Here is a 144,179-nt window from a genome sequence, read left to right as displayed (position 1 = left end):
CTTCTCTGTATCATTCAAACCAGAAGAAATCATGACAATTTTTTCTCAATCTTGAGTTACTGACAGCTTATCCACATTTCATCCCTGTAACTATATTAGACAAACAACTCAGGGCCCTTGGGATAACAAATTCTTACCTTTATTCACTTTCTTGTGTGAAGTATATACGTATTAAACAGAGACTGTATGAGTCAGAGATTTAAACCACGTGTGTTTAATTTTGTACATATAATGTTCTTGTTCACATATTGAAATTGCTGGATCACATTTCATTTAGGTCAGTCACATTTCTTTCTCTAGTATCAATTGATAAAAAATATCCAGATGAATCAACACTATAAAACTAGAAATGTTTGCAATATAAGTATTTTTATGCTGTTTTCACATTTGTAATGAATTAGTAATGTATAAGAGATTAAGAATTATGATTTATTTCCCAATGGTCATTTCTAGCAGTAAGCTAGCTAATTTCTACTTATCAGAGCCTCACTGAGAAGTGAAAATCAACTTAGTGAAAATCAACTTAATGAAAATCAAACGTTTGTGATGAGGTATTACCATACTAAAAAGAACTATGCAGAGATTCAAGCAAATATTCAAGGGATAGGCACTTCAAAACGAAGTCAGAGAAACTGTGAACTTATATACATGTAGTCAATCTCCATCATGTCTGGGATGAGGAATTACATTCATTTACTGCCTACTGTAGTCTCTCCCAGCAAGTCTGTATCAACAGCAAAAAATCATTTTCCAAAGAGGCTTTTTCTTGCAAAAGGCATCTGTACTATGTTGGCTTCAGGTATGGTAACAATGTGAGGTTTTGTGGATACAAGCAGTCCCTCTATATGTATCTCTTATACAGCGGTAGCTGGGTTTATTTGCAATACTAGAATTCAGGTGATGTCTGACAATTCATAGCCCACTCCCATGCTACAAGCACAGAACAGGTTTGTCTCCACAGGCACTCTGTTGTCTGGACTAATAAGAATGATGCTTTTGCCATGACTGCAGAAAAATGAGCAAGCCATTTGAGAAAAGCAGCAGTGCACAGCAGAGGCAACTGCCTGTGGCTTCTCACAAAATATGTTTATGACAGCAGACAGCTCCTGTGGAATAGTTGTGATGAACCAAAGGTCTCTGCTGCCTTACCCTGCACTGCCCACAGCTAACAACCCTGCTCTGCCTTTTGTGGGGTCTATAACGTAACCATCTGTAATCAAGCAGACGTTATCAGCTCAGAGGAACAGACTTCTCCCAGTCTTAAACAAATATATGTAATCTATTTCAGTTATTGATTTGTGCTATTTGGCAGAGACGCATTTAAGTTTTAAATCCTCTGTGCTTCTTGCTATCTTAATAAGCTGCTCCTGCCTCCTTTCTGAGGGCTTTCAGGACATAGTCAATACCAATAAACTCTAAAAATGTGACAGGAAGTTTCATCTCATTAAAGCGATCCACAAGAGATTTCTTTCTTCCCTCTTTTGATTTGTGTTCACAATTTCTGACCTTTAATATCAGTGTTGTCTTACGAATATATTGTGTGCCCTGGGAAGTGTACTCAAGTATGTCACAGGACTTACTAGGGGATTTTTGCTTTATGTTATACATTTTTCTTGTCCACTGTAAGATGTTTATAGGTCACTGCAATAGCCCATAGTAGAATTGTTCTTCCAGAAGACTGGGTTCTGTGGAAATTATTTATATTGCATTCAGATATTGCTTCTCTATCGTATTTTTCACTGTACTTATGTAAATAATGTAATTTTTTTATTCTTTAGGGGTACAAATGCTCCGTAAAGACCTATCCGTAGGAATATCATAGTTGTCAGGGCTTTTTCTCCTACTGATATTATCATACCTGTGGTTCTGACTCTGTCATGTTGGTAAGGTGTCTGGAAACCGGGTTATGAGTCATCCTTTTTTTCTGTCTTAGAGCATCTTTAAGGGGCTTAAAGGAGGATCAGAAAGTAAAAATACAAGTGAAGGAACAGCTACCCAGCTTCCTAATCCTTCAATACTTCAGAGTCCACACAGTTCAAAGTGTTGACAGACTGTGGGCATGAGATGACAGTAGATTCGCGGGGCATCCCCATTGCTCCTTTGCAAGGCAGCAGTGCTGGCTTCAGTAGTCTCTCCTGTATCTCCTGTAGTTAGATATTCACATTAACCAGTCGGCCCCATGTTAGCACAGCCTCCTTCTGCTCAAGGATGCAGCCCTGGCATAACAAATTGCACTTGAACAGCTTGAGAGCTGCAGGTGGCTAAAGAGCCCCAAAACAACCACCCACTATCTAACAAAACCCAGCAGTTTCCAAATTTGCTGTAAGTCCTTGCAGCTAGTAACTACAAACATTTATCATTTTCTCCAGCTGAAGAAATTAGGCTGCTGCCTTCTCAACCTAGAAATGTGGGGAGGGCAACTCATAGGAGGAAATCACACTGAAAGGAGTGTCACAAAGACAGATGGGACCAGAAAGAAGCTGTGCTCAAAGAAATAGCAGTCTAAACCATTTTCTGTGTTGCTAAAATTTAATTTTACAAACAGAAATGGCTGATCAGGATTCTGATCCTCATCAGAAATCTGCTGAAGCCATCAATGACTGGCTCATTTTTGAGTGACACTGCACACTCATGCATAAAAATGCTCTATCAACATCGGGTTTAAATATATGCATAACTGGCTCCATGTTATGATGAGAATGATCAAGTTCTCAGAGCAAAAATCAGGATGCTGTATAAAGAGAAATGCCATGGGAATTACATGTTTTATGTATTTATGAAACTTTTCCATTAGGAAAAGTAGTCAAACGTGAAGCAGTCTTAGTCTGCTTTCATAGTGCTTTTACTTTTCCATAGGATTCACACAGCACAAAAGTATGCATAAAAGTCTTTCCCATATAAATGAAATACAAAAGTGATATGAATACCTTTTTTTGATAACAGTACATTAAAGGAATTGCTGTGCCCCTTTAGGAGCCTGATGTGATGCAAGCAGCACTGGTCAGCCAGTGCTAGAAAAAGACATTTTATTCCAGGTGACATTCAGTAGAGACGTCTCAGTTAAAAAAGTAGTCTTTAAAGCCTTTACATATTGTACCAATCACAGAATCTAAGTGAAAAAGTTGTTTCAAAACAGCCAATTTATGGTAAATGTTAATACTGACACAGAAAGAGAAACAAAGGGTTAAATGCGAACCTAATTCTTGAGTTGTGATCTAGAAACTACTGAAATCAGGTAACCAGTACTGACAGAGTAGGAAAAAAAAGCCCCCCAAAATAATAAGCCAGTATCGTGATATATGATATTCAGCAATTTAATAATGAAAGATGAGTAACCACAAGAAACTTGGAAATACATCAGGCTGATGGTGCCTTGGAAATGTATTAGGTGGCCATGAGCACCTACCTGTGTAGTGCACCAGAGTTCGTGAAGAAGGATCTGATCCTTTCTGTTGCTAATGTTTAATTGCAACAGGGATCCAGGTTTATGCTGGGGAATATCCATTGAACCCACTGGTGTTCTGCAACAAAATGCAGACCTGACTGTGGTGGCGCATGAGGCAGTGACACTCTGAGTGAGCCTCTTTGAGTCCATGGGAGCTGACTTCATAGGGTCATTGTTTTGTTCAGCAAGTGAATTTGGGTCTATTCCATTTCTGCGTTCCTGTGCTCAGGAAGTAATTTTACTGTGCAAATAATGGAGGAGAGATTCACCCAAAACCTTCCCCGTGTATTAAACATGTTCAGTCATGTTAACCTGTCTCTTTCTGCTTGTTTCTGTGATGGCACTGGTCAACCACAAAACCTGTTAGAGTCAATGGTTAGTTGCCACTAAGTTTATCCAAATGACATTGGGTCAAAATTCTTGTTGAAATTTCTGAATACAACTAAATAAAATTTCTTTACGGCAGAACAACCTTCTAACTAATACCAATTTAGTATGAAGTCCTTAAAAAATGCTGTGTGCCAAAGAAATGATGACTATGCCTAATTGTGCCACCACTATGTGGAGCTCACTTACATTTTGAAGCTAGAGAAGTCATACCAGATTTGCATTAACGTTTTCCCAGAAAACATTTTCTCAAACCGGTGCACAGCTGAACAACCAGAGTTTGTGTAATTCTCCTGCTGAATGTTTCACAATGTAATTTTTTGGTCCTCTAAACATGAGATTCCAACTAAGTAACAGTGCATGTAATGTTGGCAATAGAAGCAGGTAATGTGAAATTCATACCTCACACCTGCTTTCCTATGCCACTCAGGTTGTGCCAAAATGCTACTCTCTTGCTCAAAGCTAAGTGAGGATCAGATGCCTTTTATTTCCCTGACATGTGTGCTGCATACCACAACTTGCTCCAAGCCTTATTTGCATTTGAAGAAGAATCAGTCTTTTGTGTGCTTTTATTGCAATCATTGCTGTTGTAAGGATATTCCTTGCCTAGCAGGTATAGATTGCCTAATTGGTCTTGTCCATTCACCTCTGTTTTTTCCTACATTATCATCCTATCTGTAAGACTTGTGCTACCCTGATTTCCTTCCTAGAGTCCTAAACATGTGTAATAAAGATAAGGAAATGTAAGATAAAAAGAAGGCCACATTTTATTCTTTGCTGTATTTCTTGCTGCTTCTAATGGGTGCTGGCTGTTCTGCGAAATCTCAGGACACCTAGGCAGAAGGAAACATGAGCATCAGAGTTTGTCCTGCAGGTCGTAACTGGTGGGTTACTTAAAAGAGCTTTCCTCATGATGAAACAATGATCAAATGGTAGGGGAATAATACTATTTATTATTATTTTTTTTAAACTGTGCTGTTACTGCGGAGCACTACATAGTTGTAAAAATAAACCCTATAAAAGTCACATGGCAAGAAGATTCACATTTCCCAAGACAGCATTTCTGAGGGTGAGCAGTTCAAGTTCGAGATCCTCAGGACAGTGAGAAGAGCATGCAGCAAGCTCACTGCCCTGGGCTCCAAGAGAGAAGACTTTGGCCTCTTCAGGAGCCTGCTTAGTAAGGCTCCATGGGATACAGCCCTAGGGGGCAGGGGGACCAAGACTGTTGGTTCATATTCAAGGATCACCTGCTAGGCCATCTTAAGAACCATAACGTACTCAGGTCCATGGGCAGTGATGAAATCCATCTGTGGGTCCTGAAGTAGCTGGCAAATGAAGTTGCTAAGCTACTGTCCACATCTGAAAAATCACAACAGTCGGGTGAAGTTCCCAATGACTGGAAAAAGGGAAATATAACCCCCATTTTCAAGAAGGGGAAAATGGATGAACCAGGGAACTACAGACCAGACAGTCTCACCTCTGCGCCTGGCAAAATCTTGGAACAGATTCTCCTGGAAGGCATGCTAAGGCACATGAAAAACAACAAGGTGCTTGATGACAGCCAGCATGGCTTCACTAAGGGGAAATCCTGCCTGACCAATTTGGTGGCCTTCTATGATAGGGCTATAGAACTGATGGACGGGGGTAGAGCAGTTGATGTCATCTACCTAGACTTGTGCAAAGCATTTGACACTGTCCCACATGACATCCTTGTCTCTAAATTGGGGAGACATCAATTTGATGAATGGTCCACTGGCTGGATGGCCACATACAAAGAGTTGTGGTCAATGGCTCAGTGTCCGGCTGGAGACCAGTAATGAGTGGTTTCCCTCAGGGATCAGTGTTGGGACCCGTCTTGTTCAACATCTTTGTTGGTAACATGGACAGTGGGATTGAGTGCACCCTCAGCAAGTTTGCCAATGACACCAAGCTGTGTGGTTCAGTTGATACGCTGGAGGGAAGAAATGCCATCCAGAGGGATCTTGACACACTTGTGAGGTGGGCTGATGCCAGCCTTATGAAGTTTACCCATGCCAAGTGCAAAGTCCTACAACTGGGCTGGAGTAATCCCAGGCACAGCTACGGGCTGGGTAAAGAAGAGATTGAGAGCAGCCCTGCGGAGAAGGACTTGGGGGTGCTGGTCGATGAGAAAATGAACATGGGCTGGCAGTGTGCGCTTGCAGCCAGAAAGCCAACCTGGGCTGCATCAAAAGGAGTGTGACCAGCAGGTCAAAGGAGGTGATCCTGCCCCTCTACTCTGCTCTCGTGAGACCTCACTTGGAGTATTGTGTGCAGTTCTGGTGTCCTCAACATAACAAGGACATGGAACTGTTGGAACAAGTCGAGGAGGGCCACGCGAATGATCAGGGGACTGAAGTACCTCCCATATGAAGATAGGCTGAGAAGGTTGGGACTGTTCAGCCTGGAGAAGAGAAGGCGGTGTCGAGACTTCATAGCAGCTTTCCAGTACCTGAAGGGGGCCTATAGCAATGCTGGGGAGGAACTCTTCATTAGGCACTGTAGTGACAGGACAAGGGGTAATGGGTTCCAACTTAAACAGGGGAAGTTTAGATTGGATATAAGGAGGAAGATCTTTACTTTGAGGGTGGTGAGGCACTGGAATAGGTTGCCCAGGGAGGTTGTGAATGCTCCATCCCTGGTGGTGTTCAAGGCCTGGTTGGACAGAGCCTTGGGTGAGATGGTTTAATGTGAGGTGTCCCTGCCCATGGCAGGGGGGGTGGAACTAGATGATCTTAAGGTCCTTTCCACCCCTAACTATTCTATGATTCTGTGATACTTCTAGACACATGGATTCTACCCCTCCCTAACAGGCTATAGTCATTGAAGAATGTCTCATCCTCATAAAAGCCAAAACCCTCACAACAGCACCAGCCATGAAGCCAGAAGGCGATTTGCATTTCACAAAAAATGTATTTTCTTCTGGATGCAGCCAAAGACAACATGCAGGGAGATATAAATGAACAGAGATAAAAACAATTTGGAAGTGTAATTAGGAAGGCTGCAATACTTGAGCCAGGCTTTAATCAACAGCATAACATCTTCTTTTGTAGGAGCTGCCTGGCATGGTTGCCTGGTCATAGCTGAATTCAGGACCTGCTAGGACTAGCAGGGCTGCACTGGGAAAACTTTACTTGGGATCTGGACAGTAACAAAACACTAATTGGCAGATGTTAGTGGAACAGTAATAAAGATGATTGTGTTATTCCTCTGTGCAGCCACAACCAGTCTGTTGTGCAATTATCTGAAGAAAATGCCCACAGCTGAATAAATTACTGTGTCAGGGCACATCAAGACCCCAAGCCCGTATCCTTTTGGTAACACTGCTGTAAATCTAGTTTAATCCCACTGTGTACAAAAGGAGTTCCTCACAATTTACAGTCGTATAGACTGAAGCAAAATCTGCACCCATCTTTCCCCTTATCTAGTGCATTTTGGACTTTGATTTGGGGTTTTTAGCAAGAGGCTTACTGCTGAAGAAAAGCTGTGTCCTTCTGTAAGATTTGGCAATATTACTCTCAGCCTGAAGGATGAAAGTCAGGTATCACATTAACATTTGAAGGCCTTGGGTTTAGAGGCAGATCTTTGCCTGGTGTTTCACAGACATAAGCACATGCACCGAGCAATAAGAAGAATTTGCCTTATTCACTCTTAGGTTGGACTGGTGAAATTTTTGTATTAGGCACATCTTAAGCAAGTAGGGTTTTGAGCAACAGAACTAATGGTATTAATTTCGTGAGGATTCTCTCATGTTTAAGAAGATATTAAAATTCCTATCCAAGTATTTTCATTCAAGTAATTCTCATAGTATGGATAAGAGCAGTTTGTACTTTTCCATTTGAGCTGCTTATCTCCATGAAACTCATACAGATTTAAATCACTATCTGTCAAGCGTGCTTCCAACTGGACACAGTATTTAAAATAAAAGGATGGGGGATTTCAGGCAGACAAATCTCACACAAAGACAACAGGAGCACCAGAACCTCATTTCCAAATGAAAGTGAGTAAAAAATGTCACATAACAAGAACTACAGTTTGACTGTTGTATGTCAGCACCAGAACTGCCCCAAAATTCAGGATCTGGCCCCAGGCCAGACACTCCCTATGTTAATGTTACCATAAGATACCAGAAATCTCTGTGCCTCCAGAACCTTCCCCTTCCTTATCTGCTTTAATCAACTGTGATTTAGTGTGCAGTAATTTATCTCTGACTAAAGGTGAAAAGTTGCAACCAACTCTTTTCACTGTAAGTTTTTAAACTGTACAGAAACTGGCATATGATACAGCTCTGCCATGTGCTAGAGGTACAGTCAGGAAAAAATTCTTTGAATGAAATCTGGATTATTCAATATTGGATGACAACCAGGACTTGAAAATACAGCTTGCTGAGCCATTGAGGGCCTGCTAATTAAGCTCTTGGTTACTCCAGAGCAGCTTTAAGGAATTTGACAGCATAATATGGGTAAAATAAGACTATTGCTAGAAAAGAAAACCCATGAAACATTATTTATTGATATACCTAATCAAAATGTATTTTGTATGATTTTAGCTTAAACTGATAATAATATACATATGGAGTGAGATAAGTAATTTACATAGTCATCTGTTGTATCAAGTGTTGTGTGGCATAGGTCCACCAATTAACAAAAAGACTAGCACAGAAAGTCGAGGCACTCTTCTGCTTTTCTTTAAATAGCCTTACAGTGACCTGTCTTGGAGTAATTAAAAATATCCAGTATCACGAGTATTTTCAACATCAGCAGTAAGAGGAGACCTCTGTTACTTTAAGGAATATATTTCACATTCACAAAGGTCAGATTCCATTCGAGTTCTTGAGACTTCTCCTCTAGTGCAGGACCCAGACCAATATTCAGCTGTACCAAGGCAGATCCCTCAACGCATGTCCTCCGCAACAGCCTGAGTATCATGCCCTGGTACAACAAAAGCCCATTTGCAAGAAAAAGCCATTGGAATCACACAATGGGCCCTTCATAAAGGCTTCTTCTGCACTTTTCCAAAGTCAGGCATAACCCAGCTGTTACCATCTGCTGGAAAGAGCTCTTAGCAGAAGGCACCTTATAAATGCCTGCCAAGCACCAGCCCCTTGACAAAGTGGACCATCCAAATTCTCGCAGGATGAATCCCCTCTGGAGACATGTGTTTTCACTGGCCAGAGGGCAGTTGCTAGTTATGCTTGCTGCCCATGTGTCTCCAGGTGGCTGTATGAAGCTAGGGAAGACTTTCATGGACTGAACCCCTAAAAATGAAATAGGAATTTTTCATGGGTAATTAGGAAAAGCTGTTTTGAATTTTAAGCACAGATACCCTAATTATTGCAAAAGCAACACCTTTTGGGGGCATTTAAATTCCTCTAAGCCATCTTTAATAATCATTATGGTTTTACTAAATGTCTAGCCCTAGGACTAACTATTAGCATTGATTTATAGAATAAAGGCTGATTAAAAGTTTTCCATCATGATTTCATCCCAGTCTTGCTTAAGTACTGGAAACTGTCAAGATACCAGCATGAAAACCAGTTAATCTCAGCCTAAAATTAAGCAGTTAAATTTATCTGCATAAATATAAATTGACATTGTTAATCCCACAGAGAAAATTCTGTATGCCCAAATACCAGATCCTGTCACATAAGACTGCATTGGTGTTGAGGTGTGGAGATCCTCTTAACATATGATTTATTTTTAATGCTTTTACTTAAATTATAAAACTATCACATTTCTCTTCTACGGATTTAAGCTCTTCCTTTCCAGCTACACATGAGCACCACACAAAGACTCAAAACTGTTGCGGCATCACCTCTGGAGTAGTCTTCAAAAGAATAAATGATTGCTCAACAAGCATTCTAGGAATTTGCCTTGGAAACAGCCATATAGCGTGACATAAAATGTGAAAGCAGAGGAACAGACAGCTGTAAAGAAAGCCATGATATAGCCCAGAGTAAAAAGTCCACCACATATTAAAATACAGATTGATAGCTCACACCCCCATAAATTAAGTTGCTTTGGACTTATTTGTGGCAAATAAAATACGACACCAAGTTTTGAACCTTTTTCAGGGTATAATGCCCATTGTAAACACAGCAACTGAAGTCTTGATTTAAATTGCTTGTCATTTATATACATGTAGGTACTCCTCATATGACAAGTGCACACACTGCTTTAATACCTACATCTGTTCCAGCTCATTAAACCCAGCTGTTCTTTACTTTTCCTCTCTTCCCCTTATGGTTCAGTGGCAGTAAAACCATTCCACCCAAGCCATAAGTGAAAAGCAGAGAAGGCATTTCCTACAACCAGCCAGAAAAGAAGACTAGTATTGCCACTTTTCTTGATTTCCTGTGCTTAAGTGTAAATCGATCAGGGAAACATATCCCTGCATAGAAACAAAGCTAGTTTCACTCTGGAATTCTAAGCCATGAACACAGCTATGTTGGCATACTTATAGCATTGCAATGATACATCCTGTTTGAAATGGCAATGTAGAAGTTCTCCTAGGCAAATTGAGAAATACTGGTATGAATACTGCTTTTTGAGCATTTAAAATGGCAGACATAACATAACAGAACTGACTGTACACTTATATTCTATTTATCTATGCATAACACATACTGAGTTTTTAGAACACTAATACATGCAGTGTCCTGGGTGGTTGCTGTTTGGAGTCCTTCTTCAGCCATTGATTTGCTGTTCAACCACCAAGTGACTAAAAGCTTTTTAGCATGGGAACACTTTTATGTGAAAGCAGAGAAAATACTGCCTTTTCCAGTTTAGCACCTGCATTAAATGTAAATGGATGTGAAGACCATAACTGGTAAAAAGGGTCATATTTAAAGTTTGCCCAGACCTTCAGCCAAACTAAAAAGAAAAACCAAAAAAAGGTTCTTGATTTTTATATAAACATTGTTTCTGCAAACTGATAACCTAGGAGGCAAACACTTCTGGCAGATACACATTGAAAGAAGAAATAAAGGCTTGGCAAACTGTCAGAGATATCTAGCTGTGACCTTTCTATTGGAAAGATCATGAAAAGGTATTTTCTACTTTCCTAGGACAAAGAAGATGTTGTGATTCCCTCATTGTTGTATATCAGGACTTGTACTTTTTCTAGACGACAACAGCCATTGAGGGCTTTGGGGAAGGGAACTTCATCCACCAGGGGAGGGAAGGACAAAAAAGAAACTACAGAGATGGACAGGCTGAGTCTCGGATCGGCCACCTCTGTGAGCAAGGAGCTAGAGGAGACAGGGACAGATTGCTAACGGCCTAGGAGGGTAAGGTGGTATCAGAGTGCCACAAGTGTAGCTGGAGGGTGAGAAAAGTATGAGTAGAGGGGATTCTGCAGCACATCTTTCCAACTGCAGTACCATTTCTATACTATTGCGCTCCAGACCTGAGAAATCACCTGGAAAATGCTGTGGTGGGCAGGAGGTTGGTCAGAACATTGGCAGGGCCTTGGGCCTCTTCCTCTTCTGCCCACCGCAGAAATATTGCCTGTCATTGAGGAAGTGACACTGCATGGGGCTGGGATCCTCTTCACAGGTAGCATGGCAGGCATTTTGGTGCCATTTGCAAACTTTGCTTACTGTCTACTTTTTATCAAAGATATTTTTATTCTTTTAAAACATTTTACCTGCATTAATACAGACCTTGGTTACACACTCCATTGCAGATAAGTACTTAAGGAAACACAAAAACCAGGCAGGCTGTTCCAAATTTTTAATAGACTTCAAAATTACATAAAGCAGTTACCAGTTGGCATGGATGTGACAAAGTAACACAACATCACATTTCCTCACCTCTTTCCTTGTGCAATGCTGCTTGGCACACAAAGATCCAGGCACACAAAGCCCTTGCAATGCCTACCTCTTCTGGACTGCTCCCAGTGATGACAGATGAGCTTTTTCATTGCCTGTGCCAGGCCTGAGAACTGATAGTGTCCTAAGCCCATGCTGGCAAAAGCTCTATGCACTATCCTAGTAAATGTTGTGCCATTTACCTCCCACCCCACTACTTTGAAGAACACCAGGCTTCCTGGCACCTTGGCTGGGTTACAGACAGTGCCATTTTGCTTTCAGTTTGCCTAATACTGGTTCTGCATCCATTAAGGAGCATGTCAGTGCACAAATGAGCCATCTCCTGCCAGGTGGCCTCATAGCAGGGAATGGCCTCATCAGCCAAGCGACTAGAGGGTACACTGAGCTCTCCTGAAACAACAGCATGTACTCATCTTTTTAAAGGCAAAAAGATGCTTTCATATTCAAATAGATCTGGACCACACAGTGGCATGCACATTGCCAAGGTATCCTGCAGTGGTATTCAAAAAGGCTGTGTCTATAGTGATAAATTAGATGTGCCTAGGAACGTGTCCAGGTGCTGAGGCCAACTGGCATAAAATGGCTTACATCTATGCTAATAAATTGTCTCATCTTCCAAAGCAGGGTTGCTGCATGCACACCACCTACACCACTCCAATCGTGCCCAGGCATTACTCAAGAAGTGTGCTTGCTGCGATGGGTCAGGAGCGAGGGGGCCAGGGGTCAGTGTAATGGTTTACTAGAACAGATAGTTTGAGGCATGCTATGGACACTCGAATCTGCTAGCACAGAAGCAGATGAATTTGTCCTGGTCAAATAAGCCATCCTCAGCAGTCTTACTCATTCACACTGATGTGTCCGCAAGAGCCTCTGTAGCGCAATCACTGTGTGTATAGGAAAGGAATGTTTACAAATGCCAGTACTGGCACTTCGGGACTGTTCTCAATCTGGATATCACTGTACGGGTGATAGGAAAATCAACCATTTTGCAGCCACAACACATTAGTTATTACCTCACAAACTTCCACCACCACTACGTCGAGTGTTCAATACTGGTTGGCATCAGACTGATTTGTTGCTGGCTTGTAGCAAAGTCACTGCCTGCCAGATCTCACTTGCAACCTGTGTGGGCTGGTGCTGCCTTCTTTGCATGTATTTTACACAGCGTATTTTCCATGGAGATGTTGCTCAGTGTGCACAAGCTCTTCAGTCAGTGCTATCTAGGGTCTGTAGAGTAAATGAAGCAGACGTGAAATCAGGGAAATGTCAGTAGTGGAAATTCCTCAGTCTAAAGACCCATCCATCTCCTTTAATATTTCCATTAGGAATTTCAGCACAAATAAGAGTAATGTTGGTGAGATATGTTAATGCATGAAGCTGGGTTTTAACATGAAAAGAGAGGAGATTTGGAGGCTTGGATATCCTATCGGAATTAATCAATGAACTTCAGTACTGCAGTAGCAGAAACAGGGTAAATTTCAATAAAATGAAGATTACATATTTGAGAATTGCATGACACCAAGGACCTTACTGTTGTCAGCCAAAGAGGAATGCGTGCGTTGCCACCTGACTGGTGAATGACTATGAACCACCATGGGAGATAATCATAGAAAAAGCAACTGAGGCTGCAGGAAGTGTTTTCAGGGACCGTTCCTTATGCAGTGCTTACTGAACAGTAAGCAAAACAGGCAGGAGGGGCAGGGGAACGGGCAGTCTCTCTGATGGCAGAAGGGTGGCAGCTCTTGACTTGGTCATCCTAGTAACAGCGGAGGTTAGGAAGGGAAGTACACCAATTGTACAATGAAAGTGGCACAGGAATACTTCAGAGGAAAAAAAAATGTTGGCACAGACTAACGTTTTCATGCTAGATATAAAAAAAGTTAGGTTGGGAATTAAAAGATGTTCCTCTTCTCTAAACCAGTCCTGTCTGACGCAGCTATTTCAGCAGAGCAAGAATGACATAAAGGAAGAGATTTTTAGGCAATGCTTATTAAGTTTGAAGGAAGAACAGAATGACATGCTTGCCTGTGAGGGCAAGGAACAGGGCCTGGCAATCCGTATTTCCATTGCAGTCTTTTTGTCCCACCATGAAGAAGCAGCAGTCTCTGCTTACTTATGTCCTTGTCCCTGTGACCTGAGGAGCACAGAGAGTAGCCAGGGAGGCTGCAGCCTAAGTCACCTGTCTCCATGTATATCTAGATATCCATATATATAGATATCCATATATCTAGATATACCTATCTCCTAGATGCTCTCCATGTCATAGCCTGCCCCAACTGTCCTCTAAAGATCTTTTCCAAATTTAACATTCTTCATTTTCATCCAGATTTGAGTAAGTGAGAAGTAAGTTTTCCATTTACTGCCCCATATTATTAAATTCAGCAGTGGAAAGGGACAGCACTGAGGAGACCACATAGTAGTTTGCCATGTTGGAGGGCATGTAGTAAGTAACAGGGCATGTAGTAAGGAAGAAGCAACAGTCAAATTGCACTGAGAGTGATGTGCACCATGGGAGTAGGGACACCAGAGTATGATCCTCAAAATCTGACATGCCTGCCCTGAATTACGGTAGCACCAGTTTGGACATGAGGGCTAGTTATACTCAGGCTGGATGTTTGGCTAATTCAGCTGCAGTGCCCAGGGAAAATCCTGTATGGTAGCTAGGAGGAGACCCTGCTGACAGTCAGGTTCATGCCGGCATTGCACGGAATCATTACAAAAAAAGCCAGTAGGACAAACATGTGTCCCAGTGGTCATCTCTCCCAATTAGAAAAGACTGAGTATGTCTGAAAGGATAATTAGAAAACATTATATTAAACAGCAAAGCCCTGAGGCTTGTCAGTATGAAGTGAAGTATCATTAATTGATACAAATTGTTTGTTATGGAGTAACTCATTTGTCATGGCTTGCACAGTGCCTTGGATGAAGAAAATCCTTGAAGACAGAATGAAACCATTTGCTGTAGTTGTGGAGGAGTCTCTGGAACAAACATATGCTTTCTAGCTCTGCTGGATGCCTGACAGAGCAAGATTTTTATAATTCGTTTTCTGGTACTAGTACGGATGTGAAATGAGCAACCATCGCAGTTGGTAACTGATGCCAGTTCTGGCTGGGAAGGATGCAAAGAGCCATCGCAGCAGAATCAAGGGTGCATTTATTGGAACCCTCTGAAACTGAAAGCAACACAGGATTTTCCAGAGGACAGTATCCACAGTGGTCCTGCAGAGAAAGAGAAGGAATAGCACTGTTCAGGAGCATAGAGCTGGGGGTGCCAGCCTAGGCATACAGGCAGTGCTTCATGGATGGGGTGCTGTCCCCCTGTGCCCAGCAAGGAGAAAAGCGCATGGCCAGTGATGGGGATGCGCTCAGAGGCAGCCCAGGGATCACCAGACACATCTGTATTGAGACAGATGCAGGAGAAGCAAGGAAGTCACACCAGGTAGAGGGCTGAGCATACCTCAGTTCAAGGCATGAGGCTTGTACTACTTGGGGCCCCAGGGAAGGCTGTAACTGCACTCCCAGCTCTCAGAGCAGAAGCCTAAAATGGACATCAAGAATTTGGCTTTCCCACAAATGGTGATTTGCATCCTTCATCCAAAGGATGAATTCTGAGATTAGAACAGGGAAATAGAATGGGCAGAAGATTCTGTCAGCAGTTTTCAAACTGCCTGCCTCAGTTCCTGTTTCCAGGCCAGCACTTGCCTGCAGCCTGTTTCATGACAGGAATCAGTAACAGAGTGGGAAGGACCCCATGTAAAGTGACATGGGGTGACATGGGATCAACTTCTGCAATGGGGGATGCAATGACCAACAATCCCACTTACTACAAAGGGATGAGACTTGCTAAGTACTTGCTAAGTAGGACAGAGACTACTTTGGAAAATCATTCATTGCAATCCAGCTGAAAATGTGAATGTTTTGAAGCAGGGAACTCCAGTGGGCAGACAGCCTTAGTTATAGGTGTCTGTTCACAAGGGACAAAATACTGCCTAAGCACCTGCTCTTCACTACAGTACTGAGGACAGCTAATTTTTTCTCATGCAGTCCTGCTTTAACTTCCTTACCCAACAATCACATGTGCACCCTGGAGGAGTCCACCAACCACCAATCTTTTGTCATTTTGGTAACACATCTGACATTTTTGCAGGTAAGTCTCTAGGTTAGTAAACCAGCCACTTTGCTGGCTTGGCTTTGTGAGGTGCAGCCTGTCTCAGGTGTGTCTAGTGCTGCTCTCTGCTGCAAGCAGGCAATTTTACTTTGAAGACTGCTCCAAACACACAAAAGATGTTGAACTGTGTAAAACTGTGTAAAACTGGAAGTTTTAGAATTTCTGTTGGTGGTACACTCGATGGAAGCAGGTAGTAATGTCAGTTTTGTTGCCAACTTAAGGAAGAGCAGGAGCAGGTATTCGTATGGGAGTCTGCCTGTTATTGCCAGGTTGTTCCCATGGTAAATTTGAATGCAGTTTTCACTAATCTGGAACTTGCTGCTGCCTCTCTTTAGCTCCCAAGACAGTTTCCACAACATGCTTTCCCAAAAGCTATTCTCTCTGCAACAGCTCTCTTCTTCTGCCTGTGAGGGCTTGCTTTTGCTTTCCCAGCAGTATTAGCTGCGTCTGAAGAAAGAGAATGGGGAAGAGCAGAATGACTGAGTACATGGGAGGTCCCAAATCATCTTCTCCATGGTGAAGCTGTTTTAAGCAGTTCCCTATTTCCCCTCTCAGTCTTAGTCCTGCCATCCCCTCAGCAGGGTGACCACAGGTCCAGGTGGAGCAGGCAGCCACATGGACTAGGGAAATGATGAGAATTAAAAATAACCCTCCTCTAGTGAGACCGTCTCTGCCACAGCACCTTACACTGTCCTACCTGCCAGCGTGACCGAGGCTGCCCTCACAGGCATGCACACCCAGGTGTGCCTGCCCAGCTGTCACCAGACACTGTGCCATCCCCATCCCTGGCCCAGCCCTGGGTCCTCATCCTCATTATGCAGAATAACTGGGGGCTGTACAACAAATGAGAAATTTCCATCATAGATCTGTTCTGGATAACATGCACAACACAGTAAAGTGTTTCTTAGATTTTCACTTTGCTGGCTGTAGGAGATCAGAGATAATGTGTCAGGGCTCAATATACTCAATTTATCTTGTGTGGGTGAGGTCAAGGCCCCATTGCTGGTCAGGAACAATTACTGCTGCAAAGATAAAACTCATTTCCACCTACAGAGCTTTATGTTGTAAGTTAAGGTCTTGGTCTGAACTTAAATTGAACATACCAGTAAGAAACATGTGTTGGTATAACTTGATCCTTATAAGCCCGGAACAAATTATTACAGCAATCATTAAAGTAACTGAGAGTACAGAAATATTAGAGCTATGAAAATGCATGTTGTAATTACTGGTGTTATCTCAGTTTTTTATGTTCAAAGTTCTCTGTTCTGGATACTATTAATGAATATTGATTTGGAGAACAGAGAATGAACTTCCCAGCAATAACAGCGGTTTAGCTGTGTTTAAACCAAGATGGTTCCTTTTTTTCTTTTTCTGCCTCAGCCGTATCTTTAGGCCCCCATCTAACAGCAGCTGTGATTTATTTTTAGCTTTTTTTCTTTGCATATTTAAAAGGGTGTTTCCGTATGGTGTGAAACATAAGCTACTGCAGCAATTAAATGGCAAAGAGACTGAGCTTTACAGTTCCAAATAAGTCAGAAATTAATTTCTGCCATGAACCAGACATCTACACAAAGCAAATAATATGCCTCTACTATACATGAATATTGTGTATCTGTCCATTTGAGGAACTCTGTGAAGTATACAAGCTGAATTCAAAAGAAGACATCTAGCAGTGAGTTTAAATGCCTGTAACACCGCCGTACTAGCGGACTGTTGTAGTGCTGTCTTTTTAATTCATACTATATAAATTGAAATCAGCAATATCCTTTCAGAAGCACTACCCTGTACATCTAATGGAGCATGATCCAAAGGCTACATTTGCATCTAAATACAATGATCCGTGCAGAAAATATCTAGCTTTTATTTATAAATTACAATGAGGTTTTCTTTTTCTACTTAAAATGGTTGTTTTTAAAGAAAAGAAAGCTCTGCCTTCCAAGAGATGAACTGTTTTCAGGTTGTTGGGATAAGGTACAGCTATCTTACCCATCAGGACATGCTGCGCATAAGGAGTTTTAAAACTGTGACTATATAAATGTTTTCCTCTGCCATTCTATTGTGGTTTAACTCCACTGGGCAGCTAAGTACCACACAGCCGCTCACTGAATGCCCCTCCCCACACCACTCCCAGTGAGATGGGAAGAAGAACTGGAAAAAGGTAAAATCCTTGGACTGCCATCAGAACAGTTTAATAATTGAAATAAAGTAAAATAGAATGATAATATAGAAATAATAATGTGGAAAAGCGAGATAGCTATAAAACCCAACAAAGACAAGTGATGCACAATACAATTGCTCACCACCCATTGACCAATACCCACCCTGACCCAAACAGCGATCAGTCCCTTCCAAGACAACTAAAACATTGATATGTTATCAGCATTGTTCTCAGACTAAAGCCAAAGCAGAGCACGGCAGCAGCTACTAGGAAACCAAACCCTTGATCCCAGCAAAAGCCAGGGCACATTTTTAACTAGGCAAGTAGCTTTCAGTAAATAAATGATGTGGGTACACTGCAAACTCTTTTTACACTGTTCATGATTAAGATAATAATTAACAAGTCCTCATAAAGAAATAATTAATTTCTGGATCTTCTTTCCTTTTCTGTTTTATTAAAGAAATCTCTGGGGTTTCTACCCTAAAAGACACAAAAAACCTTCACAACTAGAGAGAATCCTGATCCTTTATTTGTGCACATTAGAATTTTAACAATATAAACCAGTGTAAATTTTTTCAAACACATAAAACCCCTTAGACTTCTCTGTCTGGTACACTGGTACAATTCTCCTTTAGGCAGTTGTTTTCTGACCTCAGTGCCCTCATCAGCAGGGATGGAGAGAAAAGGTTTTGCTCCCCTATTCTGTTTTCCTGATTTATGGTGGTTTACAAGTGCTCTGGTTTAACCTGGCAGGCAGCTGACCACCACACAGCCATTTGCTGACCACCACACAGCCATTTGCTCACCACCCCCCAGTGGGATGGAGCATTAAATTAGAAAAAAAGGTAAAACTCATGGATTGAGATAAAGGTAGCTTAATAAGACAGAAAGAAAGGGAAAATAATGATGATAAAAGAACATACAGAAGTTGGGGTCAGTGGTTCTGTCTGTGTCTCCTCCCAGCTTCTTGTGCAACCTGAGCCTCCTTGCTCCTAGGGCAGTATGGAAAGCTTGACTTACTGTAAGCACTGCTCAGCAACAACTAAAACACCAGTGTGTTATCAACATTATTCTCATCCTACTAGGAAAAAATTTAACTCTATCCCAAACTAAACCAGAACAACACATGCACTTTAAACCAGTTGAGCATCTTCTCAAGGCAGACTAAATCACCCTACGTCTCCTTCAAGGATGTCTCAACAGGGCACCCCTTTACACAGCCAATTAATAAACCAGAGTGAAACTTGCAGAGACCCGGTCGCACACAGAAACCTGCCTTCTCAGCTCACGGCATTCTTTCCACTGGAGCTCCCTGAGCCCTCAGCTATCACTTCTGCCTGGCCCCTCTCCAGGCTGCATTAGACACACCAGTGGGGACAAGCTGTACCCAGACAGAGCTCTGCTGCTGCTGTCTAGCTCAGAAAGGGGTGGAAAAGCCAGCTGTCTGCAGTGCTTAAAAATGAGGAACATGTCTGGGAAACACCTCCGAAAATATTGGGTTTTAAGCAATTGCACCATAGCAAATCTCTGGCATGTGGGATAGACCCTAACTTCTCTTCACCATCCACAGCCACTCCTTTTCATGTTCCTTCTGAGTATGTCTGCATTGCAGTGACTGTTCACAGAAGCACTGCCAGGCTGGGTTAACCTCACTCAACTCCTGCTAACTGCTGCAGTAGCAGCAAAAAGGCCTGTTACGAATTCTGCTTCAGCAAATTTTTGCATGCCTTTGTGTTTTAAACTGTCCGCAGTGCAATTAAAAGTGCAGGTCCATGGTTTAGTAACAGAGCTGAGCACCCAGGAATTCAGAGGATCAGTCATTTATTCAGATGCAGGTGTTTGGCCATATGCTTGTAAAAAAACCCCAAACACAAACATTAAAAAAAAAAAGCCAACCCCCCCCCCCCGAAACAGCCAAACAACAACAACAAAAAACCCCAAACCATTAAAAAAAAGAAAAAAGTCCACCCCCCCATCATCAACAACAAAAAACAAACAAAAAAGCACAATACAATTGTATGAAGTTCTGTTTTTTAAAAGGTTACAATTATGTTTCATAACTACATTCCCATGATAAAAACTGCCTTTCTGCTTATCTCTGCTTAAATATGCTTTTCTAAACAAAACAAAGCGCACCAGTCTTCTTTTCAGAACTCAACAGTTTACAGTACCCACCTTCAAGGGTAAAGGTGAATTTGTACCCAGCTCTCTCCAAGGACTCTCGTTATGGCTCTGCTTATCCTAGGGTCTCCAGGGCCCTACTCTCTATTTTACTCCCTGTAATGTGTCTCTGACAGTGGCAGGAATGAGAAACTAGAGGGAGAGAACTGGGATTTGCTTCCCCAAAGCCAGGACTAGTTTTGCTCAAACTTAGAAAATCCAGGACCAAAACCTATGTGCTCTGGCTGCAATACAAGATACTTCCCTTATTGCAGCAGGGGAGCAATACACATTTATCCAAGTTCTGTGGAGGATCAGGTTCCTACATACTGCTTTAATTCTCTGGCATACTTGTTGCGTTCTGAAATTCTTCCACCACGACACAATGCTGCAGGTACGTCCCAGGACACCACACAACCTCCACCACCCACAGCACATTGGTGTCCTGACTCGTGTGCATAAACCTGTAATGAGTTTGGTGTCCTTCCAATATCCATGCAGGTACAAGACATGAGTATGTTGATCCTACAAGCATGAATCTTCAGGGTGCTGTAAGCAGAGGCCAGCTCTGCATTTAGTATTCAGTTTGTTTGAATAGCTTGTCCTCCTCCCATCTTTCTCACTACATGTGGTCTTGAGAGAAGTCCACTGGGGAGCAACCACCGTGTGTAACAGCTGAAAGGGGAAGTGCTTACTTCATTTTTTTGTGAAAACAAGCAGCATTCGGTGCCAGACAAGGACATGGAGGAGGAGGTTGCTACCACATTGCAGGATTAGAAGCACAGCATGAGACATGGAACAGGGGGCTGGCAGGAGGACAAGGAGGAGGGAATGCCACCTAGTTCCCTCTATGAATCCAAGTCAAGTGTACATGAATCTTCATACCAAGGCAGATGCTCATATCAGCTACTTTAAGTATTTATGTCATCAAATAACAATGGTCTGATGGATTAAAACCACGTCTTTGTAACATGGGTGTCTGGTAGCAACTTATGTTGTATAGTGTAACTCACTACTTTGCCTCCTCAAATCAGATGGCCAGAACAGAGCAGACTGGAGTTTTTTGAGGAGCAAAGGGAGCCAAATGCCTCTTCTCCTTTACCAACTAGCACCTCCCATATGATGTCTATTCTATGTCTGTGGTGCTGGTAACTAATCCTGATGTTGCTATGTACAGATGGGTTTGCTAAGGAAATGAAATCTCTGGACTGTTGAGAAAGCTTTCATATTTCATTCATAGGTGATTGTTTACCTGGTCATCAAATTACCCTCTGAGAGTGTGCTCGGAAAATAGTTCCAATAATAAAGTCCGCTGTCAAAACTTGTCCTCACATAGTTTTAACTACTTTGGTGTTAGACATAAATTTAACTCCAACAAACAATTATTCTACATATATTTTATTGTGGGTCTAGATGTACACATAAAATTAATTGATTCAAAATGGAATACTGTGTTTTGGCAGCCAGCTTTTGTTAACGAGTGTGCTTCTATCATTAAAGGAGGGAATACAGCTAAAGTAATTTAGGAATGACAGCTGGAACATAGTATTGAATAGCAATATGTAAAGCATGCTAGATATTGAAAATAAATAAAATATTTTTTATCATCTCTTTGCATACAGGTGGTGGCCCTCTCAGGAGCTATTTTTTCACCCTTGCAGGCACAAACTTAATATGTGAGAAATTAGTTAATATGTTGCTGCACAGTTCCTTCTGTGGGAGACCCATGTGTTTGCTCATGTAATAGGAAAAGCATATTTTTCAGAGTTTCTACCCACGGCTTAGCCTGAGAAGGTAAAAACTGCATTAGTTCTGTATGAGCTATGCGCCTCCCCAAAATGAATTCTTAACAGAGGTGCCAGAATACATGCTCTTGTCAGAGTAGACATGTCCTGCCTATTGAAAATCTTACCAACCACTAGAATGTGTCTTCTCCTTGGTGAGGTGTAGCTCGGGCCCAAGCAACTTCTGTCTTTCTTTGGTTTGTTATCTTTCAATCCCCCCCAAAAAATGTGAGGGTAGCATCTTCCAAACATCACCCTGACCATAAGAGTGACCATGTTGGGCCAGATCAAAGGTCTGTTTAATTCCATTTCTTCAATTCATCAGGCTCAGGGACTTTCTTAGCTAGAGGTGGTATTTAACAGCCTATTAAATGCACTCAGTGTAGGTACTTAATATATAGCATGTACTTAATAGTCCTCAATAGGTTACTCTTCCATTATTTTATCCCAGTTGCTTTTTTAACCCGTGAACTTTTTTGCCATCTCACATACCCAGTGGCAAATCATTTCATAGCTTAAACAGTACCATGTATGAAAAATATTTCCTTTTGTCAGTTTTGAATTTGCTTCATGCTAGTTGTGTTTGTTGCTGATTCTTATACTGAGACAAAGAATGATCATGACCTATTCACTTTCTCTGTGTCCCTCATGACTCTGTAGACTCCGTTACGTTTCCCTCGATTCCTTTTTCCTTTTTTTTTTCCTTTTTATCTTCTCCTCCTCCCTCTGTACATATGTTTTAGTTCTATTTTATACATATTGAGATAGGGAGACCAGAACTGCATACAGCATCCAAAATGTGGATTAATATTATACATAATAATAATTTCTGATTTGATCTTTATTCCTTTCCATAGTAATTCCTAACATTAGACTTGGGTTTTGATCACTGATGTGCATTGAGCTGACATTTGAGGGTGGTGAGGCACTGGAATAGGTTGCCCAGGGAAGTTGTGAATGCTCAATCCCTGTCAGTGTTCAAGGCCAGGTTGGACGAAGCCTTGGGTGACATGGTTTAGTCTGAGGTGTCCCTGCCCATGGAAGGGGGGCTGGAAGTAGATGATCTTAAGGTCTTTTCCAACCCTAACTATTCTATGATTCTATTTGAAAAGAATTATTTATTTTAGATGGTTCGGCCCATCATTGGATGATACAGAGTTGTTTTCTCCCATGTTCTGCACTTTACATTTACCTATGTTGCATTTCAGCTTCCATTTCATTACCAAATGTTGTGGTTTAACCTCAGCTGGCAGCTAAGTATCACACAGCTGTTTGCTCACTCTCACTGCCACAGTGGGATGGGGAGGAGAATCAGAAAAACGTAGAACACATGGGTTGAGATAAGAACAGTTTAATAATTGAAATAAAGATAATGCTTATGATAATAATGATGGTAATACATTTTTTAACTAAAGAAAAAGAGAGAAATAATAAAACCCAATTAACAGCAGTGATGCACAATACAATTGCTCACTACCTGCTGACCAATACCTCCAGCAGCAATCAGTCTCTTCCAGGTAACTCCCCCCAGTTTATATACTGGTCATAACATGCTGTGGTATGAAATACCCCTTTGGCTAGTTCAGATCAGGTGTCCTGTCTCTGCTTCTTCCCTGGTTCTTGTGCCCCTCCTCACTGGCAGAGCATGAGACTGAAAAGTCCTTGATCAGGGTAAGTGCTATTTAGCAACAACTAGAACATCGGTGTGTTATCAGTATTGTTGTCAGAGTAAAACCAAACCACATCTCTGCCCCAGATATTAGGAAGAAAATTAACTCTATCACAGCCTAAACCAGGACACCAAGGTTGTTCATTCTGTATCTGTTCATAGCTGGCCTTTTCTTTTCCTACATGAACACCTTAGGATCATCACATAGTGATACCCTACAATTCATCGCTGATCTCAAATCAGTTATGAAGATCTTGAACAGCACAAGCTCCCACAGAGATGCCTTCAAGTTTCTATCTTCCCAGAGTGACCCCTCCCTTCTGTGCAAACAAACCATTTATTTCTATGAATGGTCATTTCTCAGAATGATTTTTTCCAGATTTACTACAGATTTATGCAGGAATCTTCGCACAGACTGCAGCCACTTCACCCTCTGTGAATGTCTCTGTGTCTCTAATAGACTCACAGGTTCCCTCACCTCTGTCATCAGAGTGATGCTGGCATACACAATACTGTTTTCAGTCTGGATGCAATTTATAAGATAAAATAAAGGCTTATAATAGATAAGCCTTGGGCTTAATCTGTGGCTGGGTGAGGTAGCAGCAATGTGCTGGAGGCACACCAGACAGTAGCAGCTGAAGGCTTTTGACATGCCTCGTGCAACTGACAATATCTCAAGGACCCAAGCCCAGGTTGGGGTCACAGCATTCTGCTTCCATCTCAGCAAGAAGATTTTGGGACAGCAGCTTAGTTATTCCTGGCTCCCTAGATTCTATCTCAACACAAAGGAAGAATTGCTTTTTGGCTGCTCTCTTTTTATAAGCAAGAAGGAGGTAGGTGCCTCTAAAGGCCTATCCTGTGAGAAACAGTTCTAGGAGCTGTGGATCATGGTATTATGCTTGCTAGACTTACCTCTAATTTCATTAATAGTTCAAGTATTGTACCTTTCTCATCTCTGTAACAATAGATTTTCTAGACCCAGAAGGAGATTAGTTTTTTTCTTTCAGTATTTTAAAAATAACCTTTTCCACAACTCTACCAGAAAGATCAGTATTTTATAATAGTAGTGTCTACACATCTACATTACTATTTCAGTTCTAAGGTGAAACTTCTTACCACACTCAGCCAGCTGGTTTGGTTGTCATCCTCAGGTGGTCTTGGAGGGCATAAGATGAACCTCTTTCAGATGAAACTAAAACAGAAGACACTTAATGTGGTCCAGCCAGAAATGGGCATTTAAACCATAAGAGCAGACTAGATCTGGTGCAGAAACACTCTCTGAAAGATGCAGATTTCTAGTGCCATTACATAATTGTAGAAATACAGCTTCAGCACCAACTGCTTTACTGTACAAATCACCCTTACTGACAGTCTGTAGCACATGGACAAGTCAGTGGCAAATTACTACAGTCTGCTGTGCTCAGATGACTGAGAGGAAAAAGCGAAATAGATTAGAAAGACACCCTATATTCAGAGAAAAACCACAAGTACCATGTTCTCAAGTGCAAGATTACCACCCATTGACCTTGTCTGACGCCAGCGGTGATGAAATCACTTCTGCTGTGTCAGTGGAGGTGTTTGTGGTTACACCCACCTGTCTCTCTGCTGTGAGAATCACACCAAAAGCATTGAAAGGAAGGAAGGTAGAATCAACACCACTACTTCTACACGAGGGATTCTAGTACCAGAGGCCAGAAGACAATGCTGCAATTAAATTTGACTGAATGTTTCTCAGGATGAGGTATCCTACAAGAGCTAGCCCAGAAAACTGAACATTAAATATATTCAGCTGACAATCAGTTACATTTACATAGTGAAATTATTGGCATATTCCTCTTTAGTAAGATAGTAATCCATTTTTGGATTACTATCACTTTGAATTCTTTTGTACCTAAATTCATAACATCAAATCAGAACATTAAGCCTTTCTTATAAAGTTGGATTATTGATTTGCATGTAACCATAGCCATCCAGTTCCCTTGCACTTTGTTCTCAATTTGAAATGTTTGCAAAATTGCAGCCACTTTACCTGTATTTTGAAGCAGCTGCAGCTGTGTAATTCAACTACACAACATGTTAACAAATGGCACCTTTAAAATAAATTGTTGAAAAAATTGAAAAAACATTAACATCTTCTTTCTGGCTTCTCATGTGAGATACGTTTTCTTGCTAAATACATGTTTCATATTGTTTTCTTGAATAGAGGTGGATGAAAGAGCAACAGTGGTAACATTTACACATATTTAGCCACATGTTCATAGCTCCATAAGAAAACTCCTACATTCTAATGTAAAGCCAGTAATGCTTCATAAGTGGTTGGATGCTTCTTCCAGGTGCTGCGTCCACCAGCTGATGGTGTACATGGAAAACCCCTCCCATAGCACACAAAACCCCTTTGTCTGATGCTGTTCATCCTGGTAACCATTCCCGGTCAACCAGACAGGTGTCAATCAAACTAATGCCTCTCAACACAAAGCCAATTTGTCTGTGGTTGCAGGGTTTAAGCCAATTTAATTTAATTTATTAGAGTTGAAAGGAACCTTTGCCTCTGTGACAATGGGTGAAACAGTTTGTAATGATTCTCATTTAATTGATGAACGTAGACTTGGCACTTGACAATTAACAAGATGCATTAAGACACTAGGGGGGAAATCCCGAGAGGATTTCACAGGCATCTACATGCTTCTGAGGTTTACTTTCCTATAGCAAATTCATCTGCAACCTTTCTCAGGTAGGCAAAGCTGGAGCTGTTGAGCCATGTCTCACAGAAGCCAACATCCTCCCCTCAGAAATAATCTTGCTGTGCAGGAGAAGGACCCAAGTCCCATCTCTGCTTTCCCTGTGAGACCGTGCTCAAAATATACAGCCTAATGGCAATTCTATAATCCTATGTAGCTGGACATAGACCTTTTGCAATTTATGTACCTATGAAAAAGTGAGGAATATTTAAGTATGCATTAGCTACAAAAAGCCTACAATAAGTTAATCATCCTACAAAGCTGTTTTGAAGGAGAAATGTTACTCTGAAAACACTTTTCATTCTTGCATATTTTCCTAGTGCTGAAACTTGTTTCTATAGTCTGTCCTTTATGGTTGCCTGATTTACCAAACCTCTTTGATTAGCTTTTCAGTGTTAATTAATACACATTTTCAACCCTTCTAATCACATATTGCTCAAGGGTGGTTATTCTAGAGTCACAGATTTTAAGTCCGGGGTGCATCATTGCAGGCTTCGGCATAACTCCCTAGCATTTTACGCTTTATCCTGGGAATGCAGCACTGAACATCTCTCTGATGACTGGATGAGAGCATTTTTTTAAAGAAAGGAATCTAATCCTGATTTAAAGCATTAACGTGAGAGAGACGCTAACCACATCCTGTCATAAGCTGTTTCACTGGTCAAGATCTACATTTTATTTTTAGCTCTAACTTACCCAGCTTCAGCTTCCATGCACTGAATCTTTGTTAGGACTTTGTTTTCTGAACTGTGTTATTTATAGCCTGTGACAGATCACTTCAGAAATCTCCTCATTTACAAGCTAATTAGATTTTACAGATATTTCCATCTCTCCCATCAAAAGAAGAACCCTGGAGAACAGCTTTGGTACTCCTTCTCATGCCTCTGCCTCTCAGCAGATCTGAACAGAAGCTGCTTCTTACCAGAAGAGTCCCCAGTCCACCAGGACAAAGCCTTCTGAGGCTGTCAGACTGTCACTGCCCTCACCACTGCCCACTCTGCCGATCGTCCCAACAGCACCAGCAACAGTGCTGGTTGTGCTGGTGTTTTTCCCATAGCCTTTCTGACATGCAGCCTTCAAAGCCTGGGTGTTGAGTAATGGGTCCGTCACTGCAGTGTTTCTTCCTGTCATTTCTTCCTGTCTCATGCTTCTTAGAGCCCTCTGTTAGTCTTCTGAAACCACATGTCCCACCAGGAGCTCACATTACTTGGGAGGCCACCTAAACCCTTTGCACAATCCCTTATGTCCCCACATCAATCCCCATCTTAGGCACCCTGTGGTTACTTGGATGATTCTATTTTTATTTGTAGTCATTAACACGTAATTTGTCTCTTTTTCATCACATTAGTCCAAGGGTTTATAACTCAATGGGAATGAGTGTGCCTCATGCACACTCATGAATGAGGTTATAGATATTGCATGAGTGTGCCTTCATGCAATATCTATAACCTTAGTTAGCGCATTTGTCCCTGCTCTGTCCTCTGGTGTCTGCTCTGTCCAGAAGGGTTTTAATACTGTTTGAAAGAGTCTCCATGTTACATTATGTAACATAATGTTTACATTCATTCTTACGTACTTCAGATTTGCTCTCCCTCTTTCCCTTCTTTTCCCTACCCATCTCTGCCTGCAGCCCACGCTTTCTGCCTGCCAGCTGTAAAGAGATTTCAGAATTTTAAAAATAGCTATTTAAAAGCAGCAAACCAAGACGGAAATGAAATACAGCAGGAAAGAACTGCTCTGGGGAAACTCAGTAAGTTAGAATACATCAGGGCTTTCCTGCAGGGTTTTAACGATGACTTTGTGTAGCTGCATAGACCTAAATCTATACATTTCATTAGCTGAACCATCACTATGAGAAGACTGTCTTTTATCTAAGTACAGTTAACTATAGATTTACTTTGGGAAGAAAAATTCCATATATAAATTAAGTTTTATTACATATTTTTGTGTTTCCATGAAATTTTATTTTCCCATCCCAAGAGTCTACAGTCTAAATCTGGGTTTAGATGCCTCTGTTTGAATAAGCAAACTTAACAGATTTTGTCCCATGGTATTTAATGCAAAAAGAAAATGTCATGAGGCCTTTCCTTTTATAAATAATCAGTTGAGAAAAGATTAATGAAGATATATTTATGCCCACACTGTCCCCTGCAGTAAGGCTAGGGGGTATATTCATCATATACATCAGGATTAACTCAGTTTCTGCTGTAGCACTGCAGTTCTTTTGAAAATGTAGAGTCACTGACCTATTTTTCAGGTGGTTTGGTGAGAGTCACTCCAAACCCTTCTGGTCTCTCAGCACCATAAAATTGTAATGGTTTACAGAAATGTAGCCTCTTATTGAAACAGCAAGTAAGACAAAAGTGGCAAATGGAATTTGGAATCTTCACGTTGGGAAAACAGTAGTTTTCATAATGGCCACACCCAAGGAGTGAGCTGACATGGAAGGCCCCCACTAAAATGTCCTATGGGAATTTGTCTGAAAGGGCAGTTTCTACATCCCCAAAGCTGTTACAATCTTTGACGGCCTCCTTCTGCTCTTCTCCTTTTTGTAAGGAAGTTGCTTGAAGACTTGGGGGTTCTGCCCCCCCCCCCCTTTTTTTTTCTTTCTTCATGTAAAACACCAACTTTATTAAAACTAGGCTTATGTGCATGTAGAATTACACCAGGTACATTAGGCACAGCACAGTCCATCTCAGGTAAATATACTAATTATTGAGGTTAAAATAACACCAACTTTCTCCATGGCCTTTGCTCCCTGCTAAGGGAGTTTCTCGGGAAGGCAGCCTTGGAATTTTTACCAGCCCAAGAGGGAAGTGGTGAAAGCCCAGGACAGGTGCGCTCAGCACCTTCTGCCGCTGTTTTTTATAATATCAGCCTCAGTGAAAAGTGGAGCAACATTTTCTGTAGCTGCATTAGGAAATCCTGAAGTATGTGATTTTACAGCAGAAGCTCAGACAGACATTGTAACTGCTGTATCACTACCACTATAATGGTAAAACAATCCCCTTCATCACTGTAGTCCTTCTGAGGATTTGTTGAGGTTATTAGAGAGCTTGTTTCTGCTTCCCTGCACCAGCTGTACAAGGGCTGCCCCAGAAAAGAGGACATGAACGAAACACCCAGGCAGTTCAAAATCCACATTGATTTGTCTTGCCCAGTAATTAACATTAAGATCTCTATGGCATGGTTACACAGTATAGCCAGTGGGGAAGAGAAGAAAAAGGACCTGGTGAAGGAAAAAAAGGACACAAGTCAGCAATGTAGCTTGAAGGATATGTAGGGAACTGCTTATTGTTTCTTCATCAGCTCTTCAGATCTAGTCACTAGTTCAAGGAATTGAGAACAATATGTAAATTACATTTTTATCAATAATTGTGGGCGATAATTGCAAGGTCACAAAGGCAGGAGTGGGCTATGCAGCCTACAGCATGTAAGAGCTGGAAGAAAGCACTGACTGAAGGTCTGAAGATGTTAAGAAAAAGGGTTTGCACGCTAGGATTGTTTCAGCCACATGGGGCAACTTCCCTCTAGCAGGAAGTGAGCCAACCAAGTGAACCAACCAGCTTCCAACCAAGATATTAATAGTAAAGAAAGTAGCAGACATTTTTAAGAGTGAATGTTGCATAGTGATATAGGGTAGTACGTGCATAGTGATATAGGATAGTTTGAAGAAACTTCAGAAAACTGAGAATTAAATGTCTTTCCTAACATTAACACTGTACTAAATCAAAAGCTTTACTTTTCCTGAATCTGAAATAGATTTAGCTATACTACTGAGCCAATAGCCTTTGAAACAGAAAAGCCTTTTTATCAAAAAGGAAGTAGTTCCTGAGTTTGCCTGAGGCATCTTTCCTTCTCTAAGATTTGAAAAGGTGGGAAAAGAAAGTGGAGACATCCTTCATCTGACTTAGTTTAAAACACATATATTACATTTTTGCATTTCAAATTATGACTCGTTTAAATTTTATTCTGTCTGTAATTTTCCTCTATGTAATGGATTTTGTTTTCTTCTCATTTTAAATACAACCCTATCATGGTGCACCTGAATTATGCATTTAGCTCAAAATTAATTTCTGGAGTTTTAATTAATTATTATGCCTGTATTAAAAATTAACTTCAAGGTTATTTTTAAAATCCTTTTCTCTTATTTGTAAGATAGCAACAGAGAAGGGAGATATACATAGCCATTAAAATCATTCATGAGGTTCAAAACATTCATTTTTTCAGCTCCTCCAGGCTTCACTTCTGATTGCCTGACAACTCAAAGCCATCCAGAGAAGCCTGAAAGAAAAACTATTACAGAAGTAAAAGGTAAAAGACTGTATGGAAACTGGACTCCTCGATGTCACAGCTCTGCATCAGGACTGGCTCAGCTCAACTCCCTTGGGCTGCTGATTCTTTCAGAGTAGCTGATGCTCCTGTAGTCATTCCCCCTTGCCTGTAGCCTTTCTGGTGGCACTTCTTGTAAGGCTACTAGCCACAGGCCTGACACCACACATGGCATTTAGCATGCCATAGAACTCTGAATCTTTTAATTCAACCTCCAGCTTCCTGGTAAGGGAGGTGGGAAAGGTCAGCCACTTTAGCCTGTAATCCTTTCAACCTCTTCCTAAATGCAGGCAGCTGTGAAAAGAAGTCATACTTTGATGAAGCATTTGTCATTCAAATAGAGCATTCTTCTGGACTCTTCCAGCCTCAGGACCTGAACCCTCCCTCCCTGCAGCCCCTTGCCCAGACAGCAAAACAGAGAGAGAGAATCTGTACTTTCCCATATGGGGTGAGTGGGAGGGAATGGGCTGCAGTGTCTCATCCAGTAATTCCTGATCTCAGAGCAGACAATTTTCACCTTGAGAAATGTAATTCACATCCTGCACCACCACAGCTCTCACTCTGGACTGTGACTTCAGCCCTTCTCCTTCCTGCTCTCCATGTTTTTCTGGTGTCTTTGTGAGTAATAATTCATTACTTAGCCTAAAGGCAAAGATGTTTTTCAAGCCTTTGCAAGAATCAACCATTTACCTCAGAGTGTGACAGAGTGGCAGTGGTACTGATTTTCCTTTCAATAATTCATCTTTTGGCTTTTTTATTGCAAAAAACTACTTTTGAGCATTAATGGCCACAATATGTTCAGATTCGCTACAGTTGGCAGGTGGGCTATTAATTGAAGTGAGCATTAGTGAATTTGGAAAATCTTTTTTACTCAGTTCCTCAGGCAGGTTTTGATTTGCTTCCAAATACTTGCTCTGTGGTCTGGCTAGACATTCGTAATGGCTCCTCTGTAATGGCCTGGGTTTTTTGATGGGATTTTTCAGTGTGTTTTTAAGGACCACTTCAGCCTCTTTAAACACAACGCAGCAGCATCTCTGTTCATATTTAGCGGTGAGAAATTGGTCCTTTATTCTCCAAAGCTAGCAATATGCCCTGAACTTTGCAGCAGCAAACTGAAATTGTGTAGTTACCACATTTTAATATGAAGAGTGGGAGCTCAGCTAGACTAAGTAATTTGTAGATTCCAGCATGATGCTTGTGACTGTCATTAGAAGCCAGTTTGCCAGTCTAGTAATTACATTCAGACGAGTTTGGGTCAAACTCACTTACTGTATTGTTTCTCCTAGAAAATGAATACTATGGTCCTAATGTTCTTGAGTGGCAGTTTAAAGATATTGATGAGGGATTGTATCACAGCAATTTTAAAGATTTTATTTAAGGTAGTTATGCAAAAAAATAGTTTATAGCTGAATGTACATTGCCAGTATCTTTAATACTACGAACCAGTTTTCTGACTGGATCATTCATATGCAGATTTCTAATACTTGTGGGGAAAAAAAATAAACCCAACTAATTTTTATGTGATTTTCTGAACCAGAATATTTTCTCAATCAGTTACAATCATTAGTTTTAATTTATTATTTTCGTTCTCTTCTCCAGCCATCATCTACAATCAATGCTGCACATGAATCATTAGTCCCGCTTCTCCAGTTTCCCATCAGCATGCTGAAAGTGTGATGGATGAAATTCAGTTTAAGGGTGCAAGTGTTTTCCGTTGTCTCATTCAGGCCTCTCATAAAGCTATTCAGGTCATCTCATAAAGCTAAAAACAAGTTAAGCAGTAAAAATAAACACCTTTTCCAGTAACAAGTCAGGACACAACAACCAAGCGCTCCTGCATAGCAATACTGCAGCACTGTCAGCTAAAATGCTGCCATGGACACCTGCTCGCTCCGTCTAAAAATAAATTGCTGGATTGTGTCACCAGAATTGATGAGCCTAAAGAATCTAATGTCTCATGACAATAGGATTCCTGGGTGGAAAGCTGTGTATGGAAAAGTGCCAGGCAGATGTACCGCAGACCTCACTGTGCTCCCCTGTAGTTATGCTGCTGAAGAGTAATCGCAGCCAAGTCAAGGCATTCCAAGGCTGGCAAAGTCAGAAGCCACAGCCAGGATGCTGGAGCCCACCCTATGCTGGAGACTGGTTATTTACTAAGGCTGATTGTGGGTCCAGGCACTGCTCAGCAGACACAGCAGCTCCTTTGGTCTTCTCTCCTTCCTCCTTGATAGGAAGCATGGAAGTGGGCTTCCCTGATGGCAACATCACAAGAAATGATTTTGTCCATTCAATAAATTCCTGTCCTTTGGAGAAAGCCTAGGCCCAGCGCTTCTGTCAGAAGATAGCTTACTTGCACACAAGGCCTCGGCATTAGCAGTGGGGCAGAACTAACAATGACCGTCTCAGACAAACTGGCCATGCTAGGAGCCATTCCTTTGACAGCACGATGTTACATGCCTCAACCATAATGTGCTTTGTCATTGATTTCAGAGATGCAGCATGTAGCCATCCAGGCTTTCACGGGATTTTTCTGGCCTGTAATAAAGTTCTATTAGGATATTTATTCTGTCTTCTTGATGGTGGCAGCTTCTTACTGATGTGTTCCTTGAATGGAAGCAATGCTTTCCTACCAGCCCCCACGCTTCCTTTAAACTCCCTTTCCTATCCCTAATGGCTTGATTTCCAAAGGTGATGGTATCCTCAAGTCATTTTGCTCCTTAAAGAAGCAGAGCTGCTCAGACCTTTTGAAAACTAAGCCAACAATGTACTTATAGAGGTGTAATTGCTATCTTTGTAAGCAGCTCCAGGCAATTGTCATAATACACTCTGTTAAGTGAGGACAAAGTCCACAGTAGATGGAAGAGAGGCTAGGAGGGATGCAGGGCTGGCACATAGGAAGGAACACACATCAGTTTATTCCAAGTTTTTTCCAGTGTGCAGGGAGAGGGAGCTGAGCAAGGATGAGCTTCTCCCCTGTCTTAACGCAGATAGAGCACATTAAACCACACAAACTGGCATGGGTGAGGGACACTGGAAGGGCTTGTTTAAATCCACGGTACTTACTGCATTAGTTACCCATGGGAACTTTACACTTGTGTACTTTAAAGTTGCATTCTCTTTTATAATGGGTTTGCTTATACTATACACAAATGAGAATTAGGAGATATACCTCAACATATCTTCAAAAGATACATCAGTTTCCCCAAACCACAGAAACCTGCAGGCTGAGAAGATAGATTTTCCTCCAGTTACTTAATAAAACTTCTTTAATGAGTATTTCTGCATGAATAAGATATGTGGAACTAGGACCACACTAGTATTATATAAAATGGGAATGGGAATGAATTTAGGGATTGCAGCAAACTGCAGAGCTGCCTGTTCCTATGCAGTTTGTGTATCCTGGGGTAACACAGGTAAATTGACCTCTAAAGTTGCAGTTGTAAGTACCTAAGCATATCTGATGGCTTCCTCTTGCCATAAGGGGGAAGTCTTGTTCCTTTTCCTCCTTTTCCTTCTCTAACCCAGACCTCTTCCTAGCCAAAGACCCTGCTGTCTCACTTAGGGTAGCTCTGGAGCTTTGTGAACTTGCCTGTAAGCTGATTCAACTCACTAACCCAGCAGAGAAAATATCAGGCAGCTGTTTCCTTCTCGGTCATGTTTCTGCTTGGTCAGTGAATAGCAGTGGTGAGCGAAGGGCTTCATTTATTCACAAGTAGCAGAGCTGATAAAAAAGATGATGGGATTGCATGGCTGGGAACAGGGCCTCCTCATTTTGGTGGAGGTGAGCTGCTGGCTTAGGGCATGCCATCCTAGGAAACTGAAACTGTGTCTAAATTTGAGCACCTAATAGTAAAACCACCTGCTTTGCAGAAGCGCAGCTGAGGCCAATACTTCCCTTTTGAAACCTAAGGCCTCCAGCAGCTTGTGTAAGTCCCACTGTCTCTCTGCCTGGCCTTGGTGCTCCTTCCCACACTGGCTGGCCAGGGTATTTCTGTGCCTTCACTGGGAGCTGGGAGAACTGATCCAACTGAAAAAGAACTTCTGTACCCAGCTCACTTACAAAGAGTCGCCCTGGAACCATGCAGGGCAGTGCAGGGGCTGCGCAGGGACAGACATAGGCAATTCCACTTCGGGTCAGAGGGAAGCTTGTACATGTCCAGGTCTCACAAGATGTTACAAGTCAAAGGGCTATGACCTCCAGCAGCTCATATGCCTTTTGCTCCAGCTATTACTGTGTTAGCCTGCTGCCCTAACTACTACCACCAACAGCTGTTCGGGCAAAAGGTTAAAAGTGTGTGTGATTTTTCTTGGTTCTTCAATGGGAAAAAAAAAAAAGAAATGGAAGTGCCTGAGATGGAGAGTGGGTCACTACTGTGTATGAACATTATTCTTGTATTAGCTACATGATTATACCTGTGAAGTTGCATAACACACACAGGCTGCAATGCAGGCTTGCAACGTTTTGGCTGTCCTTCCTCCCCTGGTCCTTTATTCTGTATATTACATTCCTTTATTGCATTTCGGCTCATGTTAAACTGCAAGGCCCTTGTGGCAGGAACCATGTCATTTATGTATCAGTGCAGTGCCTCAGATAATGGAGCTTTAGCAGTGATGGGGGCCTCTGGGAGCGCCTGTCACAGAAATGGCAGGGGGGAATAGTTTCACTCTTGTGGAGTGCAGAATTAATCATACCTAGGAGTGCTTGATTTTCACTAGCCTTTTTGAAGGACTTCATCTTTGCCTCTTGCATGCCCAGTTCCTTTCCCTCCATCTCTCCCATCTCTCTGCCTTTACAGATACACTCCCACTCCATTTTGACTCCATGAATGATTGTTCCCCTTTTGTCAAGAGATCACACGCTACCTCCTTTCCTTCATTCTGTGCATCTCCCCTTTCCTTCCTGATCTTTGGCTGCATGCTAAATAGGGCTGCAAAAATTAAAAAAGACAAGGAAAAAAAAAAGGTTAATGAGCAAACCCCACTGCTCTAGATTTAAAAGAGAAATGTATAATAACTGTTTTCTTCCTGAACACAGAGGAAGACAAATTAAACCAAATGGTATTTGGAGCTGGAGGGCAAAGGGGAGAGAGGAGGTGGGAGAGAAGAAAGGAAGAGGCAAAGGAGAGCCGCCCCTCTCTTTTGGAGCTGTCTTTGGCTTTGTTTACATTTCAACAGGAGTGTAAGTTATGATGAGAATATAGATTGTTATGGTAATACCCTTTTTATTCCATATGTAGAGACCCTTGTAGATGGCTTTGATCTAGCTTACACTTTTGGGGAGTTTTTTTAGCTGATAAAATCCAAATAAACTAAGTATCCAGAGGACTGGGAATATCTACAGCAGGTTTAAATGAAGTTCCTCTGGGTTTCAGTGTACTGGCATGCTTTGTGCATCCCACTTCTCCTGGCAGCTCCTGCCAGCAAACCTGTTCCAGTGTGGGTCTCCAAAGAGCCACAGGTCCTGCCCTGGGCCTGCTCCAGTACACTCTTCCCACAGAGTCAGAGCCTCCTTTGGAAATCCCCTTGCTCCAGGGTGGGATCCTCCATGGGCTGCAGGTGGATCTGCTCCACCATGAGCCTCCATGGGCAGCAGGGGCACAGCCTGCCTCACCATGGGCTGCACCATTGGCTGGAGGGGAATCTCTGCTCTGGAGCGTGGAGCACCTCCTGCCCTCCTTCTGCACTGACCTTGGGAACTACAGAGCTGTATCTGTCACTTATTCTCACTCCTTTCTTCAGCTCCAATTGCTATTGCAGTTTTTTCCCTTTCTTTAAAAAGTCTGGGAAAAACATCATTAGGTTGGCTACAGTGTGCCAGTACAGTGGCTTGTTAGGAATCAAGAAGAAAAGCAACACCAGCTTGGTAAAATGACAACCATCAGCTGGGTATCAGAAAAGCTGGCAGCTACATAGTAGAATAATATGCACTTTGTTGCAAGGAGCCATGTGGACAAACTGAGATGGGCTGGAGTCTGCTAGACTTGGACTGTGTTGCCCCATGAGGACAGAAGTTGTTGGACAGAGTTTAAAGAAGGCTTAGAACGAAAAATAAAAAAGCAGAAAAAAAGAAAAAATCAACAGAGGAACCCAACAGCTGGTGATGCTGAAAGACATGAAGAAAGGATCGGCTCTGAGGATTCATTGGATGGATGTGTGTGGAGCCAATAAACGGAGCCAAAGATTAGGTGAAGATGAAAATGCTGATGACACTGCTGTATTTGGTTTATTAAAAACTCCAAACAAAGAAACCTATGGCACTTCCCTGCATAGGTAAACCCTTGCTTGGTAAACATCAAATGCAGATTCAGCCTCAAATCTTGAGCCAGCCACCCGTGTGACACCAGTGCTACTGCAGAATGGAATATGGGGTTTGAACTTGTTCTCAGGAAGTAAGAAACTTACTGGGTGTTAGGTCAATCCTTACATCTGGGTGGAAACTTACAGTAACTGTGCAATTTCCCTAAATAATCCTCAGAGATCTAAGTTAGGCATTTTACCTTTGCAGCCTTTCCTGCCTTTGCTCCTACAGTGCTTTTCACACGAAGCCTTTGCACTTCCCTACACCGTGTAAAATATGACTACTTCTTTCACTTAAAGACCTCGGTACAACATTAAAATCCCACCAGTAACTATGCGGAGGTCCCTTTTGTCGTAATACCTGTCTTCATTAGTCACGGTCGCTTGAAGGGGGGACATAAAACAGGACGCTTGGATCCATGCCTTTTTTCCTTCTTCCCCACGCTGCCCACCGGAGCACCCTCAGCCGAGCAGCGGGGCCGCCCGTGTGCAACGCCGGAGGGCGGTGGCCTCCCCGAGCCGCTGCAGCCGCGCAGCGAGGAGATGCGGTGCCAGCGCTGCCCGCGCAGCCTCCGCAGGGGCGCGCTGCGGTGCGCAGGGGCTTGCGGGCCCGCGCTGCCGCAGCATTCACCTCTCGGCGCCGCGCGCGGGGACATGCGCACTGCAGCGCGCCTGTCCGCGCAGCGCTCCGCAGCCGCGCGCCGCCCAGCTCCGCCGCTTCCCTCCGACCCTCCTGCCGGGCGGAGGAGGGGAGGGATCGCGGTGGGGAGGAGGAGGAGGAAGGAGGGAAGGGAGAGCAGGATTGAGCAGAGCAGAGAACAGAACAGAACAGAGAAGAGCAGAACAGAACAGAGGAGGAGGGAAGAAGCGACGCGCCGCAACTTGCTGCTGCTCCTCCCTCCCTCCGTCCCCTCCTTCCCTCCCCGCGCCGGTGCCCGGCCCCTGCGGGCTGCACTCCTCGGGCCGCGCTCCGCGGGAGGCGGCATCCTCGGGCGCGCCCCTCCGCGGGGCTGGCGCCTCTCGGTGAGTTGGGGGCGGTGCGAGAAGTTGCTGTGCCTGTGTTTTGGGGGGTGGAAGGGGAAATGTGTGTGTATTGCGGGGTGCTGTCGCTGCGGGCGCGGGTCGCTGCGCGGCTGCGGGAGGGCGGTGGAGGAGCCGCCGCAGAGCTGCGAGGCTGTTCTGTCTGGCCGCGTTCCGTGCTGCGGGTTACGTGGTGACTGGGAGAGTAATACAGCACGGTCACAGGTGCGGGGCAGGGTCGTGTGAGGCATCCCCCGGCGGTGGGATCTCCCGCGGGCGAGCCCCGCGTTTTCATTCACACGCTATTGCATGGTGACAGACTCCAGTTTGTTTGTCAGTGGCATCTGCTCTTGGTCTTGGAAACTCTTCTAAGAGGAAGGGATCACCAGAAGAGAGCAGAGGCTGCTTTTCAAAGCGAAGGGAGCTGAGCGCACAAATGAGTCCGGGCACCCCGTTTGCCGTGTGTGCTGCTCGGTTTGGAGCATTCGTTTCCCTTAGTTCTTCTAGGATGGGAAAGAAAGAAAGCTGGCAAACGGTCATACCAAGAAAGTTGTGTAGCTTGAGATGTTACGTACGCTAATGGAGCCTATTACCTACATAAACAAACATAGTGATTTATAGGTGTCTGAACTATAATGCTTTGAACGGTAGAGCTCTTCAGCCTTTCTTTCTAATCTGTCTCTCAGAGATTTGGGTTTAAGGAGAGTAATACATCATCTGTGGTGCTGAATACTTGAGTTGATTACATTTGTAAAAGGAAATAATGCCTTTGAAATAATACTGATCCATTAAGTAATAAATGCAGAAAAAGAGTGAGAAAGAGCAAAGCTAAGATTTTGGCAGAAAGTATTCCCTGACCTTCCTATCAGCCAAGCTCGACTGACTTTTATCCAGTGTTCTTATTTTATTAAATTGTGTGTCAAAAATGTGAGTGTGCCTTGTGAAACCAGAAGCAAATCCTCCTTAGTCCTCTCAAAGTCTGTCTGTGTTGCAGTTAAATGATTGGAGCAGTGTCTCTTAAGAGCATGTGCAGAAGTGAGCTCTGCTAAAGATACCCAGTAGGTAAATGGAAGTACATTTTCATTGTATTTGCTTCTCTTAGACAATACAGTAGCAGAAACTTCCAATTTCAGGGTTTCTTATTTTACATCTTTAACAATTTTGCCCTGATAAATATACCTATATGTGAGGTGTGCAGCTTCATCATAGCAAAAGTGCCTCCCCTTACTGGATAAATGATTAATTCAGGTGTTAACTTACTCAACAAGGGCCAAATTCTGCAGCCTGTGAAGCATCTCCTGTAAGGGGTGTCTCCTGCCCTCAGGGGAAGAGGAAACAGTGAGTACGGTATGGACAATATCTTGCAGGCCTGAAGTACAGGAGCAATTTTACCTTTAACCAGCGTCTCAGTACAGGATTTTATTAACATAAAATCAGTATTCAGGTCAGCAATGGGGATCTGCAACTTTCGAATGAGAAGCTGATCTGAAGGAAACACATTGCTCATATGAGTAAAGGTTGTGGGATATGGCACTGAGCAAGCTCACCTATCTTCTGTTCCTTTTATGAAATGTCGTTTAATGAGGAGAAGAAACAGGTAATCCATTGCATTTTAAGGCGTAGTGCTCCTGGTAAGCTTTACTGCCAGGCATTTGAACGTGAATGTGGCTTTAGATCATGTATTGTATACAGATGACTGCTACTAGATAACAAGCTTTAAATTTATTCTACTGTTAAAGTTATATTGATCAGAAAGTGGCAACTGGATTTCAAGTCTTAATAAGAAAATCTAGAGCTAATTTATATTTTAAGAAGCACTGTTCTGAGCAATCCACAAGAAATGCAGCTGAGTTCTTCTTACTGGGTATGCTGTGGCATTTAGTTAAGGAGCACTCTTTCCTGGGGCTTTGTGGACTTCATGTCACACAAAGGAGTTAAATTTGTTTATCAGCTCATTGATGCCCCTGGTAAAGTGCTTTAGAGTTCAGTAGCTGGAGCAGAGGATGGTCTTTTTCTGTCCAATAAGGACAGGGATGGAGAATGGAAGGGCTTTTTCAAAGTGGTTCCAACACTATTTCATTTGTAACTGCAAAACATAAGAATAAGATTAATAGACCAGAAAGGCTTGAAAAGATTATTTAACACTTGATTGAGACAATGAACCCTTCAAATACAGTTACCTAGGCTGCTGTAGTGATGCCTCTGCTTCTAGGTGTTGAGAAAGGACCAGATTTTGAGTGTGGGGTACTAGGTAGCTCAGCCTAGGATGGTGGTGGGAGGGCAGGCTCAGAGCCCCTTCGCAAGTTTGAGTGTATGCTGAATGAATGGCAGCTGCCTGCCCAAGCCCTCCCTGTCTGGAGCTAACAGGGAAGGTGTGTTGGATGGGGTCCTGGTTGTACAGCCTGTAGCTTGCAGACAGGCTGCGTGGCTGCTTGCAGCCCATCTCTGTATCCCAAGGTTGCAGGTCTTACACTGTGTGTAACAATGCCAAAAAGCTTTTGTTCTGGTGGGGAAAGAAATTCAGGATGGCTTCTTCTGTAGGAAAATGGTGCATTTATAAATGTCTGTATGATCAGATACTGCTTACATTGATTAAAACATGGAAAGGGTGAGCAGCCACACTCTTGCGTATACTATTGCTAGTAAAAAACTCTAGACTGGAAACTACTGTGCACTCATGTAGGCTCTTGGAGGCCCTGTAAAATCCAGATGAGGAAGTTGAAGCCTGCTGGTCTGCTGCGAACTTAACTGAAACGAATACAAGCTGGGCAGAGAAGAGATTCAGAGATTGTGCGACTTCACCCGGAGTATTGTGTGCAGTTCTGGTGTCCTCAACATAAAAAAGACATGGAACTGCTGGAACAAGTCCAGAGGAGGGCCGCGAGGATGATCAGGGGACTGGAGCACCTCCCATATGAAGATCGGCTGAGAAAGTTGGGGCTGTTCAGCCTGGAGAAGAGAAGGCTACATGGAGGCCTAATAGCAGCCTTCCAGTTTCTGAAGGGGGCCTATAGGGATGCTGGGGAGGGACGCTTCATTAGGGACTGTAGTGATAGGACAAGGGGTAATGGGTTCCAACTTAAACAGGGGAAGTTTAGATTGGATATAAGGAGGAAATTCTTTCCTGTTAGGGTGGTGAGGCACTGGAATGGGTTGTCCAGGGAGGTTGTGAATGCTCCATCCCTGGCAGTGTTAAAGGCCAGGCTGGATGAGGCCTTGGGTGACATGGTTTAATGTGAGGTGTCCCTGCCCATGGCAGGGGGGTTGGAACTTGATGATCTTAAGGTCCTTTCCAACCCTAACTATTCTATGATTCTATGAAATATCTTAAAATATGTCCTTCATCTGTCTAAGACATTAAGAATAGCTACACTACAAAATACTGTGTGTGTGGGGGGGTGTTATGGCATTCTTAGTAACTATTAAATAGGCTATTTTAAAGGAAAATACTCTCTGCCACAGAATTGAAAAGTGAAAGCAATCCTTCTCTGCCACATACCATGTGATTTTTCCTGTGCAACAACCAACCAGTTTATATGTTTGCTAGAGGGAAGTGCCAGTGTATAGCCAGGGCATGTGATATTCCAGCTCTTTCGCTTGGTGGTACGGGAACGGCAGAAGACACCTATGTGAAGGCAGGGGGTTGGAACTACATGATCTTAAGGTCCTTCCCAACCCTAATCATTCTATGATTCTATGAATATGTCCTTAGTTGCCGTTCCCTCATCTCCATTCTGGTATCACTCATGCTCTGAATTGCTGTGCCATTCCATGACTTCTCTTGTAGGTGTCTTATGGGTATGTGTGCTGCATCCAGTTCATCTTACCTCTGGCCCCTCACCTCCCAGAAAGCAGTTACCTGGGCGGGGGGGGAACAGCTGCAGATGGTGGGACCTCCAAAGGTTGCTTCTGCAAAGGTGCACCAAGCACAGCTGTCAGGTGAAGATGATGAGTGATGAGAGGCATTCCCTCGCTTCCTGGGTGTGATATAACCAAGTTGTAATTAAAGTGGTGGCAGTAGATTATTAGGGCAGATAAGCACTGCCTTGTTGCAGCCCTCTTGGGTCATATGTAAGCAGTATTCATTTAGAAAAGATGAATGGTCAGTGTGAAGGATAAAGATCAGGATTGTTAATCGCTCTGGAAGTCTTCTGTGGGAAAGTGTAAACTCACGAGGAAAGATAGTGTCCATAAACGTAATTTAAGTATTTACATAACTCGAGGATAAAAATTTGATATTAAAAGCATGCAATTACCAAGTCATGTTTGGGTTCCTGTCAGAGATCACTAGCACTTGTACTGTTGGGGTTGGTTGGTGGTGGGCTATATTTTTACGTAATGCTTCGCTACCAGCAGCAAAGAGCTCTTCTGTATCACCACCTATGAAAAAAATCTGACTGTTCGTGTTTAAGTGCAGGTATTAAAAAAACCAAACCAACCCACAGAAATTTCAGAGACTATGTTTGCTTAAACTCTTCTGCTTGAGGTTGGGTTAACTCTTCAGGCGTTCCTGCCTAAAGCAGCGTGCCAGTGGCTGTAGGCTACAGGCATGGTGATTGATCATTCACTTACAGTTTGTGGCTGTTGATACAGCTGCAGTGTAAGAAAGAATGATTCCAGGTAGGAAAGGGTGGTTTCCACTCCAGTAAATAACTGGGATTTATTGGAATTGTTTCTCTGCTGATCCTTGATTTCATAATTCTCACAGAAGTTTCTTTTGTCCTTTTCCAGCTCTCAGAATGTGATAAAACCCTTGAAAAAAAGTGTGTGCTTTCATGTAAATACGATGAGGATGAGCCTTTGAAAACATATCTAAGCTGATGTTGATGAATAAACAAACTTGGCCAGAGTAAATCTTTTCATCTAACTTCAAGAGCCACGCAGTAATGAAGTAAATATAGATGTACTTAATGGGCTTCTTTCATCCCAGCACATAAAAAACCCTCTAAAGTAATGCAAAAAAATCTATAATGGATTTCTAAGTGGCTGGGTTTTGGTTGGTTTTTGTTTTTTGGTACTGAAGCAGTTTAGCCAGGCTAGGGTGGGAGTTGAGCTGTGGAAGTGCTGATGTGAGGGGTAGCCTAAATGGGAGGGGACAGAGCGTGTGAGAGACCTGACTCTTCTCCTGCAGTTCTGCAAAAAGGGCAGAAAGTGCTCATTCCACATGTTTAGAACAAGTTATTTGAAGAGCTTCTCCCCAGACTTGTCTCTTTAAAAGGCAGCTTGCAGAAGAGACTTCGAGAGGCAGGGGGCTTGCTCTGCAGGGTGCTTCTGGCAGTGCCCTAGCCAGGTTTCCAGCTTCACAATGTACATGAATTTGGTGTTAAAGGTGACCTCGGAACCACTGTGGCACATGCTATAAACACAGTCATTGAAGTATGACTGCAGCAGGGGTTTTGATTTTGGCAGCATCTTGTTGGTTGGAATCTGTGGGAAAGAAGATCTCAAAGAACAGTTCTGCAGATCTGGATGTTCAGTGCATGACAGTAGATTTGTTTTCATTTCAAGACTTGCAGGATGGCCAATTTCAGTGACAGCATTTGTAAATAGATTAACAACTTCTCATGGAAAGAGTGGCTAGCAAATACAACTGTGTGGTCTTCCTGTCCTTGCTTTATGAGGATCAAGGTGTAATGTTTGCATTTCCTCTATGACAGAAAGAGTCTTTGGATCTTCTCTTTAAAAACACAGTTATGAAACAATTTTACTTTAAAGACAAGTGGTTTGTTTTGAAAAGGATAACCCCTGTGTTGAGGGGGGAAAAAAGCCAAAACCAAACCATAACTTGGTCTTGTCTTAACAGGAGAAGTTCAGGTCCATTTCGTTCCGTGTGGAATAAAATTCCATTCAGAGCTGGTCAATATTAGACTACTTAGACAACTGTGTCAGCATAATTACAGAAATTATTTGGTATGAGCTTTTTCTTTGCAGAGATCTTGATAAGTAGGAAATACTTTAAAAATTGTTCCTGTGAGTGTTGGAAGAATTTTGTGGAAGAGCTATAAATCCAGGAGACTGTTGTACTTTAAAAAACGTAACAGTGATTTACTAACACCCAGATTCAACTCACTGTTTGACTCCTCAAACAGTCAGACATCCAATTTAACTCACATCTGGTTGTGTTGTGCCATGTGTATAGAAGTGAAACATATTAAAAACTGTTCAGCTTTGGATGTGTTCATGTGGGGATTTACTCATAAATAATTGATAACCCCCTGAAACAAAATCTCTTCATTACTCGGTGTATTGCTCACCTTTTCCCTCCCGTGCTCATTGTTCTTGCAGGCAGGGGGAAGAAGGAGGCGCTGCTTTAATGAGGGTGTATGTCAGCCTCTGCTGCTTCTTTCAAAATGTCATCTACTAAACAGCAGCAATGAAATGCTTGACAAAAGATAAACATTTTATTGTCTTATGGAGATACGTGGCATTCCGGTGTTTAGCGGAACCACTTAGCTGCTGTGTTTAAGACTTCTTTTCATCTTAGCACAGAAGCAGTGATGAGTTATTAGATCAATGAATGGTTGTGTCTGGTGCACTGCAGGACATGACGTCAAATTAAGGGTCGTTTGATGTGCAGTACCAATTAGAACTGAAATATTTGGCTTGATCTTTCAAGATTTTACCGCTGTTAAGCAGCTCAGACTGTTGACTGCAGTGGGACAAGTCTTTGTGAACACTGGTTTCCCATTTGAGCAAGGGTTTGTGTGATTTGATCTCCTGTTTACCAGACACTGAAGCATAGTGGTGGGTTTCCTTTCCTGGAAAAAACAAAAGGGTTGTTCTTCTATCCACTGACTTAATGTGTATCTGAGTTGATCTAACAAAATCTCATTTTAAGGGAAAAAGTGTCTTAGTGAAACATCAGTTCATCTTACTGATGACTTGATTGCTATAGAGTTATTAGCCAAGTTCTGTAGCAGTCTTTAAAGGCTTTAATAGCCCTAACTATTGCTAATGTGCAGGAAATGTTCAAATTGCATCATTGAGAGAGCACCCTAACAAATCTTACAGCTATTTTAATGTGAGGTTTCATATGTTGCTCTTTTTTAATTGAAAGGTGAATGCTATAAAGGCTTCATCAATCTGCTATTTCCAGATGACAGCATTTTTGATGGAGTAACTGTAAGTCCCAGCATGCCGATCCTAGCTTTCAGCTTCAGTGTCACAGCTCAAACTTTTCCTTTTTCACTTGGCTGAAGTGTGTATCTGTGGTGGCGTCTGGATTTGTGTCTTCCAAAAAAAAACCCAAAAACCAAAACACAAAAACTGGTGTCAGTCAAATAAAATGAGAATAAAAATCTGAAATAATAATAACCCTCTGGCTGATACTGGAGAAAACAGGGCCTTCACTCCTCCTGCTAGAAACCGAAGATTAAGCTTGCTTATAAAGGATTAACAGAGCTCTCTTCTGCTAATTCGTAATGATGTAGTCGAAATGCTTGATTCTACATCAGTGGAAAATCCATTATCAATCAATGGGGATTTTGCACCTGAAGCCAAAAGGATTAGAGACTTGTCATTTGGAAGTGACTGAAGGAAAGAAAGACCTGGTTATGGTTTTTGTCACATGGCTGTGAGCCACCACCAGGCCGTGGCCACAAAAAATGGCACAGGAGAATCTTCAGTTGCCTCAGGCAGGCTATTTCCAGAGATGTATGAAAGGGCTGGTGCCACTCTGTGGAGAAACCTTACCTGGTGTCCTGTTGAGAGGGAGTTGTTACTTGTGTCCAAGCAAAATTGCTTCAAAGGGGAAGAAATACACAGAGAACGATGACCTGGAGCCCTCCTGTAGGAACTGTACCATGGTAGGGGAGAGTTGGTGAGGAGGTCAGATGTGCAGTGGGAGCAGGAGTCAGGAAGAACAGTGGAAGAGGGGTGCAGATTTGGTGTTGAGGGCTGCAGAGCAGCAATGGTGCCTACACCACACTGTCGTACCTGCTGCCATACAGGCACGTTGGTTCAGGGGACTGGAACATGAGGGAGATGCAGGAAGAAATTGCTAAAGAATTTGCTACTGATGGTATCCTAATGATGTCCTAATGAATTGCATTGACTGCAGAAGTTTCTTTCTTTAATAAATAATAGCTACTTTTCCTTCTAGTACGGTGCAGAGGCCAGCATTCAGACTGCTAGAGCCTACATACTGTAAGAAAACCTGGGGTTCCAGGCTTACTTTGTGGGGAATATTCATCAAGCACATTCTGAAATACATATATGTATATATATTTATATTTTTTTTTAAATGATGTCAGCTCAGCTTTAAGCTTAGCTTAAAAGTAGCTCTGGTCCGGAGCCTAGTGATGGAGAAAAGCATGATGTCCGTGACCTCTGTTGCAGTGTTTGGTAGGTACTTTCCTGAGGATAGAAGCTAATACATCACAAGAAGCTATTCAGAGTAAAAATTACTTTTTACAATGATTTGGTAAATGTAAATGTATTGTTTTGATCTGTTATAATAGGCAAGATTGGGTCATTTAGTTTGGTAATACAAGGATGAAATTAATTTCATTTTCCTTTACTCTTGTTAAATGCAAAATAATTAAGCACAAATCATGTAAGGTTGGGCTCTCTTGTTTGTAGCTTTATCATTTATTAATCTAACACATTAGATGAGAGGCTTTACAGATTTGCTTGCTTAAGGAAGAAGAAAATACAGAAAGGCCAAACTAGATATCTATATTGTCTCACACTGTCGTGACACCCACTTTCAGGTACAGTCAAATACCGCCTCATTTGCAGTTCACTTTGTAACAAAGGACACTGCTTTTCCCCTCAGAAAGGTAAGTTATGACTTAATGCTTAAATAGTCTGAAGAAGGTCATATTTGGATAGACAAGGTCACTTGCGTAGTTCCTCCATCTCACACCATTCATGTAGGGGTATAATGCTGTAATGGGGCAGGCAAAATAAACTGCGTATGTGCATGCTGTAAAAATATATGTCTTGGCAATCTTAATCGACTGTCCTGGTTACAGGAGGAACTGTGCCTTCCCCTAATTCAGCCTTTTCAGAAATTGGTGTTGGTCTAATACAGGCAGCGGTGCAGTAGCAGCCCAGTGGGGGTAGAAATGCTCTTCTTTCTTACCTTTATGTAGCTGGAGGGGATTTGAAAATTGGGTATTTCTCTCCATCTCTGCAGCTCCAAGAAGCCCCGACACTGCCAACCATGGATTAGTGAAATAAATCCTTCACATTCACAGTGAAGTGGAAAGCATAAAGAGCATTTTCTGCCTTTTCCCCCCTTTTTAATGTGTCATTTGCTAGCTGGCACAATGACCTCCATTTTGTGACTCCTGTGACATAACGCGTTGCAGAGCTTTTCTGTGTGGATTAATTAATCACTCAAGGGAGTAGTAGCATGTGACACTATGCGTGTGGACTTGAGGTAAACAGTTACCTATAGGCCACCTATAATGCATCTGTGCTTCAAATGTTGTCTGTTAATGCGGTTTGATTTTTCTACTGTGATTTTTCTTTCCTTTTTGTTTTATCTGTTTTCTTAGCTATGTCCCTGGGGGTCAGATGGGATGCATACACAAAGTCACCTTCTGGTGTTGCCAGTGTAGCTGAATTTGGAAATAAATATTCTTGGCAATTTAGTACATGCAGTTTGCCAAGGCACTGGGGGGTGGTTTTATGCGAGTTATGTAGAGGTGCAGCGGTTTTCCAGAGTATGTTGGTGGACAGTCTGTCAAATCTTTTAAATTGTTCCAGTCAATTATATTGACTGATGTAAAAGCAAGAATTAATCTTTCCCCCCCCCATTCTTAACATGAAGATTTACTATCAAACTCTTGAGTTACATTTCAGTATCAGTTGTGTATTTTAATTTGTGTAGTGAACCTTGAAGCCCTTACTCACTTGTGACTCCATCTTTAATTTTGCCTAAGAAGTCCATCTCATTTCTGGAGAGCAAATACACCAGGAATTGATTAGCATTAACAGTCAGGTAAATGGCAGGGAAAGAAGTGATGACTGGGTCTGGTGTGGAGTCTGACCAGTTACAATGAATTGACAGATGCTGGTTCACAGTAATCCTGTTGTGTTCCTCAGCAGGTTTGGTGAAAATCAGCCCTAGAGAAGTACTGGAAAAAGCATGCTAGCTCAGAAGCAGAGGATTGACTTCCCACCAAAACTGAGGTCATTATTATGAGGAAATTAGATAAATTATTAACTCAGCAAAGGGGCAGATAGCAAATAATTCGGCATTTGTGTGTTCCCCATTTATCTGGAGCTCAGGCATAGCATGCACATATAGCGTGGTGGGGTTGGTTCCAGACAGGCACATCAGCACGTGTTGCTGGCCTGGGAGGAGAAGCCTGGTCTGCAAAATAAATGGTGGGACCCCCAGACTTTTACAGGGTGGCCTTGATGGACCCAGCTGGCCATACCCTGGTTTCCAGAACCTGCATAGATGCTGGCAGAGTAGGGCAGGGGCCAGACCATGGAGTGGTGGGGGTCTGCACTTAGGGAGCAGTTAGGGGGTTTCTGGAGGCAGGCAACCTAGGGATTTCATCCACAGCTGTGGACCACAGACCCTGGAAGTGTTGGAGTCACCTGGCACCATGGGCTGTGGCCTCATGCAGAAATGAGGTGTCCTGAGAAGCTGGGTGTAGCTACTCCAGGATGCTAAAGCCCTGGAGGCGTAGACTTCATTGTTGACAGTCTGGGAACCTGGAAACCCTTGATTGATTTTTGTCACTTCTTAGCTCTCCCAGCTGTGGGAATTACTGAAATATTAGTTCTTGGACAGTGATAAAATTAGCATGAGTTGTCAGCTTTAATCAGCAGTAAATAATATTTGGTCAGGAAACACAGTAACCAAGAAAACTTGTTTTCACTTTGTTTTCAGAACTAGGCAGAAATTACATGATGCAGTGCTGTGTTTCCCTGAGAAGGAGAATTTCAGTTTGCAGTTTCTGTATTCCACCAGGCATGAAGTGTGCCCTGCTCCACAGAGCAGTTTTCTGTATCAGGTATTAGCCTGTATAATCAATTACACTGATGCTTAAAAAAAAAGAAAAAAAGAAATGGCTTTGAACAGAAAAGGCTTCCTTTCACTGGAGTCAAGGAATAAAAAAACCTCAACAACAGAACCCCTTAGGAATTGCTGTGCTTAACCTCTCTATCAGTAGGTAGTAATCGATGTTCTGAGGTATAACTCTGAAATGTTAGTGTTCATCATATAATAAAAATCATGCTCCCTGCAGCTCATCGTCAGCTGGTACTTAGACTGAATTAATAAAAGAAGAAGTGTGAAGATTGCTGTAGGTAAATGACCACTATTGAGAGATTTAAACCCTTAGCTACCTGGTTTTATTACGCTCCAGTGCCTGTGGTGTGTATCTGTATCAGCCTGATTTTATGCGGAGGGGAGCAAGCTCTTGCAAACAAAATTAGTGCTACTGAGTCACTCATATGCTGAAGAACGAGGTTTTGGTGGCAGGGGGAAGTGCAGTGCTGGTTTCCCTTCCTGCAACTGATGTTTCTGCTTAGCAGTGGAGAACTGCCTGAAGCCATGCACTGTGAACTTGAACTTGCCTTTTCCTCACTTTCCTGCGAGATCTTCTCTAGTGGATCTGAAAACAGGAGGTTCCCTCTGAACATCAGGAAACACTTTTTCATTGTGTGGGTGACCGAGCACTGTCACAGGTTGCAAAGGGAGGTTGTAGAGTCTCTGTCCTTGGAGATACCCCAAAACCATGTGGACATGGTCCTGGGCAAGTGGCTTTTGGTAGCCGTGCTTGAGAAGGGGGGATGGACCAGATGACCTCCAGAGGTCCCTTCCAAAATCAACCATCCCATGATGGTTGGTAGGAGCACCTCTGCGCCACCTTCTTTGCAGACAGACTTCTTCTAGGAGAACCTGTTCTAAACTAACAGCTTCCTAGTTTGTTCTTTAAGAGTTTGAAAAAGTCTGTCCATCTCACTGAAGAAGAGGGACAGTGACATGTTCTTGGTACCTTACGTCTACTTCTCAGGTCACACCCCCTTTTTCACCTTCAGTTTTCAACCAAAAAATCTCTTATATGGTCTCCTGTAAAGCAGCAATGCAGTATCGGTCGTTGTCTCCTGTTCCTGCAGGGTGCATACAAAAGAGCAGTGTTTTCATCTCTGTTCTAACCACTTATATGAAAAATAAGGAAAAATCTCATTCTTTGCAGTGACTTGAGCCTGTGAATACTGAACAAAAAGAGTTACTGTGCAAGCCTCCTGTCTTGCTTTTTCTAGTATTTCCTTTCCTTTAAAACGTGGCTCCTACTTCTTCATTTCTGAGCCATTTGTAGCTAGCGTTGTGTCCCATGTGCCTCTGTGGAATAGCAGATCAGGTGCTGAGCTTAGCTGTTGTACTAATAGGCCTTAAGCGTTATCATGTCTAAAACTCAAAGCAGGATACTTTTATCAACACAAGCCTACAGAGAGGGCTTTTGTTGTAAACCACAATGGTATGGTGTGCCACTGCGTGTTTCTTCCTCCTGGCGAGTTAACAGCTGCCCGGAAACAAACCCACCAAACGTGCTGCTTTTTATGCACCCAGGAGCAGTGGAGCTGTTATCAGTGACCTTAGTCTTCTTGCTTTGGCTTGGAAGCTAATTTTGTATTAATTACAGGCATGGTTTTAATCTTTGGCAACAAGACAGCAACAGTAGAGTTACCCTTTGACTACCAATGTCCAATTTGCTTTTATTCCCTCACTCTGTTTGCAAACTGAGGACTGAAGCATTTTTCATATAAATTAATTTGCTATTCATGATTCTTAAAATTCACAAAGACCCTGATCTTAGATATACTGGTGCTGCCTTCTCAGTGTAAATACTAGCGCTCTAGTGCAGTCCTTGGAGACCATAAGAAGCTTTCCAGGACAGGGAAAAAGTTTTTTCAGGAGAAAGAGAAGCAGTTTTAATGCAAGTTGTTTGATTTTCCCAAAGGAGGAGGATGAGCATTCACATTTTAGGACAGGATGAAAACTAAAACTTTACGCAGTTCCACCCCAGTTAAAGGCACGCACAAGAGCTTAGGAACCCTTTAAGTTTTGAATATATTGGTAATATCAGAGACTTAAAAGAGAAACAGCTGTGTGTGTGATAGACTGGCCAAGACCTTAGTGAGCTGCAAAATGGGTGAAAACTTCACTTAAAATCTGTGTTGGAAGGTGGGTGTGGACTTAGGAGCATGTTTAGCCAAGAGAGAATTGTTCCTACGAAAGATATTTTGTTCTTTGTGTTTGGTACCTTATGTATATGGTGTGGGAAAGAAAAAATGCTTGGGGGCTGTGGGGGGGGTGGAGGAGGAGGGGAAGTTCACATGGCATTCTAATTCATTTTAAATGTTTAGGAAGGTTCAGAAACAAACCTTATTGTTAACCAAAAGGTTGCAAAGGCTGATAGACCGAAGTGTACATGAATAATAACTATTAAGAAGTTTTCCATGATAACTAAAAATGTAGCTTTCTTATCACTTTGGAATTTGCATGGTCATACCCTGTTGTGGCTTCAGAGGGATTATACATGCAAACCGCTGGTGTAGAGAGGTGACTGCATGATACAGTGACACTTGGTGCTATATTTGCTGTTTATTATAGAAGAGGTATGTTTAGTTTTACTTCTTTTCATGTAAAAAACCACAGTACTCAGAAAACAGAAAAAATATTCTACTACCTTTTTATTGCAGCTAAATTATATGAGACAGTGATGCTAATATCTGTAGATAATAAGAAAACAATTCAGAGTTTTTTTTGTCCTGTCATATATTTTATTTCCCCTGTACTGCACATGTGGCATAAGTGGTGAACTCAAGAATTACACTCCTGTTGCAATTAGGCAGACTTACCACTTGTGATACAAAGAAAATACACACCAAGACCTCAAAGAATTTTAGAAGAAGTCCAAATCACATGTGTATGTATCTGTCTTTTCACTTCTAGGGCTTTTTAGACACTGAAGTACCTTTCCCACACCTGAACAAGGGATAAATTTAATATACTCAGGCTTGGCATGGGAGGCTGCTTAAACACGTTGTAAAAGTCACATAAGGCATCTGCATCTGTCTGTAAGCAGAAACAGTGGTCTGCTGAAAGCACGAGTGTTAGGAATTGGAATTACTCAGATGATAAAACGTTCTTGAATATATGTGTATCTGCCCCTAATGGTTTCGGCAAAAAACCCAGCCAGACTGTGTTGAATCAAATGCAAACTGAGCATGAAGATCTCAAAAGGACTTTGAAGACCAAAGAATCTGCAACATGAAAGTAAATGATGACCTGTGTATGTATCTATCAAAAGGTGGATACTTGCAAGAGCACTAGTGAGCATACAGGGTCATCAGGCAGGACATTAGAAAAATGAGAAGTTAGTTGAATTGGTCATTGCAGGGGAATTTGAGCAGGCACTGTATTGGGTAACAAAGATGAGAAGGTGTCAGGTTGCTGACATATAATAGAAGTGCTGAAAGAAGCTGGAGAGTCGAGTACGGAGGTGTCACTGTGTTGTACAGAGTGTAGCCAGCGCTCCGAAGAGGCAGCAGCGCTGCTGACAGAAAACACGGCACGCACGTGGATGTCCACAAATCAGATTCGTGAATCACACCAGCTGTGATTTGTGAGTCTGAGTACTGGATCGCACTTAATAAGCTCTGAAAGTTTTAGCAGAAAGCTAGTGTTGATTTTGAACAGGCTGGCAGTGACAGGGAGGGCCTGAGCTCCCAGGGCAACAGTTTCTTTCCTCAGCCCATGCAGCCTCCTCCTTTTGACTGATACTGCTTTGCTCCTAGGTGGATGAGCACAGCAGTCCTGCTGCCTTCAGTTCCTGCCATCCTGCTTGCAAGCCCCTAACCACTAACTTTACCAAGTCCATCTTCCTCCCCAAAATGAGCTCATTCCTGATAAGATACTCCTCTTCATCTTCCTTGTGATTTGTAAGTGGAGAAAAATAATGGGAAAAATGGGTGCCTGGCCTTCTGGATATTTCATGAGAAGGCTGTATTATTTATAAATAATTTATGACCTTGAAGCTACACACTTTCTCCCCAGGTTATGTGTCTTGTATAACTGAACTGTGTGATTTAGCTTAAATTGCCCATCTACCATACATCGTGAATCTCCATACAGCACTGTTTCTCCTCTCCTGTACATCCCTCACTCATGGATAGGAGATTTGCATAAAATGATTTCTTAATGTTAATGTGATGGGGCTGCGGCTCCAGCATCTTGTTATAACGTATGTACCAATCCCTTTGAATTGGGCTAGCATCTACCTTGGTAATTGAATCTATTTGTTGCTGTAGCTTTGGGAATTGGCAGGGAGCAGGATGCATGCACTGATGTGCTTCTACTGCAGCCTTCGTAGCCATACCTTATCCAAAAGCTTCTTTGAAAAGAACAGCAGGCAAGGATTGAGATGGGGGTCGGCGGTGCTGCAGCTCAGGCAGGGGCTAGGGCCTGAAGGGGGCTCCCCAGGGACACCCCAGTTATCTGCACTGGTCCTGAGCCAGGCAGCCAGCTCCCATGGGGACAACCTGCCCAGGGCCCTGACAACTGGCATAATTAAAATGGTATACAAGCCAGAGAGATAAGGATCCCTGCCTTTTCAGCTGGTGTCACTCAGGATACGATGTGGGGTTTGCTGGGGGTCCAAAAATGCTGGGGGGTGCGAAGTCCCTGCAGAGCAACCAAAGCCCCTCAGAGACCTTTCCTGCACTCCTCTGCTCCCAGCGGTCTCAGCCTTGCCTTTATATGTTGGAGGGTTTTTTTATCCCTGATCACTGTTTTTGGCTGAACCTCTTTATTCACGCTCTCTCCTCCATGCCCTCACTTTCCTTGCTCTGTTTGATTTCTCTTTCTATTCTTCCAACTCCTTTTGTAGCCATCTTGTCCCAGCTTCTGCAATCTTGCTGGCACCTCCTAGTCTTCTCTTTACCTGAAGCATGAATAAATGAGATTGTAAGACACACAGTAGTGGTCCCAATTACTTTGTATACATATGCGTCTGTATGCCTTCAACCACCCCCTTGTCTCTCATCTTTCTGTCCTTTTCTACAGCAGTCTCTGGAGGATGAGATTATCTTTTGGTGTGTTTTTAGCGCTGCCACAGTATGAATAGCATTGACTAATGGTATACATATTTTGAAGAGCTAAGCTGTACTGTAGCATTCATTTGGGCTAGTAATGCCTAACAAATTGCTAAGTAACCTACCTTGTCATCACCATCAATAAAATGTTTTCCGGCATTCATGTTGTCATTGCATAGTTTTGTATTTTTGAAGCTGGAAGGGAAGATAAAATACAGTTGGTACAGCCTCTAATAATTATTTAATACATTTTATGCTAATGTCAGCCTCTAATAATTATTTAATACATTTTATGCTAATGTTAATATGTTCCAAATAATGGTTTATGGGAAAGATTTGCTAATTTAGCTTAAAGTGATAGTATTTTCGTCAGGTGTGTAGTAAGTGCAGAAGTTGGAGGGGAATTTTTTTTTTTTTAAGGCTTTTCCATCTTTCTGTAATTACCAGATAGATAATATGAAGTTGCCAGTTCCAACATGCTAATGATTGCCTTCCAGCTTCTAGAGAGACAGAAATTACACACTAGCAGTGTCTGAACAAGATTCTGCTTTGGTAGTGTAATGAAACATACAATACCGTGCTCTCTTGCCATTGCATAAACATCCATGAATATACCTCCGGTCTTTCAATACAGAAAATAATGAAGTTAAATTTACTTTAGGAACACTCAAATGGCTATTGATGGCTTGGGAATGCTGGGTTATCAATAGTAGATGAACTGCTTTGCTGTTGTCTGACACTTTGTAGGGGTGTCTCATGAATCGTTTTCAGAGAAAAGGTAAATGCTCTTATTGTCCAATTCTGCTCCTTTTAAATTGCTGCTTTTTTCAGTGTTGTCTGCAGGTTTCCTGAAGCAAGCTCTCTGTGGCTGTGATGCAGGGTATTTTCTTAGCAAGATGCATTTTTTGAGCTGGCTGTGAACCATGCTGCCTGATTAAAGGCAAGTCTGTGAAGACCATAGCAGGCAATGACTGTCTGCTGTGCTCTCTGTTCCATGGGCAACTTAAGTGCTGGCCTGTGCAGCTTAGGAGGAAGGTGAAGAGAACTATGTTTGGGCAATATTCTTAAATGTCTCACATGCCCTTGGTTCCTTGCAGCTGGGTCTAGACTGATTGGGAAGAGAACACTTTGGCTGTTGTGCCACTAGCCATTTTGTTAGTTGCCTCTTGCTGTATCTCACTTTTGAATGAATAATTTGCATCCCTCTATGATGAAGACAGTTCTTTCTAGTATTTATTTACCTCTAAGGTACAGTCAGTATGGGAGATTACTACAGAGGAACATGGAGACCTTTACTCTTTCATACATATTTTAATCATATTGTGACTTTGTAGGCAAAGGAGCAGTCTGAGGTAGCAGATCAGCCTGTGGATGAAGAAGGAAAAAAAAGGCAAGAAGTGGTAGGAGGCACAGAAACAATATTCCTGAATCTGCAGGAAATCCTCTAATCCCTAGTTAATATAAAACTCCTAAAATTACCAGGACTTTTGAAATCGGTTTCTTTTGTTTCAGAAGTAAGTGGTGCAGTCTCAAAGCAAGGAGTGGCATGGATTCCCTGGGATATTACTACAGAAAGATCTCTGAAGACAATACCCTCACCTCTTTGTTTTGGCTCAAGAGCTGTGAACCAGATCATACACTGTTAGAGAGTACTCTGCAGGGTATGGGGAAATTCTGAGAGAAAGCCTTTATAAGCTTATTCTATTTGATTTATTCTGAAATCAGTAAATTAGATATCTCTATTAATAGTGTATGTTTAATACTGGTCAGTGTTGGGAGTAAAAGGTGAGGCTGAAGTTCTCCGCACTTCTGTCAAGGTGCATATAGTAAACTGTTGCTGAGTACCTTCCTTTATTGGAAGTTTCAGTATCTCTAACAGTCTGACAGACTGAAGAAAACATTGCCTAAGGCTTTAAGGGTGATTTGGGCACAGGACTGTGGATAGGTGGAATATCAGGAAATTGACTTTTATGGTTTTGGATGCCTGCTGCTTATTCTCTTGCCTTTCCTGTCTCTCCCCCACCCCGTACCTTCCCTTGAACTTGCTCTAGCCAATTATGTGAAATTAGACTTTATTGGAATGACTGCATCAGGCACATCACACACGCTTTTTCCCAGTGGCGAAGAGGCTACTGTTGACATCTAAGTTTATTGCTGAGTTGCTTTAAAAACTACTTCCGTACTGGGTCATGGGAGATGTTTTCAACACACTATTTTAGGCTGATGCATCTCTGACTCCATCAGCAGCATCACTTCTGCAGCTTTTTCAATAAAGAAATAAATTTCACGGTCATTTTTCCTGGGCTCTGCACACCTGTTCCATAAATTAAAATGCACAAAGAGAATATAGATAAGGGAAGTGGGTGTGTACCTACCAGTTAGTATGGAAATAATTAAGGGCATGCTTAGAATAGAGGACCCATGAGCGCTCAGGTACGGGTATACAGTGCATTTGACCCACTAGGGTGACACTGGGGCATGTGTGTCCCCCCACCTTCCTGTCTCTGTCCCTCCCTTGCAGTGTGGTTTCTGCAGGAGCAGCAGCTGGGTGTGGGGTTCGAAGGGAGCCCCCCCAAGCCCCCTGCTTCACTTGCCAGCCTAGGGAGACCTGTAGTGACAACAGTGCCTGAGTGTTTCTAGCAGGGTTTAGACCTTTATTTATTTAGATGGGTGGTTTTTCTCCTTCCATCACAAGTACCCAAAGGATGTGGCCACCCATCTTGCTTGCCTCTCATCGAGTTTGCCAGTCTTGTCCCTGTCTTTTCCAGCAGATGCTGAGGGTCATTTATCCCACTGCTGTTGTTGTACCTAGAGAGCAGTAGCTGAGCTGGACGCAGTGCAAGGATGAGACCTGTCAACACCCTGCAGAGCTGTAGCTGACTCCTCATGGCCTTCTGCAGACACTGGGTACGAGAGATTACAAGACAGGCCAGTCTGGTTTTCTGTGGGAGTAAGAAGTCCCAGTGGCAGAACCCCAAGCCGTTGGTGTGTCTAAAGACAGTTTGAACAAAATCCACAGCTCACATAAATTGGTATCATATCCTTAAGAGGCACAGTGTTGTTGTTCCATATTTTGAAAGTACTTTCCTGTAATACCAGTCCATTTTATTACTCTTCTGCTTTGCACTACTGGTGTTAGCATAGTTGAGAAACAAGGTAAAGCAAAAGATATATTCTGGCCCAGTTGTCCCCAAAGTCTGTATTTTCCTGTGGCTGCATACCTGCAGTCCTGCATGAACTTGGCTCTGGAGGGGAATGTGCTTTAGCAGTACAGACTTTTCTGTATAGTTCTGCCAAAAGATGGTCTCTTGTGACTTTCTGCTTTTGAGTAGACCTCTTTCTTTCTACTTCTGTGTTGCTTGTTTTTTTCCTTGGCTTTATTCTTGCTTTTTTTCCTCAGTCTCAGCTCCTCTAGGTGTATTTCCCTCTGCAGCCACTCTTCCATGTTAGCAATCTGTTTGCTCTCTTTGCCCAAAAGGACTTGCATTACTTTCCGGTCATTCACCTGACTCCCGGTTGTTGCCAGTCTCCCACCCAACCTCTTAGGTCTGTGCTACTGTCTCCTTAGCTCTGTCTCCTCCTGTCTGCCAAGCCAGTGCCACTCTCCCCTTGTACCAGTCCTCATCCAAGAAGTTCGTGATCTCAATTTCCTTTTTCACACATTTTTGTCTCCTTATCTTTTGCCTAAATTGACTGACTCTCACACCCTTCTTTCTCCCTACTCTCTTGTCCTCCTTTATCCTGCTTTTCTGCCAGACTCCTGAGCCAAATTTCTTTGCCTATTTTTATCCCTCATCTTCCCCATATGTCTTTTGGTCCCAGTTTTCCCCACTTTCCCTCACTTACTCCTGGAGTTTCCTCACTCTTGTTCCTGGATTGTATACCTTTCCCATTTCAGAAGTCAATAAAAAAAACTTCTGTCTGACAAAGCTTTTTCCTATGTCATGCCAAGTTCCTGTTTCAAAAAGTAGAGACACTTGGGCTTCTAGAAGAAGAAAGATGCCAAATTATTTTAACTTGGGCAGTGAAAAGTACTTTTCTTTGGCTTTATTTTCAGAAACATGTGCATCGTTTTAGTGGAGATACCAAAAATTACTTTTAGTATGAGGCTGTGTTTTGTAACAGTTGAGAATGGCTCTGAAAAGGGGGGAATGCAGGGCAGCTTTAATAAGCAATGCTGCTGCCAGCATCACCTCTGGTACTTAACCATCAGGAAATGCCATTACAGTCTTGAAAGTCCTTTTTTTCTCCACACGTTGTCAGATACGTAGTCTTGGAAAGATCTAACGAGGTTTTTACAAGGCTGCCAGTAGAGTCAGTTGTCCAAGGAGGAGATGCATGAGCAGTGAACTGCTGCCAGCCTTGCAGGGTCGTAAGAGTTAGTTGAGGAGTGAGAGCCCACTTCGGAGTTGGGCATTGTTTAGGAGTCCCTTGATGCTGCACTGATGGTAAATGTGTGTGTGTAGCTCCTGATCATCCTTGCTCCAAGGTTGGTTCTATATACGTATATCAAAAAAATTAAAGACGCCTCTCAAATTTCAGGAGCCTGTATTGCTGTAGCTTTCCCACTTTGTGAGAGTCAGACTGCAGTGCTCATATCCAGAAGAAAGCTGGTGATACTGCAGAAAATTCACAACTGTTGAAATAGATTTTTTGATTTTTAATGGGTAAATTCAGGCAGCAGTTCCGCCAGCCTTATATTGTACAATGCCTGTCTGTCATGTTGTACTTTTTCTCAGATAGTAAAAGGAAGACATGATCCCCAGTGAGTTAGTAAGAATAATTCTTTCATGCCAGGAAAGAAAAAAGGTGAAAAGAAAAATGAGCTGCGTAAGATTTGCTTGTGACATTTTAAGTCTAAATCTGAGTTAGTCTGAGTAATTTATCTTTGGGCATTTGCAGGAGAGAGAACAGGAATATGAATGAGTGTATCTCAGTTGTGTCTGAGCTTTCTGATAGATTAAGAGAATATTTGGTGACTCCATCTGGCTGAAAGGTCTATCTGTGTGATCTCGTTTCCGGCAGATGGAAGGTAACACTAGAGAAGTCTTTTGATTATTAAAGTATGGGAATTACTCCAGTGCAATATCATCCTGGGACACCACTTTCTTTCAGAGTGACAGGTGATGTTTCTGGGATGTTAGAGCGAGCTCATTTACCCCTGCTGCACTGAACATGTGTACACCAGATTTTCTTTGGCAGTATTAAACCTATTCACCTTCTGTATCTGTTGCTAGCGAGAAAAGAAATGAAAATACAGAGTATCCATGTAGAGAACATAGCAAGTACAAAGGGACCGAAAAAAAAAAAAAAAGATATGTTTATCAACTTCATTAATACTTCTTTTACAATCTGCTTGGGTTCTTGGAGTTTCTATGAACTACTTTTTGAAACACGTAAAGGATTATTAGGCTGACATTAATTGAAGTCATTCCTTGAGTGTAAAGGTACTTTCTCAGAGTGTGGCAATTTGTATTTCCTGGTGCTGTTGGCTTTCTGCTTGCACACATTTGCAGTATCCCATTGAGCAATCTCACACTTCTGTCAAGACTTCTCTTCGCAGCATGCAGTGCTGCATGTGAACCAGCGGTCCTTCATCCAGACTTTTATTTATAAAATAAAAGGAATAACATTCAGTTTATTCTTGTCAATATCAGGAGTTAAACACTGGAGTCAGTCAGCCTTCCGTGAATTCCCTACTGCTTCAGCATGTAATCTCTATGTACCTGTAAGAAGGCAGCTATGAGTGTCAGTCCTTGCTTGGAGGAACGACAAGAAAGGACTGCGTAACCATGGGAGTTGTGATTCCTCTGGTGCCTGGGGAAGAGTGTGCTGGGGAAGACAGTCTTTGCCTTCTGCACTGGAACATATTCTGGTCCATAGGATGAAGGTCCAGCTGCCGCATGGTACTTCTAGGGGATTGCTATGTTTCCAGCAGGTGAGACTGGAGCACTGTGTTTATTCTTCAGCCTGTGCTTGGTTTTCATCTGCTCTTCCCCACAGTTGCACATCACATAGAGTCATTTGAAGTAGAGCTGTTTTCACCAGCTGTTTGCTGGTGTGAGAGCTGGAAGAAATGTCCCATGAGGAATGGCTAGAGACTTTGGGCTTGTCTAGTTTGGAGAAAAAGAGACTGAGGGGTGACCCTATTGCTCTCTACAGCTTCCTGAGGAGGCGAAATGGAGCGGGAGGTGCTGATCTCTTCTCCCTGGTATCCAGTGACAGGATGTGTGGGAATGGCTTGAAGCTGTGTCAGGGGAGGTTCAGATGTGACATTAGGAAGCACTTCATCATAGTGGGGTTGGCCAAACACTGGAGCAGGTTTCCCAGGGAGGTGGTCAGTGCTCTAGGCCTGTCAGTGTTTTGGACAATGCCCTTAGTAACATAACTTAACTTGTGACCAGCCCTGAAGCTGTCAGGCAGTTGGACTAGGTGTTCAGTTTAGGTCCTTTCCAACTGAAGTAGTCTATTCTATTCTAATGTTTTACAGTCTGGACACTGGGCTGTGCAGTGGAATTCACCTGTGCTAATGATACACAGAAGACCATGAGGTTAACAAAAGCCGTGCCTGTGAGAGCAGGTCTCAGTTCCCCTTTGCTCTGGAGGAGGTCAGGAGAAAGTGCATTGGTGTAGCCTTTTCCTGTGTGCAGAGTGCCTTTCCCAATTTATCAGTGCAGGTCAGGGTGAGGAGTTAATGTTTGAGTCACACCTTTGTCCAAATTCATAAAGATGTGTAGAGGTCATCTCTGTTCATAGGAAATACTCTTATAGGGTGTCTCACTGTCCATCCATATGGGTTGTGTGTATGAACTTCCCCCTTTTACCACATAACTACTGTAGCTGCATCTGTGACATGAACTTAATTTGTACAAGCACTCAGTGCTTTGTTACTCAGAAACTTGGCACAGATAGGGAACAGTCAGGTTTTGGGCAGGGCTTCTGAAGTAAGATAAAGAATTACTTGCTGTGTAGCTTCCCTATGTAATTCACAGGTACATTTAGCTAGCCATCTGATCACTGTCTGTTTCATTTCATGATGTTCTTATTCATAGCTCATGTCCTGTCTTCAGGAAATGCCATTATAGTTATCTCACTGTTGGCCTTGCGCTGTCTTTCGGTGCTCGCCGGCACCAAACAATACAGAGGAGACAGTGTAAATATCTGAGGTTCCAAATGTCAAAACCTCAAGATCCTGTTACAAAGAAGTTAGGACAGCAACTGGGTTACTCTACAAGCATTGATTAAAATGAGATGTTTACTTCTTAAATATTTTCTTTGTTTTATTTTAGTATTTATAAATCTTTTTCTGCCTTTAAGTAACTTTTTAAAACTTACTTTTCTATTAATATCCTAAATGGCTTTATCCAATTGGCATGTGATTAATGCATGTGATGGAGTTTTGGTCATGAACGTGATTATCTTGGCATTCTTTCTGATTTTTTCTCTTTGCTATTCATGTTGGCCACCTGAGACACTTTCTGATTGATTTATTTTTTTTGGCATAACATTCAATTTTATTTCATAGTTGATAGTATCATTATTTTATCAAATAACCTGATAAATTGTTACAGCAAGACTGCAGCAGCAGCCAAAACACTGATGCTTTCTAATGGCGCACTTTACCTCTGCTCTATTATCACTGCCCATTTCATTATTTGCTAGTTGATTACAGCTGCATTTCTCAGGGGCTATGAAATATTCATCAGCCTGCACTAGGCTGGGGACAATCACAGTCCTTGCAGCTGAACACCTGCCCTCAAAGAGGAACCAAAAACTTCTTGTGTTTAAAACTGATGGGGAAATTCCTTCTTTGTTTAACTTTCGCACAATGCTGACTGATTGAAAGTTGCTGCTTTGCTTGTACTTGTAATTGGGTGAGGGGAAGAATAAGAATAAATACATGACTACTGCATTTCTGCCACACTCACCTAGCTACAGCAAAGAAGGAAAAAATGTTGGCATAATTGGTTGCCTGTGTGTCAGCGCGAGGCAGTTGGCATTCTGGGTGGAGTTAGGAAAAAAGCTCTCCTTTAAGGGCAAAAATTAACACTACTGGTTTTGTTTTCGCACTTTGTCTCTCTGCAGGAGTAGGCAGCAATGATTGACTGAAATGTGCAATATTTTACCAAGTAGGAAACAGATAAGATTTTTATAAACAGGATACTTCATCATTAAAGTAAAGAAACAATTGCTTTGACCTTGACACTGAATGAGTAAGGCCAGCATTGTGATAATTGCGAATGTAGCTAAGCAACAGTTCTCCAGGAGCTTGCACTGCTTTATTTTTAGTAGACTACACCAGTAAGGGAGGGGAGAGTGCGTGTGTGGTGTGAATGAGCAAAGCAACTGGTTAATGCTTACAAAAAAGAAATTATTTCTGTCTTTGTGCACAAAGTTTGAGTGGTGATGTGCGCTTATACCGATTTTAATTTGGGTCTGTGTCTAAAGAAAGTAATTGAATCAGTATATCCTTCTGTGGTCTGAACAAGCAGATAGCCTGACAGCATCTCTAATTTCTTAAGCTGCTTTAGAGACTTGAGTGTCTTCTGAAAATTAATGGTGTAGAAGAAATGGCATATTACTGCAGAAATAGCCCATTTTATATCTATCTCTGGTTACTTTGTCAGTAATTGCATTTCCTAACCATGTTATGGTTAGCACTGTAATGCCCGAAATATTTATTGCTTAGCTTTAGTCATACAATACTATAGCAAGCTTGTTCCCTACAGAGTTAACAGTGTTAAGATCCTTTAAATCCGAAATAAACATCCAAGGAAAGGAAGGTACTTTCTTCTAGTTAATTCAATTTACAAACTAAGTTATTTTAATTTTTCATGTAGACAATGGAAAGAAAATCAGTTTGACAAGTTTGACGTTTTTATCATGTAGGCATTGCAGGATTGATTGCAACCACATGGCCACTCTGTCCTCCCCTAACTAAAAGTATTGCAAGGCTGCTGCTGGTGGAAAGTTTCCAGCCTCTTTACCTCTCTCTGTTACTAGTAAATCTCTCATCACTGAATTGGATGTGCTTTCTTTACATACCAAGCAAATACAATTAGTAAGTAAAGATGAGTTTCTGCTCGTAAAACCCAAGCAGTTACAGAAATCTCTCTGAAGATACTGTTCATGCATGGATATAAACTGCCCTGACTTTATCTATAGGAGCCTTTAATTCTGATTTGGTCTATGAAATCCATATTTATTAGCAATTTGACGTAGGTGAGTGAATAAAAATATTTTAATTCTCAGCCTAACTTCTTTATCAGATCTTTGAAAGTCAGATAGTAAGCAGACAAAGATAATAAAAAGGAACTTAAAAACTGTATTAGTTATCCTTGGGTATTTTAAATACAGCAAGGAAGCTTTTTCTAAAGTACTTTTCTCTGGATACGATTTTAACTTTATAGAAACAGAGGATAATGAATATTGTCTCTTATTTTTTCATAGTGTGGCATTATTGGATTCAAAAGTGTGATTCTTTTTCTTCTCTTTATTTTTGTTTTGTTGTTTGTTGTTGTTTTTTTTTTTGCCTAGGAAGAAACATTTGTCAAGACTGTCTATCACTTCAACATCAAGCTCTACAAAGCTCCAAGGTAATTATATATGCAACTGCTTTTTGTTTCCTGTGGTGATCAGATTGGCTTTAATTCAGTTTTCTTGAAGACCCCTGTAATTTATGAAGGTGCCAGTGCTAAGCAATTAAACTGGGTAGCAGCAACAGCTTTTATAGAAGCTGTTGCATACAGCTTTATCATCCATGATGTGCTGTGCGAGATTGCCAATGTGTGTGTATAAAATAAAGATGTGATACGTTTTGAAAATACAGTTGTTGTTTTAATGTCTTAAAAAGCAGCAGCGTCAGCTGAAAGGTAAAATAGCTTGATATGGGTTTGTATACGGTCATTCAGAAAGTCTTTGCTTACCCCTCGGTATCCTGGTTTTCTAGCTGGTTGTCTTCTGAGAGCTGTGCAAGAGGCACCACGTGCTCTGCAGCACTGGCACAGGCTTTACTGCCCTAGGTGATGCGAGTTTTGGTCAGTGGGTCTGTTTTGGTCAAGCAGAGCGATGGCTACCTCATTGGAAATCACAATCTTTACTCACTTTGTTTGCTAAGTTCTTAAAAGCTGTTTCTGCTGTTGCGATTGCCGTGGGTGCTGCAGATCTGTACATAACATTTGCTTGTTTCAAAGCCTGTCTTTGAGAGCATAGCTCGTGAGGTCTCCATGGGTATGGTCAGAACTAAAATAAGTTAGACAGCTGGGGGTTCATATTTCATGTTCAAGTTACACAACTCTCCCACTGCAGCAGGTATGGAAAAGAGTACCATGGTTAGGAAGCTGGTCTGGGCATGCAATCTGCAAAGCAAATCTCGTATGTTTGCATGGAGACCAGGGAGATCCAGTCTGCAGTGTGTAGGCTGGTGTTGCTTGCATTCGTTTATTGGTTGCATTCATTTACTGGAGGTCTGATGAGATTTGAGCAGCATCCGATTTATACTGGGTTGCCACTTAAATAATTAACATCTCCCAACACCTGGCAGATGGTGAATTTTCAAACACTGCAGTATTTTTTTTTATCCCAAGTATCCCTGGGTAGCTGTTACTAATAAGTAATGATATGGTACCGGACTGGATTTGCTTGTATGTAATGCATGCAGTTTGCATCTGAGTTAATGAAACTCTGGGAAGACTTCAAGTCTCTTTCTTAGCACAGTAATAGCTTTGAATCTTTTGGCGGAGCCAGTGTTTGCTACTGCATGCTGAACAGGTGGTATTTACTTACAGTATATTGATAATACCACAGGTAAAAAACTCCCAAGGTAACCACATTGCACTAACTGAAGTGGTGCATGTTCCAAACTTTTCCTAAAGGAAGGAGGGTTGCTCAGACATGTTTACTGGTTTAGCTTTTCCTTTGTAAAAAGAGAGCACATCTCTGGTTATGTACTCAGTTACCACAACTTGTCTGACCTGAGCTACAGTGTGGATCTGCTGAGGGTTCTTCTCTCAGCCTCTTTTTGTCACCTGTACATAGTGAAGAGATGCTTCAATCCCAGATCTTGGCTCCATGAGAAATGCATAAATATAACCAACCTATGGTTGTTAGAAACACTGCTTCTTTGTAGTATTTGTCTTTAAAATGAACATAGAAATCCAAGAGGTTGAACAGACACCTTAGAGATAAAGTTAATGTAAAATCAATTTAATACCACTCATGCTTCTGGAGTCTTGCCTTGTGAAAGTCAGAGGGCTGTGGTAGTTGTCTTTAAATCTGTCAAAGATGAAGCGGTTTAGTTTTGAACTCTCATTCTCTGTGAAAGATTCTTGGATCTGGAAATGAAACACCTCTGAAAGGTGAGGGGGTTTTCTGTCTCTTCCGTGTTGACTAGTTCATCCGTTTGGAAATTCTGTTCCCAATACAAATGTGTTGATGACTCTGTGTGTGTAAAGGGCTTGGATAACCTGAACTCTTTACTCTTGCACAGGAAATCGGAAATTGTAAACGTGTCGACCTTGCCATGTAACCCTCCATCGGCATTAAATGGTGACACAGGGTCATCTGAGCACAGCTGTAGGTCCAGTGAATTATCCTTCCAGTTCAAGAAGGCTGGGAATCCTACAGCCAGGGGGAGGAGGGAGGAAGGAAAGTTGTTTTATTGCGGTTCCAGGTTCTTTAAAAAAATCTGTATATATTTCTCTCATCCTGTTCATAGTACAGCCCAATAGCAGCAGTTTGGCCTTGGGTGATGCTGGAAAGTGAGGACAGGATCCTTTCAGCCATATGTGTTGGTATCAGACTTGAGCCTGGCAGGGTGGGATTTCTGTCTGTCTGAAAAGACAAACCACCCCTCCATGGGTGCAGATGGAGGTGGGAAGGCAGGTGTGGCCAGTGATAAAGGAAGTGGGTGAACTGAGGGCTTTCTTTAGCCAGTCAGGCTGCTGAGGGTCTCTCAGTCTCTCTCATGTCTCCAGGCACTGCATGCACAGACAGGTCTGGGTATTTCACTAAGGGGTTCCTCCCCAAGGCTAGTATGGCTCTATTACATCAAGGTCTATGATTCTGTGATTCTAAGGGGTGAAAAGCCTTTTTTCTCAGAGTGCCTTCAGTGCACGGGACACATGGTTTGGCACTTAAAATTTATGGCTTGCCTGCGTTGGAAGTTACTCAGGTATAGGTGCTTTGCTTTCTGTTTCCATCCTGCCCATTTTGCTAATAACATTCACATGCTAACAGTCCACTGCTGCACCCAGGGGTTGGGGTTTGTATATATTCAATATAAATAAACCATATAAGCTTTAGATTGAGCCCTCTCCTTTTTACTTGTGTGAGTTTTGGGGGGTTTGAGGTTGGTTGTTTTATTTGAGGGGCTGGGGATTTTTTAGTTTCTTTTCTTCTGGAAAGCCCACTTTCCTTGCCTTTAGCATTTCCCTTTATTTGAGTTGATAAAAGCCTTTTCCGTCTGTGTTGATGCTAATGGACTCCACCATGTTGGCTAGGACAGAGCCTCAAGACATCTCTTATCTTTGCTGCTGTCAGTGGTAGCTTCTGCATGTCTGCGGGTGTCCTTCCCTGAGATGTCAGGTTTTCCCTCTGTTTTCTTTAGATTGCCCTTCCAGATGGCCTGCTCTTCTGCAGGAGTAAGTACCCTCAGGCAAGGGCACTCAGCTGCAGCTCCTCAATCTGAAAGGGTCATAAATACATGAAGTTTGGGCTTTTCATTACACTGAATGAAACAGGAGGAGCTGCCTTGTCAGCATGGTCCCAAGGGGAGGATCTGCACTAAAATGTCTGCATAACAGCAGGGGAGGCAAAAAAATCCCTTTGAGAGCAATGTCCCTGGGCTGGATGTTGGTGACATGGAGTCAGTGATCTCAGGTCATCCGTAGGTCTGACTATAGCTTGCTGTCTCACCTTTATCTCTTTATTTTTCTTCCTCCTTTGCCGTTTGTGTGACTGTGCTGCTAAGCCTGGATGCCTGTGGCTGTTGGGAAGGCCGCTCGCTGTGAGCATCGACAGCTTGGCCCCTGCTCAAAATTAACTCGCACACTTCCTCATGGGTCTCCAGCATGAGGCTGATGTTTGCAAGTAACATGGTTTGAAGGTGATGTTTCTGGGGAGGTGAGGATCCATGAGACCTCAGCCCTGCTGGCCATCAGTGAGCCGGGAAGGGACATCAGTGAGAGCTGACTGCTGTAACCTGTTACAGACCAAGCTTTCCTGGTGCTGGAGGACACGTAGGTGGAAGGAATGAGGTGCAGGAGTCAAGCTTGTGCAGGTCTGCCTTCAACAAGGTGTGGGAAAGCAATCAAGCAGGGATTCCTACAATTCTGCTCACTATATGGTGCGTTTAACATAACCTGCCCTTCTTGGATGTAATGTAAAGGAATTAAGGAACTGCCTTGCAACAGGAGTTAATGTTGTTTTATTTAGACCTGTCCTACAGAAGTGGAGTGATTCAAATATTCCTGTGATGGGTTTGCATCCCTGGGACTACAGTGGTGGGTGTCTGAACTGCGTCAACTGCAAAAATAGGCTTACGCAGCAGGAATGACTAAGGCGATTACGGAGCTGCATGAATGATTAATTTACCCTGCTTTTGTTTCACTTCTGATCTCTGGCCCTCTGCAAAAAAAAAAAAAAAAAAAGAAAGAAAAAAAAAGCAGTTTTGGATGATGTTTTTAAAATAAACCAATGTCAGTTGCAATAACAGCTTTACTACGTAAACGGGCACCAAAACTACTCCAAGAGGAGCAGAGTAAAAAATCAGTTGCTACCATATTTGAATATTAATATTTGCCATGAATATTTGAAATTTGTAGACAAGTAATTGCCAAATACTTTGCAATCAGAGTACCTAGTCATATTTTAGGAGGATAATTGTTTTTCTTCAAATAGGATATACGGTGACATAGTGGTAGTGCTTTCTTAATAACCCTCCTTTAAGCTTGGTTTAGAAAGCATTTGTCTTGTTATTAAAATTACTCCACATATTTGAGACAGACTTCAGCTCAACAACTGCCTAACACGTGCTAGACACGTATTGATTTTTTTTTGTCTTAGCCCAACATTTCCCCTGGGCATTGTATTATTTATTCATAAAGCAGAAATGATGTCTGACAGGCAGTTAGAGGGGTGTAGAGCTGTAGCCCAGAAACAATGTGAAGAGATTTGCAAGGACCCCAAGAAATCAATGTGCTGATGCTAAAGAGTAGCCTTTAAATTCTGAGCACACATTCTTGCAATCATTCGTTGTAGAAAAGGAAATTTAAATAACAAATAGTTACTATTAAAACTGCAGGCCTAAATTTTCATTCATCTTTATTCCAATTGTCTGAGCCAAGGTGGAAATAGGCACTGAAGGCAGGTAGCCAAGCCCAGCCATCTCTCAGTCATAAAGCAGGGCTTGCTGCTCTCGCCCTAATTTGTACTTTTGTATGTAGATTTCTGTTGGAAGTAAGATATTTTTATCAATAAAGATTTAAAACCCAAATGTTGTTCAGAGAGACAAGATATTTCCTAAAATGTGCACGATTCATAACCACTTACTCTAATTGAGTGTTAGACTGATGTCTGTACAGCAGATTAAAATAATAAATAGCTGGTAATCTTAGAATGTGAGTTGAAATATTTTGATAAGCTAATCATTGTGATAGACCTGTTTGGAAAAAAGAAGTAGGGAAAAAGAGATTTGTTCTGGTTTTGTTCATTCAGAATTAGATCACAGAATACTCTCAAGCAGTATTTGCTGGTAGGTGATATATTTTTATTTCACAAAAAGGCTTTCTTTACTGAAAAAAAAAATCACAGAAGTAATCTTAAGAAAAATTTTTATACGATGTTGTACTTCTCTCAGCAAGATAACTTCAATAATTGAAGTATATCTAAAATGAGACCGAATGAATATCTGGTAAAATCAGGCCACTACAGAATTTGTTTCTTGTTATTTAAAACCTGGATAATGCTGTCGAAAAAATAGAACGTCATCAGGTAATTAAATATTTCATCTTAGTATATAAACATGAGGGAACTGAACTAAATTTGTTCTGGCACTTCTTGACTTTCTAGCACTTGACTTTGAACTTGAGTGTTCTTTGATATATAGGGTTGTGAATTTCAACATTTGCTTTGCATATTTTGAGGGGGAGGGGGAAATGTGAGAAAATAATTCATTTCTACTCTGTAAACATGAAGGTTACTGTCTTTCTCTTGGTTAATAAGGTCATGTTATTTACAAATGAAACCAAGGCACACAATAACCTCATGGAGCTAAGAAGTTAACATAAGTTGGTCTGCAAAACACCTTGTAGTTGTTTTCATGAAAGAAGTCTTTGACCTCTCCAATCATGAAACATCACAATAAACGCAGTTTTAAATCACTGAGCTGCGGCAGTGTAATCTGTGCCCATCCACAATGAGTGCCTGAAGCATGCACGCACTTGTATATTTATTTATTTATTTATTTATTTTCCTCAGGAAGCAGGGTGACTTTAAAAAGAAGGGGAAAATGTGATACCTCACTGCTGTCTTCTAGGACGTCAGATGAACTTTCACGTTTGGTGTTGTGACATATAAACATGGCATTGGGGAAGCACTACAGTGTTTTTATATGCCTGCCTTTCAGGCATATATATCAATGGATTTGAAAATATGATTTAATCTGAAGAAAATGTATCAAAATTACATTTTTCTGGGCGATTGTACCTCTTGCAATGTCACATTTTTATGTTTGCTATCTGATGAGAACATGAAGTCATGAAAATACTTCGTTTTGCAAGAATCGATGCATCCTGATTTGTTCTTGCCGATACTTTCAAATGCTGCCCTTAACTTGCAAGTTACCTTGTATTTACAAGTAGGTTTTGAATAACAAATTTACTGTCTGAATGTGAAGTAGTGATTTTAAATGTCACTTTTCCAAATTTTTAAACTACAGCTATAGTAATAATTCCTTTAATCTATTTAGATAGCTAGTAGCCAGTCAGTTAATGAGGTTTGTTCATCCAAAGCTCAACTGCAACTCTCTGCCTCTCTGAACTCTGTTTTCATAATTTAGTTCTGTCATTACTGTTGTCAAGAACAGAGCTCTTTGCTTTTGACAGCAGAATAATACCCACCCCCAGATAATGCGCTAAACCGTGAATACATGCATTTTCTGCTTCACCAAACTGGAGTGCTCTTCAGGTCATCTGGGGATTTCTGCACCAGAGCTGGTCACCCAAGATGTCCTTCTAGTCAAGGGAAGGAAGTAGCTGCTTTTAGGATATGGTCCATTTAATGTATTCTGTAGGCTGATTTTTGTGTGTGGTAAGTTGCCTCTTGTAAGGATACTGTATTCTGAAGAGACTGTAGGTACCTAGTTGTGGGGTGGATTCAACTTCAGGCTGACATACTCATGTCATGTTATTTCTGCCCAGCTGGGTCCTTATGTGAGTGCCATATCTCCCTTTGAATCATTGGAGATGTTGTCCCCGTGGCTGGTGGCCAGGCACTGCACTGTGGGATTGCTCACTATGGACAATTGACGAGGCTGAACACGGCACAGTGTTCTTGTCTTCAGGATCCTGGGACTCATTGTGCTCTTCCAACCTACAGTTATTTAGGACAGTGATATATTAGAAAGCTAGCATGTTACCTAAGGGCCTTACTTTGGGTGTTGATTCTTACAAGCTTTTAAAGGACATAGCGAAGTGTGGAGACAGTGTTCTCACGAGAGAATGGATAATTGGTACATAAACTCTGGATAATCCCGAAAGATACAGCAAGGCCATGAGAGGCCAGAGAAAGCTTAAGCAAGCAAGATAAGAAGAAGATGGAATTCACTGAGTTATAAGAACTGTGGACTGTTGGCAAGCTTTTGAGGTCAAGTTCTCACACCTGTGCTTAACCAATTGTATGTTAGTCACTAAGGGTCTTCAAGACATGTATCCAATCATAATATGCCAAATCACTGTAAGTGCATGTAAGAAATAGTATATAAGGAGTTAAGGCTTTACAGTAAATGGCTTTTGTGTGATCATATTGATCTCTGACTGGGTCCATATATTTTCTGCGGCAGCGAAGGTCACTAAGCAAAAAAATGAAAGGTAAGCCATATTTGGCTTAATAAATGAAAGGTAAGCCATATTTTTAACAGTCATTTCGTTCAGGTTTACCCAAATACAGTACAGCAAAAATTTCCCTTAGTTTTGTGATGTTGTTGTGTTCCTAAAACTGCTTTCTTCTGATGCTTTGCTAGAACTTTTAATGGAAAGTGGTTGATTTGGAAACCACCATTAAAATAGTTGAGTATTGGAAGAGGCCTGTTGCATTTTTTATTTTTACCTTTTTTTTTTCCTTAAGGAATAACTTGCCATATGTAACATGTTTTTGGTTATACACCCTGCCTTGCCAAACAACTGATGTTTTCAGAGGCTAATAGGTTGGCAGATACTAGTCCATCTCGCATGTCAGTTGGACAAAAGGAAGCAATGCTGTTGAGACTGTCAGCTACTGAAAGGCAAGTATATTTTAAGGTCAGGGTTTGTTACTGAGCTGAAATGGATCTCAGATGCCTCTGCTCTGTTAACTTTGTAAAATGGCTGAGCTAAGGAAAAATGACAGGTAAACTAGTATCTGAAATATTTTCTAACAGAATTAAATAGTAAATACATATGTAAATCAATTTATAAAAGACCAAATCAGTTGTGGAACACAGAAGTTTCCAACTGGTGCATACAGATATTTTACAAGTCATTAGAAGATAGTAACTTACAAAAACAACCAGCCTAGCTAATGATGTCCTGAACTTAAAAAAGCAGCTGTGAAAGATACTGAGTAAGGCATGTTCCTTTATCCAGAGATGTCTGTGGACTGAAAGGTATTTAGGAGCCAGCCCTAGAGGGATGCCTTGATCGTGAAGTAATGCCACCCTTCAGTCCACTGTCAAGCATGGTTCACACATACAGCTTGTGTAGCTTTTACCTTGTATAAACCTGCTGTAAAAATAAACTTGTTTTCTTAGAGCATTTCTGTAATATTCATCATTCTTTCTTATCACAATGGTAGTACAAAACAACCTGATGTCATATTCAAAATCCTTCAGGCCCACCCGTCCACATGTGCCTCCAGTTCACCTGTAATATCAGCTTCACCACTGACCTGCTGTGTATTTAAACCATCTGCGGGCTTTATTCATTGGTACGGCTGAAGTTAAGGATGAGCTGTGGGCAGACATAAACACACTTAACCTCATTTTCTCCTTTTAAATCCCTTCTTAAAATCTCCTCTGCAATAATCCCTGAAAGAAACAAAAGTAGGTTAGCAATAGGTTATGGCCACCGCCTCTTGTGTTGCCTGGTGCTGTCCCTTTGTTTCCTCCTACTTCCTTGTCAGACACCCATATGCACCTGCTGGACTGTTTCGGGTTTTTTTTAATCTTTCAAGGCAGGATCTATGTTTTTTGTATTCTCTGAGCTTCCAGTGTGCCTGTTGCCTGGCCTGAGACTCCACAACACGAGGAAGAGAAAATAACTGTAATGGCTCAGTGCTTCACAACTTTCAAAAGCTTTTTTCACAGCACCACACGAGTAAAATGGGTGTTTTTATCATATGACAAAAGTGACAAATGAAGGCTTATGCCCATAATGAGGAATGTTCTATAAATGCTTCTGTTAATTTTAAAGTTCTGAGGTGAAATACAGATATTTTTTCTCTGAAGGGCTTGTGGCATTCCTTGGTGTTTTAATATTGGATCTCCCAGTGCTTCAATTGTAGGCATATGTTCAGCACTGCCGCAGATCAGGAGCTTGAGAAATGAGAGGTTTGAGTATAGATGGGACATTAGCTCAGTGTTTTCCCAAGCATCCATAGGAGTTCTTTGCCAGAACCTGTGGCACCAGTTTATGTATATAAGAGTTTGGGTTGGAAGGAACCTTAAAGATTATCTATTTCCAACCTCCCTGCCATGGGCAGGGACGCCTTTCACCAGACCAGGTTACTAAAAGCCCCGTCCAACCTGGCCTTGAACACTTCAGGGATGGGGCAGCCACAGCTTATCTGGGCAACCTGTTCCAGTTTCTCACAAGGCTGAACAACCCCAACTCTCTCAGAATGTCTTAATAGCAGAGGTGGTCCAGTGCCCTGATCATCTTTATAGCTTTCTCTGCACCTGCTCCAAAGAGTTCCCATCCTTAATGCTGGGGACCCCAGAGCTGAATGTAGTGCTGCAGCTGGGGTTTCATGAGAGCGGAGTAGAGCAGAGGAGTACACACTCCTTTTGATGCAGCCCAGGATACGGTTGGCTTTCTGTGCTGTGAGCGCACACTGCCAGCTCATGTTCAGTTTTTCATCAACCAACACCCCCAAGTCCTTCTCAGGGCTGCTGTCAGTCCATTCTCTGCCCAGCCTGTGTTTGTGCTTGGGACTGCCCTGAGAGTGCAGACCTCTTCAGGTCTCCTGCCATGGTGACTTTTTATGCCTTCCAGATTATGGACTGAAGGCGACATGATCCTATGGGCTGCAGTGCTCAAAAAAAGTCTTCACCTACTGTGTAGGCAGTGAGCTTTTCCATGGGGGCATGATGCATGCCTGTGCCACACAGACACTCACAGGCAGGACTGTAGGCATTAGGAGCTGTGGGGCAGCATGTGTTTTGCCACAGACAGGCATGTGGCAGAATCACAGGTTCCACACACCACTGCGATGCTCAACTGAGCCTGGGGCCTGCTCCTATTGGAAGAGCATCAGCCTGGGAAGATTTGGGGGGTTTACACTGGGACAAAGGTTTCTCCACACCTGCAACATGTATGGAGATTTCTTACACCGTACCATCAAAATATAAATACTATAAGAAATGCAAATATCAAAAACTTTTTTTAACATAAAATATATTAGTGCTGTTACTCTTCAGTTGTTTTCTTAAAAATTAAGCTTCATAGATTTTATCATTGCAGTAAGGGTAGTGTTAACTGGAATAGCACATTTAGTCAACAAACATTTATTGAGGGACAGTAGTCTTCCTGTAGATTGCATATCTCATTAAAACTCTCCAGTGTGCTGTTAAAAGCATTTGCTTCCTTTCATTGAAATATAGGGCCTGCACACAATACATGGCAATGTGGGATAAAGTTTTTAGCTACTGTTTGGGATAAGAGTATTGTAATTGCCATTGAATCTATTTTTTAATGTCTCTGATGGCAAAGGTGGGTGTTGTACTTCTATTATACAGGCTTTGACGGTGTTCCCTTCCTGAAATCATGCTAAATCTCAATATATGCTTGGTTTTTTTGTATATAGGAACATAAGAATTTTAAGTGTTTGTGACGCTTTTGAGACAAGTAGCATATACCAGGGAGAAGATAAACTTCCTTTTCAGTGGTGTAAATCCTCTTGATGATGTCTTTAGGTGAGCCATTGCTCTCTATCAGTAAAGCTGGTGCTCTTTGAGGTCCAGGTACTTGGTGTCTTTTGCACGAACGAGTATCTCCATTTTGCGTGCTAGGCTTCCATGACAGGTTGACTCATTTTATGATGGTGGATTGAGGTTGTTGGCATACGCTGCCAGAAAACTTAGTGAATAGGAGAAGTATATAAACATTATTTAAATATTTTCTGTATTTGTGGGATATCTGTCTATATACACACACATAATGCATTTCTAATTCATGCTTGAACGAACATAACTACATCACTTTTAGTTATGTGAAAGAGGTTCTAGAGTGAAAGTATATGATATGATACTTAAGATATAATAATACACTTCTTGCTTGTTGAGAAAGTCATACAATAGATCTAGAAATGGAAATAATCTAAAATCACCAAATCAGAAGTATTAGGTCAGGCTTTTCCAAGCTGAATTAAAACATATTTGAAAGGAAGATCTCTCAGATGCAGCAAAGTTAGTTTATTTTTGTTTCTCCAGAGAGTTTAAACTAGATATTCATGCTCAGGGTTGAAGAGGAGGTCAGTACCTGTGGGACTTCTGCTGCAGGGACTTGCCTCCCTATGGACACTGCCAGCAAAGCTGCCTGTTATAATGACACTTTTGGTAGTGCAGACACTGGGATTCTTTCTACCATGCATATGGATCCATATGCATCATATTCAGTTTAAGCAACCATCAAATCATAGGAGCTTGGCTCAGTAGTGGTTTGGCCCCTCAATTATATTTAGTACTGTGACTAAAACCTACTGTATTCTCTTCCAGCTATTTTATACAAGGCATAACTTAACTGCTACTTGGGAATTTAGACTGACTATTGTTAATCAGTTTAATCAGTGAAATATCCATGTAATGCTAATTCTTCTAAAGGAAGAATTGAGCACTCTCTGCCTTGACACCACAAGCAATGGATGTGGGCTTAGGCTTTCAGCCTTACCTCTGCATGTTCTTATGTCTGTATATTAAAATGCTGTGTATTGTCTGAAGCCATCAAAACCGTTTTAACTTTACGGCCATCCATTAAACAGAGCAAGCTGCAAACATTCCATTGAATATAACCTTTCTTCAGAGCTATTGATGGACTTCTTTTCAGAGCTAATGAAGCTGGAGTCTGCAACTTGCTTTGAGGTAACTGAAAAAGAAAATGGGAAGAATCAGTCCTATCGATATACCATTGCTGTGTTTCTATTTAGAGGCCTTTTAAACATGCCTTTGCAAACGATTGCCTTAAAGCTTTTAACGTTCTTGCACTGTAAGAATCTGAGTAACATTGTCAGTGCTTATTCACAGCATGCTCTTGGCATATGTTCCTACAGTCCCCATCAGGCAAAATTCTCCCTCAAATTAAATGGGCTTTTTGCCTGACACAGTCTCTCGTTCTAACTAAATTAGCAGTAATATTTTTTGCTCTGAGCACATTCCCTAATAATTGTCCTCCACTAGTAAATACTTCGCCGTATCAGTGTGATACAAGAGCTTTTAATTCTTTAAACCCAGCAACCATCTTTTATTTCAGAACTGGTTCTGTGGGAAGAGGAGATTGGTTTTTTTGTGTGTGTGTGTGGTGAGAGAGATCATTCCTAAAAACAAACCTGAGGGTATAATTAGGATATTGCCTTCTGAAATTACTACTTTAGAATATGTGAAATTTGAAGTTCTTCCCCAGTGAGCACCTTCTGCATTAGGGATTGGGGTAGCCAGGTCTAGGAGGGCTGTGTTCTTTTTTTAATGCTTTTATTTTCCAGGCATGCATTAATATTGACAAGAGGCTGATTCATGCTAGACTACATTTTCAGTATGGATTTAATTCCACCAGGAGTCAGGGTAGTGAAACGTGCTGCATGGCAGCTGGCACAACAGCATTTTTTAATCAAATAATAGATTCCAGCTGGTGGGGAGTCAACTGGGTTCTGAAGCAGACATGACTTAATGCAGGTCTTCCTTATTTCTTTAATAAAGCACATTACCTTTCCATATTAAGCAGATGTAAATGGAGGAGGGGAAGTGAAGGAAAGCAAATCAGCTAGGTTTGCTAGAAGTAAAACTAATCATTGTAACCTCATGAAGTGAGTTAAACAAGGGAGAATATGGGGGTCTGTGTTCTGAGAGGTAAATTAACTTGGGCTCTTCTCACGTATCATGAAATGATCTCTGGTTTGCAGGTGTGCTTGTGATTGCAAGGCTCATTTTCTATACTCTGTCCTTGAATATCGCATGGATTGCTCTTTGGCTACCTACTACTGTCACCAGTAGTCATCCACACATTACTTACCTGGCTAGGTTACAGTATGGTGGTATGAACAGTCAACCCCAGCAACCATGTGGGAGTCTTTCTGGTGTCACTGAACTGAACATCATTTCAGACACACCTTTTTCAGTAATGCCTTTTTTTTCGCTCTCACTAAAAGTGTAAAGATTTTGATAGGATCAGGTAGTGAGGACCTTATTGCTTTGTACAGCTGAAACAATGTATTCGTGCTGCAAAGCTAAATCTAATGGTGTTGGAAAGGTCAGTGCATATTAGAAAATGTTTACAGGTGCTGTCTTTTCAGTGATCTTTCTTGTTAGCATCTATCCCACGATCTAAGCTTGGTACTTGGCCAGGACAAGCAACTCATTCGTCTCATCTTGTTTACCAGGGCTTAGGTCATGCTGTTGAAAGAAATGGAAAATGCTACAGCCCCCCCCACCCCCCACCCCGTACATTGGCTAACGCTTTTTCTTCTCCTGGTTTTCTCCCTGTCTGAAAGCTGTAAGCAATATATGCTTGCTAGTTGTCTTTCTGTTATTTCACCATTTGGTGGTCTTCGCACAACTGAGATGAAGTTTAGCATCACACCACCAGAATCAGCAGGGTCTTTGTGGGAGCAGGTATTCTGCTGTCTTGTTTGCAACTGAGGAGCGTGAACCTTTGTGGAGCTGGTAACTCCCATCCCTTTAGCTTGGGCTGCAGAGATTTGGTATTTCACAGAGCCCAGATGGAAAGTAAATAGAGTACTAAAAAGCATTATCTGATGTCAGGAGACCGTTTCTGAGCTGAGTGATCCTCATTCTCTCCCAGTCCCCCTGAGGTCACTTGTTTCAATCAGGAGCTGCTGCACGATAGCAAGATGAAAGGTGTTGGAAGCAATCAGACTTCTTCATGACATCTGCTGAAAGTTTGTTACAAGCTAAGTTTTTTCTTAAAAAAGAAAAAAAAGCTTTTATTTTTACTTTTGTGTTTTTATTTATTTGTGTATTTAGAACGTCATCCTCAGTAAGAGTTCTGTGGAAGAGTAATAAGGAATCTTTTTATGTAGATGGCTGCAATTAATATAAATCTATCAATCCAAACTAGCAAGAAAGTATTGAGTGCAGTGTTTTTTGCACTACCTTCTGACAGGATGGAAAAGTGATGAGAGAAAAACAAAGCCAAATTGATCTCATAATTTCAGGAGTTGTCTTGAAAATAAAAATAAATATTCACATAGCTTCAATTTATTGCCTGTACTTTTAATATGATGTTTCTGTAGTTATTGTCTGTTTCTGACATTACAGTATACAGTAGAGACCTTCTGTGTTAAATTTTGGTTTTGCCATGTCAGTTGCCTTGTTCCTTATGTAGCTTATTGATATCATAAGTAAGTTTAAAAATGGTTCTGAATGTGGAAAATGCACGGAAAAAGTAATCTGAAATATAGCCAGTACTGGTAGGGGTTTGAAGGAGATGCTTAGGTAAGTTTTTCTATTGAGTGTTATAAAAAAATCATACTAATCTTCTGTTGTGCATTGGTAATTCAGGAGATGCACTGGAAGCCTGGTTGCTTGTGTAGGTGGTCAAACCTCATTTATTTTGATATAAAATGCTAGATTTGAAGCTTACTTTTTTTCATACAGAAGCAATACTGGGCCTTTTTGGAATGTTCATGAAACAACATGGAGAAAAAAAATCATCCCAGAGCAGCCAAGTATGTTTTGCCCAGGCACTTTCCTGTACACCAAGAGCTCAGCGTCAGGTCTCTCATCTAACACATCCTGAACAAACGCTGTTTAATGCAGACAGTCAGTGGCTTTTGGTCAGTAACTGTTATCTCCTGTTTTCTCCTGCTCTCTTTCTTCATCTGGAAATCTTAATCCACATCTGGGAAATACTTCTGATATCCACTTCCTTGGGAAGTGATGTATTTCTGAAAAACATATGCATTGCCTTCAGTTTCAAGACAAATTTGATAAATTTGGAGTCAGTTTTGGTAATCTAAACTAACATGGGTGAGCAGTGGATATGTTCATGTTTTCAGAGGGACCTTTATGCTCTCTAAGGTCTGTGCTGATGCGTGTCCAACAGTTGAGGTTGTGGTGACCAGGTTAAAGGTAAGGGTTTGTCTACAACCTTGTTGACTGGACTGGCGGTAGACACGTTTTCCTTTGGGTTTTTGTTTCCTTTGGGTGTATTGATTTTCATGTGCCACATGCGAAGATTTGAACAACAGTTGTTGGGTTTACTGAAGTTGTGTCAGATTTGCAGGATTCATTTCCATGAAAACTGATAAATGAAGGGTAAAAGATTACATATTGGTTTAAGAAAGCAGCTATTTCAGAACTAATTAGCCTATTTATGAAATAATCTAATAAATATTTAATTATTTGCTTGATTCTTATAAACAAATACTTGTGCTTGTAGATGCTAATTACTTAAGCAGAGCTCTTCACTTTGCATGGGCAGAGTTATATTTGTGTTGAAGTGTTTGTTGTGTTCATGCCAAAAACCGACCAAAAACCCTCATTAGGATCTGATCCTTCAAATGTGCATGTGCTTAACTTGACTGCTCAAATAAGGTTGTTTTGGCAGTGTTGATTTCAATACTTTGATTATGAAATACCTAATGTAAGGGGGGGAATTAATACAGCAGTGGTGTTGATCTGTATAAACAGCCATTAATGACTACACGTTACACCCTTCCCTGGAGGCAGAAAACCATGCTTCTGCTGAGTTGATGAATTAAACGAAGTTGCTCACCAGAGATATTTACTGTCTTGAGATCCATTTTGCTGCTTCTATCTTAGCCTGAACTCGGACTTCCAAGTGACTCTTCCTGTATTTTACTGTACATGGGTTTCTCTGGGTGCTGCTTTCCAGTGTTCAGGCTCTTACTCCTGTTCACAGTGTTACCTGTGATATCTTTGTCTCGGTTCCCTGAGCTAGACTAGGGAGAGCACAAAGACATTTATAAAGGTAAACAAGAATATTACTTGAGTGATTTTACAACAGAAGATAATTTGTTTGCCCAGTGGAAGAAGAATGTTTACTATCTAGCAAGGAAGAAGTACTTTCACTTCAGGCTTTACTAAGCGGAAAAAAATTACTGCATCTTAATGCTGACTGGAGGAGGCCCTGAACCTCTCATGTAGATACCAGCTGAGGTTTTTGGGGATACAAGAGTCTTGGGACCTAGCACGGGATGGGCTAAGGCAAGATGAAGAGAGAAGTATGGGAATAAAAATGAAAAGCCATGTAAAATTCATGAAGGGTGGGAAAAGGATATCAACAAGAAGATGGCAAGGGTGGATTTCTATGATGGTTGCTTCTGAAGGATGGCTGGCAGACACTCCATCTGACAGCATTTCATATGCATTTCTGCCTGGCCAAGATCTCATTTATAAATCTAAGAAGGTATTTGAATTTCTTCTGTGCTACTCCTGTGTGGAGTTCTTCCTGTGTTGGTTTCTGTGTTTATTTTCTCAAAGGAGAAAAAATTTGCAGACTCCCCAAATATTCTAAGAAGAAAAGCCAGCCCTTTATTTGAGCTGGCTCTCAATATGCAGAAAGTTGCCTCCAAAAGAAAATGCTAATGTTTGGCTTTGGGCTTTCCTGGGAACACAAATAAACTCCTGTTTATTTTTTGTCTTTGGAGATTTTGTAGGTGTTTTTATTTCTTCCTTGTTCTTTGAAGCCTTTTTTGCTACTTGTTTAGCATCTCACATAACTTTGATATTTATCTTTGCAATAGAGTAATTTACATGAAGATATGCAGGGGTTTGAGAATGTTTCCTTAACCAGTAGACAGAATAGGAAGTTAAAAATCATCTGTTTTCCATTTGGTGTCTATTTTGCAGCGCATGTTGAAAGAGACATATGCTGCTGCATGTATGATGAGGCTAATTCTGTCTTTGCCTTAGTGGAGTCGTTGACACTGAGCTTCTATTCTGATGAATTAAATGAGGAATTACGAATTTAGGTTCACAGTAGGCTCTCTGGAGATTGCTTTGTTATTTGCTTGCTCAAAGCTCTCTGAAACTCACCCAGTCCCAGGTCCACCCCTGCCACTGCTCTATTTCCTGAGGGTCATCCAAAGGAAGCTAGGAGTGATTAAAGGCTTCAGGCGCTTCGGGTACAGCCCTGCTGTGAAGCTAAAATCAGTTTTACCTGATGAAGGGAAAAAACCCTACGTAGGTCAGATTATCCCAGTCTTCCCAGAGTTCTGTTTGCTGAGGCTACTGATGGCACTCCTAGTACCTTGGAGCATCAGAGACTCATGGAAATGGAGTACTGTAAAGGTGAATTTGTGAGTGGATAAATTTGTCCTTGACTCCACAACATTTGCAGATTGTCTAAGTCAGGGATACTGCAGAGGATGGCCTGTAGCCAACCACATGATCATTTTGACTATGCACATCTGAGCCTCCATGAATGGCATTGAAGGGTTTCTTTTTAATGGGCATGTTAAACATGGGACAAATTTAATTTTAGTATTGTCATTTAAAGTAATTTCTGATACAGATGATTTGCTGGCAAATGAGACATTAGGTCTACCATAATTTGGGGCTCATCCAAATTTCTGCTCCTCTGAATGCAGCTGATCCAAATGATGGTTCAGCTATGCATAGTACTTTTAATGGAAATGAGTTGTTCTGACTGTGATGATGAATGCAATAGATAAACCCTCTGTGCATTAATAACAAAAATGTACCTGCTGTCACCTCCTTAAAAAACCCTGAAACCTCAGTGTGGTTGGCTGTTACTATCATCCACTGCAAGTGGAGCCTGTTTTAAACGCACAAACACCTCAAATTTCCCCATGGGTATTTTTAGTGCAGGATATAGTGTTACTATTGCGTATCTGAAAATACCACAAAAAATTTATGTATATAAGAATATTGAAAAATTGGCAAAACAATCTAACTCAGTATCAAAGAAAAGAAACTAAAGCTTAGAATAAAACCCTCTATACTGAGGCATGTCATATTTTATACAGCAGTCACACTGTATAAAATATTCTGTCAAAATTTCCCAATTCAGGCAAAATTTCACTGTGCACGAGGATACTCATCCCAGCTTTACTAAAGTAAGGACAGTAAAATTTTTGTACAACCTAAATGTGTTGTGCATGTATAGGAGAAATGGCTATCATGAGATTTCATTGCATTCAGGTTCATGATGACCTGTCTTTTTACTTTGATTTTCCCCCTGACTTGTAGTTACTGAAATCCCTAAAGATTACAGGGCAAAATGCCTGAAAGTGCTCTTTAATGCCTGATAGTAAAGCTCTGAGAGTGTTATACACACATTTTAAGCACGCAGACAATTGAAGGATAGTGCAGTATGCAGTATAGAGGTCTTACTGAAGAGGTACATGGGATTTTGTGGCTTATGATGGACAGTCTTTGATATAACAGTTTCAAAAATTAGATTAGGGTGTATATAATTTAAAACTCTTCCAATTGCGCTGTAAATTTAATGGCAAAGTTTTGTTGAAATAAGCTCTTGTGGTCTGTAAGGAAGAAAATCAATCAGTGTGAACCTTATCATTTTTCTGTATCCATGGTAGGGATGCAATTAAATTCAGCCTGAGAGGTCACACTGTGGGGTATGCATTAACCTCGCACTAACCCTGTATATGATACTGCCACTGAGAATGAGCTAATAAAGGTATCAGTTGGAGCTGTACGTTTGTTCTCATCTTTACAAATCTATCTGTGTTCACGCATACTTCTAATTACATCTTTGTGCATAATATTAGCAGATATCTAGGGTATTTGCAGTGCTACTAATTAGGCTTTGGGCTAGTGTACAGTGGAATATACAGCAAAGTTCCACAGTTGGTGGCTGGAAACACTTAAACTCATTTGCTGAAGTTGATGTTAATGCAGGGATGTGTCAATGAGACAAAGCTTTGCTTCATTTCCAGACTCTGATGATATTTAAAACAGCAGCTGCAAAAAGTGCATTTAATTCCAAAATGCAGCAGAGTTTCTGAACGCCATTTTCATTATACAGATTTGCTCCAGATGGAAGAAATTAAATACCTCATTGAGAACTGGACAAGTACTTTGGTGGTGAAGAGACTCTTGACCTTTTTAACCTTTTAAATTAAGTTACAGGGAGGTACTTGATTTTAGGTTTGATTTGGAAGGCCTCTTTAAAGAGGAACCACATGTTTCCCATAACTGCTATTAGAAAAGCCCAATACAGAGAGATATTAAGAATGTCAGTGCAGTTTCAGGGACAAGTTAGAGAAACATATCCAGCACGTCTTTTCCAGAGACTAACAGTGAGAGGTCATCAGATTTTACTTCTAAAACATTTCTGCTCCTCCCTGGAAAGACATTTACTGTTACACGAGATTTCAGAATTTCTAATGAATATATTGAACAATGGGGCATTAGAATGAGAAATGCAAAATTCATACATCACATTATGAGTTAGATCCAGGGGAAGTGGATTTGGGCAAATAGAAGCCTGTTAGGCCAATCTTTAGAGTCTGTAATATTTTAGAGCAAATTTTAAACAAGATAGTAGTCAGGGAAGAAAACAGAGAGTGGGAGTAAATAAAAAATTATTAATAAATATTTTGTGCCAAGGGTAGCCGTTTCATCTTCAGTTCTGTTGCTGGACAAAAGCAATAGATGTAATCCATCTCAATTTTGATAAACAATTTGAATATGGTTCCCATATGAAGGTCTATCAGTATGGTAAGAAAAGAAGGAGATTTGTCAGTATGGTAAGAAAAGAAGATTTATAGAATGAATTTTAAATAGGTAGAGAATTTAATAAAGAGGAGATGGCAACATTAGTCTTGAAACGGGAGTGTTGGGCTAAAGGGGGACTGCTAATTAAGTTCCTCAAAGGAGATGAAACATGTTTAATATCTTCCTATCACTGTCACAAATAAGTAGTAGCATGCTTATGAATCTACAGATGACTCAAAGGTAGGAGTCACTGACATTTCAGAAGAGATTCATAGCATTGTGCAAGAAGAATAAGGTTTTCCTCCAAGTTGGTGTAATAGTGCATGAAATGTAATCGTGCCAATGCAAGGCTGTGCTTTCAGGGAATAAGCATCTGAATTCAGTTTGTAGCTGGGAACTCATCAGTTGAAAATCAGGAAAAAATAAATATGGGTAATGAGGTCATCTAGGACCATGATGTTATATCTTTGGCCTATTGTAGATCTCGGATCCTAGGGCCTATCCTATCTAGGATTAAGCTACCAGTATGATGCTACTGTAATAAGATAAATGCATGCTGATAGGATAGGTATTTCTAGCAGAGAAAGAAAGTATTAACAACATATTTTGAAATGTTGACAGTGCACAATGAGGATAGTGTGTACCATTCACATTAAAGAAAGACAGAGCCTTGGGTGGCATGGTTTAGTGTGAGATGTCCCTGCCCATGGCAGGGGAGCTGGAACTAGATGATCTTAAGGTCCTTTCCAACCCTAACTATTCTGTGATTCTATGAGTTCAGCCCAGAGCAGGCTCACAGAAGGGCTCTCAGGATAACCAGGGGGACAACGGATCACGTGTTGTACCAGAAGGCACTGTAAAAACCTTGGCTTGTTCAGGTAATAAAGCAGATGAGATACTGCTGTCTTCAGGAGGGTAAATACACAGGAGGAAAGTAAACACCAGGGGGTGAAAGGAGCTAAATTTTAGGTGAGATGATAGAGCGGACATCAGGAAAGTAAACAGACCATGGGTGAAGTAAAGCCAGACAATAGAAAACGGTCCCCGGTTATCTCTGAAATTTGTGACCAGCGTTTTCCTGGGTGTAGCAGAGGTAAAATATAAAGAGCAGCTTGAGGATGGAGTTTCTTCAGTTGATGAGAGGGACTCAGGAGCTTTCTTGCAGTCCTGTGCTCCTGTATGTAGTTAAGGTGTTTCTCTTGAGGAGTGGGTTGTGCACGTGCCTCTCTGTGTGTGGATGTTTTAATTAACTTGCTAGCTGCTTCCATGTGTTTGAAGCATTCCCCTGTGGTGCACGTGTCTGTGCACTGTGGGCAGCATGAATGAAGATGTGTTTTTGTGCACGCAGCTGTAGCATGGCAGAAAAAGGGAACACTTAAGAGACAGCAAACTCTGCATGTCCTGGAGGGACAGTTGTCAGTCACATCCACTCATCTGGGGCCTTCTGCTGTTGTGGGAATGTGCTGTGTTCCTGTTCCTCCTTGGATGGCCAGTGATCACTGCTGATGAGCACAACCTAAATATTGCCCTGCCTGCAGAGAAACAGAAAATCTCTCTCTTTCTACAGCACTTTGATTTCCCTCTTGGAAGACTACTTGTTCTGTGAAGGAAACTTAAGCAGTTCCACAGAATCTTAGGAGAGTTGCGGTGGCAACAGGCCTCTGGAGTCATCTGGTCCAAACCCTTGCTCAGGCAGAGCCACCTAGAGCCGGTTGCCCAGATTTTTTAATATCTCCAAGGATGGAGATTCCACTACCTGTGGAAGTTTTTCCGTGGGAGTGGGTTGACATCACACAGACAGGCATTAGAGGGGAAGATTCCTGCCAGTTGCAGGAAGGTTTGGAGTTGGAATGAGGTTTAGGTAGCTAAGATGCAGGAGATGAGAGAGAGACGAATCCTGATTGTGTGGTGCCACATCCTGCATTCACATAGTTCCGAAATGCAGTCTGGAGCTCTTGAATTGATTCATTGGTCAGTTTGACTTTCCATGCCAGGTACACTATGGGTAACTACCAGCTGTGCTGTGCCATGTTCCAGCAGCGTATGCTGCCAAAAGGAGACACATAGGTACCCTTAGATGTTGTAGTTGTGCCATCTATGCTCTGAGCAAAGCATTGCTTCTCTGATGCTTACATACCGCCATTGGGAGAGGAACTTGGACATGTGAAGAAGGGAGATTCAGCATGAGAGGAGGATGTAGCAGGTGATTTGCTGGGCTTAGAGGCCATACAGGCAGGCCTAGGGGACGGCAGCTCTGTGCCAGGGCCATGCTTGTGACGCTCGGGCAAGAGCAGGTGCTGCTTCTCTGCTCTTGTCACTGCTCATATTCCCTCCTTGCATTGGTCCTCTGAGGTTCATAGGGCTCTGTGGATTTCAGGAGAAAGCATGTGTCACGATTTCTGCTCTCCCTCATCTTGAAAAAGCAGAACTTAAGATTTCATAGGAAATCCATCCATTTGTTTCATTAATTCATATGCTAATGCTCCTCTTTCTTTAACTGCCACACAAGGAAAGAGTGGGGATGACAGTTTATTCCACTTAGGGCACATTACACAATGGTTATCGGTAGTGGGGCTGTATTTTGAAATATCTGCATCTTTTTTTTTTTCCTTAAGATTAATCTCACCTAGTTTCCATGCTTATATTGTTTACACTTGACATGAGTTGCTATTTCTTCCAAATATATTAAACACATTAATCTAGTTTTCATGGCTGAAGCAGGAAAGTATTGGACAGATTTCACTGGTTTTGTTCCAAGAATTTTACTTGCTGATTTACTCTGCTTTGAGAGTGAGATTGTCTTTTGTGTCAGACGGGCAGCATGGCAAGCCAACAAACGTGAGAATCGAGAGCGACTTGATGCTGCAATCAAGAATTTCTTTCCTTCATCTAGTTCTGTTTCATACCAACAGAAATGGCACATCTCCCACCTTTGTGTGGGTACAACTTCTGCATTCTGCAGTGCATCCTCAGTAGTTTGATCAGGGCTTTCCCCAGGGAGACAGAGGAAGCTGTGGCACTGTCCACCAAACCCACCACTTCTCTTAAGAAAAAGCTGTTTCACAGTCCAAAGGAGCAAATGGGTGTGATTGTGTTTTTCATGGCATAAAAACCTATGAACATGCTCAGGAACCATGCACTTCACTGTATAATTTCCTGGTTGATGATGGCTTAAAATTGTAAAGCAGTTGTGTTAATTTTTATATAACAGTGTGGTGAGGGATCAAGAATACTACTCAACCAGTATTGAACTTAAACTTGGACACTGAGGTCCATAGGCTTATTCACCTAATACCTCTTGAATTTAGTACAGGTGATAATCACTGTCAACCTTATCATTGCCTGTTCTTGAGGAAAGCGGAAATACAAACTTGCTTGTTCAGTCATGAGAGGTGATTTGACAATGGTTGTCATAAACTCATTACACAAAATGAAGACAATTAGCTCAGAAGTTCACATTCTAATTATTGTTGCAGTTCAGACGTAGTGTGGGAACTATTCTGTTTCAGAGAGTAAGGGAATACTAGCTCTTTCAGTCAGAAGCCTTATTATTTTTGTATTATTACTGTCAGCATCATGATCCTGCCAAATGAAAATATGTATCCAGACATTACGTGGTCTTCTGCTTTTCACAGCCCATTTTTTCTGTCTGTTGATGAGTGCAAGTTCTTTCACCATGATTTGGAACTTCTTAATGGTGTCAGCAAAGAAATGTCCATTCCCACACTGTTAAATGAGAAATTTGTGGCTGTTCTTCCCCTTGGGGTGGGAGAGGATCTAAGAAGATTGTGTTACAGAAGATTGATTTCTGCTCTTCATGTAAAAGGGAAATGTGTTTCTAATCTGGTTTGAGATAAGAATTCATAGCGACCGTCTGCGTGAAGTTTTACCCATGGTGATTTAAAAGAAAAAAGAAAATAAGAAATCTGGCTCAAAATCTCCGGGCCTTTTGTTTTGTTTTGGGGTGTTTTGTTGTGTTTTTTTTTTAATATCCCTGAATAAAGTTTCCTTGTCTGGCCTCTGAGGGAAGAGCATCTGCTTGAAAGATGTCTTTGGAGATTCTGGGTTACTACTCTTCACCTTTTTGAACAAGTTTTTCTATCATGCTACCTTATGCAGCCAGTGAGAAGTCTCCAGCTGTTGTGGGCAAGCTCTGTACTATATAGACATTACCTAGTCTCATCTGACTTCATTAGAGAGAGAAACATACTTCACTCCTTAATGTGAATGTCTTTGTTCATCTTCTCCCTAAAAAAAATAAATTTGACACTATGATTTGCTTTCGTTAGTCACAATTTTGACAGATCTACTAAAAAGTATCATGCCTCACATTTCATCCTATTAAAAAGAAAATTACAACAGAATCAGAGGGCTGATAATACTTAGAAAGTTCAATCTATGCTTAAATTTTTCATTGTCTTTGACAGCCTGTTTAGAAAGTCTGTGTAAATTCTAGTGTGGATTTTCAGTAGGTTTCAGTTAATACATTTATTGGGATTTGCTAATACTTCATTCTTAGGTTGCATTCTGTTCCCACAGGAATGCCCCTGGACATTCAGATAATTATCCTTTATTCACATAAATACTTACACTAATATTTAACATTCACATTACATTAAATAATGTACTTACATTAATGTAATATATTGACATTAATCTCAATACAAATGTAAAATGTTAATTGCATGTGCTTGAACTGTATTAGGTTAAGCATGCTACTGGGTATCATAGGGGAACAGTGTTCCCAAAACTCCTTGACCTGCTTCACTGCAGGAAAGCAGTTAAAAGCCAAACGAGGAGATGAAAATATCTTTCACAGCTGTGACAGCACAACATATGTTACTACTTTGTGTGAAAATGAACAGAAGCAATTTAAACTCTGCATTTGGCCGATTAGTCTTATGGTGTTTTTTCTTTGACAATAAAGATGCCCTTGGCAAAACCTATCCAGAAAGGACAGAGTGGGTATTCCTGCAGAGGCTGCCCAGCACATTGGGGTGTTTCTGGCATACAGATACTTGTAGCAGATGTTTCCAATTAACTGTAATAATTCTGAAAAATAAATGAACTTTCTTCAGGATCTTCTCAATGAATATCGATGTGGCAGCCATCTCCTCAGCCTGGAAGGCTTGGAATCTTGGTGCTCAGGGTGGAGATGATAAAGAATTGAAAAGCAACAACCTGGCAGGTCCTTGTATAGGGGGAGAATGAGGATAGAACTTTTGTCTCAGTTTCTCTGTCTTTCCTGGGTTTTCTCCTCCAGCAAGCCCTCCCTTGTGGTCAGCCCCAGGTGCCTGTCAAGGAAGGCAGCCAGGCAGCCAAGGCAGTGCCTGGGGACAGGGCAATGCCACCATCTATCCACGATGCACCACACCAGGGTGTCGTGTCCAGGAGAGACATTCATTTCTGCAGGCCAGTGTGGATGGCTGTGTTAAACCCCTAGGTGAGCATAGTGCCAAATTAAAGGATGTTTTTCTTGGGCGCTCCACAAGAGTGTTCTGTCTGCGGAGACTCGTGAGCTCCTCCAGGCTCCAGCAGCTCAGAAACATTTCAGTGACGTATGGAGAGTGTGGAGGTTTCTGGTATGGATCTCTTCAAGGCCCCAGGACTCTTCTTGTCTGCTGTCTGCCAGCAGATGGGAAGCTGTACTATTAAAAAAATAAAAGGCAAAGAGTCTTTCTGAACTTGCACACAATTTTATACGGCTTTATTTTAGCTTAGTTACATTTCTGATTGAGTCTGTATTGCTTTATTTTCTTCCTTATAGGTGTATTTTTTTTCATCCCTTTAACTAGGTCTAAGGAGTATTGATTTGAACTTGATGATTTAAATATTCTTTTCTCTTTGTATTTTTTTGTAGTGCACCAGTACTTTTGCCAGTTTTAATTATTACTCTTTTCATAGCTTTGTTGCAAGACACATCTTTGCTCTGGTTTCACCTCATTCTTCCTATACTCTTAAACTCTTACATTTTTAATTTTTCAGCTCATATGTTAGATTCCACTCTTTGGCAGTGATTGCAAGCATCACCAGTGTCATTTATTTGCTTTCAATTTTGCTCCTTTAAAAAAAACATTAAAGCCATGAAGCAGATTATTTGCTTAGGCATGCTCTGTTTTAAGGTTCTGAGACAGGCTTCATGAAAACATGTGAAAGCTTTGGCTTTCAAGGAAACTGGTGTAAGGTTTTCTGGAGGTTTCTGAAGTTTTGTCCAGTGGAAAGATATTAAATCTTGTTTCAGGGCACTTTTCTTAAACTTTGTCTGGAAGGCCACCAAACAGAAAGCTTCAGGCTGGTGAATCTCTGGTGGGCATCCAGCCCTAGCCACTAAGCTCACTGATCTTGCTGCGTCTTGTTTTAGCACAGATATCCATCTAACCTGCTTATCCTGAGTTGTCTCTATCTTCCCAGGGGCTTGAAAATCCATCTTTTGCCTTTCTAGCTTCCAGACCCTCTTGCAGTGCTCTGGGGAGTGCTCCACACTGATGGTACAGAAATGATGGGCTGTTCCAATGGCCAGAATCAGGTATTCTCAAGCAACAGGGAGAGTGCTGTGTCCTGATATATTTTCTCCATTCAGCTCTCCAAAGACTCCTCATTTGTAGTGTTTGCAATGTGTCCTGCTTGGGATGCTGCAGAGTCAAGGTCCCAGTCTTGAGCTGGGGCCAACCTAGCTATGGGGAACAAAAATTCCTGGCTGATGTTGCTGCCCTGATGATATGGCTCTTAGATATAAAAGCTACCAGGAATTAATCTTCCTTTTCATTCCCATTTATCGCTCTGGCCTTTTATGCGACAAGGGTATTAGTGCAGTTGCAGTGCAGACCCATTGTGCGGAATCCTGCCCACTGCTGTCCTTTGACACAAGCCTCCATGCTGCTTCTTTTGACTTCTAAAAACTGAGCCTCACAAGCCACAAAGGGTCTGTGTAATGTTTCTTTAGAGAAAGCCCAACTGACTGTGTATAATCTTAAGCCACTTCATTTTCCAGTACTTTAGTTCGCATTATCCTCTTTCAGGACAGAATTACATGTTAAAAGACAAAAAGTTTAATGCTACCAAATAGCTCCTTGCAAGACTTTTTAAAGGGAATTTCTTACTAGTTTTCAACATTTGGGAGTGTCTCTAACTTAACTGCAGTCAGGAAAACACCGAAGATAACGTCTCTGAGGTGATAGGAATTCTTCGTGTTGCACATGTGCAGCTCTGTTTTGTTTTCGCAGGTACACCTACCATTTGGACACTATTATTAAGAACGTAAAATTATATGGAGGAGTAGGGGTTTTGCTTTTATCTTTTTTACATTGAGGCAGAGTTGAGGATAGCAAGATGATGCTGAGTAAAAATAATCACATCTGTGACTCTTCTAGGGCTAACATCAAAACAAGAATGAGATGTGACAAGGGGTCATGAACAAATGGAATTGATAAAGCTGAAAATACAAACGTGAAAGGAAGCAATTCCTGTGAACTCCATCTGTACTGAAAAAGACTGTATCAAGAACAGGGTTTGAATTTTTTTGGCTGGGCACTTGCATGGCACAGAATGTAGTTAAAACAATTCCTGTAAAAGCTTCTTCCTAAGCAGGCAGATGTCTGGAGGAATAGATGACTGACACGGTACTGCAGGCTCATGGCAGGCAAAGCGGTGGTGTTCCTGCATGCTGGATGAGGTTCTGGACTTTTCCACCTGCACAAAGCCAAGTGTTTCTAATGATTTCAGCAGGGCAGTATGGAACAAAAATTTATATAAGCAAAAAATAGGTTTTAAAGTGGCAAACATAACAGGAATACAATCCTTCAGATTATTTGCAGTGGTTATCCCCATCCGTTTTAACCACTTCTGGCCAGAGCTCAGTGAGAACAAAGCCACAGTCATCTGAAATTATTTTCTAGGAGTTTTGAGAGATGCTCTTGCAGGACAGCTGAAGCATTAATGTAGTGCTGCTTTGGCGTGCCTGGGGATTTATGTTGTGTTAATTCAATGATGAATCAAGTAGGCAATATCCGGTGCTTTGGGTGTTACTGCTAATGCTGAAAGGGCTAGAGTAGCCAGCAGGAAAAAGACAGGGATGCGGTTGTGGCAAAGAATGGCTGAAGAACGGGAGCACAGAGTAGGACATGGTAGGTCACAGGTAACAGCAGAGCTTAACTGTCTTGTCTTTGCATCTGTTGACAGTGGGTTTGCAGAAGCGTGTACGCTGGGTGGTAAATACAGGCTTTGTCTGGAGGTGTGACTCCAGTTGCTTACCCTTTTGTGCCTTCCTCCACATTTGAATATTGTTACAGAAAATCTAGGTAACACTGTGTTTTACTTTTTGAAAAAAGGAGCCATTGGCAGTTGTTGCTGTGTCAGTAAGAACCAACACACAGGCCAAAGCGTTTGACACCTCCTGTGCTTACTGACAAGATTGAATTAATGTGAAGAAAAGCCTCCTATTTAAATGAGCAAATATCTAAATGACTGCCTAACATATTAATGTTTGTTCACACGAAGCTTTTCTTGGTCATAAACTCATAAAATACAAGCAAATCAGTTTTGCTTTGTCAGGATTTGGAATTAATGGAAAGATTGAACTTCAAAAAATAAAACTAACCAGCCAACCAGACAAAGCTGCTTCATAAAGAGAGGCAAGGAGATTTCTCTGTGTCTGCAAGACCTGTAATTTTTGGAAGCATATCTGTCAGCCAAGTTATATCTCTGTGCTAATAGCATTTATTGGAGAAGATCCGTATATGGCTGGTATTTCACGTGCTTAATGTCTGTGGTTTAGTTTTGAAGGGGCTGCACATGTGAGGTAACCCACCCTTCTCTGAGTTTATTTCAGCAATTAGAAAAGTAAAAACATCAAGAGACCTGCATTAATTGGCCTGATGATTGGGATTGCTGGCTGTGATGCTTCCAGGAGCAGAGAATAGGAGTTCATTTCCCAGGGCTTGCTTTCCAAGCTGGTGTTCCTAGGAGACTTGTTTGAGCAAAGATTCAGGCTTTGACTCACTGTGACTTCTGGTGTCTAATACAGAGAGAATGGTAACAGCTACCCCAAAAATCTGATTTTAAAAGTGGGGAAACAAGAACTAATATTTTGTCTTTGGGGAGTGTACAGATTGAACATTATTCCTGAAACACTTCAGAGAAGGTCAGATTTTCCTAAACATACTGCACGATTAATTTGTTTTCTCATAGTGTGTAAGGCACACTCTCTTGTTAACAGTGCTTTGCTGCCTGATTCCCACAGCAGCAGCAAGTGATCTTATCTGAAGTTAAGATGCTCTCCATCATTGTGGGACTGTTGCTGACGTCTCAGCAGCAGCAGTAAGGGTCCCTACTGGGGGCTTCACAGCTGGCTGCAGCTGCTCTGATGCCTTCCTCACAGAGGGAGGAAAGTGCATGAAAAAGGAGAAAAAAACCATAAGGAAATCCATTAACAGCTGTTAGGAAGGGAACAAGCTATGGCTGATAAATTTTAGTACAACAGAAACTTATTTCTGCAAAGCCACCTCCATGTTGCTATGACTGATGGCTGTGAAACAGGGTGACACCTCTTCCCGGGACTGTGCTGGGTGGCAGGACAATGGAGATGGGGAGCCCCAGGCTTGTTTCCTGCTCTGACAAATGCTTCCTGGCTGTGGTAGAGGTGCTGGCAGGGGTACTGCCCCCAGCCACTGCTTTCTCTGTAGTCAAGGGAAGGCAGCTCTGTGAAACCCAGGCTGTCAGTACGGAGGGGGGGAATGCTTTAGGTGGGGGGAAGCACATGAGGGCTTTTTTACTTGTTCATCTCCCCTCAGGCTTAACAGAAAATGTTTTTTTCACATCCCTGTCTGCCCATCTGTCTGCTTTGCTGTGGGAGAAAACACATGCTGAAGCCTATACAATTCCCATGGATTTAATGCAAATACTGAAGAAGAATTTCAGGACTTGGTTAAGTGTGGGTTTTTTTTTCTAAAAGTAGTCTTATGTGATCCTCTGTCGTGTGCAATTACATCTTCTGGCAAAGTTTCCTTGGTTAACAAATACAGTGTCTGATCTCTGGTTTAGGATTTTATTCTAGCATCTGTCCCAGTTCTGTAAATTGGCATACGCAATACTGTTTAGTGTCTTGTCTAATGTATTTTGTCCAGCACAGAGACTGGAGGTAGTGAATAGGCTTCTGCTAACAGACTGGCTACCTCAGCAACTTCTGTAAAAATGACAGGTCACATTCAAAGATTAAAAAGAAAAAAATCTTTGTAATCCACAAGTTATTGCAGGATTCCTTAAGCATAATGTTCTGTTCCCACTGACAGAGTGATTTAAAAGGTTATTTTCCAGAGGCAAGAGGCATAGAAATGTTCTGGGAAGCCCTCTTTCTCCAGGCACTGGTCAGAGCAGGGATGCTCTGTGCCTTCTGTCCATCAGTCCACTCCATCTGCCACCTCCCATACATGGGACGAAGGTGGCTGCTGATGGCACACAGACAGCAGGTGCCTGCAGAACATGTCCACTGGAATGAAGGCATCATGGTAGATGGCAGCCTGGTGATGGTGGTCTCTCTCAGCAGCTCCTCTTTGGCTTTGCCTGCTTTATTGAGCCATGGTCCTGTAGTGGACTTAAAAGTCACGGGGTAAAGTCTCCACTGCAGATACTGGCTTTCCTGTATGGCTGATGGAGTAGAAGCATGCCAAAGGCTGAGCCTCTGCTGGCTCTTACTGATTCCTGATGCTCGAGAGGTTTGGAGGTTTTGTTTTGGTTTTTAATAGCTAATAAGAACGTCGTAAAAACTAAACCAACCAGCTTCTGTTGCTGCCATGGTGTGTGATTGGGGCAAAAACTTTATGGGCAGATACTTTCAGAGGTTTTAGAGAGCTCCCCAGGTTGTCAGACACTGGCTTACTGGGCCACTTCACTCTCAGAAATGTTTGCTGAAGATATACTTGAAAATCAGGTCAGGGTCCAGTTTCTCGGTACCCTTATGCAAGCCTGGCTTTATCAGGTACTTGAGAGATTGGCTATTTTAAGATTCCTTTTTAATTACTCTCTGAATTCTTTCAGTCCAGCCTTGTGAAGCAAGTTTGGGTGAGGCTTTCAGATATGTCCCAATCCATCCATGGTGACTATGTCTAAGCGAGAACAAAATATCAAAGGACAATACAGTATCAGATATAAAACCAGGTCTGGTCCCTCACAAGTAGTGTGAAGTTCAGGTAAAAAGCATAAAATCCCAAGACAGCAGTAGCAGAAAGGAGCTGTAAATGCTTTCTCATACTGATCATCTGCTTCAGGAGCTCTATGAATTTGAGGTGACAATAGCTTATTTAGGCTGTTTTGTTTGGGGTTTTTTTTTGTTTGTTTGCTTGGTTGGTTTTGGGTTTTTTTTTTGACATAGGTCAAACTTTGGACGTTATTGCTAGATTTCAGTCTAGTGCTGTATAAGGCAGGTGCATGAGCAGCCAGGTCTCTCCTCTGTCCTGTAGGTACTTAGGACAGCACAAACAGCCTGGGTTGCATTAAGAAATGTTTGATATAATTCACCAACTTTGTATTTATGTTTTGAGGGGGATTAAGGTTGTTCATCTTGCTTTTCCTGTCTTTTAAACCAGTTTTCACTGTGAAAGATATAGTGATAAGCAAAGAGACCAGGAACTGTTACAATAATCAAAGAGACCAGGACAGTCTACATCCTGTTTTTCCTGAAATTAATCTTCCAATATTAAACAGTATTTCAGTTCACTGTGGTTAAACAAAAGTTTCTAATAGTGGTTTCTTTTTCTTTTATTATATATTCCTTGTTTTATTAATAAATAAATCTTTAGATTTACAGACATCTTTAACACTAATTCAATACTTAAATGTGCTTCCAACAGTTTTTACAAAGGGGTAGCTATGGTAGGAGGATTTGTATAGTTTTTGCAAATGCTTGTTCAGAGAAAATTACATCTTAATAATGACTTTCCACATAATGCAATTTTCTGAATACAGTTTTTTCTGGTATGCTTTCACCGAGTATGATGCCACAACTCCTGGCAGCAAAACTAGGATAATTCAGACAGGTCTAACAGGATCAGGATGTGGAAACACGTCAGCTGTAGGAGACAGGATGTGGAGCAGTTATGGCTGGTGATGAAGTAGTGACACAGGTGTCCTTATTCTCAGCTGCTATAATGCAGCTTCTCAGTAAATAGCAGGAGTATCTCATTCTTTGTTTCTTGTATTTGTAATGTCAGAAATTCATTCTTGAATCACACCTAGATTTGTATTTTCTGGTGGCTGTTTTGCCAACTAGCATTGTGTCACTTCCATTTCCAGAACCTCTGCCCACTAGTACCCTATAGTCTGGCCAATTATTTTGAGCACACTTTAATCAGATTTGATATATTTTTTAAAATATGTATATTCCCTTGTGCATTACAGTTTAGCAATCTGATTTAGATAATTAGATCTTGTCCATATATCCAAATAATTCAGGAGTTTCTCCTGGTTAGCTGTGACAATATAAGATAATGGATTTGCAAGACTTTTTAACCAAATCTGAAAAACATTTGAATGTTGTGAGTCAGAAAGCTTTAACCTGAAATTTAATTAAGGAGTGGAAAATAGCAAAAGTGGGAGGACACAGGAGAGGATTCAACAAAAAAATAAGATCCCTGGGTCACTTAAGACTTTGCTCCTGTTAAATGGTCTAAAAATTTCTTGTCATAGTTGGGCCTTATAAATTGAATAAATTTGAAAATTAGGAAGGGTGGAAAATGAAAACTTAGTAATGTGATTTCTTTCTTCATTTTTAATGAAAGTGAGCAAGCTGAGGTTGAAGGAAGCACATTTGTAGCCAACCATGTCCTAATGAGTAGCATTAGGAAATCATATGTAAGTATTTAGTCTTGACTGTAGCAGACTGAATACTTTTGGTCTTGACTGGACAAAGCAAGCCCAAATCTATGAAGTATTTGGGTGAAAAAAACAGTTGGAAATTCTGGTTACTGCAGATGGAAACTGAAGAGCTATGCTCAAATGCTTGATAAATACTGGAAGCAGATGAGGTGGAAGTCTTGAGTTGTATTATCGGTGCTAATTAGAGAGGTGGAAAGATGAGAACTACATTTGTTTTTAAGAGCATCAGGTATTCTTAAAAATGTTTTACTGAATGTGGAGTAGTTCATTATTACTGTAATGCTGCAAACCAACTTCCATCAGAAACAAGATTTAGAAAAATTATTTGCATTATTGTAACACATTAATACTGAACTTAGATTGTGTTGGTAGACTTTAAATCTGTGTAGATGTGATGCTTAGGGACAGCATCACAGATGTTAGTGGTATACATGGCAGTGTTGGGTTGATGGCTGGGACTTGATGGTCTTAAAGGACTTTTCCAGACTAAATGATTCTCGACTGCTCTAAGAAGGGGCTTTAGGCACATGCTAAATTTGGCAAAATAAAATACACAAGGCTGCAAGTCTTACTTAACTTGTATAGATGATGTATCCATCTGAGTTAGTTAAGAGCTTTTAGCAGAGAACAGACCATGTCCAAGTGAAATACTTCAGGAAGATAGCTCAAAATGAAATATGACTCTCGGCAATAGAGGCAGTCTAGCATATGTATGTCTTTCAGCAGACATAGGAGATATGCAGGTACTTCCCAGGACTGATGAATTCCCAGCCAAAGCAAAAGGGTGTTGCTCAATTACATGTAATTATCTGTTTAATCTCTGAATCTCCTGTAGTTGTAGAGAACCTGGTACAGTCCAGCACTGTGCTCAGGCTGGTAGAAGGACCTGATGAGGTGCACGTACTGATGCTGTGTAGTGCTACAATAAAACTGTCACTGGAAGCAACGGTCTCAGAAAGTTAATGCAGGAAGGAACAGCAGTGACAAGTTTGACTGAAAAAAAAAATAAGGAAGTCTAGAATAAGCAATGTTATCAAATTGGTTTTCATCAACAGCTAATTTAAATGTAACTAAGATCTCTAGGGTTAAGGCTTCATTATCACCTTGTGCAGGCTGAGCACAATTGTCTTCTACTAGATGAAGATTTGATGTAACACCTATTTAGAGAAGTAATTTACAACTGTAACTCTTATTTGTATGGACAGAGATGTTCATAATTTGCTTCATTATGTTTGCTTTGTATTTGTAAAGATTGAATTTGATATCAGGGTATTAGAGCGGCAGTGACAAAGCCTTGGCATGCTTCACTGGCGAAACTCCTGGTCTTGTGTTTTTGGAAAACTGAATGCTATATCCCACACAGTCTTGGTTGTAGATGTAAAATGAGGGTATGACCATGTGTGTGTTATAAAAGTCTGTGAGCAGACCAGATTTTTTTCAGAGTAGATGCATACTAAGAAATGTAATAATCTTTTTGCAACTCCAAAGACACATACTGCACCTCAGTGTCCTTGACAGTGTGCAATGTGCTCCTTCCTCTTGCATGTTTTTATGGAAAAGATCTTCTCTGAAACTTTCATTCTGTGCTTCCTTAATTCATCCCTCCACTGAATGACAAACCTTTTTCTACCTAAACTGCCCTGAGCAATATCTTTCTGATTTTGTATCCTTTGAGAGCTAAGGATGTGTGAGAGAGAGATGAGGGACATCTCAGATGGTGTACTTCCAAAGATACTTGAAGTTTATGGAATTACTGTGGGGTTACACCAGTGAAAATTAGGTCATGTTCTGTACTTTAAAAATAATTGTGAGAATAGTCTGAAAGTACTCATTTTTCAAGTAAAGCTAAAAGGTAGTGGTTGGATCTTTACGTGCCATAGATGGGCTTGGGGGGGAAGACAGTAAGGCCTTTAAAAAATCAAACAGAACATTAGACAGCCAATTGATGCTGTGTTGTGGTTCCCAAATGTTACGTGGCAAAGGAGGAAAGTTGTATGAGAAGAGTAATGCTGAGGGCCACTGATTATTGTGGACTAAAAACTTAAGAGAAGCAGTAAAGGGAGGAGGAATAAAGCTGGCCTGTAGGACTTTGTTCTTAATTGTACTTGACCTGTTTTAGTTGAAGTAATTCTACTTGCCTCTAGCAACAAGCATTTCCTAATGTATTTTACCATTAGTTGTTGCATCCTTTCCTTGTTACTGAATGGTATATGTAGGCTGGTCTCTGTACAGTTCTCATTTAGGGCATCCTTTTGACTCTTAAATAACTCCCTCAGCACTTTTTTTTTTAAGGTGTAGAAATATCTGGATGTTTAGGATTTCTTAAATAATTCTGTAGAGCAAAAAGAGATCACATTTGAGATCCATCAGCTGTGAAGTTGACCCCGAAGCTACTCTGAAATATGTTTTGGATATGTCCAATGTTCTGTCAAAAAGCATCTGATTTTGCTTATTGCCATGGAGTCGTGGGGCTTTACTGATATACATCAATCCTGATTGTGCTAAAGTGTATCTGGGAAGATGTTTAAGACAACTTGAGCTTATTAATAGATAAAGGGAAGACATTTCCTTAAGAACTGTTACTAAAGAATAAATCAGAAGAAGCGGTTGCTTATCTGTAGTGGTCTGGTTTCAGCTTAATTTTGAGCACAAGATGCAGAGTATTACTGGTCTGTTGCTATCTATTAGCACCACTGCTCATGAAAATGATGTTACAGCTTGGCATTGGTGAAATGCTTTTAAGCAAGTTATTTTCAAAAAAAGTTTATAATTTATCTCTAGAAATTTTAATTGTATTTAATTTTAGTTAGTCTGAATTTCTTAATTATATTTAATTTAATTCATCTTATTTTGGTGTCTCATGTTACAAACTCATATAGATTGCTTTGAAAGTGGCATATCTGAGATTGTTCGTTATTCAAAATAGCCCCTGCCACTTCCCATGAAATATGCCTCAAAAATGTGCCCTGATTGCTGTGGCAACAGTGATGGCCCCACTGATGATCAAGCCTGATCTGGTAGGATCTGCCAAAAGGGTGAGATAGAGCCCCTGGGGGATTGCCAGGAAGTCACCAATTAATACTAATTGCATGGGAAATTATTATTATAACACTGCAATGGTTCATCAGGGACCTGGAATGAGTTCACAGATGTGCTGCACCCTAGGGCTGCATGTCCCTTGATTGTGCTTCTAGAAGAAACCACATTGTTGCACACTGCTCCATTCAGTTGCAGCATTTTAAGATCTGAACTATAATTAATACGGAGGAATGTGAACAGCTACCATCTATTGTGGAACTTGGTTTGGGAATATTAGAGTTAAATTAAAATTCCAATTGGTTTCAGCAGAGATCATCACTCAGGAAATTTTTTCATACTGAGAGCAATCAGCCATTGGAATAATCTCCACAGGGAAGTGATAATTCCCCAACACTGGACACTTCTAGAATTTGGCTGGACAGGGTACTGAGACATCTAGTCTAGGTCATGCTTTGCCTAGAAAGGTGGGACCAGATGATCCTTGAGATCTCTTCCAGCCTGGTATTCTATCATTCTATGACTCTTCTGAAGCTGGGCCAGATCATTTCTCAATTTCTGATAGGAAAGAAAACAAAGCTGAAGTTACATGAAATGTGTGCATGATGCACATGATAATCCTTTCACAACAAGAAAAATACAGATACCAGACTTTAAAAGGTCTGTCTGCTCTGCCTCTCTGATTTCCAAGGGGAGCTTTGCAGAAAACGGAAATTTAAGATGCTGCCATCTTCCCCACTTCCTAGTGACAGCTGTAAACATCTGCTGAGGATATCATTCATTGTCACATCCTACAGTCATTTGTTAAGATCATGGAGCATCTTTGACAATGAAACTGGCAATGCTGTGGGGAGGGAGGGGACAGCCAGCATGCTCAGAGGCTCTCCAGAGTGTGGCTTCCGAGGGGTGCGAGAGCAGCTGCTGCCTCCATGCTCCATCCCAGGGTAACACCTCAGCAGGGAGAGGAGTTTTCCCAGCCAGTTTGGAGGGGCGGGCAGTGGGAGGTGGGGTGACTGAGCTCACTGCTGTGTCACCGCACTGTGATTTTGCCTCTGTCCTGCTCTCGAGAAGGCAGACAAGGCTTCAAGTCATGCATCGCATTTCTGGTAACTCCTCCCCTGTTTGGGCTGCCTGCTCACACAGCCACCCACAGATCTGAAATAAAAATGTGGGAAGTGAGGCAGGGAGCACTCTCACCAGTGCAGATTCCACCTCCTCTCTAGGCACCAGGGTGCCCATCCTGTGCCAACACCGTCTTGCTCCTCCTGAACACAGCGAAGCTTTGGCTAATCACAGATCCATAAGCATTTTTCTCCCACCCGTTCTCATCAGCCTGTACTCCAGAAAGAAGAAGGAAGAAGAAGAAAGAAAGTCCAGGACTGTGCATGAGTGTGTCTTTGTGCCACTGTTGGCTGGGCGGGCTGACAGAGGCAGCATTGTTCACAGGCTGTGCCCGACTTGGCAGTCAGAGAAGGTGGGGATCTGCGCCGTGCATACGGAATCGGCGAGCAGCCGAGGACAGGGGTCCAGAAACTCCTAGAGCTGCATTGACAACAAGAGGCAGTTTCAGAGCACCGATAATAGCTTCTCCTGGTGTCTTCCGCACGATGGGGTCTGGGATGAGGAGACCTTGTTAATCGAAGGTAATGTTTGTATCTTTATAGTAGCACGGTAGTGATTGCTGCTATTCAGTTATTAATTAAAATATGGGTGATACAATGGGAAAAGTTATGAAGTTGGCTGTACTCCTTAGGAGAATAAAGCTTCATGGTGGCATCGTCCTGCAGCTGAGGGTTATTGAGGTTTGTTCCCTTTATGCAGACTTAGTTCGGATTACCAGTAATGAGGAAATCTGTATGTGTTCCCATCAGGAAAAAAGTCTCTTTAGTCTCCTTCTCCAGCATTCTTATTTTTTAAGCCAGAAGCTACTGTGTATATGCAATATTAAATAGATCTTGCTAATAGAAATACATTAACATACAGCCATTAAGCAAGGTAAATACTTCTTCCTATTACCAGAGACAGTTCCTCACCCCTGCAGGTACTTCCTGGGGTATAAAACATCCTGTGCAGTGGTAAAAATTAACATCTGTTCCACACACCTCAGCAGAAAGAAAAATCATTGTTGCATTTATTTTTCCAGCCGCTTTGTAATAACTAAGATTATGCAGACTGTGATAAACAGAATTTATGCTGTTGTGCAGATATTTCCCCTGTGTTCTTACTCCTTCAGTGATATTTTTAGTAGTTTTAAAAATTCTCACTGTTTTTCTAAAGTAAACACATTCTTTGTCTGAGTGCTTCTCTGGATCTCTTTGCTGTTCCTAATGCTTTCTGTCCCTTGCAATTGACGACTGTATTTTTGAGAGTGTATACTGCTATTTGGGGATGATAACGGACATGGTCTTAAAAGTGCTTGTCTTGGAACTGTGGCTGTTGTTCATTTTGTTTGCCCAGGTTGGGGTGAATGGGGTCAGCTGCGGTGGGTACCCCCAACACAACTCTACATCTGGATCTCTTAATGTTGCAAGTGGTGTTTGGGGAATTTTCTGTTGAATTTTTTTTTTTATTTATTTCCCCAAGGGAGCGTGAAAACGAGAGTTTAATTTGTGCACTGAAGTACTTCACGGTTTTCTGCCAGTGCAGCACTATGTGCTGTGTGTAATTCAGGAGAACGTAGCTTGTACCTCCTGTTTCCTTGATGGCACATAGCAGCCCCAGAGGACACACGCTGCTTTTGTGCTCCTGCTCAGTTTTAATCTTTAGGGAGCAACTGTTTCAAAGAATAAACACATTGCCTTGTAGGAGAAACTCTGGAAAACATCCTGCTAGTGACAGCGGCAGCCGCTGCCTATCATACTGCACATCCCTCTGCCAAAACCGGCGTGGCTTTGCTAGCCAGCCAGCCAAAGCTGGGAGCTGCAGGCTGTGTACCCATGGGCATGGCTGGGGGAAATAACGATTAAAAGAGTTACATTAAAACCGTGAGGCTGTTAACTGTTTGCTCAGAATGTGGTATCTGGATTTATCCTGGCCCTCAGCCTGGGGATTTGCAGCATCCCCTTTGTGCGGGAGCGTCCACCCAAGTTACCCACACACCACTCCCCAGGCTGCTCGGTGATGGGGCGGCGGGCCAAGGCACCAGGTGGGCAGGTAATGAACCTGTTTACTCCCTTCATGAAGGCTTTCACTATGGACCAATCCTCACTGAGGGAGAGGGAACTGTGGACTCCAGCATGGGGGAGTGGGGTCCCTGCTCCTCAACCCCTTCAGCCAGCAGCAGGGCTGGAGGGATGGTGCTGGAGGCTTCATCCTGCCTTTTGGGCATCAGCATTTTAGCAATACTCTTCTCATCAGGGAGAGACATTACAGGCAACACCTGCTACAGTAAACAAGGACATTTTAAAGTAATAATAAGGATATTTAGGCTTGTCTAATTTTTTTTTCTATCAAATGTGAGATATTTATGGTTGTTAACTCCATGAGAAAAAGAAGTGAAACCTCAGATTAGATTCTGTGTCTTTCAGTGATTTTCTTTCACTTGTCAAGGACCAGCAAGTGTGGAAATACCAAAGCAGAGCTGTTCTGCACAAGCAAAACAATGGGACCAGAATAATTAAAGGGGTTGCAATTCACGATTATTTTTCAGTCGATGCTTTTCTAAAGGGACTTTACTAAAGGCAGTCATATCAGGAAATAAAAATACATGGGAATAAGAGTGGGTTTTTAGGTTATATCAAAACTGATCATTTATTATTGTGACGTACTGCTTCATACTGGTATAGAGTGTTACTTTACTTTTACTGCTGTGTTTTAACTGGCAAACACGAAGTTTCATTTTCTGTTAGTTGAATAAAATGGAGCAACTGCGTCTCCCACACATAAAATAATCTTGCTTAAAGTTCATTTTCTAAATGCTGCATGCCTCATTTATACAGTGACTTTTACAACCCATTTCCTCCTGAGTATATGACACCAAGTGGGCAGGGTCGATCTAAAATAAATAGCTTTTGCTTACACAGTGAACTTTCATCTATTGTATATGTTTCTGTAAACAAAAAGATGCAGTAGAGTTTGTGATGGACGTAAGCACAGGCAGGGTCTTCTTAACCAGTAACTTCTTAACCAGCACATCATCATTTTTTTCAGCACAGAAGCTTTTGCTTCCTCGGTAGGAGAGCCTGCATGAAGACGTGTGTGGATGGTGTTGTAAGGTAAGGAATATACCCACTGAGAGCTGAGTTTTTTTAAGTTTTCCCTAATTATGCATTGTTATGGAATACCTGTGTGAGAAGTTGCTTCACTCTGTGTCTGGTTTCTTCTCAGAAAGACTTGCATATGGTGGTCCTTTTTGTTCAGTAGTAACAAATGCATGAGCAAAATTAGTAAATACATGAGTTTACTGTGTTCATGTTAGTATGTCTTAAATGATGATGAATTTCACTATCATGTGAAGTTTTATATGCATACTCTTTCTCTCCCATGAGGCTAAAACAGTGTCTTTGGGGAAAGGATTGTGCTGTCTGCAGAAGGTCCCTATGCAGCATTGCTTGCAGCATTTTATTGAGCTCTGTAGTGTAAAATTAACACAGGGAATCCGATGTGTTTTCTGATTCCCAGAAATACCATGGCTTTGTGGCCTTTTGCTGCCAGTTTTATTGTTGCCTTTCCTTCTCCACTTCTGTCTTCTCCTGCTGGGTAGCAGCCTCTATCATCTCTGCAGCCCTTCAGACATGGTGCACTCGAGGCTTTTACCCACAGGCAGACTGATGCTCAGCAACAGCATCATTCTTGCCTCCTTTCCCAGGACCTACATCTGTCATGTTTTACTCTGCCTCGTAATAAATAAATGGTCAATAAATGAAGAACCTATTTGAAATACAATGACTGGAAAATGTGTAGCTCTTCTGATTTGGGTTCTTAAAAGGCAGGCTTTCATGCAGTACAGATTACACAGCCTGCATGGATATTACAAAGTCCAGCAGCGTTAGCATAGCGTAGCTGTGCTGCTTGTTTCCTTAATCCGCTTGTTTAGAGATACCCAGAATACTCATCTTAATCATCTCTTTCCGCTGCATAGTAGGTACAGGAGGAAATACCACAGAGAGCCCTGTCACTGGGAAAATGCATCATTTGAATGTGCAATGTAAATATTTTAACTAACCAAATGTAAACACTGTTTTGCCTTTAGTATGGGAAAAGACTGTTGCAGTCAAAAATGAGTTGACATAGGAGTGACTCTGTATAGATGAGATACAAAATTGTGTTCACACATTCTGGTAATCAAAACAGAGCCCTTAATGAATTGCCTAGTGTGAAAGGAATACACAAGCATGCCTGACACAAGACGATCGGAAGTCGCTGCTGCATTAACATTAGAAGGAAGGACTTTCAGGATTCATGGGGATCGAGGTCCATGCGAGGGATGATGTGAGATGAGAGAGATGAAACAGTGAGAGATGTGAGGTGGTGTGAGCTAGAGAGAGGCTGGAGACCCTGGAGGAGAATCTAAACTGTAATTATACCCTGAATATCCATGCTCCTCTGTGCCTCTGGCTGTGACTTGTGTTCACCGTGCCAGGACAGTTAATTCAGAAGTTTACAAGGGTTAGAAGATGGTAGAAGCAGCAAAGATGCTAGATACAGCAGGAAGCACCTTATTTCATTCACAGACATTCTGTGGATTTTTCAGTTGGTGAATTCAAAAGAAAGCAGAGGTCTTGGTGAGCTCAGAGCAGTTGCTCATTAGTTCTGCCTACTAGCTTCATAAGCTCTTTGAAACATATATTCAATTTGTAGTTGATAGAAACAAGATATGGGGTTTAACTTTTGATGATGAGAATGTTCCTGAAAATAGTCCTATAGCATAGGATTCAAAATCGTCCAGATACCACTTGACTTTACTTGGTAATAGAGACTCTTAAGTGTTCTTTGGGTGTTTATCAGATTGCTAAATGGAAGAAACATCTGGACATTATTTCATTGCCTTTATGTTCTAGCCCATGGATTGTTAATATCAGAAGAAGAAATGGCACAGAGGATTCAATTAGACTCCATGCATTGCAGGAAACTAGTTAGGTCTTATTTCTATAGGCAAAGGCCTATGTACATAGCCAAGCAAGTCAGCTTTCATTACTGGAATAGCTGAGGGACTTTTAAAGTTGATTTTTGCTTGTATTACCGACAATGGGTTGTATATTAACATCTGCCTCACATTTGCTATTTCTTTGTTCTAACAGCTGTAAATTTACATATACACATAGGGCTCAGAGCTAAAAATGTCATTCCCTAGGTTAAAAACCCATACTTATTTTTTCATTCTCCTTGTTAGGAAAGAGAACTGGAAACACAGGGAAAAGACAAATGAGAAGGATAGCCCCCAGATGATAAGTGGTTTTAGTTGGAGCATGGATTAATCATGTACAGTGTAGCCTAAGAGCGCCATTGTCTGCTATTACCACAGCAATTTAGCTGTAGCCAAATGAGCAAATCTATTAAGTGTAAAAATTATCTAAAGAAAGTAGAAGAAACCAAATACTTCAGTTAACAGTGAAGAGAAAAATACAATAATTTTTTTTTTCAGGATAGAGGAAATAAGGAGCCTTTTTTGTGTGGATGGCTGAGAAGTATGTTACACAGATGAGAGTAACTTTGATGTTATCCTTGAATAAAACTTCTGTTGCTAGAAAATCAATCATTTTATGCAATAACTCCATGTAACTATTCTCTCAAATACAGATAATCCGAATCTTCTTTACTGCTCAGACAGATGTGTCAATTTTCATGGGAAAGCATGAATACCTTCAAAAGTAAGAGCTTCATTTTTCTCTTTAGGAGCAGGAAGCTCATATACTTTTGCCAAAGCACTGTATTGTGTGATTTTTTTCTTGCCATTTTCTTTTTTCCCCTTCGAAAAAGGCTCTAAAATGGTTTAGCACAGGAGAAAAGGCAGGAAGAGATTACTTCGTGGTGCTGAATTCATAGTGTCGTTTCTCTAACAGAAACTAGCATTATTTGAAGAAGGGTTTTAGATGGCAATGACAGGGAATTTAGGAGAAGGGAAGTGTATTTGAAAAATTTTTGGAAGGACATTGTAAACTTCAGGGAGGAAGGGAATTAGATAAAAGAATCTGTGAGAGTGGGAACAATAATGTGAAGGGGAACAGACTGTGCTGGAGAGATCTTTTGACCTAGGTCTTGAAAAGAATTCAGAATATGATCTGCAATCTCTGTCTTTGGGAGGGGGAATGGGAGTTTTTCCATTTACGGTAAAGAGGAGTAATAAGGTCATTGCCCCAGCTGTTAAAATATTTTAAGATCTACTTCAAACTGATTATTTATTGTAGTGTTGAAGTATAAACTGTTGTGGTCAGAAGAAAGAGAGAAATTGGAATTGAACCCAAAAAGTGGTGTGAAAGCATAAGTTATTCTTCTCTGAGAGGGGACGGGACCACTAGTCCATTCCAGGCCATTATCACTGGTGACACTGGTTTTTAGGAAGCCTCTTTAGGTATAGCTGCAAGTGAACAAGTCTCAAGGTTCAAATCTGCAAGGGGAACTTGGAAGCCTCCAGCAAATCCAGGGATAAATAGGATGCATATTTTGAGTCTGAAAGTGCCTCTGAGTGTGGCTTTGCAAAGCACGTGAGAACCACGGCATGCCAAGCATCTCTGGCATACACTTGAGAACTGGCTTGTGTGAGGCAGTGTTTCTGTGGAAGGTGGATGGGCTACACAGGAGCTCCTGTGCCTACATCTGCTTCAGAAGCCACGTTTTCCTTGTGGTACAGAGTAGACTACAGTTTGCCTACTTAGTCATTTCTCTTTGGCACAGTCTTCACATTCATAATCTACATATAACCTGTTCCAGATGAACAGCAATAACTTTCATCATTAGATAAATCTCTTTGTGAGATTAATCTATACTTGTGCTGTCACAGCCTAGCAGTAGCTTAGACAATCCTCTATCGTCAGGCTAACTTGGGTCCTTAGTTCTGCTCTTGTGGCACAGCCAATTCCATTTCAGTGCATGTGAATTAAGGAGAGTATGCTCTAATAATATTTTACATTTACACAACACCTCTCATCCCAGAGTACTTTATAAATCATGTATAGTCAACACCACTGACCTTTCACAGTCCCATGAGAGCAGAAGAACAACCGCTTTACAAGAGCAATCAAACCACAGGAATTTTTTCTCTACAATACTGGGGGGAGCCAATTAATTACAGAATGTATTTTATGTTCCCTAAGCTACAGCTTCAGTTTGTAAAGACCTTTATTGAAAATTTCCTCAAGATAAAATGTGTGATCCTACATTTTGTGTACACTGTGAACAAAGAGCTAATCCATCTTTTCCAGAACTGGACCTCTGGAAGCATTCACTCTTGCCCCTGAATAAACACTGAAATATTCCTGCTTCTGTACCTTAGCTGTCATTTTTATCTGTACATTTTCATCTTTTCCTGCAGAATCTGTCCAAAATCCTTTAGTCTGCATTCCCCTCTGCTGAGGATCCTCCCATCTCAGTGTGAGAGGTACAGCAAAATAGATACATCAGGAAACCTATTTAATTGCTTTCGAGGACTTCAAATGTAGCTGATCTTCTGGGTATCCAGCTGAAGAAATTCAGCATGGCTGTGGGGTGGCCAGGGTATGCAGAGGAGGGATGAGCAAGGCCAAAGGAACAAGGAGGAGAAGGACAATGGCAATGAATTAAGCTTCCTGACATTTGGTTTTCCCTCCCATAAACATTAAGAGGATAATCCAAAGCCTACTGAGATCAGTTAGCTTCTGTCCCTGCAGCACTGGAGCCGTGGGGAATGGCAGTGGTTGCTGAGGGAGCATGCGAGGTCCTTTGTCTGCCAGGGCATCTTGCTTATGAGCAGGGCTGCCTTGGTAGGGTGAGATTCCATCTATTTACTTTAACAAAAAAAACTCTGGGGGAGCTGCTGTCCTTATTTTTAAAGAAGAAAATAGGTATACAGCCTGTTCTAGTACAGTATTTGCAAAAGCAGCCATTCTGGAGGTTAATTCAGGCCTTTAGTCTGTTGTTTTAAAAGGAAGGGCAGCACATTTCTATTTTAGTTGTACAATTCAGCAAATGGATTACAAAACTGCAGTTAACTGTAAATGCCATGGATGGCAACTCAGTTAATAGTAAATTAAAAGAATCTTTAGGTTTTCAGTGCATTGTTTTGCCATTTATCTCTCTTTGTAGCTTGTCTGGATTTAATGTAGTTTATTCTATTTAGAAGCATTACTGAGACAAACCCCATTAAAGCAGGCATTATAGTCCTTGTTTTGATTAGCACTCAAGGCCACTAGATAACGATGCTTAGAAAAAAACCTCTCATGGTCATTAGCACTGTGATCACCACCAACCTCTCTATGACAGTGTCTTTTTTTTTTTCTCTTTCTAAATCCCAGAGCCAATTGTGAATGCCTTTAATATGGTCTCTGGCATTTGAACTGTAACATTGATCTCAAAAATAACAGTTCTTGCTCTTTCAGTGCTCATACTTGGAAGAAAAGGGATCTTTGTATGTAAGACTTGCAGTCAGAATCTATCATTATTAGCTAATATTTTAAAGCTATTTTATTTGGGTGATTTTCTGTCATTTTATTTCATGGTGAGGTTTTTTTAGTTATTTGGGTGTGTGCATGTTCTTCTCAAACAACACCCTGATCAGGGAAAGATATTTGCGCCATTCCTACCAATATAGGACCAGTTCTGTCCCTGACCGATACGGGCAATTAAAATAATTGCCTGACATCATGTTTAAAGCAGTGACATGTAATTCTAGGACAAAGCCTCTCAGCACTTCTTCCCAACACTTGTCTGCACTCAGAGGATGAGCAGCTGCTATTTCATGCTAATGTATTTTGAGGGTGAGGACATGTTATTAACTCTGTGCAAATGGGTGCATTTTCCATTGTACAGAGCTGACCCCACATGCTGTTCCTTTTGTAGGTTTTAGTTTTGTTGACCAAAAAGAAAAATGAGAAAAATTATGAGTTTGGTGAGTTAGGGTTGGCATCTTGAAGGGCGGGGGACGTCCCTGCTCTGACCGTAGGGAACAGATCCCTCACCTTACATGTGTGTTAAGTTGCAGGTCTTTAAAACTATCCAGGACAAGTTATATTTCTAATACCACAGCTGCTTATTTTACCAGTATTGCTGCATTTTCCCTACTGTGGATGAAGACTGGTGTACCTGAAAAGAGGCACTTGACCTAGTCTTTGTCCTTTATTCCTACAGACCAAAGTCACCATGTGTTTTCGGTAACTTGCCAGCTCCAGGTGCAAGAGCCTAGCAGCCTTCTGAGATCCTTTAAGCTGCTCATCAAAGCCTCAGAGCAGGCTGAATACTTGTCTTCATAAACATACTTCTATAGAGAAATAAAAATTGCTTCCCCCCCTTTCTTCCTCCTGAAGAGGAGAATTGTGTGTACCAAAACAGTATAGCATACAGAACTTTTATCATAAACTTGCTTTGGCTTATGACTCTGCCATATTACTACCGACAGTGTGTTTCTGGATGTGGCTGTGGTCTCTCAGCCCCTGCTTCAGTGTGTAGGGGACTTGTGGGGGATGAATGGCCATCAGTGTCCAATTTATAGAATACTAATTTTTGTTGGACTGTTTCAAGATTCCCCAGAGCTCTTTTTTGCCCTTTTATCATATTGCAGCCCAAGCCATCTAATCTGTGCTCCTGTGGTTTGGGCATTTTTTGACAAAATTTGCTCACTAGATCGTCCAGTTCTGTTCTATTCCTACCTTTGTTTTGTCTAGCCTTTCTCAGGGTAGATAACTAATGCAGCAGTTAAAATGCCATCATATCAATGTTCTTTACCAGGAATGAAAACCTGCTTGTCTCAGGAGCAGTTACACATGAACCACGCTGAAGAATGAGCTTCAGAGTGGAATAAATCTGGATTTAGTATTCAACCAGTCCACAATAACTGGATTTTTATGTTATTATTTTTACCTAGATAGTTGCTGCAGGTAAATAAAAGATATCTCCCAATTTCTCAGTTTCTAAAAAATAGAGAAGAACCAGATCTCTGGAAGATATCTCAAAATCCATTTTTAAAACCATGTAAATCCTCACTTGTGAATTCCTGATAAATGCAGAATAAATTCCCACAGTTCATGATTTCTCCTTATTTGTTTTATTTATATGCCATTCTAACTGTGAATGAGGCTTTACAAAACCACAGGGACACAATCTTTCCCCAACAGAGATTGTAGCCGAAATTAGACACAACACAAAACCGGCAGCTTCAATAGACAAAGCAGGATTATGCCAAATAAAAATGTTTCATATGGTGTATATCATATATGTTGTAAGCTTGTGATAATACAATTATTTGGAAAAGATCTGATTGTCACCCCTGAAAGTGGTGGTTTATAACAAAACTCTGGGATAAAGCCATCATTAGTGTTTGCTGGTTTAAAGCAGAAAACCTGAAACACTAATGACTTGCTTTCCTAAGGGCAACTTAATTGAAGAGATAGATTTAATGGAGGATCTTCATTTTTAGACTCTTCTAGACTAGTGATACTGCCTGCTTTGTGTGTTTTATTACATGAGGAAGGTAAAACCTCTTGAAGGCTCTATCAGGAATTCACAGTTTCTTCAAGGTTTATTTTGAATACACAGTAGATTCCTCTGAATTTCAAGTAAAGGAGTGTCTTACTCCACTCATAGAGCTCTTCTTCTACTCTTCAGGTAAAAGGACCTGTGTAATATTTTGTTCCTGGGAATAAGCAATGATTGTGCAGTAGTACACAATTGTTTGTGTGTTCCTCAGCACAAAAGGCTACCATTCACATGTATATATTATCAAATCCTCAGGCTTTATTTATACATTTGAATATCTAGACCTTTTGTTTAACAAGACTTTGAATAACTATCTGAGGTTTGGCCACTGTTTCCAGAGCTCTGCTAACACAGAGCTCATCTCATCCCCTGTCTGCACATCAGTGGAGGGAGCAACATGGGCTGGACAAGGGGTATGGGGCTGGAAACCTTGCCACCTTCTCAGCCCCTTCAGCAGGCAAGAGGGGTTAATGTATCTGCTCACCTACCCCGCAGGATTCTGGTGTGGCTAATTAGTCAATATTTGCACAGTTCTGTGAAAACACTTCAGAAGTGCCAATTATGAATTATAATTATCTTGTGAAGATGATTGGGAGTCCATGTTTGCATGTTGATTCAGGACATGGGAGTAAGCTTTTCAAATAATGGCTCTTATTTAAATGCCTTACATATTCCTTATCTCTTGTTGTGTGGGGTTTTTCTTAAGGATGATGGGAAACATTAGTTTACCCTGAGGAAAGACCAGGTCTGACTGTTTTTACTAATGAGTTATGTACTTAGTCACAGTAGGTGAATTTACAAACGAAGCAGGACACACTCAGAGATCAATTCTGTCTGTTTGTTTGGTAGGTGTTCTACATAAACCGTTGAGCAGGATGAGCCTGCTGGGACTTTAAAACAAATACTTCTAAGTAACATTGCCATAAGCATGGTAATACAGTGGCAGTTCCTGTTTTAAACTCTGCCGAGTTCCCACTTTATTTATATCCCACCTATTTACTGAAGTGTAATAGATTTACTCTGGGAAGAGACTTGATCTCAGCAGATTTACACTGAAAGATGACATTTAAGTTTCAGCTTACTTTTACAAAATAGCAACTAATGTTTAGCACTAACTGCAGGGCACTTAGCTATTTTTTTTTTTCTCATAACAGCACACCAGTATTAAAGACAAAGCAAGAAGAGACTACAAGAGAAGTCCATGACCTGACTTACTGGAAATTTCCTGTTACAGCAAGAATAACTCTGTATTTTTCTTAAGGTCTCTGAATTCTCGAAGCCTTTTAAATGTTCTTGGGCTCTTTAACTGGATAGTAAAAGGCTTTGTTATTTTTTCTACTTTTGTGTAAAGTAGTTGGGCAAATAGTTGCCTGTAGCACAGGTTTAATATTTTACTGTGGAGACATGTATGTTAATGTTCAGTTAAATAAAAAGAAACCTAGAATAGCATGTAATTCCACAGAGAGGACAAGGTTCTGACTGCAGTTACTATATAAGAGCAACTGGGTACAGGTTTGGGCCAGAAACTCCCTTCCTACCTATCTCTTTGTGGTAACAAAATTTTAATGGGGAAAAATTACAGGGAAATGAACACTTTTTCAAAAATTTGCATGAATGGAGAAGAACTTCCTTTTTTCTGAATAGGGGCCTTTTGATGGTTGTTTGCTAGCCTTATACTTACACATGCATTCTGTAGCTGCACAGGGATGTTTAACACAATGTTGATATGAGCCCACACACTGATGCTCCAGCAGAAGGGTCTTAAAAATTCATACAGTGACTAGATTCATGTGGTTTTATTTGCTGCTTTTCTTCTCTACTTGGGAGTCCTAAGCACCATCAGGTAATTAAACATTACAGGGTCTGTGGTAGTGAATGTTCCTGAAAATCTGGACATTCATTTTTCATCCTGCCAGCTGGAAGGAGTGTGATGCTCTGGCATTATTCTGCTTGGAGAAAAGTGTTCTTCTGATATTAGATTAAAATGTTTCATCCCTGCATAAATCCTTATGACTTTCTGAGAACGATTTAGTGCTAAAAGCATTCAGCCTTGTTCAGAAAATTATTGTAGAGAAAGATGCTTATATCTGTGTAACAATTAGCATGATGTTACTGGTACGAGATTGAAGTGCAAATGAAAATTCCCAAATTTAGGCAAATACCTGTAAGGCATCTTCAAGCCGTGTTACAGTCGGTGGCAGTAAGGGCCCCTTCAACTGCCCATGCAGAAGCAGCTGGTGCCATTTGAGATGTCCTGGGGTGTTTTTCATAGCCTCTAACAACTATTTGAGAAACATGAGAGTTTTCTGTAGCTCCTGTACCAGGTCTACCAATGGCATCCAGATGCAGGTTTCATCTGCCTAGAGAGAGGGTACTTAATGCTGTTTTAAATGGCATAGGCTATGCCCCTTGACCCCCAGCTGCCACTTCAGAAGGGCGTGAATGTCCTGCAGTTCCTGCCTCAAGTTGTCCACTTCCATGAACATATCTGTGCAGGCATCCAAATAGTTTGGATGCCCTTGGCAGCTCAGGTTGTCCTATCTGCCAGTAGTTTAGTTAAGTAGCATTCCCATGGGCTGGTCAGCTGCATCCCTTGTGAGGCTCCATTGCCTTGTAGACCCTCGGAATATGGAGGCTCAAACACATCGTTTGCCCATAAACACACTTGGGCATCTCACATCTCATGATGGGTGGCTGACTCCCCACCCATCACATCACACGTGTGACATTTCACTGAGCCTGCAGTGCCACATGGGACTTCACTGATAGGAAATTAGAAAACTGTGAAAGGGTTGAGAGGAATAAAGGACAGAAAACTGTAGTTGCTGTCCATGTTACTGCTCTGCTGTGCTCTGTGTCTCAGCTGCTGAGATGTGCTGTGGATTTGACCCATGATCTCCCTGTCCTCCAGGCTCATCTGCAGAGCCACAGAATGGCAACACAGGCAATCAAGCCAAGTCAGAAAGCTGCACCGGGGGAAAATTAGTGTCCCTGAGGCATGATCACTGAGCAGCACCACTACACTGGAATAAATTGGATGTCCTGAAATGGGTCAAATGACTGTCCTTCTGAAGCAGCAGTAGGTACTCTATGGTAACTTGCTTGTTTCTCCATCTTTTTTGGGCTGACCTTTGGATTTTCCATGATCATTTTGCCTTTTCCTTGCCTTTGCTTCACCTGTGTTTGCCAGCAGTGCTTTCTTTGCCTATTAGCAGTTATGCACCAGCTGCTGTGCTTTTCCTTTTTTTGGCAGTTTCTGTGCATATTTTGCTGGGTTTTTTTGCCTCAAATCATTTTGGTGCACGTCAGCATTTTGTCTGTTTGCATGCACTAGGGAATGATAGGAGCCACAATCTATTTGGGTCAGTGCATGGCTGTGTGGAACCATTCCAAAATGAGGGATTTTCCAAGAATAAATTTTCCCTTGCTAGTCTGGTTGTCATTCTTGCCCACGTTATATCTCTTAGATCCCTTCTGCTATTTTTAGACTTGTAAAACTGTGGTAAAGTGATGAGACTTTCCGTTGGTTTTGCTTTCTTCCAGCCAAACTCACTCTTGTGTTTCTCCTGTTGGTTGAATAGCTCATGGGAATACATAGCAACACAAGTAGTTTAGCAGCTGCCCAAAACTGTGATCTGTCATGTGTTACAAGCCAGCTGAAAATTCAAAGAGGGCTCTCTAGAAGAACGGCACAGTTGTGTTTCTGAAAGTAGCACGTCATTTTGGTATTGTGTCTAAGTAAGCGCAGAGCTGATGACCTCTGCTCTTCAGGCAGTTTGCCAGCTGTTCGCTCTAGCTGAGAAAATCTTTCAACAAAAGGAAAAATGAATTTGCTATTGCTGCCACCAGATTAACCTGTAAATGTTTCAGCTTTCAGTGACTGATGGTCACCATCTTGATTTGGGAATGGTTTCTTCTGAAACCTGTTTCTTCCTGCAGAATCTGATTGCTTTGCAATGAAACTGTATCCTGAAGTGGTGGAAAAGGATAAAAGACAAAGTGTTTTTTCACCACTTAGTGTTAGGTTGTCCTTTGAAATGAGCCACGTTCAGGAGGGTATTACAGCAAGCCTGAGCATGGCGAATTTCTCAAAGAATAAAGCAGATGAAATCCAGTCTGCTTGGCGAAGAAAGATCAAACCTGAACAGGGTATTATAGCAGTGAAGTAATGATAAATTGTAAAAGGTAACTAGCTGTTGAAATCGCTGGAGAGTGAGGGATGTATTGTAGCTGTATATTTCTTGAGCTGACTTCTTACTACTATTAATAGGCCATATCTAAAGTAATCAATAGATATTGATATCTGTACTGGTAATTTTATAAGAAATTTATGTGATTTTGCTTGATCGGTATATTATTATAGAAAAAATAATTAGGGGAAGAAGAAGTGCTAAACCAGAAGTGTTGTCCAGGGTGAGAAATATGCAGCTAATGCCCTCATGGAGCTGCAGCACTGGAGCAGCACTGGTGTGGCCTCTGAAAAGGAGGAGGTTGTGGTTATGGAAGAAGGAACAAGGCTTCACTGGTGTTAGAGGGTGGGTGAAGGTACTAGAAGGAATCAAGACAGCAGAGGTCAAGGCTTCCTGGCCATGCAGGATGGAGACAGTAGTTGCTTTGGTGTGCATGCACACTGTGGTTGCATGTGTGCAGCTAAAAGACTCTCTCAGCTCTGTAAATCAAACTACTGTACAGAGGTTTTGAGCTTGCTTTCTGCTCCTCCCCTCATACGTCACCAGTCTGAGACTGTTCTTCGTCTTACCTGGTCTGTCTTGATTGCCCTCCTGTCCCTGGAGAGCAGTTATCCTTGTGTCCAGTATAGGGTTTTCATCAAATTCTAGTCTTATTCTTCTCCTTAAAAGCCTTAACAAGACCAAGTTCTGTGGGGATAAAGTAATGATTTGGGTCAGCACAAAAGCAAAACCAGTAAGAAGAAAAGCCAGGCTGATTACTGACTCTATGATGTGGTGCTCTGCTTGTCCTGCTTACCAGCAATTGCTTCTCTGTCATCGTGCTTTGGCAGCTTGTAACTCGAAAGTACTAACTCAGACTCCTTGCAGGAGGCATGATGTATTTACCCTTCTATCTGCAGTGCTACACAGATTGTAGTGCTTCCTGCTAAAATAAGGTTAATGATAGTAATGTGGGAAAGCAGAGAGGCAGGGGAAGTCTTGCAGCATTAGTGATGCTTAAATTGGAGAAAAATAGGTGCCAACAGGCAGCAAAAAGAACTGACTGGAGGAAAGGGGAAAAAGGGTTTTTTTAGTCATTTGTTATTCAAGTTTACAAGCTGTAGTCCAAATTCTGTCTTCTGATTCTTGCTTAGGTGGAAGAGCGGTGAATTTTTATTAGTGATCATGATTTATTCATGTTGAGGAAATGTTCTGTGTATACTGAGTTCAGATTGAAAAGTGGTAGTTAGTAGATGATATTAAAAATGGTGAGTTCCCTTGAAATGGTGCGAGAAAGTACGCATCTTCTGAAGTCCCGTTTCCCTTCACAGGTAGTTTCCTACTGTTAAATATCCAGCAGTCAGGAGAAAGGGTCCAACACTGTGACAGGCAACTGCATTTGCTGCATATGTAAATGCAATATTCATACATAGCTTTACGGACAGTTTCTTTTCCATAGTGTATGAACTAAACATCTCAAATCAAGAAGGGGAAGACCTGGTTTTCTTTAGCTGTGAAGACTTTCAGAATTACATTAGTTGCAGTTCATTAGATCTTATAATTGTATTTGCTGTGAGTCATGATGAGTGAGTGAGGGGTTTGGGTGTGCATGGAGGAGACCCAGCTCGTAGATCATTCCCACAGGGTACATGATTAGCTTCTGCTGCTTCAGCCCATCAGGATCAAGCCCAGAGTTTTTTATTTCCCTCCCCATAGGATAAAGTGTGCCACGTGCCAGGATGTTGGTGTGGGGAGCAGGAAATGGTTTATTTTGCCTCACTACCCCATGCTGATCCAACTGGCAAGACAAGCAGTGCCTGCACCTCAACGGGGAGGTGAAGTTGCAGGGTGTGTTGGACTGTCACAAGCAAGTAGTGTTTTCATTTCCTCCAGCTCTGCTTCCCATTGAAAGGACAGAACAACATAATCATGTGAATGTCAGAGAGAAATTACAATGAAATGGTGCCACAACATGAGGCCGTGAAAAGCCCTGGTCTGTCAGTGCTGTGTCCGCAAAGGCCACATTTTCTGTTTTGACATGTCAGCCAAGGAAGTCAACTCAGAGGAGAAAACCTCTCCCACTTGGTCACCTCACATTAACTTCCCTGCTTTTGCCCATGATGTATAGATATCTCCTCTCCTTATTTTAGGTGTCTGGAAGTTCACTGGTCTGTAAGAGGAGACTAGGTATGACCAGCTGTGAAGGCCATTCCTAGTCTCCTCTACCTGAGAAGGTGTTCTCTCTGCAGGCAGAAGTTCGTCTTCACTGACCATGCAGACAGTTTAGATTATTTTTAGATGAGTGAAGTTAAGGCAGCACCTTTCCTCAAGGTCCACATGGTCCTTGAGGACCATGGTTCCAAGTTTCCAAGTCAAAGAAGAAAAGGAAGATCACGTAGATGAGGCATTGGCAAGGGACCCCAGGCAACTGGGAGCAGCTCTCATCTCTGCCAAAGAGCTCTTCAAAAAACACGGAATCCAAGTATGTTTTGAACTTTTTTTTTTTAATTCATGAAAAGGGAGTCTCTCCTGTGCTGACTTGGTCTTACCTAGGTAAACTCTTCAGGACATGGACCATTATCAGCAATGAAGAAGGCTTCTGCACCTGTATCTGCACCAAATATTTAAGAAAAGCTGGCATTCCTAATAAAATACAAATGCTAGAAAGTTAAAATTAATTTTACTGAATCAGAGTGAATAACAAGAAATTTGAGCTTGAAATAGCCCTTCTGCTTTACAAAACACATCACAAGCTGAACGCTGTTGTCTTAAAATTGGTCTGTCCCTAACTGACTGCCTGCTGCCTGTCTTGCTGTGGGATATTATACAGTTCAATTCTCACTAACTTCTTTTGCTTCAAGATTATTTGATCTTATATATAATAGGTCCCTCTGATGTAATTTGTGCTTTACCTCTAAGGACCATCACTTAGCTTCCCTGGAACGCTCTTGTCTTCCAGACTTCTATATGTATAGATACATACTATCTTTGGCACCCAGTAATCTGGGCTTTTTAGATTAAGGCTGTAATGCCCTGACAGTTGGGTACAGGGCACTTTTAAAATTTCTCAGTTTAGGTAGAATTGATCTAACTATTAGTACTAAAATTGTAGCAATCTAGAAGTGAAGCATCAATGGAAGTCATTTAGCCTTCTCGTGTGATGGGAACAGAGGTGAGATCTCTCAGGTGGGATCCCGTAGATAGCATCTTGGTGAAGAGAAGCCTGTTTTTAGAGAAGTAAATGTACAGAAGTTGAACCCCACTCTAAGTAAGAGCCTTGTTTCTTAAGAGAAGTTCCGACTTCTTCAGCAGCATTTTGTTGGGGACAATCAGAGCATTGTGGTTTGCCGTTGCATATTTTGCAATCTTCTGTATTTCTATGTTCAGGGTCCTTTGGAAATTGGAAGTGGTCTCTGGAAAAGTACTGTCTGTCATGTTTCATGGGCCTGATTCAGACATCATTTTGAGAACAAGTCCGATTGCCATTGGTTTTAGAGGTCTCGTAAGTCAGATGACAGAGGCAATCTCTGTGTGTTCCCACTTCCCAGGGTAGAGGAGTTCTTTATTTCTGTTATTACCTGAGTTTGCAAAAGGGTTGCTCAAAATGTTCTTTCACTGCAAAGACTGAAAGGGGACTTGGGATGGTAGAATTTCATGAACAGTAATGTGCAATTATAAACAAGCTGTGCTGAATATGAAATAGCACCTTGTTCCAGGAAAAGCAGAGATACCAGGAGAAGTTTTATCAGAGCTGGAAAGCACTTCACAAAGACAGCTTTCATTTCTATATACTCTAAAGTATGCAGTAATCGTGGTCTAATTACCTTACTGCAGCCAGACAGCAATATGGGATATTGTGGGGGTGTGGGAAAGAGCATAATATGCTACAATTAAGCTATAATCTTTGGCATGGTCACTCATCAGATAAAGCTTTTCTGCTGTTGCATTCTAGGCAGTCATTATTTGGCTGCTAAAGCCTGGGGAAAATATGTGGTGATGTTCCAAGGAGCTGTTTCACAGAGGCTCCATTATCGGTTTCTTCTTCAGCAACTGGCCAAGTCCGCACAGCTCTGCATTTGCAAGCTGTGTCCACAGTGCTCTGCTTTTCCTTTCGTGTGCTGAAGGTTTTGTACTGCTGGCAGTGGAATGGGAGTAATGTTATTACCCACCATGGAAGGAATTTGTGAGCTTTAAGTTATTAGTTTAAAAACCCGTTTGCTCAGGACCTGATCTATAATGGAAGGTAGCTTTGTCAGAGATTTGTGAGCATGTGTGGCTTATACACAGAAAGACCTTGTGAATGTGGGAAATAAATGTGCTAGCTACATGACAAGTTAGGTACATAATTATGCACATGTATTAACCCCTGGATACAGGCTGTGTTTCATGGGGACATAATCGTGTTCACATGCAATTACGCTCACCTTCCTTTGAGAATCTAATTTTACAGTCTGCTAGAAAACCTTGCTAGTGACATCTCTTACGTTCTGAATTTCTCCGCCATTTTAATGGAACCTATTCCACCACCTTAAAGCAAGCTCCTGAATTCACACACTTGATTGTTCACACAACTTCCTTGATTCTTCCCACTTTCCCAGATGGCTTTCTGAGGAGGAAAGGGAGCCTGCAATGCAGGCTGATGTGAAATCGCTAAAATTCTAGTAGGAGTACAAAGGAAAGCATGGAAAGAGAAGTCAGGTCAACTTTGAATATGTTGACCTTGAGGTGATGTTGTCTGACAAAGGCATGAATGACTTGATTGCAGTCTAAATGCAGATTGCGGCATAGATCAGCATTTACTGCTACAAAACCTTTTTTATTTTTTCTGCAGTGCCACAGATAGAGGTTTTCAGAGAGACCTGGTTTCTCTTTAGAACTTGAGACTTAGAAGGGGTTAAAAGTGACCAGTGGTTTGGGCCTGTTCAGTTTTGTCTTAGATCTCTTTTTGCATTATAGAGCACACATATCCTTTGATAAGGCAGCTATGATTTCTGTAGAAGTAGATACAGTGGGGAATTAGATCAGAACCTCATTATTCTGCTGCTTCACAAAGCAGAAACATGAACTATTTTGAAGGCTTAGAGCACACAGTTTCTGCAAGGCTTGTCTGACAGCCTGCAATAGCAGTGCAGTCCATATCAGTAATTCCTTCCAGCACCAGGCTTCCAGGACCAGGCCTTAATTATGTGCACATCTGGTCTTCACTGCTTGGAGTAAGACGTCTGTCTTAAACTGTTCTCACTAAATGGGTGCTCTCAAGCCAAGCAGCTCAAAACACAGCTGCACCAGCAGAGCTTTAATCTGTTGTAGAGAAGGATTTTTCATGGTTTAAGTGCATAGGAACCCCAAGAGTTAAATGCAGTAGGTACTGCATTGAAAAGGTGAGCTTGGTCTTAAGGTTTGTGTAGTTTAGTACTGGATCTACATACAAGCAGCTAGAAGCCAAAACGAGGCAACACAGATGCAAAAACAGTAATGCATATCAGTCTTACAACTTTGTTACAGGGCATTTGGAGAAACATCACAATCTTGATTCTAGTGACACTGTGGTGGTAAGAGATGTTCCGTCAATCCTGACCTCCGTCCAAGCAGCAGTCCTGTCACCTGTTTTCTCCAGAAGCATTTAAATATGCTATCCTCATAGCAGCAATTTAAAGCAAGGATAACATTTGTGTATTCAGGCTGTTCCATAGTGCTATGTATTTTAATTTAGCAGTTCCTGAGAATTATCTGTGTGGTATCTTTTTCATAAAGTTTCAGTATCTCTGTACTTTCTAAGTACTCATGCATGCTTACTGGTATTTTGATATCTTGATACGGTTTTTGTCACCTGTAATAGAGGTGATTGTCCCTGGCAGCAGACAACTGGGAACTGGGAGAAGAGAGAGCAGCTGGTGAGAGGAGCTGGAGTGGGTAGAACACTGGGCATGTCCTGTGGTGGAGTACCAAAAGAAGGGAAGGAGTTCTTGCACAGTGGGGCTGAGGTCAAAATAACCCCACTGTTATCAGATGTGTAATCTGAGATCTGAAGGATCTGCTTTTATGAAATTAGAACAGCAAGGTAATGGACTGCCTCCCTTCAGGTGTTTTCTTTAGGGTAGCCTGAGTGTGTCACATACGGCGATGCATTCAGTCTTTGGGCACTTGGAGATGCGCTGCACCCACTGGTGCCTGAGCTGGGTCTGAAGTTGCAGAGGGAGATTTCTGGAAAGGGAGTAAGGTAACAGGACCTCGCTCGGTCTCCAGTAGAATGCTAGCTTCATAGAGAAAGTCCATTTCAAGGATTTGGAGGAATGGAAGATAGAAGGATCTAGGTTCGGGGGCATTATTTGCACCTGCAGAACTGTTTCTGCTACTGCCTCTTCATAGCCCAGGTTTCTGTTCTGATTTTGTGTTTGAATGACCATGTTTGCAGCTGGATGCAGACAAGGGGATGATAGTTTCATACTTCTCAGCTCCTGCCTCAGAAGAATAGAGAACAGAAAAGCAGGAGACCAAGCAGCTTGAGAATGAGCCCAATAACTGAAGCTCTGCACAGAGGGGAGCATGTGAGGCTCCTGGGCAGTGCCCATGTTAGCCGAATCTGGCCTGACAGCCCAGGACAGGGAGTCGTGATCCTGCAGCCCTCCCCAAATCTCTCCTGTCCTGTCACATTTGGCTTCTTGCATTCAGAGTCACTCAGTTGTCAGAATAATTTCTTCTCTTGCCTTCGCTCCATCTATAATTCATTAAAAAACCCGGAGGGGTGAAGCAGTCAGTTTTTCCCACTCCTTCCCCTCTGGAAGACGTGGGCTGAGCGTGGTTTGCAGCAGGGCATGAATGAAGCAGCCATAAAACCCAGAAGCCAAGAGGAGGGTGGTGGGAGAGGGACATGCTGCCATCTCCTGCGAGGCCACCAGGGCATGGTGTCTGCCTCTCGCAAAGCACATCCCATATGTGTTGTGCCACAAGCTTGGGCAAATATTTGCTCAGAAAACCCAGGTCAGATGCTGGACCTGAAGCACACTGAATTGGTCAGTTCCTGAGCTTCAGAAGTCCAGGTTTCAGTCCAAGTTTGTGCAGCAGCTTCCCCACTAGTTAAAATTTTCACTCCATGTTCTCCCTAAAATTGCAGCCTACATCTTGGGCTCAAAATTGCTTCATCCCAGATACAGCTTTTTCTTCTGTTTGGCCACGAACTTGTACTTGCATGCTGTACACTCCCCACATCACTGCATCTGGCTGCGCAGCCTCAGCTCTGCTTTATCCTTCCAACAACTACATGGAAAAATAACACACCCTTCACCGTGGAAGTGCAGGTCATGCAGTGAAATACCTGTCTTTCTGAAACTGCAGACCTAATTGGGCATTTAAGTGCAATTTTGAGGAAATGGCTACAGGTGTTGTTCGTCATATAGGTTCTAGTAATGGCAAATATTGATGTCTAAAAAGCAAGAGAAAGTTCCCACAAGTAGGAGAAATTTTATTCAATATACTGTAAGAAGTATAAAGTGACAGTGGCTTTGAAATGTGAGCGCAAGCTGTTGTTTGCATTCTGTCTTCAGTGAAATAACCAAGGTTCTTATCCAGGTATTTCAGGCTTGCCTGTACTACTCTCTTTTCAGACTTTGGCATCACCAGCAATCTGTGTGAGATTTCTGTGGAAAGGGCACAATGCAAGAAATCTTCATCTTCAAATATCATCACATACAAAAGCGATAATAATTAAAAAAATACAGTTTAGTTGACTGTTATTCTTTCCTAGCCATATATCTCTGTAAACTGTTCACTTCTGGCAGTCTGCGAGGGTGGAGGTAGGTCTTTTTCAAGCCTAGCAGAAGAATGGCCCCATGTAAACTTCATGGCTTGCGTCCATCTCTGAAGCACCCTCACCAGAGCCACAAATCCCTGTCCCCAAATGGAGAGATTCACCAGAGGGCAGCACAATATCACTTCATATTGTAAAAGTAGAAGTTAACTATTTCAGCTGTGTGAAAGCTTTTTGAAATTAGCTGTTTGTTGTTCCATAATCATAATTGCAAATAAGTCTCTTTTTAAAGCTGGCCTCTGAATCAGCTCCACAATCCCTTGTATTACACATACATTAACTTTTAGGGTCTAGGAATTTACCACATGGAAGCAAGGGGAGTCCAGACAGTCATGTTTTCAATGTAGCTCTCTACCAGGTTTCTCTCCAGGGGTGGTCAGGACACCTGAAGGGTACTTGTCCAGCTTTAAGTATTTCAGAAGCTCTCATGTGTTAAAGGCACCAACCTGAGTGAATATTTGAGCCTCATTGTTCGGATAGCATTAAACAGTAGGAGTAAGCCCTCTGATGGCACTTTATGAGGAAGGTGCACAGAGGATGAATGCAGGGATGCTTCTTTTGTATTATATTTTCTTCTGGTTGTCCTCTATGCTGGGCAGCTTCTAGGTCCTCTACCACTTATGCCAGATTCTCACCACTCAAGGAGCTAAGAGGTGTCACTGGTTGCATCTTGCCTGCTCAGCTTCCCTAACAAAGTGCTTCATCTGTCATTAATCTGTTCCCGTTTATTACTCTATTCTGCTTGCACTGGTAACTGGTGTCTCCAGCAGTTTTCTCCCCTGGTTCAAGTGCCACTGTACTTTTCTGACCTTTTCTGACCTCTTTCTCTCAACTTACAGCTAAAGCTTTGGTGTCTGAATTCCTGCTTTTTTTTGCTGTACATTAACTACATCTTCTGTCCTTGGTTGTTCTCTTTGCTCCAGTTAGCTTCTGCCTAATGAGATGTCTCGTGTCTAGCTTCAATCTTGCACTTCACTCCTGACATTCACATGTAGGTCTCCCTTGAATCTCTCTCTCTGATCTCACTCCTCTTTATGCTCGATCTCAACTCCATCTGCTCCTGCTCATCCCCACATTTCCTCACTCTATACTGAAGTCCTTAAAGATACAGCTTTTCCATGGAGCTGCTCCCCATGCATCCTTAGCTTTCCTTGGATCAGCTATTATGTTTATATAAAGGCCAGCAGCCTTAAGTATATATAATAAAAGAATAACTTTTCCTACCATATTAGCTTATGATACATTATTTAGTCACATGATAGTAGTGTAATATTGTTTTTCAGGGTAGGTGTAAATTCGTGAACTTAGAAATGATTTTAAATGTATCTTTTAAGACAATTTTGTGTCTGATTTAAAAAAAAGAATTTGTGATTTTGGTTTAAGAAAAAAGAAAAATATTTTGAAATCTCTGCTCTCTTTCATATATTTTTCTCTGACCAATATTTGAAGGAAAAAAAAAAAATACAAAAGTTTTATTTTTTTTTTCTTTTTAATTTGCATTATCTTTTTATTTCTTGGGAAGACAAAGGGAAAAAAGACAACAGAAATGTTCACAGAAGATTTGATTTGGTTTTCATTTTTTCACAGTTCATTTTCATTTCATCCTTTTTTGTCAAGGAAGGAAGAAAAAAAGTATTTTTTAAAGGCAAAAGGATGTGAAAAAGAAGTCAAAATATCTTTTAAGAATAACTTTTAAAAGCTTTAGCAAGGCAGAAAATTTCTTTGAAAACTTATAAAAATTAAAAGTTGTAAAGAAAAATACTTTCTATTCAAAACACTCAACAAAGGTTTGGAGCTAGTTAAGGCAGCCAGTGCAGTGGGCTTTGTAGAGTTTTCTAAATGAGAACAGTCCATCGCCTCTGCAGAAATCTACCCCATTGCACAGTACCCTTGCACCTCATCAGAGACGTCTCTGTGGGCATTACACCAAGTTTTCTCTGACTAAATCTGATTCAGCTTCTCTTAAGGTCTCTCCATGTCACAGTTAGTGGTGTGCCTGTGACTTGGCATAGAAATAACCTAAATTTTGCTTTATAATAGGGATGATGAAGGGCTGTATCAGATTCACATCTGCAATATATATATATATTTTAGAGTTGTCTGCCATTGCTTTTAAATGTGTGATTTTTCGAACTCTACCAAGCTAATGAGAGAGGTGCATTGCTTGGCAGTGGCCATCCCCAAAGAGTGGTGGCTCTTTAATGTTGGTGCTCAAAGCTACCAGTAAGACACATCTGTGCTAGAAACCAAAGAGCTCGTTTTAGGTAGAAACACAAATGTTATTTATAAGAGCTACCCAGTTGCATAGCTTAAGTTTCTTCTGCTGGCTCACCAGATTTCCTTTGATGTGAATGGCCTTTTTCTGAAAATTAATCTTTTTTTCTTACAAGATTTTAATAACAAAATGGTGACATGGTGAAAGTCTGTAAATGGACTTTGCATAACCAGTTCCTAAATTATGGATGCATTTATATCTTCAGCGGTGCAGAATGAAAGACACCTTTCGAATTTTGCCATGTATTACAATATATTACATTAAGAATGTGTATAAAATTTTAGAATATGTTGTATACCAAAACTTGTTGGAACTAGACAGTCTTTAAGGTCCCTTACAACCCAAAGCATTCTGCCATTCTGTAAATACCGTTTACCCAGGATGTCTCTCCATCCACTGATGTGCTGAAGCAAAAGTTGCATTTGTTCAGGCTCTTGAAAGCCACTCTGTCTACTTTTCTTGTTAGTCATTTTCTCAGACTCAAGGGGACAGAAGCAAAAAAGAAAGTTCATTATTATTACTCTCCAGACATACTACGAAAAAAATAAACATTTCACATAGAAAGAAGACTAGAGCTGATCCACTGCAAGATAGGTTTTTGTGGTACTCCTTTTAAAGGTTTACCTAGCATATTTGTCGCTATATGTCAAGCACCGAATCACGTGGAGGCAGGAGACATTAGAAGGGAAGGAGGTGAATGCCTGCTTCAGTTCTCTTTTTGACCTGTAACTTTGCAGAAGTTGTAGTTGGTTTGAAAGCTCACTCTTCAATGAAATCAACAAATATCACTGCAAAATAGACTGCTTTAGCCCTCAAAGACGATTTATAGTCTTTCTTCTCAAAATAAGAGTACAGAGATACTGTACTACCTTTTATTCATGTTGAGATTGTAGATAAGTAACAGCTTGTGTTAATATTTGACAAGGTTTGTTCTATGTTGCTGTCAGAAACGTAGCTGAAAATCTCTTTGGCTGGCTGGCTTGTACGTGAAACTGTCTTTTTGTAAGATCTGGATTAGAAAATCTCTCCTGCCAGACTTGTAGCTGTCAGATTCATTATCTTCAAAAATTTATATTAACCTCTTAATGGTGTTTTTCTTTCTGCAGAAACGGAAGCTGCATGCAGCACAGATGCCAGCCTTCTCCAAGGAATAACCTCTTCATCCCCAAGTGACTCCAGGTCCTGCTAGTACCATGGGGCCAGAAGGTGGTTTCTTAGGCAGTGGTCAGGTCCACATCATCTTGTGGGGAAGTTTGGCAGCCATGACAACACTCTTGTTCCTCACCTTCCTCATCTTCCTCTGCTCCAGCTGCAACAGGTGAGGTCAAGAACTTAGCAGACAGAAATGGTTCTTGAGTCAAGTAGTGTAGGGATTGAAATAGCTTCACTAATAACTAGTTAGAAAAACAGTGAGGACTTGGGTACAGAAATAAAAACATACAGTACAACATGCGTATTTGGAGCAAACCTGAGTTTGGACAGTTCTGTTCATTCTAAAATCTAAATTTATTTTTTTCTTTTGCTGTGAAGGAAAAATACTGTTGTGTTTGCTAGGTGCTTTCTCCTACACTGAAGCCTGGAGCACAGACAGACACTGACTGTTAGCAGAGCACACTGCTAACCCAAAACAGTTATACTAATTAATGTCTTGCGTTCATACCTTATCCTTATTTTCTTCTCCAAAAGAGGGTTCAGTTTTACCAATACAGACATTTCTACTGACTTTGTTGAGTCACATTTCAAGGCCTCTTCATGACACTCAAGCAGACCCCTGCTGATTGCACAGGGAGCTGGGCAACCTGTGCTTAATCCACAGCGCCCTTCCACCAGGTCAGACCCTTCATAATGAGGAGCATGACTGCTGGGGTCCATATTGCTGTATTTTGCCAGGATAGTTCTATCAGCCAAGTGTGAGTGTTGTGGGGAAACTTACCTGTAACTCAGTTCAGCAGCACCCTCTGAAGAAGCATGCTCTTTCAGCCATTCAACATTGAGAGCATTGAGGAAGCTGTGCAGCTGTAACATACACTGTATTGGCATTAGATATGTCTACAGTGGAAGGTTTTCAGCAGGATTTCTCTATTGCCAATGTTGTAAAGAACAGTCATGGGAAAGACTAGACCCCAGAAGCTGGTTGAAACCCTAAAAAGGATAGGTTGGAACTTGTAATTTCATGTGATCCAGAAGAAATTCTTCCGTAAGCTGTAAGATAACATTTCAGTATCTTAGAATGATTTGGGTTAGAAAGGACCTTAAAGTTCCAATCCCCCTGCCATGGGCAGGACACCTTCCATTAGACCGGGTTGATCAAGGCCCCATCCAGCCTGGCCTTGAACACTTCCTATTCATTCCTATTTATCACAGTTCCTGTGATACCTGTGTAAAAATAGTAGAAATACGTTTTTTTAAATTTATTTAAAAGTAGAAAATCTAATTTAAAAATCCTTAAGCCCACAAACATTGCATTTAGGTACCATGTTTTGCCTTGTAACACTCTAGTCTTTGACACTAGAAACATCTCTAGATAGATGTTTTTAAAACAGAGTCAAACCACTGAATATGTCTTTGCAGTTACAGAAATAGATTAAGCTCTTGTGTTGCTAGTCTGGACGCAGTATCTCTTATCTCAGATCATTCTGTAGGGCAGATTGTTTATGCATAAATGCAGTTATGTAGAATTTCAACAAATGGTTATGGATATGGAAAACTGAACAAAATCTGCTCTTTCTGTAATGTCAGAGTCAGAAAAAAAACTTCCAGAGAGGAAATAAAGTATTTTTTAACTCTAACGCTGCTCTGCATTGATCCTTACTTGCTCTGATTTCTCATTTCCCAATTAGGTAGAATTTTAACAGTTGCTAATATGGAAACTACAGTGCACTGCAGACTTCAGAAGCAGCACAGATTTCATATTGTCAATATTTCCTCACCTCTCTACTTGGCTTTTCATCTAGGGAAAGGACTGTAATCGTTTTAAGCTCATAGGTTATTACAGTATTTCAGAATAAGAGCTGTATTTCCAAAATGGTGAAAACTGAAAACTTCATCCATACTTTTGAGTTCTGTGAAGTACCTGGTGAAGCAGGACTAGTTTTGAAATGAAGACTTCTGCTGCTATGAAATGTCTTCCTGAACTGCTTATGCTTATTATTAACTTATTAGCATCCTGAGTGGGAATAAGATAGATTTTGTGGGCCTTTCCTAATTCTTCATACGATAAATACCTTTTGCTGAACCAGTCTAAGGAATTTCCCAAGTAGTCTGTCACCAAAACACGTATCTCATTTACCTCTGAGCATTTTGGATATGATTAAATTGAGGATAGTATTATTTTTATTATCATCAGTTACTCCTCATTGTGACCTTCTACTGAATGAGAAAAAAGATGATGATATACGTACCTCTTCAGATACCACCCTGCCTCTCTTAACTGGGACCTCACACAGAGGTCATACCAGTCCCTGTAATAATTTTCAGTTACTCTGTTTTCAGTATTATTGTGAATCACAATTCTATTCCCTGTAGAAGTATAAGGTCTGTTAATGATTGACATTTGTATATTAGCATAATCTGTAGTAACAGTTTGTATGCCTTTTTCATTAAGGGAAAAGAAGGCCAAATATCAGAATGGAGATCATGAAAATCTGATGAATGTGGTAAGTATTTATTTCTGGCAGCTTGTGTCTGTCTTGTAATTGGTTTGTACCAAGCTCCCTGCAAAATACTGCAGATTGGAAAATAGCTCAGGAATTTGGAGAGGGTTGAGCAAGGGAAACTTTAAAAGTTGCAGAACAGGAAGAGGAGAGGACCTGAGTAGACCCTGATAATCTGCACTTTCTCAATGATTTTTCTGCCACTGTTGTACTCCAGATCTCCCACCTGCCTTTCACTCCATTTGCAGCACAGGCACAGTGTACCCTTCCCACGGATTAAAGCCATGGTAGTGTCTGTTATGACAAAGGTTGAAAGGTTGATCACTCTGGACATGCTTGCATTTATTTGGTTTTACATCTGTAAACACAAGTACCTAAATCTTTGAGTACAGTCGGCGTAGTTTGACTCTTCCGGCCAATAATACCTGTGAATCACAGCTCCCAAGATCAGAACAAAATTTGTCACCTATGTATTTATGCAGACATGTATTCAGATCCAGCAGTGGTTAGATCTCACTATTTGTGTTCCAGCCTTCTGACAAGGAGGTGTTCAGCCACTCGATCACAAGTTCAGCTACTGAACCCCCTCCGAGCACCGACCAGAACGGGGCACTCAGCAATGGTGAGGGTGAGTAGCACAGACCCTGCGGGTGGGATGAATGAGCATCACCATCTCCTTGCTCACAGATCCTACAATGGTGAACCCTTGAGTCTTCTGGATTAGCTTTCCAAGCACAAGGTCATGCCATTTGTCTGAATACCCTTTGTTTCCCTTTGCTCATCTCTGGAGGTCTGACACCAAATCAGCTTCTGTATCCCAGGGTAGAGGCTGGGCATGCAGCTCTCTGGAGGGCACTCAGGGCACACAGAACATAATTCACATGAGCATGTTTGCCTTGCTGGGAAGTAGCCCATCCCAAGGAGATGTTGGAATTTTAGGCTGTATCTCCAGTTCCCTGCTGGGCATGCTCTGGCATAGCACTACATCCCAGCTCCCAGTCCTCTGCACCAGTTAACACTGTGGAAGGGCTAAGGACCTACTCTGGGCCACCGAAGCTACACCTGCAGATTGACGAGGCCATCAGGCAAAGACTGGTGTTCCCTAATGTTGGCCAGCAGTGGAACTGGGATGTGACCAGAGGATAGAGTCACACCTTAGAGCTTCAAAAGCACTCCAGGAGACTGTGGAAATCTTTCAGGTCCTTCTCCCCACAAAGGACTGGGAAGCCTGCCATATGAGGAAAGGCTGAGAGAGCTGGGGTTGTTCAGCCTTGAGAAAGGATGGCTCAGGGGATACATTATCAGCATGTTCCAGTATTTAAAGCTGGGCTACAAAGAAGAAGGAGACTCACTTTTTACAAGGAGTCAGATGGAAAAGTTGAGGGGTAATGGGCATGATTTGCTCTTGGGGAGATTCCGACTGGACGCGGGGGAAATTTTTTTCACAATGAGAAAAATCAGCTGTTGGAATAATTTCCTCAGGGAAGTAGTGGATTCCCCAACACTGGACACCTTTAAGATTTAGATGGACAGGGTGCTAGTCTAGGTCATCTCATCTAGGTCATGCTTTGCCTAAAAAGGTTGGACCAGATGATCCTTGAGGTCCCTTCCAACCTGGTAATTGCTTGTATTTTTCTATTTTTTTTTAAACAGTCAACATAAATAGGCTTTTTTTTTTTCCCTAGTCTTTGTTTTGCTGAGTGCCCAAAATGATTCACACTGAAGTATCACTGGAAAATATTTTTCTCAGATGCACCTAGAAATAAACTGGCTCTCAGCCCAGAGCCACTGGGAACCAACTGTTGTCTCCACACTAGGCACTAACACTGGGACCATGCTCACCTCCTCATCTGCTTGTGCGGCCAGAGGTATTCAGTCCTTCCGCCTCAGAGATGAGCATGCAAAGGAAGTTTTAAACTTTGGTTTGCAGCTAATTGCTGCTCCCATCCATTGGCTTGTTGTGTATTTAGGTATGCCGCTTACCAAGGGACTTGATGTGCAGAGCAAAGCCCAGCAGAAGGGAAGCAGTTGTCTTTGCCATAAGTCACCACACATGCAGCTGCCAAAGCTGCTACAGAAAGGTGTGCTGTCAACCAGCAGACAGTTTTCAGACGCTCTGATACTACTCAGCTTACACTCTGCATAACGACACTTTTGAATAATGGGAACCAATGTGCTTTAACTTCTTATTTATACTTTATGTGGTTTTTTGTTAATAGTTCTTTTTATTTTGCTGTTTCTAGCCTTTTGAACAGAGGCAAGGCCATAGAAGTAGCACCATTAAATGTTTTTTCTTTTACCCAACCTGCCAGCATTGTGTTTATCCATGCCAACCCTTTATCTACACCAACTCCTTCTCTGCTACTACCCATAATCACAAGAGCACAGAAACACAAGCTCATAGCTTCTGATTATCCCCCTCAGGCTGAATGGGGTGGGTGCTCTCTGGGGCCTGTGATGGTGCTCTGCACAGCACAGAAATCCCTGGGAGCAAGGGCCAGGAAGGGAGAACATCTTTTAGCTTCTCCAAGGTGGTTCCTGATGTCCTTCAGAAAGTCTGGAGGCACCCTGGGGACTGAGTAGGACACCTTGCCTGTCTCCTGTTCTTCTGCAGGTGGTATGTAGGAGCCAAGTGAATGGAGAAGGTAGTTCTCCTTTTCTCCTCCTCCCATCTCCCATTCAGACAGTGACTGCCATCTCATACCTCCCAGTTCCAACCTGAGTTTTGCTGTCAGGATGCAGCTCCCTGTGAGTGCTGACTGCTTGAGTCTGCATGTCCTGAGCACAAGAGAAAGCAAACCATGAAATCAAGCGTATTGATTGCTTCAGCAATACTTTATGTCTTCATGTCAAACTTGCTGAAGGAAGAATGGGTTGATTTTGCTTAGACAGTAGGAGCCATAGGAACTGCACTAATAAAAGTAAAGCTATTCAGAAGTGATTTTTCAAAGAACTGTGTGACTTAATAGTTACATGCTATATACTACCTGAAACATGCTTGTACATGCCCATGCATACGTCCTGAATGCAGGGAAATGTCATACGTGTGCACTGTAAGATGAGAAATCCCATAGATCTCAGTCCCTCTAGTGACAGCAACACGTGGCCCAGTCTGGGACATAAAATAACATGTTCTGCCTAACACTGCTTTCTGAAGCCTAGTCTTCCCTTTTGTGTATATGGCTGGCTCGTTAGTAGGTTGTCAACCTACATTATGTGCTGTGAGACTAACAGAAGTATGGCATAGCCTTCCCACTGGAGGAGCTTCTGGTGTAGCGTGCAGGGAGCTGACTGTGGCAGGGCTGAGCACAGACAAGAATTTGTCCAGCATGTTAAACAAGGCGAGGGCTGGGCAGGGAGGAAGCAAGAATGCTTTCCTTTTTTATTCCAACGGATAGGGAAATGGAAGGACGAAAATCTAACAAGGCTGTTTTCAAAGCCGCTTGGTTTGAGGCCTTTTACCAGCATTCCCCATCTGAGACTACTGGGCAGTCTGTTAAGCATTCAGTATAACTGAGTAAAAGCCAGCTGACCGTCCATGCCCACCTGCACCTATCCACCTGTCTCCTGTGCTCACTGTGAATGCTGTTGCTATGTAATGTGAGTTGGGGCTGCACAGAGTATTTAAGATGTTGTGAGAAAGATATTTTAACAGTAGAGTGCAGAAATCTCTGTAACTGAAACCTTTTGATCAACAAAAAGCATGATGACCACTAGACATTTCCAGGCATTAGAATCACTTACCCTCTCCAGTGAGATGCAAAACCAAAGTGGTGTAGAAAGGTACCAGATTATACTCACCTTATAGTTACACATTTGTTTTAAATACTTCCTTATAATTTTTTCTAGTACTCTCAGAGGACAGTGCAGCTGCTTGTATCCAGCCTTATGAAGAAGTACAGACATCTGATCTGCTAGATCAACAGGATAGTCTTGGAAAGTCTATAAAATGTCACCAGAGCCGGGAACTACCCAGTATTCCCCCTAATACCACCATGGAAACCATCATCTCAGCTAGAAATGCAGAAAATGATCAAGGTCTTGGAACGGAAGGGCCTTACGAAGTCTTGAAAGACAGCTCCTCTCAGGAGAACATAGTTGAAGACTGCTTGTATGAAACTGTGAAGGAAATTAAAGATGTTGGAGCAGTAGCCAGCATGGAAGGGAGCTGTAACAGCAAATCAAAGGTTCCACTGACAGGTTCTGAAGGTCAGAATCAGATTCCTGAGTGCAGAACTGAATCAGCAGAGTATGCATCTGTTGACCGAAATAAGAAAAGTCGTCAAAGTGCTAACTCAGAAAGCCCTCTTGACAACACACCAGATGTAGAAGATGAGCTTCCCCCACCAGTACCCATGAAGCTTCTCGATGAAAATGAGAATGTGCAAGAAAAAGAAGTGGAAGAAGTGACAGAAGGAGCAAGTAAACCAGAGAAGGTAAATACTGCAGATACTTGTCAAACAGACAAATAATGATAGAGAACATATGGGTGGGAGAGGATTTATTTTTCTTTAAGAGCAAAAAAATAACAAGGAAACAAAAACACTCAGGGTGATGCAAGACTGTAAAATACATAAATATGAAAATGCACAGTATAGTCTTTGCATTATAGGCATGCACTCATTCTGTTACTGTCCATATTTTGGATTGTTGCAGTATGCACTTCATTAAGGCTTTCTCCAAATATTAGGCAGAAATTGCACAGGAGGACTCTGCTTCTTTATTTAATGGTATTATACTTGTGGGAACTATTACAATGGGTATCCAGTATCTCTGTCAGCATCTATATCGTGTTCAGAATCCATCTCCCTCCTTGTTTTTTTTCTAATGAAACCTCAATTTACAGAGAGGGGAGGGGAGAATTCTTGGTAGATTCCCTAACTTGAGATGTGCCTCCTTTGTTGGGCTACCTTGACTTAGTTTGTGCAAGTGTTAAGCGTCTGCTCAAAGCCATTTCTCTCATCTCCCACTGTAGGAGAGAGGGGCAGCATGAGAGAGACTTTGCAACTGTAGGCTTTTATATTTGTCAAATTCTGTATGTCACATGTAAATAGAGTAATAAATTTCTACCTGCTGAATCTTGGCCAGAAGTTATGTTTTCTCAGCAGCTTTTTCTTCATTCCAGCCTATAAACTCATTGAAAAATAGAATGATGAAATTTTCAGCAATTTGTTTTCCCATATTTAGTTTTTAACCAGAATTAATTTAAAGGATGCTTTCAGATCGTTGGATAGATTTTTCCTAAACTGTTGATTTTGCATTTTTCAGAACTAGTTTAGGTCACTTCTTAGTAATTGTGAATGAAAGAACTGTGATTTTTAGCAGCTTAATGTGATTTTCGTGTCTGTGGCATCAAATAATAGGCACTGATGAAAACTGGAAAAAAAAATCTGTAAGATGCAATGTGAAATTCTAATGTAAACATTTACCTAAGAAAATCATAGCAGAGCTGAGGTGTTGTTACTTTTTCTGGTTGTTCTCTTATTTTAAGTATTTCAGTAATCCGGGCAGAGGGCAGGAAAACACCTTCATGTAACCTATGAAGCACAGTACAGTCAAAATGAATTAACTAAAGATTTTACTCCTAATATAAAAATTGTTTATCTCGACTCCTCAGTTCTTACATATAGTGAGCTCGCTAAGCAAGAAATTAAGATGTGATTGTCAACAATAACCCACCACCACACCCCCTCCCAAAATTAAGGCCATATGTAACTTCTAATTAAACTTTTAGAGAAACAGCTTTCTGTAACAGTGACATTTTTCCTACCAGGTGTGAAAAGACTTGCAGAAAATCATTGTATTTCCCAGGCACCAATACAAAGAAAAAGCATTTGCAACCCTGTAGCTCCCCAGCACACCGTGTATGCAGTGTCAGTAACTGCATGGAGTGGGAACTGATTAAAATGGTTCAGGTTTTGAAGGATTAATCAAGAGATGACACATGCAGTCCCCTAAGTGCCAGAAAAAAGGTGTTTGTCTAATTAAAATTTTCTCAGAGCTAAAGCCATCCTGAGTTAAAGCTTCGGCAGCATCAGATCATTCCCGCATTCACTGCTCGGTACATGCATTATGCATTGAAGCGTGTTCCTGTCCTGCCCTTGAGAGCTACAGCTGCAGCAGAGTTGGAAATGGTAATTGATGGAATATATAAATGTCATTATTGTTGGCATTGTGTGGAGAGGTGGTTGCGGGATTGTTTGTTGTTGTGGTGGTGATGATTTTTCCCTCTATTTTGCTGCTTCCAACAATGCAGAGAAATGCCTGTTCTTTCCACTGTGGCAACCAAAAGCAAGATATTTATGGAAATGTATGTTACATTGATAACTCTTTTAGTTAAACAGACTCCAGAGCTGTCTCTTTTTGCTTCCTCTCTTGCGAGTATACTTAGCCTCCCTGCTTAACATTATATCCATATCCCAAACTTTTTCAGCCTTTTGCTCTGACCCTGATGAATAGACAGGGTGGGTGTAAGTTGTGGGAGTCTTTCTCCCCACAATTAGGCTTTGCTTTAGTAGGGCACAAAGAATGGACAGGTGGGAAGCCTATTTATGTAACTGAGACTTGTACCTGCCAACAGAGAGAAAACAGACCATGTCCCAGCTGTTTCAGTCTCACCCTGTATGACATCAGCCAAGATGATCCCCAGCCCTTGCCAGTTCCTGAAGCACACTCATTTGGGAGACAGCTGGGTGTATCAGGCCAGAGACTGTTCCAGTATATAACAATTTGAAAAGGATAAATAATAATTTCCAGAGCCAAATGTGCAAAATGGGTGAAAAATGATCTAACTTGGTTATTGGCCGTGACCCAACCAAATCCCTTGGAAGGTTTTGGTGAAGCAAGACCCCCCTTTAACAGTTGCACAAGGCTCTTACAGGCTTCTATCACCTGGAGAAACTTGGACGTAGTTCTAATAAAACTAGAGAGGCAGAATAGTTTTTCTATAGTTCTTCCTTCTTTATCCAAGAAAGGAAGAATGATCTCCTTTTTCACCCAAGTCTTTCCAGAGTGAGCACTGGTAGAAATGCTCTCCATGTGTACATCTGGCTGCTGCCATCTGATTTCAGACTTGTGCAGCTTGAGGATGGGCAAAGCATCTCTTACAGATGCACCAGAGGAGAATGGTCTTCTTGTTCTAGTGCCGGAGTCTGGAGCAGCAGCTGAGCCAAAGAGCAAAAAATCAAATGCTGTCGAGGAACAAAAAGAAAGTGGAAGGCAAATAAGGACACATGCTTGTTTGTGTTGCTGTGCTGAAGCTTGAAGCATAATTTATAACATTGCTAGGTACAAAATGTTTAGGAGCAAGTTCATTTTTTTTCAGTTTCCAAAATGACAATATCCTTCAAAACTGATGTGTCACAGCTTTCACATTTAGAAGAAAGAACTCTGGGTCCCAAGGAAACAAGAACAGGACTGCCAGCACCCTGGGGTATTTGTCAGTACTCGAGTGGGAAACTGTAGAAGAGGTCCTGACCCGTGGTGCTTATCGACAAACTGATGAGAGAAAATAATTTCTGAAGAATTTTGCAAGCACATGTTTGTTCTAATGTGTGAGGATGAAATTAGTAACTTACTCCTGAACATAAAATACATCCTGCAAATAAAGACTAAACTGAGATGCTGTAGTGAAGCAGAAAAGACCAAAATCCACTTGAACTTCCCCTTTTCATCTTTCTTTTTCTGTTGTTGTGAGTAAACAAACCACAATTTAAAGAGTGCATTCTCCAGACAGTGATAAAAAAGCAAGGGAGTTGTCAGGTGGAAAGGAAGCCTCCTGGGGAGCAGCCTGCAGACTTGCGCTTTGGGTCAGGGTCTTCATCACAAGTGCCCCATGGATTTGAAGTTTGGTATTTACCAGGATTAAAAACAACAAGAAAAATGGAAGTAGGAAGGAATCTGTTGTAATGAGCCTCTGTGGGGGAAAAGAAGAAAAAAAGATCTTGTGTGTATAGAATGTGTCTGAAAGCGGTATTTAATTGACTGTGCTAAGAATGGCTCTGCTTCTCCACCTTGGTCTGCACTTGGAGGAATTCTCAAGTATTTTAAGTGGAGAATTTGTATGCAACTCTAAAATATGGCCCTTTAGAAACAGTGCTGGAAGGTTCCCTCTGAATCACTGTGGAGCAGGAGTCCAGCAAAGCCTTCTTGCCCCAGGGAGGAGGAATCACACGGCTGCTCTGACGAAGCAAGGGTTTTTGTTGCCATAAAGGCCATAAGACATTTTTCAAAAGAGCAAAATCCTTTTCCCCCAGTGTTACATGGCCTAATTTCTACATGGTGCTTTACATGTTTGAAGTTAGATTTGATACCAAACCAAACCCTTCACCCTTTAGGAACTTTGAAATGTGAACTGCATCCAGGCAGATGCTTTGAGGGTTGAGCCGCCCATCTCAGTGTGGGTTGTATCAGGCCTCTTCTGAGTTTGCAGTCTGAGCAGTTGTGAGGTGCAGCTCTCATGCACCTCTGCATGTCTGCTGTGCATCTTCCCTGTGAGGGCGGTGAGACAATGGAACAGGTTGCCTGGAGAAGCTGTGGCTGCCCCATCCCTGGCAGTGTTCAAGGCCAGGTTGAATGGGGCTTGGAGCAACCTGGTCTAGTGGAAGGTGTCTGTGCTTATGGCAGGGGGGTTGGAACTGGATGGTCTTTAAAGGTCCCTTCCAACCCAAACTGTTCTATCATTCTATGATCTGTGCACAGCTGCTGCATTTCCTGTGGGAAGAGGACACAGCACCTCCCTTACAGCACTTCCAGGAGCCACTGGTTGCATGGTAATAGTTATCAGGAAGATGTCAGGTTTGTTCTTTCATCATCTGAAAACATATCTGAAAATCACATGGAAGGCCAACTAGCGTGTCACAGCAGCTGACTTTTAATAGTTCAAAAGCCTTTGCAGACTCTTTTTGCTTTATTAGAAATGTAAAGGCAGGGATACAGTGGAGCAGAGTTTTAACCATTACATTATTTTTACCCTTTTCAGGTCAGAACAAGAGCGGATACATTAAAAAGCTCTAGTATCCTCAGGGCTGTTATCTCCAGAGATGTACTCTGGATATTAGGGATATTCACTATATAAAATGGAACAAGTGAGCAAATGACTATAAAATATAATGTATTGATTGTAATAGGAAGACATTATTATAGGTTTCACACTGTTGACTGGAAATGAGCTTTTTCTTCTTTCTTTCTTCCTTTTTTACAGAGGCATAGTTCAATGTCTTACAAGTCTCGTGAGGAAGATCCATCTCTTACAGAAGATGAGGTATGTTTCTTGCACAAAATTCAATAACCAACTAGAGACCTTTTTGCAGGCAGAAATTAGCATAAGATATGCATGATTAAGCAGGATCTAAGAAAAGTGAAATTTGTCTGAAGGGAAAATGAAAGCTAAATTTTCTCCGCGCAGTTTGTACTGCCACATTCCTGAAATCAGAACTGTTCTAGCATATGGCTATATCAGGCCAATGATTTAAAAAATGGTGTCATAAAATAACAGGAGGCCACATTTAGCTGATGATCGGTCAGGTGATTTTTGATTTGGATTCCAAGCTTTATTTAAGGATAATAATCAGTAGCCTTTTGAAACATGCTCCACCTTCCCCACACAAAGTGTTTGGGGCTCTGGGAAATAAACAGAAGCGCAATAAAAGCACTGGAACATAAACTGTTATTAAAATGAATTGAGGAGATTGAAACAAAGACAGAAAAGTGAAACAGAAATGAGGTTGCTTGTGATCATCTCCATTAGACCCATGCAATTTCTAAAAACGTTTCTGGGCATAAAAGTGAACACAAACCTGGCAATGAGCTGAGCAAGCTAATGCTTTCTGCTGGGTGAAGTGTTCCGGGGCGTTAATGAATGAATTGATCCTTGAACTGGGTTGCTGGAGAGGGTTAAGTAAGGATGGGCAGAAAAGCCTTTTTTTGGATTGGTTGGCTAAAAGCAGTAAAAAGTAAGAAATATTGCCATCTGCAATTGGATATCTCTATTAGAAAAACAAACATACAGAATTCACAGAAGTGATGGGGTTCGTCTGCATCTGTCCGTGGTGCTTAATGGCAGTGGATGTTTTCATGCCAATACACTATTTTAATTGCATTGATACCTAATCCAGAGTGGCCTTGCATGCTTGGGAAAGACTTTAAATGTAAGAGAAGAGCTATGTTGCTATTGCAATATTAGGTAGCAGAGAAGCAGCAAAGGGAATTTTATCCATCTGCCCTGTGCAAGCGCTGGTATCCACTTGGACTGGGAGAGGGAGTCAAGAGTGGCTCCCTGCACTCAGCGCCAACCCTGGTGAGCCCTGAACAGAGGGACCTGTGTGGACATGGGCTTCTCCTTCAGCCTTTTATTAAGGGCCACCTCAGTGCACTTGTTTAAGCATGCCACCTCCTCAAAGACTCCAGCTCCCTCTCTTGTGTTTATAGTAGCTGAAAGGTTTCAGTCTCTAGTTTTAAGTGCCGATACACAGTGACTGAAATGCAGCTCTTCTCTGTAGGCAGTTTAGTCAATGGAACAGACTTTGTGTTTCAAGATCAGCACTGACTATTTGCTGTTTTCTGGTGTGGGTAATTTATCTCCTGATTTTTAATATTTTCTTCACATGACTCGGTGCCTCTTTGGTCCTGCCTATGAACACAACAAATAACTACTCTCCTGTTGGGATCTCTAAATGTAGCCAACTACCACTGGAATTATTAATAATTTTTAAACCCCCAAGGATGAGACGGCATCCTTTTCCTACGTTACAACAGCTAAACCTGCTCATCCCTTTGGCAGCTGGCTCCAGGACCATAGCAAAAGTTGTAAGAGCTCCTGCTGATAAAGCTATTCCCTTTTGTCCGATGTTTAATGTGCCTGCATGGGATTTATGTTCAACCAATTTTACATTTATAAATATTCTTTCTTTTTTGAAAGAAAATCAGTTTATAAAACACATGCCAGAAATGAAAGGGTTTGTAAGGAATTTTTTTTTAGATGTTTTATTAGAAGATCCTGGCTTTTCTTAAGTAACTGACATAATTGTGGTGGAAGGGGTACAAACTGGCACACAAGCTTTATGCCATGCTTAAACACTTAGCACATGTCTGCTTTTCCTAGATCTCAGCCATGTACTCATCAGTGAGTAAGCCGGGACAGGCCCTCAAAGCACTGGATTCTCCTTACACCTGTATTCAAGAAATTGCATCTCAGAGGTCCCCGTCCATTTGCAGTGGCCTCTATGCAAGTGTGAAGGACTTTGAGAACACCCTAAATACTACCACTGTGCCTCAGTCAGCGGACAGACCAAATGGGGAGCTGGAGCCTGACTATGAAGCAATCCAGTCAGTGAGCCAAGAAGAAGACAGGACCTTGTCTGTGCCTAACACAAACCACTCTGCTCTTTCAGGAGAAAACGACTATGAGAGCATAGGGGACTTGCAGCACCACAGGGATTTCACCAGGCTTTAACTACTCTGGCGGGCTAATTTCACCTCTGGTATTTTCAAAGGAACATGTGAAACACGGGGAGAGAAGTTTTTCTCCCTTTGAGGAACAAAGCAAAGTAGGGAACAAAAGTTGTGAAGAAACAATGTATGTTTCAGCCAGGGTGCGATACCCACTAGGTTATTCTGGGTGGTGGATGGAGGCTCACAGGAAAGGGTACGTCAGGTCAGAATGATGACCAGGACAGCATAAAAGCTTCTTTATTTTTAGCTCCAAGAAAACCAGAATTTGGGAAGGAGTGCTATGCTTGTCGTCCTGATAGGATTACATACCAAAAAAGACTGCTTTACACAAAGCTAGCTTTTAATTTTATGTCATTTTCTTCAAAGTGTTTTTCAAGCATAATTTTCATTCAAGTTCGGGCACACAACATTGAGCAAATCATGGATCGTTGTACCTCAACTCAGACTTACTTTGCAGGGCTGGGGAAGGCGTGCTCACTTCCGTGTCTTTTCGGGAGCTCTATTCACATTCATTGCAACTAAACTACAAACAGCAGTACTTCACAAGGGACCTACTCCAAATGTACTTGAATTAATTCTGTCAGCTTTTTTTATATGCCAAGGGCTGCAGAATGTGACTTGCAATATTCGAGATGTGTACTGGTGGTTTTGGGTGGGGTTTTGTTTGATTATTTGTGAAATACCACTTTAAAATGGCAAGTGACACTCTTAATATTCTTGCTGTGTTCCCCTCACATGCACACATATACCTACATAAACATGCAGCAGACAATTGTCATGTTGCAAAAACTTGTGCAAATGAATGCATTGGTATAATGTTTAGTCTAACCTTAACAGTGTTGAGTCATTTTTTTAATAGCTTTGCCCTTTTTTAAGACTTGAAATATTTTAATTTGTTTGTCTAGTTTATCATGTAGGAAAATCTACATATTGTGTTCAGAGTGGATTATATTTTTTATTTTTACAACATGGTTTTCATCTTCAAAATTTTTGTAGATTAACTTACCGTGTTACATAACAGGAAGAATCCCATTCTTTTGGCTTCATTTGTTTTTTTTCCTTTAATTTCTATTTTCTTATTTCAGAAGTATGTAAATGAACAACTGCCTTTGTTGTTGTCTTCAGCAAGGATGTGGAACATGTTTTGCTGGTTTTAAGCTTAAAATAGTGGAGTCTATGATCTGCCAGATGGCAAAAGAGAGGCAGAAGAGACAGTGGGATTTAGTCTGGGGCAGCCAGTGGTCCTCCTTGTTCCTTTGCTAAAAGGAGCAGGAGGGCAACCAAGAACTCTTTGGGGCTCTGACAAGCAGTTTGAAAGCCACTGGCTTTGCAAGGATACCGAGTTATTCTGTTACTGTTAAAAGCAAAGTACAGATCTTGGATGAAATAAGTAGGTGCTGGGTTCATAATTTTGTTTTCTTCAAGAACAGTACAATGACATGTCACTGGGACAACTTGTTAACCATGAGCTAGCAATGTGCCATTGTGGCCAAGAAGGCCAATGGTATCCTGTGGTGCATTAAGAGGAGTGTGGCCCGCAGGTCAACGGAGGTAATCCTGCCCCTCTACTCAGCCCTGGTGTATTGTGCCCTGTTCTGGGCTACCCAGTTCAAGAAAGACAAAGGAGAGGGTCCAGCAGAGGGCCACAAAGATGATCAGGGGTCTGGAGCGTCTTCCCTATGAAGAAAGTCGGAGAGACCTGGGCCTGTTCAGCCTAGAGAAGAGACAAAGATCCCTGAGAAGGGATCTTACCAATGCACACAAATGCCTAAAGGATGGATATCAAGAGGATGGGGCCAGACTCTTTTCAGTAATGCCCAGCAACAGGATAATGGGCAAAGGGCACAAACCGAAACACAGGAAGTTCTTTCTGAATATGGGAAAAAACTTCTTTACTGTGAGGGCTTCATAGCAATGGAACAGGCTGCCCAGACAGGTTGTGCGGTCTCCTTCTCTGGAGATACTTAAAACCTGCCTGGGCACAATCCTGTGCAGCTTGCTCTAGGTTTACCTGCTCTGGCAGGGGGGTTGGACCAGGTGATCTCCAGAGGTCCCTTCCAAACCCAACCATTGATCTGTTCTGTGAATGAACAGTACAATAGTACAAGAATAGCCCAACAGTAGTGAACTGGTTATGTGTACACATCTTCATATATCCCCATGTAAATAAGCATACACATGTAATTTGGACACAAGTATAAATTATAGTCCAGACTTGGTAACATTCAAATACATTCACGTACGTAATATCTGGCATGTGCTTGAAGAGTAGTTTATTTTTTATTTGAAATAAACAGTATATAAACTGAGGTTGGCTTATTCCATAGTAGACAAAAGAGGTTTCATTTCAGCTCACTTGGTACTGGGTTTGGATATACCAGATTGAGTCCTTCTCAGGTCACTAGCCAGCATTCAGTATCACTTGGTACTATTGAGAGCAAACACAGATCTGGTTACGCACATTTATTAGAAATAACTTTATAACTGAAGGCAGTGTACTGATTTATGGGCTTTGCCTGTAAGTACTACGGCTCTGAGAAGCAGTGCAAGTATGCATTCAAACACGGGGTGATTGAAACTGCATGGATCCTGACCTCGTGCAAGGGTGCAGCATGCTTGATCTATGACTCTCTTCCTTTGAGGAGAAGCAGTTCAGACAAGTCTACATCCATCTTGCTCATGACCATGCTGCCATGCTTCCACAGCTGCAGCAAATCATTGCCTCCACTTCATTACAGTGCTTTTGAAAGCTGACTTTGGTCTTCCTTTCTGGAGTTTTTTCCTAAAAAAAATGTTTCTATTTCTGTTCCCTTGAATGTGAATTCATGAAGTTCGCCTCTGACTGTTCTTCTACTTCAGACTGTTTAAGGCCAAAGATAAGATACACCATGTTTCACAAGATCTGTTGTGCTAAGTCTGGAGAATTTATGAAGTCCTTAACTATGTTTTTGCTGTCTGTTCCTTGCTCAGGGGTACGGGTTTATATATGTAGTCCTCAGTCTGACTCCTGCAACATAGTGGCAGGCATACCTCAACTCCTGAAATTCCCAAATACATCTCAAGATGTAACTATCCCTCAAGTTATACCTTAAGAATTGTGTAACTTGTTACATAGATGACTGCTTTTGGAGAAACAGTAGCAACATGAGGTTTGTCAGGATCACCAGCTTAAGACCAGTTAAAGAGAAGAGATAATGCGAGTTAACAGCAAAGAGTAACGCTGAACTCTTGATTGTAAAATTTTAAGGTGTAAAAGAAGAAAATCAAACATCACTCCAGAAGTGCCCTCATCACGAAGCAAGTCAAAGAAAGGAAGAGGGCTGCCCAGGCATTCTTTGTGTCTTTTAGAGTAGGATCCAAGAGTGTCGGTTTGGAGGAAGGGACATGAGACTCAACTTGTGCCTTCCTTCCTTTCCCCTGTTCCAAGGGCTGCTTCTTGAGATCCCCTGATTACCCTTTTTCAGTGAAACCCCTCCCCTTATCTTTTTGCTTGTTTCTATTTTTAACCTGTCTCGTGCAGCCTTGCACTGAGAGCTGGTTCTGTCTCTGCAGTCCTGTGATGCTGGCATGTTCCTTCCCATGTCAATGACAGGCTGGTCACAGCCTCTTCATCATCCACCAGACCCTCAGCCTGGTAGGGAAGGAGCTCAGATTTTTGGATTGCTGCTTGAGGAATGTGTACCTGCCCTCAGCCACTGAGACCCCACATACATCGAACTCCTGAGAGCTGTGGAAATAAATTAATCTCCTGAACAGGGACGGGTGGGGGAGTCTGTAACTCCCCTACACTATCCATTAGATAGTCTAATGCTAAAAAAAAATGGTTTAGAATTCAGTCCAAGGTTCTTACGTGAATAATTACATCTCTCGACTAAGA

General features: G+C 41.5%; 1 protein-coding gene and 1 long non-coding RNA gene across 5 annotated transcripts; one reads left to right on the top strand and one right to left on the bottom strand.

Moving 5' to 3' along the window:
* Nucleotides 1–33,586: 33,586 nt before the first annotated feature.
* Nucleotides 33,587–37,427, bottom strand: LOC133206772 (uncharacterized). 2 transcript variants are annotated; one of them, XR_009723879.1, is made up of 2 exons: nucleotides 37,349–37,427; nucleotides 33,587–35,618 (listed from the first exon to the last, which is right to left on the bottom strand). It is a non-coding gene; the product is annotated as an uncharacterized LOC133206772 (long non-coding RNA). The 2 variants fall into 2 exon arrangements; XR_009723878.1 differs by having other exon boundaries at nucleotides 37,314–37,416.
* Nucleotides 37,428–37,833: 406 nt separating this feature from the next.
* On the top strand, nucleotides 37,834–142,611 carry PAG1 (phosphoprotein membrane anchor with glycosphingolipid microdomains 1). 3 transcript variants are annotated; one of them, XM_061342919.1, is made up of 7 exons: nucleotides 37,834–38,010; nucleotides 126,305–126,516; nucleotides 128,803–128,854; nucleotides 129,383–129,479; nucleotides 132,701–133,287; nucleotides 138,054–138,113; nucleotides 139,953–142,611. In XM_061342919.1, the coding sequence occupies exons 2-7, from the start codon at nucleotides 126,392–126,394 to the stop codon at nucleotides 140,301–140,303; spliced, it is 1,272 nt and encodes a 423-aa protein (XP_061198903.1). In that variant the 5' UTR covers nucleotides 37,834–38,010; nucleotides 126,305–126,391; the 3' UTR covers nucleotides 140,304–142,611. The 3 variants fall into 3 exon arrangements, with proteins under 3 accessions (XP_061198903.1, XP_061198904.1, XP_061198905.1); XM_061342920.1 differs by lacking the exon at nucleotides 37,834–38,010 and adding an exon at nucleotides 100,415–100,986; XM_061342921.1 differs by lacking the exon at nucleotides 37,834–38,010 and adding an exon at nucleotides 126,147–126,200.
* Nucleotides 142,612–144,179: the final 1,568 nt, after the last annotated feature.

This window comes from Neopsephotus bourkii, unplaced genomic scaffold (genome assembly GCF_033783945.1).
Source record: "Neopsephotus bourkii isolate Nb327-2 ecotype Australia unplaced genomic scaffold, CSIRO-AGI_Nbou_v1 NB_1820, whole genome shotgun sequence".
In the NCBI taxonomy this organism is placed as follows: Eukaryota; Metazoa; Chordata; class Aves; order Psittaciformes; family Psittacidae; genus Neopsephotus; species Neopsephotus bourkii.
The sequence above is the reverse complement of the archived record's forward strand: the minus strand, read 5'-3'. Positions and strand labels throughout refer to the sequence as shown.

Coding starts and splice junctions, on each gene's coding strand:
- PAG1 (XM_061342919.1), top strand. CDS start 126,392: ATGGGGCCAGAAGGTGGTTTCTTAGGCAGTGGTCAGGTCCACATCATC. Junction 126,517..128,802: donor CTCTGCTCCAGCTGCAACAG/GTGAGGTCAAGA, acceptor TTTTTCATTAAG/GGAAAAGAAGGCCAAATATC. Junction 128,855..129,382: donor ATGAAAATCTGATGAATGTG/GTAAGTATTTAT, acceptor TTTGTGTTCCAG/CCTTCTGACAAGGAGGTGTT.